Source organism: Delphinapterus leucas, chromosome 6 (assembly GCF_059928025.1).
Source record: "Delphinapterus leucas isolate spDelLeu-1000000601 "Yukka" chromosome 6, BTC_Dleu_Yukka2, whole genome shotgun sequence".
Taxonomy (NCBI): domain Eukaryota; kingdom Metazoa; phylum Chordata; class Mammalia; order Artiodactyla; family Monodontidae; genus Delphinapterus; species Delphinapterus leucas.
In genome coordinates this window covers 15,870,424-16,014,602 of record NC_143134.1, presented here as the reverse complement: position 1 = coordinate 16,014,602, position 144,179 = coordinate 15,870,424, and the positions used below count along the sequence as shown (strand labels likewise).

General features: G+C 42.7%; 1 protein-coding gene and 1 non-coding gene across 9 annotated transcripts; both read right to left on the bottom strand.

Annotated features, from left to right (window-relative positions):
* Nucleotides 1–42,842: 42,842 nt before the first annotated feature.
* Nucleotides 42,843–131,648, bottom strand: XKR6 (XK related 6). Of its 8 annotated transcripts, none has more exons than XR_016393475.1 (4): nucleotides 130,065–131,648; nucleotides 54,664–54,776; nucleotides 49,532–52,545; nucleotides 42,843–49,341 (listed from the first exon to the last, which is right to left on the bottom strand). XR_016393475.1 is itself a non-coding variant. In XM_089912742.1 (2 exons), exons 1-2 carry the CDS (start codon nucleotides 130,796–130,798, stop codon nucleotides 54,758–54,760), a joined length of 753 nt encoding a protein of 250 aa, XP_089768868.1. In that variant the 5' UTR covers nucleotides 130,799–131,648; the 3' UTR covers nucleotides 52,552–54,757. The 8 variants fall into 8 exon arrangements, 1 of the variants encoding a protein (XP_089768868.1); XR_016393477.1 differs by having other exon boundaries at nucleotides 42,843–49,016; XR_016393479.1 differs by having other exon boundaries at nucleotides 42,843–48,968.
* LOC115803046 (U6 spliceosomal RNA) lies at nucleotides 52,025–52,131 on the bottom strand. Its single transcript, XR_004023675.1, has one exon. It is a non-coding gene; the product is annotated as a U6 spliceosomal RNA (small nuclear RNA).
* Nucleotides 131,649–144,179: the final 12,531 nt, after the last annotated feature.

The window sequence follows — 144,179 nt, the reverse complement described above, 5'->3', positions numbered from 1 at the left end:
GCTGAGCACTGGGAGAATCGGAACTCTGCCCATGGATCGCCTATAGATCACCCTCATCCACCACTGTGATTACTCACCCCATATCTGCCACCTCCTCAGACCACCGGACCTCAAGTCTTCACCAGGAGTCACCGAGAGACTGCTAAAAATACAGATTGCAGAGCCTGTCCCAGAAGGCTCTGATTGGAGGGGTCTGGGGTGCGGCCTGGAACTTGAATTTTTATCAGACACTCCAGGGCCAGCCTTGTTTGGGAACTACCTTTCAGATTGAGTTCAATCCCCTCATTTTATGGGATGAGAACACAGACCCAGAAGGGTCTCGCCCTGTGCATCAAACCCTGACTGGCTCCCTCCTGCTCTCAGGCACAAGCCCAGCTCCTCCCAAGCTAGTTCCTCCTCCTAAGGATCTCTTTGCAAATGTTCGGAAAGCTCCCTTACCTCCCTCTGGAACAGTTCTTCCCCATCCTCCTCCCACTTTGCCTAATTGCTGCTCATTTTCTCAGCTCCACAGCACCTCCTCCAGGCAGCCTTCCTGGATCCATTAAATGGCAGGTTAGTGTTCTCTGACCTCGCACTCTATCATAGCACTCGCCACGCTGCACTGCAAGACCTGTTTACTTCTCCGTCTCACTTCAGTGTGGTGAAGGCAGGGACCACCTTGGTCCCTGCACTGGTCCTTTCATATTATACTGTAGATCTTTGTTGAATGAATGAACGAACCAACGAATGGATGAAATAAACAGCATGAGCATCCCACAGGCCCCTGGCTTAAGCTTCTTCTCGTAAGGAGATGGGACGGAGTCCACTGGGCCCCGGGCACTGGGCGGCGCCGCCGGCCCCTTGCGTGGGCGGGCGTCGCAGTGAGAGGGAGGGACTGTCCGGGGCGGGCAGCTGCAGAGCCATCTGCTGCGCGGGCGGCAGCGCCCGCCCCAGTGTTTGTTTACAAACCCGGCTCTGCGTGCGAGAGAAACACGGCTCCTCTTCCAGGCGCGCGGCAGCCGCTGCCAGCCCAGGAGGAGGGGCCGTCGGGGGCCGGGGGCTGGGGCCGGGGACCGTCCGGTAGGGCGTGGCCAGCATGCCGCCTGTCCCTTGCCTCTCCCGCATCTCCACTCCTGCCCGCGCTCCAACCCACGGGCAAGGGCCCGAGGTCCAGTCCCCCTCCTCCCCGCAACCAGCCGTGCTACCCCATCCAGAACACGGACCGCGGGAACAACAGTATCTATGTTATGAAAGCGCGTTAAGGATTAAGGGAGGTAATGCACACGGTGGCATTTTATTAAGCTATTGTGGTGTCACTGTGGGTGATTCGATGGATCTTAAGCACTTCACAAAATGTCTCTCTAGTCTGACTTATCCCCCAGGAATATCAGGAGCCCCTTTCAGACAGTCCCAGGTGCAGATGCTATAAGGCCCAGGTTAATATTCATGCAGGAAAGAAAACATTCATTTCAAAAAATAAAACCCTTCTGATATAAGTGTGTTTCTAGTGTTCCCATTTGGGGTACCGTATGGTAAGTACGGTATGGTATGGCATGGTATGGAATGGTGGCTGCCATTCCACCCTGCAGCCACAAGCCCCAGGGTGAGCTCAGAGTTTGGGGAGGGTAGCAGGGGGTGGGTGACTAGGGAGAAGAATCCCAGGCAGAGTCCACTCCCAAGCGCAGGTCTGGAGAGGGGGGCTGGCTTCCATCCCAAAGGTGAGGATGGTCACTCAGGTTCCAAATGGCTTTGGGCGGTGGTGGCTGCGAGCAAGGCTTTGGAGGGACAGCTATGAGAGGGCAATACTGGCAGCCCTCCACTTTCCCCTCCACCACCACCCCCCACCGGCTCTACCACAGATCTTCCCCAGACAGCGCCTGTGTCTAGATCTCCTGCTTTCTCTGTAAGCCGGCAGGGCCTCCATGGTGCCAGAACTGGGCATGACTTGGGGGTGTTCCCCATATGCTCTCCAAGGGTAGAGGTGGTTTCGTGCTTGCCCTGGATTTTTCAGTACCCAGGGGCTTGCTTCTGTATGATTATTGGTTTGTTCGGGTTTTTGTTACAGATTGAAGATGTTACAAAGTGATGACAAAGAGGAGGTCATACCTTCTGCCCACAAAGGGACTCACATTCTAGCGGGGGAGACAGAAGAAGCAGGAACTGCCACTATTCTTTGTCTACCTACCCTGTGCCCAGTGCTAAGTTTGGTGTTTCTCTGGTAATAAATACTTATTGCATCACGCACTGGGCCCTGAGGATGTCTTGTAGTCAAGGAGAAGCATTTAAAAATAATTCCAGTGACAATACATGTGCCATCAGGGAATACCTCCTTTAATCCGGACACCAACTTGCTAACAACGCTGAATAGTAAATATGATTATCCCCGTTTTACAGATATGGAAATAACAACTCAAAGAGGAGAAAACTTATCCCCAGTCTCCAGGCCGGGGTTTGGAGTCAGGTGCAAAGCCATGTTCTGACTGCAACAGCTGCCTGGGGGAGGGGGTGAAAATGGCCAGTTTCCTGGTTCCCGACTGGAACAGCTGGGTTATAGGAGCACATTCAAACCGTGGATGGTGAAAACTCTTCGCTGAGGCTAAAGCAGAATAGGAGTCCACTTGGGGAGCCCATTTAAAAACTTCTGAACCAGTAAAAACGTAACTAGGAGCCACCATCTGACAGTCCCATCTGGCAGAAGCTGAGGCCCATCGGGCCCACCCCCAGGTCTGGGTAGGTGAAGAGAAGCCTCTCCCCACTCTCCCTCTGTGCAGATCCACTCATCAATTCTGTCATTCAACACACCCTGAAAGACTGTCTTGCCTAGAGAACTCCAGCCCCAATCCGGGAGATGGAGACACAGCAGACGCAAGGTTATTAGGGCTGGAAGGGCCCTGTCCAGGGTGCTGAGGGAGGACAGAAGAGGAAGGAGGGTTAAAAGTCCAGTCCCCTCTAGCGGGAAGCCGGCGGCTGAGAGCAGAGTAGGCCCATTCAACCTCCTTGGCCCATAGACTGAGAAGGAGGAGGAGGCTGGGCAGAGGAAGAGGGAGGGTGGGAGGACAGCTGTCGGCCAGCAGAGCGAGGACTTAACCTGAGGCCGTTAAAATGAGTCTGAGTCGCTGTGCACGGGTCAGGCGAGGACGCAGCCGGCATTAGACACTGCTGCCCTTAGCTCCCTGGCCTGTGTCCCTCAGCTGCGCTCGGCCCTCCGAAGAGCAGGCAGGAATTGTAACAGGGTGAAAGCAGGATGGCAGCAGGCTAATACACCAGGGGAAAGCAATCTGAAAACACAGGACCTCACGGCAGGGACAGGCTGGGATAACCAGGATGCTGAGAGAAACCAGACCTGACAGCAAGTTAGATCTGATCTGGAGGTGAGACAGGGCGGGAGGAGAGGCTGCTTGCATCTCTCCTCCCCACCTGCATCCCGACTCCTGCCCAGCCTCACCTGGCTGGGGCCTTCTGGCTGGAAAGGCACTCTGCCCAGGGCATACGAGGTGCCTGCCACGGGCTGGGGTGTGGGTTTCAGGAAGCAACACCAACTGAGTACCCCAGGAAATCTGGGGAGCCAAGGCCGGAGGGTGAGGAGGAGCTGCTGGGCTTCTTGAGAGACCCAGGGGGTGAACGTGTGATCTGTGAGCCAAATGTTCACAGGCAGAATCAGATCTCCAGTGAGGTTGATGCCTTGATTTCTATGTTCCTTCACTTAGCCCCACCCTCCCTCAATCCCCCAGTAAGAATTTATAAATCACAGGTGCAGAGACCAAGGTCTCCGGCTTCGTGAGTCAGGAGCCATTTCTTCAATGCCACCTCTCCTCTACGCGCTTGGTACCACATAGGACCCAAAGAAACTGGGGATCGAGCAACTGATTAAATGCACTACAGATAGAGAGTTTCTTTTACAGCAATTTCACTGAGTTCTTCAAAAGAGCAAAGAGTCCCACAGGAATAAACATAATTTTCCTCTAATGAGACATGGTCTTAAAGTGTGAGTTTCATTTATTTTATGGAACAAAACCTTTTTTTAATACTATGATATAAGCAGCTATGTATCTACCAAAAATGTTTCCCTCTTTCTTCCTGGGCGTGCAGTCAGACTGCATTTCCCGGCCTGCTTAGCAGTCAGTGTGGCCACAGGACTGAGTTCTTGGGAAGTGTGTGGAGGTGAGCATCCTTTCCAGGTCTGGCCCATAAAACTCTCCCGTGGGTAGCTGTCCATCCTTTTTCCCCATTCACTGGCTAGAAGTGAAGGACTCTAGCACCCCTGAAGATGGAAGAGTGAGTAGTCTGGGTTCTTGAATCACCCGTGGAAGGCTGCCACGAATTACCCCACTATACTCCTATGTGGACGAGAAATAAGTTTAAATCCTGTTAAGCCACTGACACTCTGGCATTTATCTATTACAGCATCCAACATTAGCCTACTCCCAGAAGCACTTACTATGTGCACAGTATATGGCGAGTCAGGCTGGGGTGGCATATGTACAAGTCAGAGTCCAATTTGAACGTGTGGGGCAGGGGCCACGCCAGGAACGTCCCCAGAGACTTTTGGCTCAGTGCAAATTTGGGGCACATTGCCCATCCCCCACCCTTCCCCAGCTGCAATGTGGACCTGGCCACAGATACTCACTAATCACCTCTGATCAACTCTCCCCCTTAGCAGCTATCCTGCCAGACATTTGGACTTAACTGACACCCCCATTCTTTTTCAATTAGGGATTAGTGACTGCATCTCTTTCTCTTCAAACTTCTTCCTTGAGCTAATAATTTCCCTTAAAATCTTCCAAACTTGCCGTCGGGTCTGACAAAAAGCTTACTGAGTGCCTTGCTCCATCCCTCAATTTCGCTCAGCCTTCTAAAGTTCCCTTTTATAGCAACGCCCATCAACCCCTCCATTTACACTGTGTTTTGGGTTAGATCTCTTTCATGCTTCACTTCCCTACACGGCGGCCTCCTCACGCCCTCCAGTCTCTTCCTCCGCTCTGCCCTGTTTCCCATTTCTTTTCCTATAAATGGCTCCCTCCATACTCAGTGCACTTCCCCCCTTCCCAGCCCTCCCACCACAACCCCGCTCACTCTCTGAGACACATTCCCTCCCCATTAATCTGCCAACTAGGAAAGAAAAGTTAAAGCTTCCCTTCTGATCCCTATTCATCTCTGTCGAGACATGTGGATAACTATTAAAAAATTAGTTGGCCATTACCCCTCGTACTCCCCTATCTCCTGTGGTGGTGGCCCATTGTCCTGTGATCTCAAACGTCCTAATTTCTCATCACGCTAAGGGGAGAAAAAACCCTCCATCTTTCAGGAAAGGAAGCAAAACAATTTGTAGGAAAGCAAATAAATTGCTTAGTCAAAAGGATATTGCAAGAATCATCAGGATTCGTTCTCGACTTTTACCTCTTTAAACGTTCCGTTTTCTGCCATCTTAAGAAATATACACATCAACTTCTATCAGATCTCCTTCTACATTTCAAATACTTGCATCCTCCATCCTTTCATTCCTTTTTTTCTCCAGGCATTTATACGTCTTCCACTTCCAAAAAGATAGATCACAAGAAGGCACAAAAATAATAAAATAACTTATAAAAGAATATAAACCAATTAAGGAAGGGATACGATTTATGAATCTGTGTACCTTAGACTAAGGATTCTTACTGTCATTGGGCATAAAACTGAGCCCTAAACTCTGAAGCAAGTAGAGTTAATGACAAAGTAGAACGGGAGACAGGAGGGGTGACAAAGATCTCAATGGTTAATATTAGTAAGCATACCGTGCACGACTGTCTTGTTACTCTTGTAATAAAGTCTTGGAAATACTTTAAAAATATTTCTTCACTTCCTGCCTATTTGCTAAAAGGATACGACACAACAAAAATCATAAAGACAAGAGACATGCTAAGTGGGAATATATATGTGGAAGGAGGGATAATTATAACTTTCTTTTAAAAGCTAGACTCAAGGGGATGAACACAATATCAGTGCAGAACTTAGCTGGAAGCTTCCCAGCACCCATGGTAAAGGTGAGAATTCGGGGAGTTCACGGAGCTGGATTTTTCCTAACTACAGTTACAGAGAGCATTGCCTCCTAGCTATGAACTATAACAGGAAGTTGTCTCATGGGTCTTGTCACTGCCCTTAATCTTCAGAAAGAACTTTCCAAGGATTTTGTTTTTTAATCACGTAATCCTCAAGTTTCTTGGTGTACTCCATTGTCCAAAGCCTTCGTCATCTTACCCGACTCTGCCTCCAGTGTGACTTTATCCTTTGATTGGGTGTTTCCCAGCCACTTGGGCACCCTGACCTTGATTTGCACCAGATTAGCCACACCAACTGGTGTCGTGTCTACATTGTTTTCCTTGCATTTTACTTAATAAATTTCATGTCATCCTAGGAAATCACAGCTTTGGCGTGCTAGCTGCAGGATGTTCTCCCTAATACCCAAAAATAAAAAGAGCCTATAAATACAGATAGAAGCCTATAAATACAGATACCATTCTTGAGATTCTGTAAGTGCAAGTCTGATGTCACCAGCTCTCCTCCTCTTTGCTTTGTCCCAAGACAGCTCATAAGGGAACATTTGCCTGAGAATGTTTCCCTCGAGCTTCCACTCAACTCTGCCCATGCTGGTGTCAGAAACTATCACAGCTGACATCCTCCTTTCCTCTCCGCAGCTAATGGGAGCATTTTTATTCCTTCCTGGCTTGTGAATGACCTCCTCCTTCCTCACATTCCACCCGAATTCTGCCTCTTCCTCAAGTCCCACCTTCTCCATGAAGTCATTCCTGGTATCAACCTTGAACCTGGACTTGCTTCCACGAACTTCCAACAGCACTCACCTGGCTCCCAGCAGCGGGCCTAAAATACATCGTAAGCTCTTGTGTATACGCTCTAGCAGCTAAGCACATACTAGATGCCCAGTAAACATGGCCACGTGTCAGGGCTGAGCACTGAATTTGGCGTCAGGAGCCCTGGGTTCTTGGGTAAGTCATCTTCAGGCTTCTGTTTATCCAGTTATAACACGGCAGTGAAGCTGGCAGAGGGGACCTCATATTTCCGAGGTCCCTGCCATCTTGCCCCCACGTTTTGCTCCTGCTCTCTGTGGTGCCCCACTGCCGGCTGTGTGGATTCCCCCATGTGCATCCTGACTTTGGCTTTCTCTGCTGCGAGCGTGCCCTGCATTTCCCACTGATGTGCCCTTCCAGTGGATTCTTCAGAGTCAGTAGCTGTTCTTGTCTGTAGAACAGCTCTCTCTGCTTCTTGCCTTCTGCTCATGGCAGGCACATCCCAGCATCCCAGACAGTCCTCTGTCCCTGATCCTCCTTCTAAAACCGCCCTTAGTATCTGCTCCTTGTACCCAGACTACTTTAAACCTCCAATTTCTCTGCTCAATTTCCCTGTTTCCCACCATTTCTATGGCATCTTTAGGAAGACACTGACATTTTTGTCCCGTATAAACATAAACCATTTTTTCTGCACACAAGCCACAGAGCATTGGACTGACGACGACAGGCATTCTACTCGTAGTTCTACCTACTTACTGGCTCTGTACCTTTGGGAACTCGGCTTAACCTTTCTGAGCCTCAGTTTCCACATCTATCCAACAGGGATGACACTGCCCGGGCTGTCTCTTAGTTACCGAACGAGACCGTGCCGTTCACAGTGTGGCTTTCTGCAAGTCCTACCTCTGTTCCTTGCTACTTCTTGGGCTCAGCTCAAGTCAGCCCCAAACCCCACAATCTAATGAGGCCAACTCCGGGAAGAGCTTTTCCCCTAAAACACATGCACAGATTTTAGAGTTTACACGTCACTTTGTCATACACAGCCCTTTGATCCTCACACACACGCAAACTGAGGTACAACGGAATATTATTCAGCCTTTAAAAAGAAGGAAACCGTGACACACAGTACAATATGGATGAATCTTGAGGAGTCACAAAAAGGCAAACCCCATCAGCCCTCTGTATCCGAGGCTTCCACAACAATTTACATAGCATTTACACTGTATTGTTGTAAGTAATCTAGCGACGATTTAGTTCACCGGAGGATGTGCGTAGGTTATATGCAAATGCCACAACACTTTATATGAGGGACTTGAGCATCTGTGGATTTTGGGACCCACAAGGGTCCTGGAAGCAATCCCCCGCAGATACCGTGGGACGACTGTATTGCATAATTCCACTTATGTGAAGTCTCTAAAGAGGTCAAATTCGTAGAAACAGAAGGTAGAATGGTGGTTACTAGGGGCTGGAAGAAGGGGGAAATGGGAAGTTGTTTAATGGGGACAGAGTTTCAGCTTTGAAAGATGGAAAATTTCTGGAGACCTGCTGTCCGACAACGTGAATATACTTACCGTCACTGAACTGTACACTTAAACATGGTTGAGATGGTACATTTTATGTCACGTGGAATTTACCACAATCAAAAATCTTTTTAAAGCTATCCAACCAGTCCAATTTTTAAAACGAAGTTCTATAATCAATGTGGCCATTTTCCCGATGAGGAAGCTGAGGCCCAGAGAGGCTCACTGAGGACACGCATCCAGGTCTTCAAAACCCCAACCTTCCACCCCCAGTGCCCTGGGGAAGCAAAAGAGGTACACCTGAGCCACAGGTGTGAGCACACAGGGCCCCAGAGCCCAGACCCCTGTCCTCCCACACAGACTGAGGCACACGGGGGGCTGCTGCCTCCCTACAGGGCTCTCTTCCGCTGAGGGTCCCGGCAGGAGCCTCCCGCCCTTCACCACAGCACAGAGGACCCTTCAGGCAGGGCGGTCCTTTGTCCCCAAGACCAGCTGAGCCCTCCTGTCCCCCCGCCCCCAGGCTCCTGGGGCCTGCAGTGTCCTCACGGTCTGGATGTCTGGCCACTGCCGCCCCACACCCGGCAGCTCCAGCGGCCTCAGGCCGGGGTGAGCCCAGGGCTGCCTCTCCCGCCGCTGCAGGTTCCCCTGCTACACGACTCAGCTCAGCTGGCACCTCGCAGGGAGCCTTCCCAGGCCTCCACGTGGAATGAAACTGCCCTTCCCTGGGTCCGTGTCAGGCCTGCTTCCCGTCTGGGGCTCGTCGCTCTGCTCTGCCTTTGCCTATTTCCTGTGGCCTCTCCCCTGGGCCCTCAGCTCCCAGAGGCAGGAGCTACGACTCCTCCCTCACCTCCCGCTGCTGTGAGGCCATGGAGCGAGATGGGGCTGCACAGGTGTGGGCGGAAGCTGCAGGGAAAGAGGGACAAGACCCCAGGCCAGGGGGAGTGTAAGGACAGGGCTGCAAGCACGAGAGAGGCCTGTGGAAGCCGTGGCTTAGGGCGCCGACGGAGGCCGGCGGGGAGCGCAGACGCAGCGGAGGCTGGCGTCTGACTCACTCAGCTGCCGAGGGGTGGCTCTGACTGTCCCAGCAGGGCAAGGGCGAGAGCATGGCGTGGCAGCTCGAGGTTCTAGAATAAACCTGCATTTGTGGCTTGAACTTGCATGCTTCCCTGGATTCCCTTGAATCCCAGACACCTGGACCAGGGTGATCTTGACCAAGTCACCTCCCCTCTGAGCACAACAGTCCCCTTCTCATATCAGAAGGGTTGAATCTGACGATCCCTGGGTCCCTGGGGTGGGCCCTGCACGGTTGGATCCAAGAGTCCAGTGCGGGTCTCATGTTGGAGGGAGAGAGAAGGAAGGGAACTCCAACTCTGCCCAGAGCCCCGCGCTGCCCCCGGAACTCTGGGTACTGGGACAGCGGGCCACACCTATCAGGCAACAGCATGAGGGTGTGGAGGTGGCCTGGGGGGACGCTGGTGGCAGAGGTGTTGTACCTGTGGTCAGATATGTGAAGTGTGCCAGGAGCTGCCTGCTAGCGGTGCCACCTTGTGCTACAAGAACCTGTGACTGGCACAGTCTGAAGTCAGGGTCCTGTCGGCGTTTTCCTGAGAAGGGTAATCGTTCATCAGCTGTGCAACTGATATCCAGTACCTTTACCCAAACCCCAACTCCTACGGAATTCATGCATGCTCGCACGATTTGAATATTGGGATTCCCTCCCGATGAGCAATACCTAAGGACCGTAATGAACTCTGGAGGCTGTGTTTAAACAAATGTGCTTAACACATGCTGGCTGAGAGCCAGCTCTGTGCCAGGTACCGTGCTGGGTCTGGGAGGGGGGGGTTGGAAGGGTAATCCAGAGACGCCTCCTGCCTGCAAAGACCCACAGCCAAACATGAGAGAGGAGACCCATACAGGAAGGACTGCTGTCCAAGGCAGAAAGGGAGAGGTGCCCAAAGGTGACAGTGGTCCCATAACTGCCCCCAATTGTAGACACTGTAATAACAGCCCCCGTCCATCTGGAACAGCCCAGATGTAGCCTTTCATTCTAACATAGGCACCGATCAATGCCGAAGATGAATTAAACTGATGAAAATCAATCCCAAAGCCAGCTTTTCTTTCCAGACCAAAAATTTTCATCAACGACGGAGAATTAGAAGATGCCACTAAATTCTGAGGCCCGCATTGTACAGAGTTCAGTCACAGGTTGTGAAACTAGATTAAGAAGTAGAAACCCTTGCCAAGAAGCTGTTCCGCTGGCCCTCGGCAAATGGAGAGGGGCCGAAGTGGACCTCGGAGTTCAGAGTAAAGCGACAGGCCCTGAGGTGGACAGTCCTGTCCAGCGGCCACTCAGGAGCCGATCCCAGGCAGGTGGCCCGGGCTCTACGGCCCGTTCAAGAGGCCCGAAGTGCAGGCAGTAGGTTCTGGATTGCTGCCAGGAAACAAGCCAGAGACACGGAAAACACCCAGTGGTCTCTTTGGCTGGTTTGAAGCAAAGAATTGGAAGGGAAAACAAAAAGTGTTGAAACATAGATTCGGGGGACATCATGGAAGGTTAGGAATTTTAGACGTTTAGGGTGTTTGAGCAGGAAGGTAACACTTCAAAGAGGCAGGTTTGCCTACTCTCAGGGCCATAGGGAGCCGGACATTTTTTCAAAGTCCTATCTCTGAGGTTCCCGGCGACAGCCACAGGTCTGCTCTGTAGCAGCTCCAGCAGCCGCAGAAAGGACGGAGCCAGGGCACGCACAACTCTGGTTAGCAGGAGCTACGCTCTTTCTCCCACCTCGGGTCTCCCCGACCTCAGCAGCACCCACACGGCCCGTGGCCCACTGTCAGTTGCCAGATACAACATCTGAGAGCCGCCCTGCAGCACTGCCCAGCCCCGCCTGAGCAGACAGAGCTTGCGGCCTCGTGATTCATTCATGCATTCATGTACTCACTCAGTCACTTCCCGGGCCCTGGCTGTGTGCCAGGCGCTGCGCTGGATGCAGGGGATGGATAGGGAAATGCGGATGCTTCCTGACTCACAGGCCCTGCTGCCCTGCAGAACACAGCCTAGACCTGCGTTCCCTCAGCAAACACTCTCTGAGCCCCAGAGCTCCGCTGGGCACTTGGGGACACCACCCCGGCCCCAGGAAGTTCACAGTCCAGTTGGGGGAGATGGGCGGAAAGACGGCAAAGTGTATATGCTACCCAGGGTGAGCCTCGGGGCCCTGGCCCCCAAGGAGAAATTTCCAAGTGGAGGCCGCATGCCAGGCCCCAGTGAGGCGATAACGAACTGTTCTGGAATGAAGTTCTAATGCTGGAGCATCTGTAGGAAGCAGTCTTCTGGGAGCAGGATGAGAACCAACAACGCCGAGACCCAGGATGAGGGAGGAGGGCTGACGGAGCGGCGGGAAAAACCGCTGGAGCTTCGGCGGAAACCACAGTCGTTTTCCCACAGGGCGGTGGGCCAGCCCTGGACTCGGAGCAGAGCCTCGGGACAGGAGAGGTTCCAAATGGCCCACAGGATGCGGCCGGTGGCACCATTCTGGGAAGCCGAGGCACTGGGCAAGGTGGGGAGGGGAGGGGAGGGGAAGCTGCCCCAGCCCTTCAGGGGATCCCACAAGGTAGCCCATCACGTCTGGGGGTGGGATGTGGGAACACTGTCAAGCCTTGCTCCGGGAAGAATATGATGGGTCCACACCAGCCATGGGTCCCTTGGTTAGAAATGAGCCAAGTTCCCCCTACTTTATCCTATCCGAGAAATAAACAGAGACTGTGTATAGACAACGAAGCTGGGCCTGAGTCTGCCCTCTAAGCCGACTGCTTTACTAGGGTCCGGGTCAGTTTCCTCCCAGGGTTGGGATTAGGGAAAATGTTCCCAGCTTGATTCCTCCTGGTGAAAGTTGGCTCTTGCCAGTCAAGGTTGGTGACGAGAAGGACTATAATGAAGCCCCCACACGAGACAGTCCTTTACACTCACAAAGGACTCCATACACGATCACAACTTTATCCTCGAAACAATCCTGGGAGGTACATAAGAGAAGCAGGTGCTATTGTTCCCAGTTTATCGATTCAACAAAGTGACCTGATCTCCAAGAGACACTTGCACACTCATGCTTATCGTGGCGTTATTCACAATAGCCAAAAGGTGGAAGCAACGCAAGCGTCCATCGAGAGATGGATGGAGAAACATAATGTGGTCTATCCACACAATGGAATATTATTCAGTCTTAAAAACGCAGGAAATTCTGACACAGGCTACACTGTGGATGAACCTAAGTAAAAGAAGCCAATCACACACACACATACAAAATACTATATGGTTCCATTTATACAAAGTACCTAGAGTAGTCAAATTCATAGAGACAGGAGGTAGAAGCATGGTTGCCAGATGCTGGGGAGAGGAAACAGGGAGTTAGTGTTTAATGAGTATGGAGTTTCAGTTTTGCAAGATTAAAGAGTCCTGGAGATGGGTGGTGGTGATTGGTTTACAACAATGTGAAACTACTTAACACTACTGAACTGTACACTTAAAAATAACTAAGATGGTAATTTTGTTATGTGTATTTACAATTTAAATTTTTTTAAAGTTTTTGTAAAAACTGACTTGAACCTAGATGTCCTGACCATCAGGTCACAGGCCTGCTCTCTACACCACCAGCTGAGGAGTGATGGTGGCATGGACACCAGGAAGAGACACAGACTGGATCAGACCAGCAGCTGGGTAAGAGTCTCACTGGCCTTGGGACCTGGTCTCTGCCTCTCTGAGATTCAATTTTCTAAGCTATAAATTGAAGCTGAAACACAATAATGAAGTAAAGTATCCCAAGCCCTAGGCAGGCACTCCGTGAAAGCCAGAGTGGGCTAAGGATGGATCTGGCTAAGTCCAGCCAGGACCCAGGTCCTCAATCTGCCCACGAGTGGATGGGCAGAAGAGCGTCCACTCATCCATGGCAACCTCGCCTCCCAAGCCACGGGGGTGAGAAAGTCCAGTCTTTCACAAGTGAGAGTCTCACTCTCTTGTTGCTTCAAAGAGTAGAAAGTTACGCCCAGCTGCCGGGAAGCCCAGGCAGCATCGAGCAGTGGCCAGAGTACAGGCTTGGGGGCCGAGGGGCCTCAGCGCAGCCTCTCACTGTGTGACCCTGGACAGGTTGCTGCATTTCTTCAAGCACCGCTGGGAACCGCCGGGGATGATGGCTCCCCCTCAGGGTGACTGAGAGGGTTAGAGGGGGTCCTGGGCTTTGAGCGTCTGCAAAGAGGGGGGCTCAGTAAGGTTGTCTCCTTTGAGAAGCACCATGGAGAGCTTCCTAGAAGGTTCTGGGGGTGTCCAGGGCCCACAGCTGCAGAAAGGAGGTTTTAGGGCTGACCGAGTGCCCACGCTGGGGACGGGAGAAGAGCCAAGGAGGGTCCTGCCCACAAGCAACCTTCCCTCATGCTAGCTGGGCAGAATGGACACAGCTGCTGAGGGTGTGCTGTGGACCAAATGTGTCCCCCCAAGTGTATTGAGGCCCTAACCCCCAATGTGGCTGTATCTTGAGGTGGCGCCTTTGCAGAGGTACTTAAGGTTAAATCAGGTGGTAAGGGTGATAACCCATGACGACTGGTGTCCTTATAAGAGGAGGAAGAGACACCAGGGATGTGTGCACAGAGGAAAGGCCGTGTGAGGACACAGAGAGGTGGCCACCTACAGGCCAAGGAGAGAGGCCTCACCAGAAACCAACCCTGCTGACACCTCGATCTTGGACTTCCAGCCTCCAGAACTTCGAGAGAATTAGTCTGTTGTTTAAGCTGCCCAGTCAGTGTTACTTTGTTGTGGCAGCTCAAGCAGAGACAACAGGATATCATCAGGCCCACATCACTTCTCTGCTCAAAATCCTATGAATCTCTGCCTCCCTTCCCTCCCCACTGTGCCCATCCACCCTGGCCCTCTCTCCATCCCTGACCACACGGGCTGCTCCCACCTAGCGCAGCAGTGTCCACCACGAATGCGAGCCACAGATATAATTGTTTTCACACGTGTGTAATTTAAACTTACATTTCATGTATGTAAATTTAAATTTTCTAATAGCCACATGTAAAAAGTTCTTCTGGAAGATGAAATTAATTTCGCTTAACTCAATATATCCAAATATTATCATTTTGATATGTAACCAATATAAAAATTATTCGTGAGCTATTTCATATTCTTGAATTTCATTCTAAGTCTTTGGAATCTGGTGTGTATTGGACACTTACAGCACATCTCGTTTGCACCGGCCACGTTTCGACCACGCTCGACAGCCACCCGCTACCATGTTGGAAAGCACAGGCCTGCAGTGTTCTTCCTCCAGACTCCACAGGGTTGACTCCATCTCCACCTTCAAAGGTCACCTTCCTATGAGGCCCAAGCTGACCACGCTACTGAATAACACCCCTCTGTTTTAGTCCATTCAGGCTGCTATAACAGAATCCCACAGACTGAGCAGCTTATAAACAACAGACATTTATTTCTCACAGTCGTGGAGGCTGGAAGTCCAAGATCAAGACTCGCTTCCTGGTTCATAGACGGCCGTCTTTTTGCTGTGTCCTCACACGGAGGAAGGGGCGAGGGAGCTGTCCGGGGTCTCTTTTATAGAGACACTGATCCCATTATTGGGGGCTCCACCCTCAAGACCTAATCGCCTCCCAAAGGCCCCACCTCCAAATATGGCCACCTTGGGGGTTAGGATTTCAACAAATGAATTTGAGGTGGACACAAATACTCAATCTAAGCACCCTTCACAGGGTACTTGCAGGGCTGCTTGAGGACGCCACACAAAAGCATTCTGCCCTGGCTGCTTTATCAATGTTAGCTCCTAATTAAGTGCCATTATTATTATTTTTTAAATAAATTTATTTATTTTTATTTTTGGCTGCGTTGGGTCTTTGTTGCTGCACGCAGGCTTTCTCGAGTTGCAGCAAGAGGGGGCTACTCTTCGTTGCGATGCGTGGGCTTCTCATTGCGGTGGCTTCTCTTGTTGCGGAGCACGGGCTCTAGGTGTGCGGGATCAGTAGTTGTGGCGCATGGGCTTAGCTGCCCCGCGGCATGTGGGGTCTTCCTGAACCAGGGCTCGAACCCGTGTCCCCTGCATTGGCGGGCAGATTCTTAACCACTGCGCCACCAGGGAAGACCAATGCCATTATTATTATTGTTATTGTTATTCAGAAGCAAAGCGCTTCTGCACCAAGTTCCATAAAATCTGGTAATAACTGAAAGAACCTGGAATTTGGACTTAACGTGTCCCACGTTTGAAAGCCAACACCAGTACTTGCTTTCTGTGATCTTACAAGTCCCTTATCCTAAGACCCACTTTTATCATCTCTTAAATAGATGGAGTAATACCCAGGGTTGCAGGAGAATAAAACAAGAAGACAAATGTGAAAGTGCTGGCAAAGCAGAAACAGTTGTGAACTACATTCTCATTTACAACTCCAAAATCTAAAAAACTCGAAACACCAAAAGCTTCTTCATAATTCCTGGAGGCGAGATCTGCCCCCAACCGACAGGTTATTTATAATCTTTATGCGCTTGTACATTCTTGTGCTTTGCTGGGGAAACATCCACGGGTTTGATTACGAGGTGCTGCCCAGAACCTCACACTCAAGAGTTGTGCGATATACACACATGCACCATGTCACCTTTCAAAAACCCCAAATTCTGAATCCCAAATACGAATGTCTCCAAGCATTCTGGATAAGGGACCACAGACCCCCCAGTATAAACCTTTCGTCCTCATCCTCACTGCATGTCAGGAAAAGAGTGTAGGAGGAAGATGGGCAGCCCTGGGTGGGTGAAGGCCCAGCGCGACGCTGTGCACCGGGCAGGGCCCAGAGGAGGAGGTGACTTTCCAGGCCCAGGCCTCCTTGGGTCACCTTTGGCTGAAGCAGCTAGAACAGCCAAGGAAAGAGCCTGGAGCTGTTTCCCCCCAGCCCCCTCTATAAAGTAGAAACCCTGCACCATCTTCCCAGCTCCAGAGTGAATCTGGGCACGGATTCTGGTCTCCATGGCAACCGCACCAATCTGTGTCAGTGTGAACGCCAACAGAGTCTGCTGCTGCTAAAATTACAGGAGGGGGAAACCCTCGCACGCTCAGCCTTTTCTGCTCCTCAGAATCAGGACCCCAGGGGATTCACAGGAGAGAAGCTGAGCTCGGGAACAGCCTCAGGGTCCAAGTGCGCTGGCCCGAGCCGGCCCTGGGGGTCAGGGGTGAGATCTGGGTGGGTAGGGGGGCAGGGGTGAGGAGAGCACTTACCCTCAGTTGGAAGGGCCTCACCATTGACCTGGATCTTGACCCCGGGCCACCCCAGACAGCTGTGCTGTTAGAGCTCTATGGGGAAAGGTATTCTACAACCTCCCTTGGTACCTTATTCTACGGTTTACTGAGTCTTGCTGAGTCTACTGGGAAGACAGACCTATTTTTAAAACTTCATTTGGAAGGATAAAGTAGGGGAGGGAATTCCAGAGGGAAAGGAGAGCTGACACTGACTGAATTTCTTACGCTGCACCCTGAGCCTTTATCAACATCATCAACTTCAGTCAGCACTGAGAGCCTGTGGATCACTGTCACCATCTCACAGATGAGGAAAAGAGGCCCAGAGAGCGCTCGTGACCATCCCCACACCCGTTCCTGCTCGCAAGCCCGGGAACTTTGCTGCATGCTCCTTCTGCCAGGCACGCCCCCCACGAGCAGCCTGTTCCAGTGCCTGTGCGGCCCCAACGCCCACCCTCGAGACCCCCGCAGCAGGGGCGCCACTGTGCCCGGAGCTCCTCGCACTGTGACAGCCCCCCAGCACTCAGCATTCTCACCTCAGAGCCAGCAGTGTGCGTTTCTCTAACTCCACCCCCAAGACCCCCAAACGAAGGAGTTTCATCCTAGAGGAAGTCTGACACCAGAAATGCGTCAGGGCAGGACGTGCACTGGGGCCCTGACAGTGACCCAGGCCTGCTGGCAGGCCATGCTGGCCGTCGGGCCCCTTTGCATGTGTTCCTCACTTACTGTCCAGCGCCCTGTCCTGTTGCCAGGTCCTAGAGCTGCCCTGTTTTCCCAGTCTAAGGATCTCCCCGCCCCAGGTCCTTTGCATGCCCTATACCCTTCCTGGAACAGGCTTCTGAGCTCACCCCGTGCTGGCTCTTCCTTTCCGTTGGCTTGACACCTACCTTCTCTAACAAAAGTCCCCACCTCAGTGTCTTCTGAAGTAGCCCCTACTTATTCTCCTCCAGCTCTGCAGGCCCACTAGGCACGGCACTGATGGGCGCTCATGACTCACTGGTGCAGAGTCACCCAGCCTCTCTGGCCCAAGGTCCCCTGTGCCTGACAGAGGCCGCCCCCGGGAGAGAGGTCCAGGCTGGTCTCAATGGCAATCCAGGGAGGTCCTAGCAGTTGGCTGTTAAGAGCCCATCTGGAGGTTCTCGGCACACCAAGGATGCTGAGAGAGGAAGGGGGTGCCCATTCAGCCAGCCCTGCAGGTGGGATCTCAGAGTGATGCCATCCAGCCCCCAAGGCAAACATCCCCTCCTTGAGGCGGCCCCGTCCCCATGAGCAGTCCATTCCAACCAACCTCAGCTGACAGCCAAGGCAAAGGGACCCATGGGCCGAACCAAGACCACAGGGGAAAGTGAGCAAGGCGGAGAAGCAGGGCACCAGTGGGCCTTAAAACTCCAACCATTCTGCAGCCTGCACGCTGCTCCTCCAGGGCAGGAAGCAGGACCCGAGGGCCGGGGGCCGATCTCCAGCCACCGCTTACAGGAAGAGAACTCCTTCTCCCCGGCAGAAAACGTGACTTCTGAGCAGACGCCCAGTGTGTACAGCCATGCGTGGGCAGCTTCTCCTTGTTGGTCGGCAATGGCAGAAGAAGGGGTAGGGAGATACGACCTAAATATGTATCAGCAGGGAAATAAATGAATACGTTTTGGCGCATCATCAAACAGTTTGATTCAGGTTATATCGCACAATGGAATAAATGCAGCCTTTAAAAATAAGGAGGTATTGAATAGATCTGTATTTCTGACTGGAGATATGTCCATGGTGAGAAAAGCAAGTTGCAGGTGATATGTCTCCTATTATGTTATTTTTGTGAAATAAAATCTGTGCTCTATATATGAGTTTGACTAAGCATAAACAGTGCAGAAGTCCACGTCACCCCAGCAGTTAACACCTGTCACCTGTCAGAGGGGAAGGTAGGCTGGGGCGGGAGGAGGGGCAAGGAAGAAAGGGGAGAATGTGGTTTTGCTTTATACACATCTTTGAATTCTGTTACAAAGACCAGGTAACATTTTGTAATTAAAAAACCAATAAAGGGGGACGTCCCTGGTGGTCCAGTGGTTAAGACTCTGCGCTCCCAATGCAGGGGGCACGGGTTCAATCCCTGGTCGGGGAACTAAGATCCCGCATGCCACATGGTGCGGCCAAAAAGAAAAAAAAAAACCAATAAGGTAAAAAAATTCCAGAAGGTACCCAAATACCCCCAAAGGAGAGCACACGCTTGAGATCAGCGTCCTTCCTCAAATGGGCAACACCCTGATATATCTGCAGAGACCCACATCAAAAAGCAAGAAAAAATGCCCACTTGCAATTTTTCATTGACATCTTTTTTTGTTCTTTGCCTAATTAGAAGAGCCCGGCCTCTCCAGTCGTTTTCACCCCCATAATAAGACAGCTTCCTAAGCAAACTAACAAAAAGAGGTCTCTTCTCACACAATTTGTCCAAGCTACAGCATATGCCAAATCAGGGATTTGTCTCTTTATAAGAAAGGACAGATTTTAGGAGGAAGGTAAGGAAAGAGGAAAAAAGAAATCAGAACACGTCAAAAGAGATATCGCTTGCAATTCCACTGACCTGACTATCGGGCCCATTTTAGCAGTTTAACTATTTATCTATTTCTCCCAGCAGAATGTAATAATCGAAACCTTGGAGATGTAAAGGCAGTGCTTGCCACTGGGTCGAGTCTGTGCCCAGCCTGCCGTGCTGAGGATGAGCTCTGCAAGCCTCCCTGGCTGCTCTCCAGAGCTGTCTGCACAACCCACTTCTGTCCAGCTGGCCGGCCAAGAAGTCTCTGCTGAGCATTGGCTCGTGCCAGGAAACAATCTGGGGGAGGAGACAGACAGCCCCTGCCCCCAGAAAGCATATAACCTAGTCAGAAAGAGAAGAACTCAGAGGGAACGGCCTGAGAGCAGTGTCTGGCTGTTCTCGGCAGTTCACACCAGCCGGTCAGGCTCTGTTTGCCCATCTGTGTTGCCAACCTCTTTGGGAAGGAGAATGGATCTATATTATCGTCCGCATTTTACACAGGAGGAAACTAAGGCTTGTTGAATAAGATACGTATAATAAAATGACAAAATGTACAGGGCACATCCATGGTAAATAATCATGACGGAAACTCAGGGGTCTGTGATTATTTGGGACAAAGCCCTCCACGGCAAAACTTCTGGTAAAGCCGAAAGGACTAAGTTTAGGTAAAAGTAATACAGGGAACCAGAAGAGGTCGCCCCTACTTTCCAGGCTATCTACCTCAAAATGGCATAGTTTCCATGCAGAGAAGACCAAATTCTGAGGAAACTAAGACTACTGAGAAAAGCGAAGGTGCCCGAGAAATCCAGAAGATGGACTGTAACTTTAGCATGACCTAAGCTTCCTAATGCAATAATGACTCAAATGGAATAAATCTATTCCTGCAGGGGCAGAATTACACAGTTCTCTGTGATCCAATGTCAAATAGGTTATCCTTTGATTAAGGTCTTAGCATGGCTGAGAGTTTTGTTGAAATGATTTCCATTATCTGCACAGCAGTTCATCTCAAATCTGTTTGGCCCAGTGTATTTCAAATATGATTTGATCACACACCAAAACTGTGGGCATTTAACGCATTTTAAACGAGAAATTAAATGCATTTGCCTTGCCTTCTCTCCTGGGGCTGCTCCATCCCAGAAATTCCCATGTCAGCAGGCTCAGATGAGCCCTCAGTGGTAACGTGGCTCAGCCTGGATTTTCCCTCCTTTCCCCATGGCTCTCTACCCCGAGTTCTGACCATCAAGTTGAAAGGGAAGCTTACAATCAAAGAAGATGTAAACAAGAATAAGCCCTGTCGGCTTAATGGGGAGAGAGAGAAGCTTTAACGTGCGTTAATTAGTGGGGGGCTTACTTTGCAATAGTTCATTAGGAGTCAGCATTAGTCCCACTCTTCTCCTCAGTGTCAGTCGGGCTGCAGCCTTATGGCCGCAGTCAAAGGCAGCATAAGCACATGCTCCTGGTCCTTCGAGGCCAGATGGGGCACCAACAGACCAGAGAGGCTGTGCACAGTTCAGGGAATCCGCTTAAGGATGCTCCTGCCTGCCCGCCCTCTCTGCTAAGACCTGGAAGGAACGAATGGCCAGGGACCCCAGGTGGAGGGGAGTCAAAAGTCAAAGCAGGGCAGTTTGGGCTCTGCTGACAGACAGCTCCTTCTGCCACCAGAACACGCTACCACGTGGCCAGGAGCAGAGAGCTGGGAGTAGGAAATCTGAGGAGAGTATTTCTGCCCTGAACACAGAAAAGGTTGTCCAGCCGTGCTTGCGGGGGCATCTGCAAAGCGCAGCTTCACTCTCTGTAAGATCTCGCTGACAAGCGGGAGTCCAGAACATCTCATCTTGGGATGGGGCTCAAATAATAACATGCCAGCCGTCCACACCTCACCATAAGGCAGGAGCAAGAGCCCGGCAAAGTTGGAAGGGGCACAGTCCAAATGGCTGGTGAATCTCAAAATCTGAGCTGAAGTAACGTGGGTTCAACCTGCAACCTGGGACAAGGTCAAAGAAGGGCCCTCTGCTCCAAGAGTGGCCCCCAAAGCCTCCCTTCTGCCCTCGACAACCCAGCTTTCCTGAGTCCCTCTGGACTGGGACACTCTGCCACGATCTGACAAAGCCCAGGATTTAGTGGACACATCCCACTTTCCTGAACAGGGACTGGGCCGTGCTGCTACTCTGATAACTCAGGGTTCAAGGACTGAAAAGGAGCTGAAGAAGCCAGAAAGGATAACAGCAGGTCCCTGGGGGTGGCCTTCCCATGAACGAGAGCGGGAGCAAGTGAGCAAGGCTTTCTGGGCTCCCGGCCCTTTCTACAAAGCCAGGGGGCGGACTGACATCTCCAAATGCCCCTGCCCTGGAACTCGCGGCTCCCACCACAGAACGAGGCCAATCTCAGGACCGCCCTCTTTGAGACTCAGTGGCCGGTGGACGGGGGGCGCCTGGCTGCCTACAAGAGCTGGTGGGGGCCCCTGCCGTCACCCCCGTGCCAGGCTGGCAGGGAGCCCCAAGTACAGCTGGAGGGTGGGGGCGAGGGGTGACCACAGCACTCTCCCCACCCTCCTGCTCCTCCCCCTTCCCCGCCCCCGAGGGCCGGCGGAGCACACAGGCCTGAACCGTCATCTCCTCTCTTACGTCATCTGTCATCACCTCTCTTATGTCATCTCTGTGGGATCTGACGGGCTGTGGCATCCTCACTGGGGTTCGGGCTTTATTTGTGTGCTTTTACTGCGCTCCTGGGTGGGCTCCCCGCAAGCCCCAGTCAAAGCTTTCCCTTTCACCCTGCATGCGCTTCCCCTTCAGGGCCTGGGGCTGTTTCCATGGGGGAAGAGGGCGAGGAACTTGTTCAATGTGAAAAAGCCAAACGCACCAAGCTGTCCACACCCGCATTAGATGTCAACGTTAACAATCTGAAAACAATCTAAGTGGCCAAACAAGAAGGAAATGTTCAGTATCAATGGCGCTCTGGTAAACTGTCATAACTAAAAGTAATTACGAAAGACACATAACTGGGACCTCCCTGGCGGTCCAGTGGTAAAGAATCCGCCTTCGATCCCTGGTAGAGAACTAAGATCCCACATGCCTCGGGGCAACTAAGCCCTCGTGTCGCAACTACTGAGCCCGAGCACCTCAACTGGAGAGCCCATGTGCTGCAAACTACAGAGCCCACGCGCCCTGGAGCCTGAGTGCCACAACCAGAGAGAGAAAACCCGCACGCCGCAACTAGAGAGAAGCCCACACGCCACAACAAAGAGCCCGCAACGCAGCGAAAGATCCCACACGCCTCAACAAAGACCCCGTGTAGCGCAACTAAGACCCGACGCAGACAAATAAATAAATAAAATGGATGTTAAAAAAAGACACAACTGTAAAGAGAAGTGACTTGTATTATATTAATTAAGAAGGGGAACACAGAATTTGTATGCCTACTATGACTGCAACTACATATTTTAAATTTTTGTAAAGAAATGCAGTAATACATATCTATATTTTAAAGTTTTTGAGGGAGGAAGATAAGTTTAAAAAAAACTCCTTTAATAACATATTTTTACAACAAAAGAAAAAAATAAGGAATCTGGTGCAAAGGTGGCCCTCAGTGGGGTTCCCTAGTCCTGTCTCTGCCTGGTCTCACCATGTGGCCCTGCCCAGGCCTCTCTGAGCCTCGGTTTCCACACATACACTGAGTAATAAGTTACACAGTGTTAACTGCCAGTGTATCTTCCAGTTCTGGTTTTCTACAGTTTTGTCCACCCACAAACAGTGCTTACTGACCTAATTAAACTATGGCCTCGACCATCAGTATTTACCAAACCAAGGGAGATAGAAATCTGGCCGGAACACCATCTGTGCGCACTGTGCCCTCAAGAGCTCAGAGCAATTTGCCACATACGATTTCAGCCGTGCTCGACTTTGCACAAATAGAAGCTACTATCTTGCTTCGAGGCTGGATCACTTAGCACTTCTTCCCAGAATTTAGGTATGATTTACACTATCATCATTTAAAAATAAAACTCTCCTGTCTCTAAGAATTGCACTATTTACGAGAGAGCATATCCTGATTGGGAGGGAAAGAGAAAATGTTTATCCAGAAAGTTCTTCATGTTTACATAGCACCTCACACTAATGAAACATCTACCGGATCTTAATGGTGAGATGAAGGTGTAAATTTAGAACTCCACCCACCAGCCTGGCGTTATTTCTGATTCAGTCCAAATCTGTTTGAAATAAGTTACCAGACTTCACCAGCTTTCAGAGTTAATGTGTGGGATCTATTTTTTCCCCTTTTACAAAGAGGCACTTGCCAGTAACAGTTTAGCTATTTCCCAAGACTCAGAGAAGGTTCTCCATCCTTTTCTGTCAGTATTGGGACTGATGCCAGCTTCGAGGGAAGGGGCAGTTACTCACACACTGAATGGAAGAGAGCTCTAACACCCTTCGTCTTCCTCACCAATTCACCATCGGTCAGCTCCTACGGAAACACCGGCTTAGACCTATGAGATGAAGCACCTGCCGGGTAATGGAATCCAGGGGATGCTCCTCATCTATCTACGAGGCAAATCCCAATCTCCTTTGCCTGAGAAAAAAGCCTTTGGGGCCTGGGGCCCCAAGCTGCACCCCTAAACTGTTTCTCATCTTCCAGCTCTGCCTCTGCTGGGGATGGCCTCACCGCCCCGTCCCCACTCTCCTCTGTCCCCACGGTCACCTCCTTCTCTTTCTTCCAAGCGCTCCTTTCTGGCTTTCCTGACCCTTAGGCACTGCCTTGCCTTCTGTCACCCCAGAAGAGCAGCCCGCACCGAGCTCTATAAGCATCAGGACTCGCCTCATCCCACAACCCTCACAAGTTTACCTCCGTGCCCCCTACCCTGTGCCAGGTGAGCTGTTTAAGGGCAGGGGCCACATCTTCCTGTCTCTGTATCCCCGGCAACAAGCACGGTTCATTCGATTCAATGGGTATTCACGACATGCCTGCCCTGCGTGCCAGGTGCCAGGTTGCACTGTTCCTGCTCTCAAGGAGCCCACAGCCCTGTGCAGGGGACCTGGCCGGGGGAGAGTGCCTGAGCACATGTGTGTTAGATGTGAAAGGGGTGTGTGTGTGTGTGATGACTGCATTAATCCTCAAACCAATCCCATGAGAAGAGCTAGTTTTCCTCATTTTATAGAATGATACTGGCCAGGGGTGGAAGAGTGCAGTGGACAGTGACGGGGGGCAGGGTGCCAGGGTGGGTAATGACCCAGCATGGTGCCCAGGAAAGAGCCTGCCAGAGGTCAGGCTGCTAGTAACCCCTCTTTTCTGGAGAGAGGTCAGCCACCCAAGACCTCTCCTCAAAGACTTTCACCCGTGGGCTGCTGGTGTGGACCTGGGGACAGCAGTGGCCTCCCCCTCCTGCCACCTTTCCCCCAACTCCTTCCCACCTCAGCTCAGACTGTCTCTCCAGAGGAAGGCTTGCTGGGCAAGAAGACTCAGCTCTCTCCCCCCTGCCATTTACATCAGTGCCCACCTCTCTGGAGAATTAAGTGACTTGGTTTGTCCTAGTCCAGTTGTTCTGTCAGGTCTTTTCGGTGGCTTCCGTGGGCCGGTGTTCTACACGTCAACAAGACTGGTATTTGCCAAACTGGGATCTGCAGATGTCCTGCCTCAGCATCACCTGGGGAGCTGGGAAGACGCACCTGAGCCTCACCCCAAATCTACCGGGTCAGAATGTCTGCAGTGGGGACCCAGGGCTTCACAAACTCCCGGGGGGATTCTCATGCTCACTGAAGACTGAGCAGCACCTACAGAAGGAACCAAGTCTCCAGGTGGGCCTGGGTCCCCTGGAGGACACTCAGCAAGTGCTCAGGGCACCGCAGCTGTCCACGTTCCCTCAGGGGAAGAATTAGGAGAAGTCAAACGTGTTTTTTTTTTTAAAAAAAAAAAAAACAGTGGAATGCACGTCCCTAACCCAGACTCGTGCTAATGCACTGCCTCGGTGGTTTATGAATGTTTGCTTAAATGTAAATAAGGTATTTGAGAAAAAAAAAATCACACTACAGGTAAAACACAGAGGTTTAATTCGGTTGGCCTATGGAATATTCTGGAAGTCTGAGCACTAATGAGCCCAAATCCCTGGCTGCAGATAAGCCTGGCACACAGTAGGTCTCCGAGCAGTGCTAGCTGTTACCGTTGTTATCGGTAACTGTCAGCCTTCGGCAGAGGCGGGCATCAAACATGGAGGTGCTCATCAGATCTGTGTCCTGTCACTTTATTAGTGCAGTCACTGAAAAGGATCCTAATGGGATGAAGACACTATATCCTGCCCGGCCCACATAAAGGCAACCAGAGACCGACACCTCTGAAATGTCAGAAAGAGTAAAAAGCTTTCAATGGCCTCAAGTCGAGCTGTACACACTAGAAAGCCGCATGCAGAGGTTAAGTGACTTACCTCAGCTACAAAGTAAATCCCCAGGGGAGGCAGGAATATAATCCAGGTCTCCGGTGTCCCACTCTGATAGCATCTCCTTTCTAGATCCTGCTGCCTCCTCGGTGAAAGGGGAGACTTCAAATAAAAAGTCAGTGCAGTAGTTTGCTCCGCTACCAACAGAGGCAGTGGTGCGGCTGCTGCCTGCATCCTCTGAGAAGATTTAACGCCAGAAACATCTGAAACAGAACAGAGGCCTCGGAGGTCACTTGGCCAGTCCCGTCCCACAGGGCTCGGGCCTGCCCTTCCTCGAGATCGCCAGGGAGTGGCTCCGCGGCAAGGCCGCCCCCTGCAGGCGTCTGCCTTCGCTCAGGGCTGAAGTGTGGACAAGTGGAACACCCTCCACCCAACACACGCTCATTCTCCTCTGTCTTGCCCTCGCCACCCTCTGTTCCGGGGTCTGGAAGTCCTTCTCTTTAGCCGCCTCTTTTCCTCCTACCAAATCTTGTAAAATCAGGGCGGGGCTGCACTGTTCCAAGACGCTGAACCTATCCTCTGAGGAGGCATGCGACAGTGTCTCCACGGAGAGCACTTTGGGCTGCCATTGTCGGTTGACCACCCACCTCCTTCCTCCCCTCCTTCCCTGCCAGCAGAACTCTGATCTAGATGATTTTCCTCCCCTCAGGGAAAGCGGCAGATCTCGGGTTTGGAGCGGATTCCAGTGTACCGGCTAAATCTCAGCAACCCCAGCCCCCCTGGGACTGACTCTAGGCACAGTAACATGAGGGACCCTGGCCAGTGAGGCACGGTGGAAGCCCACTGGGGGAAGCATGGAAAGGTTCCCTACTTCTTAAAGAGACACACGTGGAAAGAGACCCTTCTCTTCTTCCTCTGGCCACTGTCATATCGCAATACTACACTGGGATCACTGAAAGCCACTTTGCAGCCCCAGTGGGACCCAGCCTGACCTTCTGAGGATGGCGGAGCAGTAAGACGGAAGGAGGCTGGGTCTGTGATGTCATCTTTGAGCTACTGAATGAACCAATCCTAGAGCAACATTACCTAGTGACTTCTCGTTAAATGACATGACACATTTTCCTTCTTACATAGGCTACTTTGAAGTGCATTTTCTGTACCTGTAGCCCAAAGCACCCTGATCAGCAATCTCTCTTCTCAATATGGTCTTTGCATTTAATTGATGAGACAGAGTATAACCAACACCAATTTCCAAACTATGTATAGGACCAACAAACTACACGTTAGTGTAAGTGTTTAGCATTTTAGAAATTTTTCCTGCATGACTGGAATGTAAGTTGAACTCCTTCATTTCTAAAACCTAAATCCATAGTGGAGTCTTTCACATTAAACCAGAGTAAGCGGCCCGATGGTAAACGGGAAGGGTTTTCATGATGTTTACAGCTCTAGGGAAAGGGTAGTCACGTAGTGTCACTTTGTTTATCAACATAAGCCGGCAGGCTCCCTGGGACAGGGAGAAGCTGAATATTAACCAAAGACTGTGTTCCTTTTACTGTGGTATTGTTTAAATTCAGGAAAACACAAACAATTTTGCTTGAAGTTAAGACAGTCCGGAGGTCAAACCATGACTTTAAGACAAAAGGAATGCGACAAATATCAGTGCCTCTGTAGGCTCCAGGGTAAGCAGGGAAGCGGAGAAAGCTGCATGCCTTAATGTGCAGCTGTGATCCTTCTTTGGACCTGGAACTTGCTTTCATCCTCCTTGTATCTGAGTTCCTGACAATGGAGGAAAATGGAAATTGACTTCCCCTTCTAGCCTAAGAGACTATGACCCAGTACAAAGTCCCTCAAACCAGAAAATGAAGCCCAGGTTTGCATTGGGGATGGGGGATGGGTTAGGTGACTCCCAAACTCGCCCTCTGGAGATTATACCTGGGCTACTGGGAGGAAGTGGTTTCTGCCAACCCAGCCGGGAGTGCTGCGTGTTCTTTCTGAACTCCCACAGCATCTATTACCTGGATTTCACACAGATTGCTGGACAAACATAAGCTCTGCACTGTACTTTTAAACAAGGACAACACAGAGAGAGCCAGTGAAGAACGATGGCACTGGGCCGCAATGACGCGAGCACTGTGCCGGGGGTCCTGAGAAGACTGGGTGCCAGGCTCAGCTCCGCCCACCCTATCCATGGGAACACCTTGCACATCTGTAAAGTGAGAGAGGCTCTAAATCCCATTCCAGCTCAACATTTCCGTGCGATTTTTTTTCGCTTGGCCACACCCTCGTTGGCTACTCATTCAACAGATGCTGTATTTATGAAAGTTCACTAGGTACTGGGCACTACAGGGATACAGTGGGAATGAGATGTACTTCCTGCCATCCAGTGGGAGATGCTGGCGGGCCCAGGCGGTGGGAGGAGCAGGCACTGACCAGGGTGGGAGGAAGTCAGGCCCAACTGCAAGAGGAGTGGGACTCAGGCAGGGGGAAAGGGTGGGGCTGCCCGACCCTAACTGAAAGTGTCAAGAAATGGTGGCATGTCCGTCCGCTGCCTAAGAAACTCAGAGGGCAGCGTTTACAGTGCAGAACCTGGAGCCACATATGTGCCTGACCATGGTCAACCAAGAGAAGCCTTCTGTTTCTCTGTTTCTCGAGAAGCATGGCCTTTCAAGAAAGACAAGACTGGCTTGGAATCCCAACTCCACCGTTTACTACATTTGTGATTTCAAGCAGGTTAACTTCTCTGAGTCTCCATTTCCTCAACTTAAAAATGGAATTCACACCTGTCTCATAGAGTCAGGAAGATGAATGGAGATGATATAGGAAATTGGCTAGCACAAGGCTCAGGCCATAGAAGGAGACCAATGAATGGTAGCAGTTATTATCATGTTTGCCCTTCCCTTGCCTATTAGGTGTGCTGTCATGGTGGCAGCAGCAGGGGTTGCAGGGACATTCTTTGTGAGGAGGCACCTGGTATTACTGGGGCTGGAGGCTGGAGGATGGCTGGTCCTACTGTTCTAGCTCCAAGCATGGAAGGCTACAGCTCCACCTCTTTCATCCCCCCTCCCTGGAATTCCATCTAAACCTGAATGTACGGTGGTGGCAGGGCTTGGAGGGCTACCAGACAAGATTTTCAGATTTATGGACAGATCCTATTCTCCCGATTAAGATCTTGACATAGAAGACTTCATTTCATGAAGGGACCACTCTAATTTCAAAGCAAAAGAAAAATATACATGAATCTGATTTTTAAAGAACTACTGCCTCACATAAAATGAAGACTCAAGTGTAGAAGATGAAAAATATGTAGATGAAAAGATTCCGGGCAATATGTGCATCTGGCAATATTTTAATGATAGAATAATTAAGTGGCTTTTGCACCATTTTAATGCAAGGGAAGCCCTTCATAACTGGAGCCTCTGTCTTTGTCTCATGTTCCATCTAAGTATGAGGCTCCTCATGAAAGGATCCTGCACGCCACTGAAGAGGGAAAGGGCTGGGAAACACAACGTGTGGGAGCTGGTCCTCGCTCTTCCATGCAGTAGCTATGGGACCTCAGTGTCCACGGCAGGGCAGCACAGGGACGTAGTGAGCTGACCTCTGAGAACTTGTCTGGGACCAGTGTTCAGATCTGGAAAACAATGTGCTCTGACTCTATCGGCACCTTCTCCCAAGACATGACTGAAGTGGTTGGCACAGTGCTAGATGCTTTGTCACCTATGTCATCCTACTGAGTCCTAGCAACATCCCCGCAAGGGAAGCACCCTCAGGGCCACTTTACAGAGGGTAGTGGTTTCCACGACATCACACAGCATTGTGCGGGGGCAGGCGGGGTGGGTTAACAGGGGCGAGAAGAATAGGACGGCATAGGAGAAAATTGCCAATGTGTCCGCTGGTGATACAATCCAACTCACCCATCTAAACAGAATAACAAACCAAACTTTTAAAAACATCCCAGCTCCCTGAAAAAGCAGCATAGGGAATACAAACTGCACCTCTGTCTTAAAGCAGGGCTGACAGTGACTCTGAACCAATTTTTTTTCTGCCTACCTGGTAAACTACCACCCCCAAGCGCTCTTCCTGCTACCCTGCCCCACCCCTGGGGCCCCAGAACTAATCACAGTCCTGCAACTAAAGGGTTGTCCTGGCCCAGCAGGGGCCCCAGCCTGACGGAGCATCATTTGATTCAGGGGCCTCACAAGTCTTACAGTAGTTCAAATATTACTCCTGCCTATAAGATCCTTCCACTCAGTCAACTGTGGCCATTAACTATCCAGCAACCAGCTCCCAAGCGTTCACTCAAGCTGGCTGTGAAGCCATTACTTACTCTAAGCTTTTAAGCCCCAGTTGCATTTACAATGATGGCCTTTTAAACACATGCCAAAGAGCGCATGTACTATTTATGTTCACGTTCCTTAGAGAATCAAGACTGGGGAAGTGGACTCTTTCTAGAATCCAAGTCACCATCCCTGTCCCACCTGAAGACCTCTCTGTTGGGTCAAACTGGTGAATCAAATACCTAGGAGGCCCAGAGCAGAAAGATGTGCGGTCAGAAGGCTCAGAAGCAAGGTGGCGGGAGAGCGGAAACCGAGGCAGAAAGCATGCCAAGACGTAGCCAGGGCAGGAGGGGCTCAGTCAAGTGGCGGGGGCGCCAGGGCAGCAGGGGCTGGGTTTCCGGGATCTCTAGGGGCTCTGTCCCACCTCACACAACCCAGAGACACAGAAAACACGTTTCTGAGTGTTAGGAAGGTCACATCAACACTTAAATTCCAACAACAATGTTGACCACGCTTTGAGATTACCCAGTAAGGGAGGGATGGTGCTGTACCAGTGAGAAGCCTGCAGCCGTGGAGGAACTTGATCACGTTCTGCAGTGTACCTCCTAATGCCAGCGCCGGCCTGGTCTTGGCAGACGGTCTCTGGACCCTGTTAGGCAGGGCTAAGCTGGCACTGGTTCCGTTACAAACTCACATTTACCTCTCTGGCCAATAAAACAGACATGCCAAAGCTTAAAGCAAAGAACAGGGAAGAGGAAACCAATTTTTTTTTCTTCTTTTTTAGACAGTGTCATACTCAATATGGTGACTTCAGGACTTCATCAAAGTTTGTTACTGAAAAGGAACCCCTGTTGGTTTTTGGCAGTCCAGCAGCCCTCTCCCCATTGGCTGGGCCCCTAGCCTCCAGTGTCAGCGGTCCTGGTAGCAGGTGGTGGCCGCTGCCCACCCTGGAGGTGGAAAGCTCCAGCCAGTTCCTACGCTGGGAACCAGCCTTGGGGAGAGGACACGTAACTCGGTCTCAGCCAATCAGATGCGCTGACCAGGCCGCAGGATGCCTGGAGGTTCCAGGGGCACACCTGCAACTCTGAAGAGCTTGCTCCTGCTAGGGTGACTTTGTCAGGGCCCCTGCAGCTTCTTCCTGGTCATCGGTCTCCTGTCCAATCCGTATTCAGGCACCCAAATTCTCCCTATACCTTCACACTCATTCTTCCCACCCCTCCCCCACTCAGCCAAAGTTGGATCCCATTATTTGCCACTGCGGAGGCCAGACGCGTCATTCACACTAATGGTAAATGAACAGGACCAGCATTCTTGAGGTCAGGGCTCCACCAACGCCAAGACTCAAAACAAGCTGCAATAGACCCACTGTTCTAAAAGACTGGGATCCACCAGCAGATCCTGAATCCTGCAAGGAGGATAAGGTCTCCCTGGAATGCTACGTGGGCACCACTGCTGGGGAGAGCCCAGCCCTCCACTACGTTTAGACAGCGTGGAGTTTAATCCCACAGTGAGGTCATCAACAGTGAGAAATGATGAGTTTCCCATCACTAGAAAGATTCAAGCTGACACAGAAGGCAGAGGAGAGACTTCTTTCTGGGAAGAGCAAAGTCCCGGAAAGACTCCTTCCAACTCTGAGTTTCAAATGGCCTCCCTGGGTAAAGAATAACCACAAAAACAACCAACCAGCCTGTGACTGGTTGTTGGAAGCATAAAGTCAGCCACAGTTAGACTGAAAACTGCTTCCTGAGAGTGTACTGGAAAAGGGAGGGGTGCAAAGAGCATTAGTAGCTTTCAGAATTCACAGACACCTGTTTTGAAAAAGCGCTAAGAAAATTCCATTCAGTGTGAGGTCAGAAAGATTTCAGACTCACACCTCATAAAACTGTGATATCAGAAGACAACTTCAAATCCACACCTGTGTATCAGCTTACATATAATAAAGATGTTGTTAAATATCTACTTGAGCCAAAAAAAGGATTTTACAGAAACCCAATCTGACATAAAATGATAATTCTGACCCAGATCCCTTTGCAAAAGGATAAATCTCTCAGAACCAGTCTTACACAGCCAAGCATAAAACAAGGTGTTTCATTAAGGACGGATTCAGATCATGATGCCAACACCGTTTATTTGACCCACACCTCACACTGCCTTGTCCTGTTACTAATTTTTTGTGGCACCATCTTCCTTTTCTAACTTCATGCCAAGTCCCTAGAAAGGTGAGATTATGCCTGGTGCCCTGGAGTCGGGTTCTCAGTAAATGTGGAGGCAGAATGGCTCAGGAAGAATGTCCCTCCTTCCTTCAGGTGACAGATGGAAGTGAAGGCGTGACACGCTCACTAAATCCAATGAGCTGAAGACACTAAATACTTAGATTCGAGCAAGGAGGATTAAACCATAATGTTAACATTGCTTTCAACGTTTTGGACATACACTCTGAAATTTGTTTATTTCTTCAAGTATATTTAATGATATTAAGTATATGATATTAAATACATAAGCATATTTTTGTACTTGCTCACAAGTGCAAAACGTTAAAAATGAATAGGATGGTACCTGCCGTTTGGTGCCTAATTTGGTAAAATAAAATAAACTGTAATATGATAAACACCATCTTAGAGGTATAAGGCATTCAGGGGATTTTGTGAAAGTTGTGATTGTCGGCAGAGTAAATCTGGGTAGGCTTTATGCGCCTTGCACATAAAAGAGGCTAAATAAATGGATGAACGGGTGGGTGGCTGGATGGATGGACAGATGAATGGATAGATGGAAGTGGGTGGATAGAGAAATGGGTGGATGGATGCATGCATGCATCGATGGATGGATGGATGGAAGGAAGGGGGGTTGGGTTAGTATAGCTAGGGAAAAGTGACAAGGAAATTCCTGCCAAGAAAACCACACAGGCCAAGACAAAGGGGCAGGAAAGCATCAAGCATAACTTGGGACCCCATGGCAGCAGGTCCAATGAGGGAAGCGCTAAAGTAAAGGCTAGAAATCGTCTGGGACCCAGGAGTGGAGGGTCATAGTGCCTCATCAGGGGGTTTAGACCTTGTCTGATGTGGAATGCCAGATGGAGGGAATGGAATTTGACTAGTCAGGAAAAAGGAAATCTTAGAAACCTTCTGAATGGGACGGAAGGAATATTTATTATATGCTCACTGAGTGCCAGGCTAGAGCTAAGTGCTTTTTAAAAATGAAATATTTCAAGCACATAAGAAAGGAGAATAATACAAGGAACACTTATATACCCACCCAACTTGGTCAAAACTTAACATTCTGCATGAATAGCTTCATTTTCTTTGTGAGAAACGAATCACTTAACATACAATTGAAAGCCTCTCTGTACTTTTCTCCACTCCATAACCACTGCATGAATTTGTTGTTAATTGTTCCCGGGCGTATTTTAATACTCTTGCCAGACAGACATTTATTCATAAGCTAGATACATATATGTACCCACACACATATAAATATATACACATATATATGTAAATATATATAATATATAAATAAACATTGTTTGGCATGTTTTAAAATGTGATATAAATTGTTTCATACTGTAGATAGTCCGTGTTTGCTTTCTTCACTCAACATTTGTTTTCAGACTTAGCCATGAGGATACAAATGTAGTTCTGTACAGTACAGAATTGCTGTGGAGTATTCCACTGAATGACCATCCTCTTTCCTTTTAACGGATATTTTTGTTATTTCTGATGTTCCTGCCATTAAAAACAAGGCTGTGAAAAGCACCCCTGGTGACGGGGCTGCTGCGCGGTAGGCACCCATGGCCTTGCTCTCTGAGACGGTGGACCAGCAATGTGAGTTACTGTTGCTTGACATCCGTGCCTACGTGTGGTGCCATATGATGGACGTGAACCCAAATTTCTTTTTTCTAATTTGCATTTCCTGGATTGCTGATGAGATCAAACATCTTTTAATATATTTATTGGTCTTTTGATTTCCTGCCTAGATACTCTGTGTTCATATCTTTTGCCGATTTAAAAAAACTGGGTCTTTTTCCCTTGTTGGTTTAAAGGAGATTATTTATAAGTTCTGAATACTAATCGTTTGTGAGTTACATGCCCTACAGATATCTGCACACAGTCTGTGGCTTATCTTTTAGTATTGTTTTTGGTGTACATGCTTCAATTCCTAACTAGAGCTCATGAAAACTGTTATCATTGCCTCCGCTTTATAGATGAGAAAACTGGTCCTGTGAGACTTGCCTGAGACCCCTCGGCCAGAATGGGGAAGAGGGACAACTTGAGCCCAGGTCTTTATGACCCTAAGACCCCGGCTTCCCCCAGCTACACTTCTAGACCATCCTCTCTTCCTGGTGAGAAGTAATCATCCACTCTGGCAGCGCTGGGAATGGACGGAAGGGAAAAGAGGCAGGGGCTACAGGCAGAGAAAATCCACAGAAACTGACCAGTAACCGGGTGCCAGGGCCAAGGACAAGGATGCGGCTGCGTCCAGGTGCAGGAGACAGAGGTACTTCTAAGGATACAGAAATACAGGAGGAAGGTGTTTGGAGCCTGATTTTTAACATGCTGAAGTGCTGGCGTGAAGTGGTGTTGGAAACGTGGTGCAGGACAGCGGTCCCCAACCTTTTTGGCACCAGGGAGCGGTTTCGTGCAAGACAATTTTTCCACGGACAGGGGTGTGGGGCGTGGCTCAGGCAGTAATGCGAGTGATGGGCAGCGGCAGATGAAGCTTCGCTCGCCCGCCCACCGCTCCCGTCCTGCTCTGCAGCCCGTTCCTAACAGGACACAGACCCGTAACGGTCCGAGGCCCGGGGGGTTGGGGATCCCTGGTGTCGGAGACTTCGAGGCCTCCTGCAGAGAATCCCTGCCGCTGAGGGTCTGAGTGAACGGACAGAGAGAGAGAACGTGGAAGGAGAGGAATCAAGTCCAGCTCTGGTGGCCCCAACTCCATCTCACCCACGGGGTCGTGAAATTCCCCAAGAATTCGTCTCACGCAAACTCTTCTTCCTTCCACACCTGACACCCAGCACGACACCAAGCTCACAGGAAGCATTCGATAAACGTTTGCTAAATGAATGAAAACTGTTCTATCCGTTACACAGGTCCACAATCGCTATGGTTCAGAATTTTTTGGCCCTTAGGAAAGTAAGTAAGTACAACAGCCCACTGGAGTTTAAGGCACAGCTCCATTCTGCAGTTAAGTGTACACATATTCACAGGAAGTGGGATAAAGAGAGACCATAAATACCCTTAAAGCATTTCGGTCATGTTTTGCTGCCAAATGAACTTGCGCAAAACTTAAGAAAACAGTTTCATGTTTTGTAACGTGGAATTGCAGATAAGGGATCGCGAGCCCAGAGCACTGTTTCATAAGCTTTTCTGACTACAGTGCAGAGTCGAAATACATTTTCCACTGAAACTCATTACACTCACACACACACACCCCTACGAATGTAAAACTGAAACAAATGTTTTATTAAATAATACTCCCTTACAGTATGTGAGGCACTTTGACATTTTCTATTTTATTCTATTTTTTATTTTTAGAATTCTGATTGTAGCCAATTAAATTGCGGTCAAAGCCCACTAGTGGGTTTGAAAAATACTGCCCAAGAGCCCAGCACAGTGCTTTGCACACAATAGCTATTGGGTAAGCATCTGTTGAGCAAAATGAAGAGTAATAATTGTACAAACACCACTGTGGACTTTGTACATGGAACACTCTGACCTTGAGACCCCCTCTAGGTTTTGGGTAGCTAGGAGGGGACCCTGGCGGTAAAGATCTGTATCCCCTGGAAGCCAGGATATGAGGGATGGGGGATATCCTGGGTCATAAAAGACAGAGAAACTGCTCAGTTCACAAATCTACCAAGAGCTGGCCACGGCCCTGCCTGGCAAAGATGAGCAAGAAAACCAGAAAGAGGTGCAAAGATACACTCTTCCTCCTGGATAGTGATCAAGAAGCTCACTTTGCTCTACTTCTGGAGGAACTTCGGCCAGAAAAGAACTCAGCATCCCTTTCAACCTCTTTCAATTCTTCTGGCCCGCAATCATCAATAAATTGGTTTTTCATCATGAAATATCAGAGCTGAAAGGGCCTAAAGACCACACAAATCAGCCAGTCGGTCCCCTCATCTCACGGGAGGCAGTACAGGCAGGAAGACCTTGGGGGCTGGCGCTGGGACTCACAGTACAGAAGACCCGGCCGGGCTGCCTGCCTGCCCGGGACGCCCATGGCGTCCAGCTGTGCTGCACGTTTATCTCAAGTCATAGCCTCCACCACGGCACAAGGATGGTGATGCAGGAAAAACTCTGGCATGAAGTTCGGTGCCTCCCTTGCTCCCTGAGCTGTACCATGGACTGGATCTCGCCCACCAGCACTTAATCCCCTCATACACTCTCAACCTCCTAGTTATGACAGAGATTTTAGGCACCATGATCTTTTCTTCTTCTTCTTCTAATTACCTAAGATGCATTCAGATCTGGTTTAAGCATTTTATACATGAAAATCATATTAAAAATTGTGAACTTCAGGCCACATCTGTCTCACCCTTTTTTGATTTTTTATAAATAATAAATGTATTATCTGTAACATGAAATTTAGCACTTTATACTTCAGTGTCTTTATATTATCTCTTTTTGTTTGGGGCATATGTAATTTCTCTCTCAAACTGATCAGGGGAACTCAAACACACAAAGGGACCTCTCCTTGGAACCCTCTGCCTCCTGCCCCTAACACCCAGATATCCTTCATCAAATCATCTGGAGCAGTGAACAGACTGTGGGATGGTAGCACCAACTTTAGTGGGGTAGTTGCCAGCTGCCAGACACTGGAGTTAAATTATCACCTAGTCCTCCTCTCAGCCCTATGGGGCAGCATCACCATCACCATCATCGTCATCATCACCATCACCATCATCACTGTTATTTCCGAGGCTCTGAGGTGCCAAGTTCTTGGCCCAAAGCCAAGGATGGTCTGTGTCTTCCTCTCACCTCCCATGGGTAGGCTGGCTGCTCCTTAGAACGCAGGATGTTACTTATGGGGTGGACACTAAAAAAACAGAGGTTGATTTGTGGGCAAATTCCTTATAAAACCTTTTAATGAGACAACTCCAGGCTACAGGAGTGTACTTTCACTCCTATTTGATCTATGAGCATAATTCAAATCTGTTCAGATATAAAACTGGCCATTTTTGGTTTGACTTTCTTTTCCCGAGTTGTAAATAGTAATCTGCAAGGTCTACACCCCATTTCAAATGAGGTGCTACCATATGTCAAAGAATAACGAATCGTGGTTAAAAGAAACATACAAACGTGAGGTATTACGTTCATAATTTGTAAATACGGTGTATCTTCTAATATATCCTAGATATTCTTCAAACAGATTACGTTCTATGTATTCCTCAGATATATTACATTTGTAAATATATTATCTCTTCCAATTAAAAAAAAAAGTCCACTTGCCATACTGTAGTGGCAAGCGTGTGGGTCAGCCATGGAGCTTGGACACAATCACATGCATGTGCACTAAATGTGGACTTGGGAGACTGGTGCTTCCAGAGACCCATCATAACGCTGTAGGGGGCTCCCCAGCACTCTGCTCTGAATCCCCTTCTTCATGAAAGCACTCTGATCTTCATTATTAACAGACTGTAAAGGGTAAGACAAAACACACCCACTACACTAGTAAAATTTAATGCTCAAAGCAAGGGGCGGGGTGGGAATCACGTGCGACTTGGCTCTGCTCCTAAGTCTGTGGACTTTTTTTAAGCTTCAGATTCAGTGGCTCTGGGGTGTAACTCAGGCACTGGTAAATTTTTAAAAGCCGTAACGGGTGATTTTGATGTACACATTTGGTTAAAACTAGCTCACATTTAATTAGTGGTTGTATTTTCCTCAAAATGCTTGCTGCCAATTCCTAATTCCACTGTCTTCCAATTAAGTCTACAATTAAAACTAACTTCAGTCATTTTATTTCAGGACTGCAAAGACATTTTAAAGTATAAATGCAGAAGAAAGCATAAAATAAAAGATTGGGGCTTCCCTGGTGGCGCAGTGGTTGAGAGTCCGCCTGCCGATGCAGGGAACACGGGTTCGTGCCCCGGTCCGGGAAGATCCCACATGCCACGGAGCGGCTGGGCCCGTGAGCCATGGCCACTGAGCCTGTGCTCCGCAACAGGAGAGGCCACAACAGTGAGAGGCCCGTGTACCGCAAAAAAAAATAAATAAATAAAATAAAAATAAATAAATAAAAGACTGAAAAACTTGACTAAGTAAAAGTGTAAATTTTTCTAAATGTGAAAAATACTATAAACAAACTTAAATAACAAATGAGGGAAAATATGTGTACAAGTGACAACGGTTAATATGTTAATATACAGAGCTTTCAGGGATCATTAAAACAACAACAACACAACTCCAAGAGAAAAATGAGCCAAGGACCTAAGAGGCATTTCACAAAAGAAAAAACATGTAAGAAATACAGTCTTGGTGAAAATCAAATGTATGCAAAGTAAAACAAAAAGATACCTTTTTCAACGGTCAAAGAGGTAAAGTTTAAAAACAATGCCCCAAAATAGCCAGGGTGCATGTTAGTTAAAGGTATACATTGGACAACTGTTCTGGGGCATGCTCTGTTAATATTTATCAAGAGGCATCAATCATCCAACAAATATTTTAAATATATCTTTAGAGTTGGTAATTCCAATTCTCAGCATTTATCCTAAGGGAAGAACCACAGATGTGTAAAGATTTACTACAAGGATCTCCCTTGCAGCATAACATATTAAACAATAGGAAACAAACTAAATGTTCATCAATAAGGGATGACTGGGTACATCCGTGTGACGGAATACCAACTAGTCCAAAAAAAAAACCCCTCTTAAATAATATTTCAAAATTTGGGAAAACAATCATTCTAATATTCTTATGCGAAATAATAGGTTACAAAACTTAATAGTAAAAAAAAAAAAAACTTTCATGGTGTCAATTTGTTAAAACATGTTCTTGAATGATACCAAAATGGTAACAATAGTTATCACTGGGTGGTAGGCGTATAGTGTTTTTTTTCTTTGTACTTTCCTTTAATCTCCAAAATTTTTGCAGTGAATGTGTATTATGTTTATAACAAGACACCATCAGAACACTGCAAAATCAAGGCACTCGTGTTTTCGAGCTGAACAGATGCCAAATGAATCAAATCTTTCTATGCTACCACTGGATTGCTCAGTGGCAAATGCCTGAAAGTTTGGAAAAGGAAAGAAGATGGACCAACATCAATAATAAAGCAGCCTTTCCCTAGAAAATAGTCATCGTGAAAGTAAAAGGCTGTATGAGAGTCAATGGCCTCCGATCTCATGGACCCAGGGACAGCCGGCCTCCTCTTGCCAGCTGGGGCCCAAGACCCGAGGCTCACAGAGGCCACAATGGGTTTCCACGCAGGTATCTTTCCCTGTTTGACAATATTTAGTGATTTCTCAGCATATTCCATATGAAGAATAAGCATAATCAAGACCTCACTGAAAGTTATCTTAAGACCAATTAAAATCTAGCTGAGATAAAGACACTGTGTCTCCTGTCAGCAAATCTTGAGGGAGACTGAGACCATTTGCACAGGATTTGCACATCCTTTGCCCCATGTGACAAGTACAGTGCTTCTTGAATCAACGCCACTGAGCCCTAGAACTCTACTTCCATCTGGAATGTGGAAGGTAGCCTCTAGTCAAGGTAAATCCGATTTTCCCAAAGACAGTTAAGTTTGTCACCACCAGGGCGCTCACCATCTGCTGTGTCTCCTTGTTGCCTACAAATGTCAAGTCTACGAACTCACACATGACCTTGATACCCCCCTAGTCCATCAGCGCCGCTCAGGAGACCTCAGGAGACACCACCGTCGTAATAAAATTCCACGTTATTTTCTCTACTGGGTTTCCAAAAATGGTATTTTAGTTCCACACCCCCTCCCTGTTCTATATTCACGATGCAACAACTAAATTAGAACTAGCCTAAGAGGCTCCATGAGGAGTTAGAAAACCTGGGTTCTAACACAACTTTAGTCACTCTACCTCTTGGAACCTGTCTTATTATGTGTAAAAGGAGGTCACACGGGCACTGCTCAACTCACAGGGTAGTTACAAAGTTTCCATGGACAAATGGTTGTGAAAGTTCTCGGTAAGCAAGAGTCTTGCTACTGTGTGTGATCTGTGGACCAACTGTACTGGCTTCACCAACGAGCCTGTTAGAAAAGCAGAATCCCAAGTCCCACTCCAGAAACACTGAATCCGAATTCGCAATTGAACTAGGTCCCCAAGTTGTGTGCATGTGTGTGCACGCACGTGCGCACACACACTGAGAAGGACTGAGCTGGGTGTTACTTCTGAAAGCTGGCATGTGATCTAGAGGACCCAGAGGACAGGATGAAAATGACGTCCTATTCTTACCTGTCTATGGTTTTTCCTGATGCTATTAATGTCATGTGTACTTCTCATCCTTAGAATTTTATGTGTTCTAATGTTCTAATGTCTAAATACTGGAAAACAGTATTTCAGTAATTTCCTAACTAGAGGGCAGAAATTCTGTCTCCATGCTCATCTCTGAGTCATTTACAGTTTGGATTACATGGTCATGCATGTTTGTACTATGTTCCTTTTCAGTTAAAGATTCCTTACAGAAAACTTCAAGATACCTCCTTTAGAGTAGTTGAAGGATTGATTATCTATTTATGTTTGAACAAGTGAGCAAAATCACTTAGAAATCCTGTTCCCTTAAATTTCAGTCTATTCGTATTGTTGGAGGAACAGTCTTCTTTGTTCCTCTTGAGTCTTAAGTGGGAGGAGAAATACAAATTCATCGTTTCGAAAGTCGTTTTTAAATAGACTTTCTAGTCTAGGAACTTTCTAGAACATTCACCCATAGAAATATTTAAAATCATTATTAGCTTCCGAATTTTGTCTGTAGAAGTCTAAGCTGGAAAGTGGTGGGCGTAAGAATTTCGCAGGAGAAAACAGGCATACTGCGAGCTTCCTCCCTCTCCCCTGGGCCTCCGGCTTGGGGGGTAGGGGGTCAAAGCAAACCCTGAGGCCGGGCATGTTGTCTTCCTCCCACTTGTGCCCTTCTCCTGCGCAAGGACCACACACCACACGGGCAGCCACCACCTCCTCATGCACACCTGGCTCCACATTACAGCCCCCCTCCCTCTGAACAAAGCTCCCCTCCCTCAGAGCTCTTCTCTTAGTGTGAGGATGGCAGAAGGGCAGTCTTGTCCAACCAAACTCACACCCTGAAAAACTGCAGGCTCAGTGAGTCTGTCCAGATGACTTTTGTAACCCTGGCCTCCAGCACGATACCTGGCACCACAGCTGCTGCCCAGAAAGTATCTATTGACTGTAGTCATCCATTAAAACGTTTTCTAAAGGCACAGTCACCATCCAGCTGGGGGACTGTTAGCTGCAAGGGAATATTCAGGCAGAGAAGGGGCTGGAAGCAGGAACGACCTGCTGGCCAGGCTGCCCAGCCTGAAGACCCTGCCCCGAGGCTCCTCTACGGCAGCTGGGGCTTTTTTGGTATGTCTTTTGCTTTCTTCCAGAGCCTTTAAAAGCTCCAAGTTTCTTCACAACTCCCAAAGTGGGAGCAGTGGGGGATTCATTCATTCACTCCTTCAAATATTATGTATTTGCTGAGTTTCTAACATATGTCAGGTGTCATTCTAGCTTTGAGGAAACATCCAGGAACAAAACAAAGACCTTGCCCTCTCTGAGCTTATGGCTTAGTGGAGGAGACAAGTCTTTCATGCCAGGTTGCGATAGCTGCTAGGAGGAAATAAGGGAGCTAATACCAGAGACGCTGCTTTGCACATCTGATGAGGAGACAATTTACAGAGAACTAACGAAAGCAAGGCGGGGAGCCCTGGGGGCACGTTACCAGGCAAAGGGAACAGCGAGGGCAAAGGCCCTGAGATGGAAAGGAGTGGTAATCACCAACGCTGCTGCCTGATGAGCAGAACAGGTGACATACCTATGGTTTTTAAGTAGCTCCCATTTTTTTGGGTAAATTTATTTATTTTTGGCTGCGTTGGGTATTTGTTGCAGCGCACGGGTTTCTCATTGCGGTGGCTTCTCTTGTTGCAGAGCGCAGGCTCAGTAGTTGTGGCGCACGGGCTTAGTTGCTCCACGGCCTGTGGGATCTTCCCGGACCAGAGCTCTAACCCATGTCCCCTGCGTTGGCTGGCTGATTCTTAACCACTGCACCACCAGGGAAGTCCCAGTAGCACCCATTTTTAAGAAGAGGGAATAGACCTTATGACTTCAACCTAAGCCAAACCTTCCATGTAACAGGGCTCTGAGTCCTGGACTCCTTGAGTTCTGCTCATTGTGTCTAGTGCACAATGGCTCAATCTAGGAACCATCTAAAAACCTTGAGGATGAGAAGTGGCTGGGGAGGATGGCATAGATATAAAACCCACAGAGTAATCCAATTCGACCACCTCCACAGAGGACATTTCCCTGAAAGATCTAAAGTAACAAACTTAACCCTCCTAAAGACTTCTACACTGAGAAACAGATCGGGGTTTCGTGGTAGAATGTTCAACTTCCTAGGAGAATGTGTTGTCTCTTTGATCCGCCTAATGAGAACGGTAAACCGTGGAATCAAAGGAGCTTCATGGGAAGAAGCTAGAAAGTCCCCAGTCTGGCTACGATACGGGCTACGCACTTACATACCCAAGGCTTCTGCGGGCCGCCGCCTGCGAGTCAGGGCTCTGGAAGCGGCTGCAGACGCGCGTCGTGAGCCACAGGTGTTCCCACCGCGAGGTGACACGAGACGCGGTTCCCTCCGCGCCCAACGCAGAGGCCACAGCCCTCAACCCACCTGCTGCTGTCGCCACGCAGGTCTGAAGACGTAAGCCGCCGCTGAAGTGCACAGGAAAGGGGAGGCATGCGCACATGCCCGCACGCATACGCAAGGCACGCACGCACGCGCACGCACGCACGCACTCGCACGCACTCGCACGCACGCACCCGCCCCCCCCCCCCCCCGCCCACACACTCTGCTCCCAGGTAACGTCTTACAGCGCAAAATCCTAATATCTTGTATCTCAGTTATAAGCATCCCCGTTTTTGGAATTGTCCATCATTTACACCAAGGAGATGATTGGGTTAGTGCAGATACTATACAAAAGGTTATTTATTGAAACTGAGTTTATAAGGGTGAAAACTGGAAAGAACCTGAATAATGAGAATCGTAAACCACTAAACTTCCAGCAATAGTGTTGGTTACATCTGCATGGAGCACCCATTACAAAGGATGTTTTTAGCAAATACTGTATGCTCCTGAGAAGGAAGAAGTCTAAACTGACGGTGATCAGGATATTAATAGCTGTGAGATGGTGAACTCTGCTTTTTATTTTTCTGTGCCAGCTGAAATTTTTACAAATCATATGCTTTTTATGAGAAAAAAAAGTTATACGCTTTTGGAAACACAGGTACTGAGAGATGGAAGAGAGGAAATTACTACTAACCACCTTCTTCTCCATTCCTCACTTGCCAGAGATTATAAACTGCGAACCCCCAAAAGCCAATGTATCTTTGCTATACTCAGTGGAAACTCCCACATGGGAGAAGCCCCAGAGGACAGCAGTGGTCCCCTGCTGCCTGTAGAACTTAACCCCTACTCCCTCCGTGGCATTTGGGGTCCTCCATGATCTGTCCCATTTTCACCACCCTTGAGTTTGACCTTGCTCAGCCTGGCCTGTCCTTCTAACCCCCTTGCGAAGTATGTGGCCCCTGGGGCCCCCTCTAAAAGCCCATCCTTTGTTAGTGGGCCCTCAGGACTCTCAGTGTCAGATTCTGCCATGCAGTCCAGCTTGTTATGACCTTGCCTATCTCCACAAATAACGTCATGTAGATGCCATCTAGGCTGGATCCTGGGAAAGATTCTGGGCAGAAGGAATGACAGTGGCAGAAACAAGGAGGAATGTGCACAGCTGGTCTTAGACGCAGTGCAAGCCTCTAGCATAGATCAAGGAGTGGCAAGAAAAGCCATACACAATTGTTGGAAATGTTTCAATATTTTCTCTCTTCCTTAAGATAAACCTGTTGCTCAGCTCCAATTACTACAAACATCGTCTTTCCCAAATCACACTTTCCAGGGAGGTCTCCTCTGATCTCCCTGTTTGAAAACTGACACCTACCCCTCCATCCCTCACCAGGGTCCTGAGCACATTCTCTCTCTTTTCTATTTATTCCACAGTGTGATAATTTACTTGTGTCTGTTTACTTCTGCCAGAATGTAAACTCCGCGCTTTGTGTGTTCTGTTTCCCTAGAGTCCAGAGCACAGTAAGCGTCCAGTATGTTGGAGGAATGAATAACGTACTTAGGTGCCATGTCCAGCTGTACCGCGCTTCTCAAGATCCCCTACGGAATAGCTTTTAGAGGAAATGATTTTGCTGGACACTCTCATACTGAAAAAGGTGGGGAGAAACAGGAAACAAGACTGGCAAGCGACAACTTCCAATTGTTGAGAAACGTGGCCTTTTCATTCGCTCGGCTGTCGAAGGATGCAGAAACTCTGCCCATTTGATGCCCGGCTGGGCACCAGGGTAATCCAGTGCTCAGACATTTCATTTGTGAGGATTCAAATCTCCATCAGCAGGAGGAAGATGAGGACAAAAACAGAACTGGAAGAGGCACGAGCTAATGTGCAGTACTCAGCTCTGTGCTGTTTGGCCATAAAAACATACTGATAAACCAGTGATAACTGTATCCTAATCCAGTATTTGCTGCACTTTAATAAGAACTTTTACCCATCCCTGTGCCACTTCCCTTCTATCACCTCTGATTCTTGCTCTAAATTTCAAATCCTTAAGGTGCTCATCAACTTCACTACAAAAAGTTGGTAGTGAGCCAGAAAGATCTGTGGGGCAGGAGACCAAGAATGGAAAGACAAGAGAAAGGGCTAGTACAAGGTTTTACACGGTACTCAGACCAAATTGATATTTTTTTGATCAGAATTTAGGACATGGAAGATGGAATTCTAGATCAGCAGCTGACGGCAATTTTTTAGAGGAAATGGCAACCACTGAATTAACTCTACTTCTTAATCTCAATTTAACCACATTAATCTGAATAATCTAGGGGCAGGGAGAAACAACAATTTGCTACAATGACTTCCTGGAAGGATGTTATAAAACAAGCAAACAAGAACTGCTTATGGTGGTAGATGTGAAAAGCCACGCTCCAACACCTGCCTCAGACCTCCTAAAATCCCGCCATGGCCTTCAGCCCCGACACCAGGGGGAGTCCTGCTGAATCAGGGCCAACAAGAACCAGGGGAGGTCCCAAACGAGATCCACGAACCACCCATTCACCTGTCTTTAGCCTGGTACTTAGACGGAATAATCCCTCCCTTTTTAAAGTGGGAAAACTAACCTAAAATGATGTGAATATTTTAACATTTGCTAGCAGATTCTGCAAATGGGGCTTTGAAAATTGCATAACTCATTCTGTGATGTGGTTTTCTAAGGTCAAAATGGGGCCTGGAGAAGCCTCTGAGAGCAACTCAAGAGCTAAAGAAAGTCTTAATTCCTAAGGGAAAGTTCCTGCGGTATTATTTGACTAAAACTGTTACTTGGTTTGGAGCAAGACTGAGAATATTGATGAGAGAAAAAAACTAAATCCCGGACTTAACACCTGTGTTATCAAAGGCCCATAATAAGAGACATGTGCTTTCTCTTCAGAATACAAAACTGCAGATCTACCAAAATTTTGGGTCATATTTGAGGTGAAATGGTTTCAATTATCCTTTCTCTGCTACAAAATTAAGAATGCTCAAAATATTTAATCCAAAATTTTAATGGAAAAGTAGTGCCTTCCAGTATTGAGAAATTTAAAACTCTTCTTGATTGTTTTCCACCCTTGGGAACGGACGTACAGCACATAGCAAATGAAGTCCAAACTATCTCTCAAACCAATTTCATCTTATTTAGTAATTTCATTCTTGCTTTCAAGTTCCAGTGAATACAGAAAGCAGGTGTCTGCCTCACTCATCATAGCCCTGGGTTTAATAACTCAGAGTTGGGTCTCCTAAGAAAAAGTCTCTAAGGAAAACACTTAATGTAGAATATGACAAGCTTTCCCTAATGAGCAATTCAATGAGAATTTTGCAACATCCCTGGAGATAAAGGGAGGTACTTTGGAGTATTGTAAACCATGACTAGAGATCACTGACTTCCTCCGAACTTGCCTACAAGCACCTGTTCAGGAAGGATACCGACCTTCATCTTAAAGCTGCCAAAGGAAGAAATCTCACTATCTTTCTTGGAAATTCACTCCTTGACACCTATTTTATATATATATGTCACTTACACGAGTGGCTAGCACATAAGTAGACGAGACATAAAAATTGGTATTGTGTGGCTTATACTTTTCTGAAAAATGCCCTTCCGGTGGGGGAAAATGAAGGTGGTCACCCTACGGCCCAAACACATCTCGGAGTCATCCTTAGTTTCTCCTTCTTCGGGATTCTTTTCTCCGGTTCTTTTAAAACTAATAAAAGTAGTCTGGTCACACAAGACTATTCAATTTTGAACTTTAATATTAGAGATAAGCAGAAACAAAAATGCTATAACCACTGCAGAGTTCCTGGTCATATTAGTGTAGAATTTCCTGCATGTTGATGACTATTTATTTCACAGGTTGAAAAACCACCTGCAAAGTAGTAAAAATGGTTTCCACAAAGTTTGTATTGTAGCAGATCTTTGCATTATCAGTTCATTTTCACACAAAACTACTGGCAATTTGTCAGAGATTTCCAGACAACCGCTAGTTGAAACAGGATACCAGCTATCCTTTTAACTGCTACCCATAATAAGGTTATGACAATGACTCCCATGACGCAGCAGTGCTGAAGTAATTATCTACACCTTCCCAAACTGTTCTCTGGCACCCTAATCAGTGTCCTATGAGTTATGGGTTGTGGGATAAACAACTGGGACCTTAATACGCTAATATTGCACAGAATATTGGAATTAACATTCCAAGAAGTAGCAGCTCCCAGCCTTCCGATTTCACAGGCCAATACAAAAATTTTTAAATATCTTTAGAGAACTAACTTGGGATGGCAAGCTTTTCATTTTTACCAAATAAGGGCATACAGTACAGGACATAAAAGTTTAAAGGACATTTCTTTTTTTTTTTAACTGAAAAAATATTTTGAAGTCCTTACACTGTCTTTGCTTTTTTTTTTTTCCTATTTTGCCTCAGATCAACACCCTTCCTCTGCTGCTCATTCAGGAACTGTGAGGATAGACTTCTAGTACCAAGTTTGACCTTGCATTCAGGGTCCACGGGTCACAGCTTACACACACTGACCCACACCACTGCTAATTCCAGATGGGGATCTTTCTTTTCCCTTCAAACTACAAATCCCACCTCCACCCCATTCCTACTGACTTACTACTGCTGTTAACTTGGACAGAAAACGGTCACAAACCACCTATTTAGACCATCACATTTACAGATCTTTTTGTTCATTTCCTTTCCTTTAACTCACATATTTTATTTAACAAAAGTATCATTACTAAAAGCTCCTTCAGAGTACAAAGCTACTTTATTTGGACAAAGTTTGCTGCATACACAGAAATACTTGATATGCATTTCCAGCCAGCCCAATCCCAAGCATTTGGTAATTACAGCCAAAAGTTTGGAAACTCTTACTGGAGACATGGACCCTGTTTACAATATTTTTATTTTATGTGGACTGTGCGGAAAACAAACACACAAGAGCAGCTTCTAAGGATATTTGTACATTCCATGAGAAGTAAACATAGTATTGTATGCTGTAGAAGTTTACTCAAAAAAAAATTTCAAACTCTTAGGCTTTAAATAATGAGACTGTTTAAGTTTAATTTTATTACAGCAAGAGTCAGAATATTATATACAGTATATACTCCTTTACACAAAACACATTTGCACGTGTTTCTGAAAGCTACTTGTAAGAAAAAAATGTTTAGAGTACTATCACATTTGGAAAATGTCAGGATGATTTGGTAATATTTTCTAAGGGTTATGTTACTTTGTGTATTTTTTAAAGTAAGACATACCTGGATGGTCAATGTGGGTTCATGTAGGTTAACCTCAAATCTGGCATGTTTTTGGACAAATCTTGCTTTCAAAATCTTACTGATGTGATCATTTTCTCTGCACATGATTTGTTTTACTAGCATCTGGGGGAAAACATATGGATCTCTCCAACCATCTCATTAACTCATGACTCCAGGACCTAGGCAAGCTCACAGAGAAGTCAGTTCTGGCTCGTCCTGTGCCTGAGGCAGGGTGAGGGTTCGCTCCTGGCCTCAAGAGGCCTGGGTGGTGAGGGAAAGAGTGGACAGTCTGAGCACCAGAACAGAGCAGACGGCCAATGGAGACACCTGTCAACACCACAGCTAAAACGCTCTATTTTAAATACAATACTATGACCTTTTATAGGCAAACCTTAGAGAGCCAAGATTGCTAAGTCTGGATCTATTCTATTTCCCCGCAGGCAGGGAGGGAGATGGAAATGCAAGGACACAAGTAGACTCCTTCAGAGGAAAGCAACGGAAACCTCCCATCACAGGCAGAACAAAACAGGACAAGAGGGAAGAAGCCTGGACAGTGCTGTTATGATTCTATCCTGACCTAAGACAAAGGGGCTAAAATTGGGCAACATCTAGAAGAGCTGAAAAGGAAATGGAATAAAGTTACCTGGGAAGGAGAAGTGGGATAGATTTAACAGATTCTGATCAATTTTGGAATCCTATATGCTCAACGTTTTCCCCACATTTAGGTCAACAGTACAGAAAAAAAAGAAGGACAGAGAACAAGCATCTGGGCACAGATGAACTCAGGCTCCTCTCTCAGGGCAGGTGAAATTGGGAGGCACATGTTGTAAAAGTCCAAACACTATATTCCAAAAGGAACACAGAAACACCTTTGGATCGGAACACATGACGTCTAACTTTAGTTAAGCTGAAGGACCCAGGCTCCCTCCACCAGTGTGAACGATCAAGAGTCGACTGTACTGACGGCAGTGTTTTAGAGGCTAGAGTTGTGTTTTTCTTACATTCAAGTAGTCCAATTCATAAAAGACATTCAAATTATGTTTCACGTACAAAAGCGGTGAAGTCTAAGATGTTTCCAGAGTGTGCTGTGCTGTGATCTGATAATGATCTTCCATCTTTCTTCTCGGTCCCAAAATTACTTCCTTCAGATTTCTTGATTTTTCAAGGATGACCTTCTCAGTGAAGCTGTATTTGGCAGAAAAGTCCCAATGAATGCCGTAACAAGCAGTTGATCTGAGATTCCGAAATGGAGATTAGAGCCACTCAAATGGAATTTTTTGTCAAAACACGTTTCTAATAAGATAAATCAAAGCATCCCTTCTGTGTCAAAATATGAACTGAAGGCAGTTTTCTCTAAAGTTACAAACAGATTAATAAAATTCAGAAATAATCATACACGCAGGGAAACTTGAAAGGAATAAAGAACAAAATATCTAGGAATCTCAACAATTTTCCTGAAAATATGCTACAAATTTCAGAGTCACAAAATAACAGAATCCCAAATTTCCAGTCATTATGTTAATTTGAAGTACACATTTCACACCATGAATGTGATATCCTAAAACATGAGAAAAAAAGTTACATTTAGGTAGAACACCTTTATAATGATTTAAAATTTTAGGAGAAATACGCTCATTTTTAAAAACAAAACATTAATATTCAACTGACTATGAAATAAATGCCCCTAAACCAGCAGGAGGTAGGTACTACCTAGGAGGGCTGTCCCATGCCTCAGGCCCTATTCTTACCATTTGCACCTTTGGGGCAGCCCTTTGCAGAGTTTTTGCTCCATGACATCACAAAGCTCTGGACTGTGGCTTCAGTTCAGTGGGTAAGGCAGTAAGCATCCTTCAGGATCTGGCGCTCCATTCAAAGGTGACAGAGAACTACAGACGGAGAGTGACAACAAAGCTGGAGCAAGGTCAGAAGTAAAATGAAGATGGTCTTTTAGATCAGGGCTTCCTGAATGACAACCAAGGGCCGTCCCTCCACCCTCAGAAATTGAAGTTTTGTTAGGGAAACGATCCATAGCTTTCTGCTGGTTTTCAAAATGGGGTTTAAAACTTCCAAAATACAAATAGCCATCGTTCGAGGCTCACTTTCTCTGTGTGCCCCTGTGTACTGACTGTACCCAAAGATCTAATGATCCCTGGGTAACTGAGTCAATTTCTGAATCCTCACAGCCATGTGCAAAGCCGTGAAGTGCAGTGATCCAAGAAGGTACAGACCTTCCCATGAGACATACACACTAGAAATGCTATTGTAGTACAACTTTAAACAAATTTAGGTTTTATTTAGAAGTTTCTAGAAAGCAACCATCAAATTCTGATTATATTCATGCCATCAATTCTCTACTATGTTCAGTATTCTGCATTATTTTCTAAAGTTATACAGCAGGGACGAAAGACCCATTTTTAAAATATTTTCTCTAATATTTAAGATATTTATTTTGAATTAAGCTTATCTTTGAGCTACATGCCCATTCATAGCATACCAGAATAAAATCAAACTCACTGTTAGTAAATGCACTGATATTTCCCAAGATCACCTGCCACTATCCTTAAAATACTGTGGCATGCCAGTGTGAAGTACCCAAATTAAATCGGAACGCCTCCTGTCCAAGGGATTTCACACGCTACCTCATAACCTCCAGGAAACGAATTTCCTGCCCTTAGTGCACCTTCGCTTAGTTATATAAGAGCTTACCACCCCGCCCCCATACCCACGATCATTTTTATTCTTAGGCTCTTAAGTTTTCCCCTCTCCTGGGTCTCTTTCATTTGTACTCACAGTGTTCACAGAATCTAAGAAGGTCTTTAAAATACTCATTCCAGTAGGGACCAAGTTTTTTCCTGCCTAATTCCTTTAGGGTATATCAAATGCCTAGGCCCGGTCAATATTGTGGCTAGAATTGGCTAAGAGGAAACACCTCTATTGACAAAAGTATCACAGAAAGAGAGGGGTTTTTTTGTTTTGTTTTGTTGTTTTGTTTTGTTTTTTTTGCAGTATGTGGGCCTCTCACTGCTGTGGCCTCTCCCGTTGCGGAGCACAGGCTCCGGACGCGCAGGCCCAGCGGCCATGGCTCACGGGCCCAGCCGCTCCGGGGCATGTGGGATCTTCCCGGACCGGGGCACGAACCCGTGTCCCCTGCATCGGCAGGCGGACTTTCAACCACTGCGCCACCAGGGAAGCCCACAGAAAGAGAGTTTTTTAAAAGCCAGTTGTAATGGGAAAGCAGCTAAATAGGCAACACATTTAGATTAAAATATAACTTGATTTTTAAAAATCTATCTGATGTTTTCATTGTGCCATTAAATATATATCAGCCAATTCCTCTTTAACCAAGCAAAGCAAGGGAGGAGGGGGGAGGGTGCGGTTACAGTGTAGTTTATTTAGCTTCTAAACGCCTTCTAATAGAAATGTTATGAAAACTTCTGTTCTACACCAATTTCTGTATTACTGGATAATCTACCAATAATAAAACTTGCAATAAACAAATAATTAACATCCTACTGAGCTACCACTCAATCTCTATAGTTCCCTGAATTCTACTTATCCTTTCCCTTTAATCCTTTTTCAAGTTGCTCTGAACACGGTCTTAAAAAAAAAAATCAATCTTTCTCCAGTTTTGGTCAAAAGGATAGGGAGGCAATCATATTTGACCATCAAAATAACTACCCACCCAGAATGTTCCTCAAGTTGCTAATCCCAGCAGGAACAGGCCAGAGAAGATAACCACCAATAATGGAACTCCAGTCACCCAAGCACTGATTCTCCTATCAAATACATCTCCACCCATTTCTAGGGTCAAGAATGACCTAGTTCACATTCTGGGTCTACATGAAAGTAGCCTATAGTTTTAGAACAGTGTACATAGAATATAGGCAACTTTCAATTTTTTAAGGGAAATAGTCCTTCTTGGAAAGTCAGGTTTTGTTCCTTCTCCTCTTCATTCACACAGTCTGCCTCTTGGCATTTTCCTCTCCAAATTTATTCACTCAACAACAGGGGGAGAGGAGGAGGTGAAACTGAGCAGCTCCTTTCCCTCCTCATTGGCACTTCCGTCCCACATAATAATATCTAACTTGAAAACTGGCAGCATTTTGCCACAAATGTATTTGGATATATCGGCTAGAATTTGCATATTCTGATATAGACCATGTTGAGGCCATTTCCAGGTTGAAGTTTTGTAATTACTACCTTTAGGACTGTCACCTGATGATTTTTTTTTAATTAATAAAAAAATAATGGAACGCTTCACAAATTTGCATGTCATCCTTGCACAGGGGCCACGCTAATCTTCTCTGTATCGTTCGAATCTCAGTATATGTGCTGCCGAAGCGAGCACTCACCTGGTGATTATTTTATCTTCTCTCCTCCTGATCAAGAATTACCTCTGATCTAAGTAAGCTACACTACAAGGTAGGCAGGCAAAGAAGCTGACCAAATTGGCATGGGAGGATTACATAAACTGCCTGGAAAAATATGAGGTCCATGAGAGCCCCCAAATCTTCAAAAGATAACTGTCTCCAGAGTATGACACTAATAATGATAGCTGAGAATTTGAGACATGCATGCTAACTTAGAAATACAAAATTATAATGCCTATTCTTTTATATACTTTTTATTAAATCTATTGGTTCACCTAGAAAGTCATTATATATACAAAAACAACAATTTCCAGAGTTCCTAAGTATTTCCAACATATTCAACTTAGGGATCCAAGATTCTGAACATGCCATCACCAAAAAAAATTGCAAACCTAAAAAACAAAAAGGAAAAAAAATTAAACAATGTCAAAAGGAAAAGACTTTCTTAGAAAAGGTCAATATTTACTTTTATAATTTTCAAAACATTTTAAAGTTAATTTTTTTTCTCATTTACAGTTATATGCTTGTGAGTCTAATATTAAAGTTTTCCTTAATAACAAGGCAGTTTACTTATAACAAAATAAATATTAAACTATACTCATACACATTATCTATTTAAATATTTACTGGGTCAAAATATCTTCATATTTACAGCTTCAGGCTTTAAAGTGGTATTAGATTTGTCTTTATTTTCTTTGAAAAGCTACCATTAAGGTAACAGACATTCAGATGCATAAATGAAATTACTGATTTCATTCTTATGTAACTCATACCTTTAGAAACTATGTTTTAGCCAGTTAGTAGTGGTGAAAGTCTTTGTGCTTCTATTTCATTAACTTTTAGCACATGAAATAAGAAAGATGACCTTCAAAGTTCTTGTAAGCTCAAAAAGGGTCAATCTAGATAGGCTTTATTTGAAAAAGAAAAACAATTTTGTTTGGGAAAATACAAGAAATGAGAATTTCTAAAAATAAAAATCATCAGTAATTCTCATTAAAACATTAATACACAAAAATGAACTATATAAACGATTCTTCTAACTACAGGCTTAAAAACCATGCTATTTAGACCAGCCTATTTAATTTTTCCATAAAAAATCAGGAGTTCAGAGTTCCCATTTCCAAAAGAAGAGTAAAACAACAAATTAAGAGATAAGATAAAACAAGGAAACAACCTATTGTACACTGCTTTTCTTTAGAACAAGGCTAGGCTGAATTATCTAAGTATAAATTGAGGTCACAGATATATAGTCATTGCACTCCAGTCAACCAAAACAGTGCCTGGATTTACGTAACATGTGAATAAGTCTATTATCACAGAAAGTCACATACATGAATAAGAAGAATATATTTTATAAATTTTAAGTCACTCTCAACATCTGAGAAAATACTGTCAGTAAAATACTATTTGTAATACTGTTTTTAAGAAAACACTGTTTGTAAGGAAATGAGGTGATGTTTAGAACTATATTACAACTGAGCCTCTAGAAGAGAACATGAAAATAAGCATGACTTAAAAAAATAATAATAATTCTTATTGTTGTCAGTTCCTTAGAATTTGCCCTCTGCGCTACTCTCCGGAATAGGATGACAATTTCATTTTCTCAGCACCTCATCAATTAAACAAACTGAGGCGTAATTTAGACTAAATATAAGTACATTTATAATATTATTTTTGCTATTAATGCTGTTACATGTAGTACAGGAAATGAAATAATATGAAGAGCCACTTCTTCTGAAAAAGTGGCTTAGTATAAAATTCGAACTTGAGCAAAGAATCTACTGAAATTCTATTCTGGGGGGGCAGAGGGATAGTGATTGTCTTAACAGCACGGCTATATCAACACATTTAACAGGACATGGTCCGTTGGAATAAACTTAATAAAGAGAGCCACTACACTCCCTGAAAAATGTTTTACTATAATAGAGTGCTGTTATCTTCAACTATAAAATATATTTTGAACTAAGATACATGTAATAATTAGAGCAGAGTTTAACTGATACAACTAACATTCTTAATGGGCACTTTACCTTTTAAAAAGTAAAAAACACACATACATAAAGCATCAAAATTCTTTATGACAGAAAAGCAAAGCTGTGGCAAGAATCCTTACTTCCTACTCTGAAAACCTTATGAAGCCCGCAGTCCCTGTTAAGAGAAAGCTGTATCGGTTTTCAAAGGAAAAACATTATTTCAATCTGCAAATACCTAATGGGCTCAAGTGCTTTCGTATAATAAATATTTTGTTGTTACTTAAGTACCTCACAAGAGCTCATTTTTTTTTAAAGTTATGTTTAAACAACTCTAAAAGGTTTAATTAATATGTAGTTTTATATAATTAATCCTTTTGTTATTAAACACTTGAACCAGTTTAGTTAGAATGGCAGCATGTTGTTTAATACCTTTTGTTCACAACGTAAAATTTTAAGCTTAAAAAGAAAGGAACTGGGGTAGGAGAGGAGACATGGAAAAACATGAAGGCCTCTCTTTGTCTCAGGCTTTGCCATTACCATTCTGTCTGCAGTGGTTTCAGGACGAGGCGATCGCACACCTTCTAGCCAGAAATCAGATGGCCTCAAAACAACCTCATTTCAGTCTTAGGCCTCATGTCTTTCGCTTAGAGCTAAAAATAAAAATACATGTGAATGAACAAATGGTCATGAAATGAAACCTTGAACATGACACTAAAATGTAAAATATTAGAAGGCATTATTAATCTCAGAAAAATGAAAACGTACACATTTCCATCCAGAGTACCACAACCTTATTTAGAAAGTGTGCTCTTCTTACCCTGTCAGCTTGCTGGGTATAACAATAATGACAATTTAATTCCAAGGTGGTTCAACAAAGCAAGAGTAATATTTTATTCATCTCCTGAGATTATGAAACATTTATTTATTTCTTACAGAGTTAAATATAACAATATCATTAACGAAGCTAATGATGTTAGACAGCAACTTAGCACTTCTTTACGCACATAAACCAAGGCAAGAAAGTAAAGTGTAACGCTGAACCAGAACAATGATCTGGCCCTAAGAAACACATTTTTGTGTATTTAGAACTCCTAGTCCAACAGTAATGCTAGTAGTAAGTGAAAATTAACCTGTTTCTACAAAGTGAGCGCTCACTCATTCCACAAATATTGAATGTTTCAAAGCACTGGAAGTCAAATGCTGAATATGAAAGATGGTTCCAAACCTCAGCGAGTGGGGTCCTAGCCTTTTATTTCCTAACTTTTTGTCTCGGGTCTCGGCTATAATGCTAAGGGGACAGAAAATAAGGATTGCTGTTTCCATGAGAGGAGGAGATCGGTATGTATCACACGACAGCTGAATGAGACTGCAGGACTGGAAACAAAACCCACTCAGAAGCCCCACGCTCATGCTGCGAGTGAACGCCAGTCACCAGTTGGTCTCTTTCCATGTGAAGCTTGTGTTTTCAAAACCCTACATCAATCCTGAAAATTAATTATCCTTCATTTGGAGAGCACTGGTGGTTTCAACCCCAAGTATAAACATCTCAGACTATTTTGTAAGGTTATGTCAGCCAGGAAACTAAAATCACTTAATAGAAGAGTATTTCATTCACCTGAAGCCACAATTTAAAATCAGAAATTCTGCTGCCAAAGCTACTTAAAGAGTTGGCCTTAACTATAGTGTAATGAAGACAAATATCTCATAAATTTTTTATACCATTCATACATATCCATTAAATTAAACATAAATTACCATTAGAGTCTATACTAACATTGTTCAATGTTTTTCATTTCTCTGCTTGATCTATACCAATGAAATTCTTTGTGTAGGAATATGGTACATTACCAAAAAATATCAAAATATATACACATGATTCAATTTAAGCTCTATGTTTGTCTTAAATCAAGGGTCTATAAACACGTCTGAGTTAGCTTATCTTCCTTCATTTTTCATGTGAATGCCAACTAAATTTAATATCTGGACAACTGGTACAAAGTTAAATGGTTTGACTCTGAAGTTTCTAGGTCTCAGAACCACACTTTAGAGGAATAAACTGTAATTTACACTTAAGTATTTAGAATAAAGAAGAAAAGAACTGTTTTGAGTCATATCTAGGTTTAGGCTAAGGCTTGCCTCAAGTGAAAATATTAAAAACAAAATCAATGAGCTCTGAAGTTCATTTCCCACTGATGTTCATAAGATGATTCTATAAGTTTTACATTGTGATGCATTCACATCTTCATCAAGGAAAACTGCATGCTGGTCTGATTTGTAAACAGTCAATGTATCATGTATGTCATAGATCCCTGCTTTTTTCAGTTGCAATAAATTTCAAAGAAGACATAAATAATTGATAGATACACTTTTGCTATAAACCTTAAACATTCACTTATCTGTAAATTCCAAATCTGTGTCTTACATCAACAAAGAGAACCCACAGTTCTTCTCAATTCATATTTGCTAGCATTCTTTGGCAAAAAACGAAAAGTAGCTGCCTCTCCAAAACTCAGGTCTTTCCCTTAAGTAACTTTTATCCTCATCCATACTATGTTCACAGTTTCATTTCCCCCCTTTGCTTCAATCACAGTATGTTTTGTTATACAAGTTACAGTTCTATCATATTCCCTGAACCAATCCATCCAACCCAGAGAATGCAACAACAACAAATATTTGACCCTATTCTTTGAATTCCACAATTTTCACTACTCTCACTTTGGTCAAGACCTTTAATGATAAAGTAGTGAGATTTTAATACTCAGAAGACATACTTTATAGCTTATTAAGGCAAGTAATTTTATACTCAGTCTTGTTATATTAATCATAAAACTCCATTTGTCACTTCAAGACTGATACGTTGAGGTCTCCCATTTAATAAAATCATTGAGTGCCAGTAAGTTAATTATAAATTTCAACAGGGCTTCCCTGGTGTGGCACAGTGGTTAAGAATCCACCTGCCAATGCAGGGGACACAGGTTCGAGCCCTGGTCCAGGAAGATCCCACATGCATGGAGCAACTAAGCCCATGCGCCACAACTACTGAAGCCCGCGCGCCTAGAGCCCATGCTCCGCAGCAAGAGAAGCCACTGCAGTGAGAAGCCTGCGCACCACAAGGAAGAGCAGACCCCGCTCGCCACAATTAGGGAAAGCCCGCGCACAGCAACAAAGACCCAATGCAGCCAAAATAAATAAATTATATATATATATATATATATATATATATTTTTTTTTTTTTTTTTTTTTTTTTTTTGCGGTACGCGGTCCTCTCACTGCTGTGGCCTCTGCCGCTGCGGAGCACAGGTTCCGGACGCGCAGGCTCAGCGGCCATGGCTCACGGGCCCAGCCGCTCCGCAGCATGTGAGATCTTCCCGGACCAGGGCACGAACCCGTGTCCCCTGCACCGGCAGGCGGACTCTCAACCACTGCGCCACCAGGGAAGTCCATAAATTTATTTTAAAAAAAATAAATTTCAACAAATCATAGAATCAAACTTCTTTAAAAACAATGCCTATCTGGTTCAAGAGCATCCAATGTAAAATACATTCTCATGAAAATCAGTCCCTTAGTTTAGATGTTACTATAAATACATTTATCAGTCAGAAAATCTCAAACTCAAGGATTCTATAGGAAGAAGGGAAAATGCTCCAAAAAATGACATTGAGACGATTCTAGCAATTTGGAAAACTTAAGGCCGAATCTTTAACTTCATTCCTTAAGCCAAAACAAATTCTGGGTATACCACATTTAAAGTTAAAACATGAGACTATAAAAAAAAAAATTTTTTTTAATAAATTTTGAAACACAGGAAGGACTTTAATTATGATTAAAAAAACTAGAAGTCAAAAAGAAGTTACAATTGATTTTACAAAAGACAAACCAAACAAAAAATCAATTATAAACAAAAACAAACAATAAACCAAGGTAAATATCTGCATCAAATATTAATATCCACAGTTTTTACAAATTGCTAAGAAAAAGACAATCCACTGGAAAATGGGCAAAGATTATAGACAATTCACTGAGAAATAAAAATGATCTGTAAACATATGAAAATACCTTCAAATTCACTCAACACTTAAGAAATGCAAATTAAAACATACTAACAGATGAAGAATGATTATCAAGAATCTGGGGGATGCGGTGCTCAAATTTACCACTGGGAGAGGTGTAAACTGGTGCTAAATTTTTGTGGAACAATGGCAATATCTATAGAAGTGTAGAAACCCACATGCTTTTAACCCACAAATTTGACTTCTGGGACTAGGATCCTTTATACTTCTTCTTTCATGTAAGCAAAGTTATTTGTACATGGAGACTATTTATAATGACAATACTACACCAGTAATATTAATATACAAAAAATGAAAGAAAAAATCTGGAAAACAAGCCTAACATCGGTCAAAAGGAAGCTGTTTCGAAAAACTTATGTGTCATCTCATATAGCTGTGGGGAGGTGTCCTAGATATACAGGCTTCACCCACTATCTATCTGAAAGGACAGCGTTCCTATGAAACCCTTCATAAGCCAAAATGGCATAAAGCAAGGAAGCAATCTTGCTAACGGATGCACAAAATAAATCAAGATAAAGCACAGATGCTCATACATTTCAAAGCTATGGTGGCTGCAGGCCGAGATGCTGAGTGCGGTTCCTGGGGAAGGAGCTCGGTGGGGCCGCTTTACCTGCTTTGGGTGTGCACTGCCTCTGTCACAGCTAGTTGGAAAACAGACACTGAACCCTATTTTGCTTTTTGTCTTTTTTCATAAAAGCAAAAATCCTCCTCAGAATTCTTCTGGTTAGTGAAAACAGGCACTAAAGTAGGACTTTCTTAAAAACGAAGTGGCATAAAGCGAACTTTTGAAAACTGGGGAATACCTGTATTACTAAGTGCATAAATGACATTGCTGAACAGAAATATAATGTTCATTTCAAAAATAATTTTTAAAAGGCATGCAGTATGAGTAAGAAAGGGAAAAACACGAAAATTATGAAAAGCTATCTAAGAAACTCTTAAAACATGTAAGAATGGGGAGAAGGACTGTCTACTTATAAAGTAATTTTTGTTATATATGTAATAATTACAATTAAAATGTTTTTCAAGGATGCTTTCCTATTTCAGCATTTCAAGACTATGGATTGATTTCTCAAAATGGAAAAGAATTTATAGCTTTGAGTCACGTCTTGAGAGCCACCCTGTGAATGTGAGAATTGTTGAAGACCACAGAGGCACTCAGCTGTCACTCCTGATATAAACTGTCAACATGGTCCTGGGCACTATGCTTCTTGAAGCTGGCCATCACTTGCTTCTTCTAATGTTCTTAAATCTGCACACCACATTCTGGCAGGCAAAGTACACTTTCACTCCTGACTCCTATATAGCAGGGGCAGGTTGCAAGGTTTTGAGTTTACTTTTAAGGACCTAATGGGCTATCCAATAGCTCAGTGTGCATGTGCCTCAAAGTCAGTTATTGATTGTCTACCATACCCTCCATCCGAGAGCCGGCGCCAGTCCAGTAAAAGTGTGTTGTTGCTTTGGACTTCTCCAGTGATCTTAGACTCCAAACCCAGCTCCTTCAAAATTACAGTTTTGGGACTTTGCTGGTAGCGCAGTGCTTAAGAATCTGCCTGCCAGTGCAGGAGACACGGGTTCGAGCCCTGGTCCGGGAAGACCCCACATGCCGCGGAGCAACTAAGCCCGTGCGCCACAACTACTGAGCCTGCGCTCTAGAGCCCCGAGCCGCCGCTACTGAGCCCACGTGCCACAACTACCGAAGCCCACACGCCTAGAGCCCGTGCTCTGCAACATTCGAGAAGCCACTACAATGAGAAGCCCACGCACCGCAACGAAGAGTAGCCCCGGCTCGCCGCAACTAGAGAAAGCCCACGTGCAGCAATGAAGACCCAATGCAGCCAATAATCAATTTTTTTTAAAATTACAGTCTTGCTATATTATGTGATACCCACTATTATAAACAATACATGAAACTGGTCAGGCTTCCCAGTAAAACATCACTGAAGAAAATCAGCCTCCTAGGTAGGAGAAACAAACAATGCTAAAAAAAAATCTGTCCATTTAAAAATGGTCTTAACTCTATAATCCTTTTCACATTTGTTCCAAATCAGCACTAACCAGAGGCAGAATCCCTGAATTATTCAGCAGGTCAAGGAGGCGCGTCTACCCTGGCACGACTAGATGCTGGCACCTGCAGGAGCCCTCCACCCTCAAAAGTTTACGGCAAATGGGCCTAACAATCACGATGCATCATTTCTCACTGGGAGCCATGGTGCGTAACCACTGGCACGTACACAATTTTGAACGTTTTCAACCTTCATTTTTCTTTAGACGTTAGGCCACTATAGCTGAAAGTGTTGTGGAAATTCTCACCCGATTAATATTAATTTTACTTGAGCCCTCACTAATAGATTACCATTTCCAAACCCTTCTCTCTCTCCTATCTAAGGGTACACAGGGATCTTCTTCTAAGGCTAACTCTTCCTCTTGATATCACACAGCTCCTGAGGAATTTTAATCCTTCGTTTACATCTTCTGTTTTCCCTCCAATGGCTCCTTTCCTTTTGCCTACAGACACATTCAGATCTCCTGATCCTGAGACTGAGGCACGATCCATTTCCTTGAACACATCACTGACTTTAGAATGTCCTTCTTCCTCTTTTTCTTTACTGCCAAAATGCCAAATTTGAGGAGTGATCTACATTTGTTCATTCACTCAAAAATATTTCCTGAAAAGTGACTATGTACCAGAGCCTGGGGACACAAATTAGCAAGGCCCCTCCCTCAGGGAGCTTATGATCCCATTACACAGATAAACAGATACATTTATGGATTCAAAATGTTAACTGACACAAAGGAAAAACACTGGCGTCTATAACAGTATCATTAGGGGGGCTTAATTTAGATTGGGCTGCCATTCCGTACGACCTGTGTGTTTGTGGTCCTACATAGCAGCAATGGCGGGGTCTCTTGGAAGGAGTGACATTTCATGAGATCTAAAGGCTGAGCAGAAACTGGCCAGGCAAAGAACAAGAGAAGTAGCATTCCAGGCAGAGGGAACCAGATATGTGAAAGCGCTGGACAGCAGAGGACACCGTGGCTTGGGAGGACCAGAAAGAAGGGTGGTTTGTCAACAGACCCTGACGGAGAGCACACGGGCACCAGCCAGGCCAGCCATCTCACGTGGCCCGATGAGGGCTGTGGCTTTATCCTAAGTGCACCAGGGACTGTGTTCATCTCTCACCCTTAACTCCTTAGCTCTTTGCAGCCTGACTTCTACTCCTCCCACACTCTTTTAACAGGCTCCCTATGTGCTCCTAACATGTAGCACCTTTTCAGTCTTCAACTGACAGTTCAGCTTGTGAAATGACTTCTATCCTAAGTTTGAAAGCACGAGCTGTCATTGATTTTTGTATCTTCCACTTCTCTCAGTATTTAGCTTAATGTTTTATACATAGTAGGTATTCAAAATGTACACAGTGGATAAATCAGTCTTGGAAGAAAACACACTGACGAAAAGTTAATTACAACAGTACAGGAAAGCAAGCATATTTAATAAGATTCCCTATTAGTAGTATATTTGAAATTGCCTTACCTTACACCTTATTCTCTCTCACAGTGATGGAACAGGTACAAACTCAAGCAAGAAATTCCTTTAAACAAATGCCCTAATATAATTTGATCAGTCTGCGAACACATGTTCAGATTACACTGCCATTCATTTGTGCTTACCGCAGTAGCTGGGTGCATGGCAGTGGTCCAGTTCTCCCATACTGAAATCATTAAAATTAGATAACAGACATCCAGGTAGAATAGACATTTAATTGAAAAGTATGATTACTGTTACAAAGAATACAAGCTGATGCCATCCCCCACTAACTAGCCATTATATCCTGCAAGTTATTGTATGTATGCTTCCCTTTACATGTATGTGTGTATGGGCTATTCATTTTGAAACTTTGTAGAATATGCTATTCCTTTCACTTTTGATAATTTTAGCAAATGCTAAAAGTCAATGGCCACCACATTTATAGATCTGAGCAGGAAATCAACATACTTATGTTCTAGTAAATGAAAATAAGCAGCGAGTATTTTCACCTTATTCTGGTAGGTGGGGCAAGATGTCAAGTTTCTTAGGTTCAACATTTAAGGGTTCTGCCCACATTCTATTAGAACTGTTGGTACTGATCTAGAAAGAAATGTAAGATCTGTTTATTTTAGAAAGTAATATGCTTCCTCTACCGTGAGCTGTAGATACTTTACCTCTTTGCAAGCCTTTTCTTTATGTCTACAGAACGATCTGAGTTGTGCCCACAACCAGCCCATCATATAATTAAGCTTAATTAGATATTTTCTATACAAAGCAAACAAAATGTACTTTCATTGTTCTTGTACCAAATTCCTCACATTATGTATCTTTTATAACCAAGAGAACTCTATAAAATTTAAATGTAAATGATAAAAACATTTTCCTCTCCTTCATCCTTTGTTTTACAATGGCTAGAAGACCGGATTTGTACATCTTGAAGTTTAATGTGTATACATATATCAGAATGTTTCTGCTTTCTGATGTCTAGTTTTCTTAGAAGTAGATTAAAAGGTTTCTATCTCTTTGAGATGCTTCAGCCCTGCGAAGAGAGTCTGTGTTAATCTAAAAGAAATGATCAGACTAATAGTTGAAACATTTTATAACTGGGTGGTCACTCTGCCCATGATGGGAAAGAAAGTGCCTGTGTTTGGCATTGAAACAGAAATAGAAAAAAGTGCCTGTGTTGGAAAACAGAACCACACTGTCTTAATGTAGAGATGTCTATGACAAGTCCACGTTCAATGAAGTGCAGGCCATTCGCGTTTTTACTATTAACTTTACAGTGTCATTCTTTTTTTGTAATTCCCAACAACACAGGCAACAACTACAGCCCGGTCTGGGCTCATAAGAAGAAGGTATACAGTTATTAAGAGCACTAATGCACAATAAAAAATTTTAGTGTTTTCCTGGCCTCAGTCAGTAACTGTTCTAGTAAAAGGAAAGCAAATAAGAGGGACTCAGGTACTTTAACTTCCTATGAGATACTCTTGCCCTCTGAAGTCACACCCCTTTCAATGTCCTTCTCTGTGAAAAGCGACATCATTCTTCTAATCAGAAAGCCTCACAATTTGTTCCATTCCTCACTGGCCATATCCCTCTCTCATCACTGGAAATGTCCATCGTTATGGAGGGTTGCAGCAGCCACTAGAATCCCGATGAATAAATTTGGTCTTCTAAACTGAATGGCAACCATTTAAAAAATTTTCACTACGGAAAATTTCAAATGTATATGAAGTAAATAGACTAGTGCCATGAACCCTCATGTACCCTCAACTCATTTTCAGTAACTATCAACATTCTGCCACTTTTGTTTCTCCACACACTCCTCACTCCCCAACTTGATGAGGGTTATTACTTTCCTTTTTTTCCCCTGAGATAAAAGTTACAACTAAGTTTTTTTTAACCATCTTAACCACTTTTAAGTGTACAGCTCAGCAGTAGAAAGTATATATTCACACTGCTGTGCTGCCGCCGCCATCCACCTCCACAATTCATTTCATATTGTCTGAAACTCTGCAGCCTCTACACAGTAATTGCCTGTTCCCCCTTCCCCGCTTCCCCCAACACCCACCATTCTCCTTTCTGTCTCTATGAATCTGACTACTCTATAGGTACCTCACGTAAGCAGAATCATACAGTATTTGCCCTTTTGTGTCTGGTTTCTTTCACTTAGCGTAAAGTCCTCCAGGTTCATGTGTTTATTTTTTGTGTCCTTCCTTTTTAAGGTTGGATAATATTCATTCGTATGTACAGACTATATTTTGCTTATCCATTCATCTATCAATGGACACTTGGTTGATTCCACCTTTTGGCTACTGTGAATAACACTACTATGAACATGGGTGTACAAATACTTCTTCAAGATTCTTCCAATTCTTTTGGGTATACACCCAGAATTGGAATTGCTGGATCGTATGGTAATTTTATTTTTCATTTTTTGATGAACTACCACATCATTTTCCACAGTGGCTCTACTAGTTTACATTCCCATCAACAGTACACAGGATGATAAACAATTATGTTTAAGAAAACTGGCACCTGGCAAAAATTTAGAGTTTACAAAGTACGTTCATATACATTATACTACATAATCCTTCAAACACAGCTGACTAGCTTGGAGTCCTGATCTCTGGCAAGTATTCAGATTCTTAATAATGTCACCTCTCTCCGTATTTCTGAATAAATGTTTTCTTCTATCAGACTGGTTTAAGCACACTATATTACACGATATTAGACACGTGTATAGCTAAACGCTAAACATATTAATAGTGAGGGACTTAAAGGACCCAAACGAAAATGTAAACATAATGGAATGATACTGTCGATCCCAAGGGGACCAACCTTAAAACAGCTGTGAGACATATATATGGAATCTAAAAAAAAAAAAAGGTTCTGAAGAACCTAGGGGCAGGACAGGAATAAAGACGCAGATGTAGAGAATGGACTTGAGGACACGGGGAGGGGGAATCGTAAGCTGGGACGAAGTGAGAGAGTGGCATGGACATATATACACTACCAAATGTAGAATAGATAGCTAGTGGGAAGCAGCCGCATAGCACAGGGAGATCAGCTCAGTGCTTTGTGACCACCTAGAGGGGTGGGATAGGGAGGGTGGGAGGGAGACGCAAGAGGGAAGAGATATGGGGACATATAACTGATTCACTTTGTTATAAAGCAGAAACTAACACACCATTGTAAAGCAATTATCCTCCAATAAAGATGTTAAAACAAAAAACAGCTGTGAGGATCTTAACAGGCAGCCTTGACAGATACCAGCTAGACAGTTACTAGGTAATTCAGACTTTATGTTTCCTGCAGATTCCACTATGTGAGGTAGTCGTACATGGGCTGGGGGGTGAAGTAAGTGGGGTGAGCAGAAGCTATGAGGCAGCACAGAAAGCCCACAGGGAAAGCTGGAAGCAAATGGAGGAGAGAAAGCAGGCAATGAGTTCAAAGCTTATTGATGAGAAAGTTATATAATTTCCAGGGCCTAGTGCATAATAAGAATGCAGGGCCCTTATAAAAAAAAAAGTTAAGAATTTCAGGATGGCAACAGGAAAACATTAAGTCAAGTGCGGGGCCCTGTTCAACTGCACAGGTCGCTGGCCCAGGAAGCCAGCCCTACGTATTGAGCTGAAGACAGGACGCAGGGCAACTAGCACTGCTCCCAGCAGCAAGGGTGGGGGAAAGGCAGGAGAAGCGCCACCTCTCAGTGCAGCAGGCGCCCACAGAGGACACTGGCGTCCAGGGCACAATTCACAGGGCATATCAAGGCCAAAATGTATCTCCAGGCATTCCCAGGTCCGTTTGCTTTTAAATAAAGGGGTGAAGGGTTAACAAGCTAACATGTATTAACTCAGTTCATGGCTGAAAATGAGATTAATCACCACCGAACAGACAGGAGCACAGTAGGCAGGAAACATAGAATTGCTATGTTTTGGTGAAAGGCATCATGAAGAAGATCTGGCATCTATCAATACCCAAGAAAGATCAATATGGCTGCCCAAGAGCAGGAAGACAAGAGCCCTATATATTTTATCTGAAATCTGCAACGTGAAGAGGGACAGAAAAGACCACAGACAACTTTTCCCTTATTGACTAAGTGCCCAGGGTTAGCCGTGGTTCAAAAATATCCTGTTAGGCAAGGAGAGGGAGGAATCCGGGGTTGGACAGGAAAAAGTTTTAATATCAGAGTGGGTCTTGGGAAAGTTAATGAAACAGAAGTCTAAAATGAGAAGAAAAACGAGAAGCTCCCAAAACTACCAGTTGTGTCACAATTCCAGAAATCAAACTTGTCTACTCTTGAGTCATTCTTATAGCTTCTGAAATGTTGTGGTAATGTGTAAGAGAAGATTGTCATTTTTTTAACGTAACCATAAATGTTAATTAATTTTCCTGATAGCATAAGCCAAACATGCTTTATGAGAAAATAAAAACTAAGTTCAAAAAGAAACTTCACAATAATATGTGGACAATCCTCTCTTTCTATACGACCTTTGGTGAAATTGAAACCTGAATTAAAACCTTTTTTTGCCTTTATTTCTAAAATACAGTAAGACAATCCAGTTAAACACTGAGAAGGACTTAACTCTAGTGTTTCTGATAATGTCCATAATGAATAAAGGTAGAGTCATTTGTATTCATTTCTGTTTTTAAAATCACTTAGCTTCTCACTATCATCTTGAAATTCAGGGATATCAATTTAATAATGAGCTACTTATTTTGGCCTCAATTTAATAAAGACTTATAAACTATTCAAATAGCAGAAAACATTTCTAATAAATGCCTACCACTATAACTATTTTCCAATGTATTATCATTTCATTGTGTCTCTACAACATCCTCTATTAATAACACTGGAGTAAGTGGTCCATTTTCCAAAAGGAAAAAAACTAAGCTAAAAGATTTTACTACAATAAAACAAAACTTCTAATATCTACTCTGAGATACTTTCTTCTCTCCATAAGTCAGCGCATCTAAACAACAGAAAAGGTCTTTTACACTAAAACACAATTGTGTCCTATTTCCTTCCCTCTGGAAGCTATCAATATAAAGCAGCAGATCATGGGCTATCCAGGATGATGAGAAACAATGTTCCACATTCATCCCTCAGGACAGTAGAGATGCTAGGAGAGCTAAGAGGGCACCAAATGGAGAAGCTAAGTGAGTCCCAACTTCTTCTGTCTGAACTGCGGATTGCTTCTCTATTTTGTTTTTAGAACGGTAAAGCCTGAATCTTTTAATTAGGAAGGAGCTAAAGTCAACTAGTCCAAATTTTCACCAGTGCTGGAATCCCAAGTCTATCAAATGTTCACTCAACTTTTGCTTAAATATCTCCAAAGACAAAAAGACTGCTTCCTTGGAAAATAATCCTTCTCATTTCAGAGCAGCTCTGTTGGGCATCATTTTGGTCCTATACAATTCAGGAAAAATCAGCAATATCAGGATATATTAATAACTCATCTGTTTTTATTGTTCAATAATAAGAAGTCCTGAGGTCATGTCTCTCCAAGGTTTGTTATTTCAGTGGTTCAGTATCACCAAAGGCTACATTCTTCTTTTCACTCTGCCACTAGCTCACTGGTTTAGCTCTCCTTATGGTTTCAAGATGGCACCTATCATTCCAGGCTTCACATGCAGATATAACAATGTCCAGTGTAAGAAGATTATTTCTTCCCTGCTGAATCTTTTTATCAGAGAGGAATGCTTGTGTCTGAAGACAGCTGGCACACATCTTACTGACCAGAACTACATCTGGCCAGTCACCAATAAGGAAAAGGGGTCTATCATGATTGGCTAAGACCAATCATGATTTGCCCCTCTGAAGCTGGGGTCTGCCTGTCTTGAAAGACAAACCTCCACAGAGAGGGTAGATTACAGAGACAAAATCAAGGTTCCCTTAGGAGGAAGGGAGGGAGAAAGGGCAGGGATATGTATAGGTGATCCAACATTTGGTATGGGTGTATGGCATCAAAAACTTGTCTTTCAGTTAATGTCTACCTACTGGCACTAGTTCTAACCTCTAGATCTAACTGGAGAAATCTGTTCCTTAACTGTACTACAAATTCTGTATATGAAAAACACTATTATGTTCACCTCCTCCTCAACCCTAACTTCTTCTCTAGGTTAAATATTCCCATTTCTGTCTACAGTTGTCCCTCGGTATCCATGGGGGATTGGTTCCAGGACCCTCCCCCCTACTCCCCCATGGATACCAAAATCAGCACATGCTCAAGTACCTTATATAAAGGGCACAGTATTTGCATATAACCTAAGCACATCCTCTCATACACTTTAAGTCATCTCTAGATTACTCATAATACCTAATACAATGTAAATGCTATATGAATGCTAGTAGGCAGCAAATTCAAGTTTTGCTTTTTGGAACTTTCTGGAATTTTCCTAATATTTTTGATCCAAGATTGGTTGAATCTGTGGATGCAGAACCCACAGGTACAGAGGGCTGACTGTACATGACTTCATATCTACGTGGTTACCATCTTGATCGCTCTGCAGTTTGCCAATGCCCTCATAAAATGCCCACGATCCTCTTAAACTGTTTTGTACCAGTACAACACGCTAATTACCTCCCATGCGCTTAATACCACACTTCTATCAATACCATCTAACATCATGTTGCTTCTCTGGTACCATCCTTCTCCTGGCTTCCAATAAACTTTATCTTCTTACAACCAACACTTCGAATTTTTTCAAAAAATGATATGGTACAAAACTCTACACTTGGTTATGCTATATTTCACCTTACTTTTGGCCTATTTTTCCAACCTATCCAGGTGTTGCAATTATCTTGATTCTGAAAACTAACGTGTTTGCCTCTTTCCTGGTTTTCAATTACAGAAATTCAGATTTAAGCAAAGTTCGCTCATGTTTATCTCTCAGCTTTGAAGAAGCAGGGCTATGTCACCTGGCGAAAACATCTTATGTCTCACACAAGCCTTCTGGGGTTAGATTAGCTTGTTGAGTTTTCAAGATCCAGAGACTAATCCTCTCAGGGTCAGCAAAATGATCGTTAAGTGTATCGAGTGCAGCCATCTCCCAGGGACCGACTGACTTTCAACGGACTAACTCAAACCAGAATACCAATTCAGCAATGTTAAGTGAAAATTACAACAGCCAAGGGGACCAAGAGAAATGAGAGCCCTCTGGCCAATGTATTTTCACCCATGCCTGTCCACAGACAAACCATATTGGAAACCCATATACTAATCAAAGGGAACCAGATAATTGAATCATCTGCTCAGTGAGCTCTTTCCACGTAGACGTGCAGCACGGGAAGCCAAGTCACAACCAAGCATTTGCTTAGTGAGCACAGAAATCTAAGCAAAAGAATATCTAACACATATTTATAATATATGTATCATCTATATAGAGATATTATATATAATATTGTCTAATGTATATATTTAAACACCTCAGGGTAAACAGTCTTGTGTGTCATTCTCCACCACAGGGTTATTTATAATATATATATTATCTATATATAGATATTATATATAATATTGTCTAATGTATATATTTAAACACCTCAGGGTAAACAGTCTTGTGTGTCATTCTCCACCACAGGGTTATTTATAATATATATATTATCTATATAGAGATATTATATATAATATTGTCTAATGTATATATTTTAAACAGTTATCTAATATATATTTAAACACCTCAGGGTAAACAGTCTTGTGTGTCATTCTCCACCACAGGGTTATTGCTCTAGTACAACTGAGCAGCAGATGGGGCTACTCTGATTGGTGTTTGAATAAACAGTGTTAAAAACTGCCTCCGTTATCTGACTAACCAACCCCCCTCCTGACAGTCCCACTTCTTAATTAGATATAATGTACCCCACCCCATGGGGCTATGATCAAGCTCAGCTGGCCTGCAAGTTAGTCTGTTTTATAGACGCTGGAGTCATGCTGATGGAGTTCAAGGCCAACGCCTCCTTCTGGAGGCTCTAGGGGAACTTCTAGAGACCGCATCACATGCATTCGCAGGCTCACGGCCCCTCCCTCCACCTTCAAAGCCAGCGTCAGCCACAGTGCAGCGTCTTCAAATCCCTCTGCCTCTGACCCTCCAGCCTCCTCCTTCCACTCGTCAGGCACCCTTAGATTACATACCCCACTTAGCTAATCCAGGATAACCACGCCATCTCCAAATCCTTAATTACATCTGTGAAGTCCATTCTGCAACGTGAGGTAACATACTTACAGTTTCTGGGGATTAGGATGTGACACCATTGGAAGATCATGTTTCTGCCTACCACAGAGCTACTGTACTGTAGTCTCACCACTGATTTTATGTTAGCCATTTTAAATTTGGTGGAAAAATTCAACTTATCTTGAAACTTCAATACTATTAACTAAGGAGGACATGGCTACTTCCATGCATAGCTCATACTAGAATCAGACTGCATTTTTCTATTTCAGTTTTCACACACAAAATGGCAGATGTTTGATTTATCAATGGAGGAGAAAAGAAAACATGGGTTAAGCAATCACTAAAGCCTTAACACTGTACCAATTAATACAGGACAAATTAGCCAGAATGAAGTTAATATATAAAAGGGAATCTAAATGCTTTATTGAGTTTTTCCTATTAAAAATAGGAAATATGCCAAGGATGGAAACAAGCTACTGAGTTTATTAATCATACCCTAAACTCTGTCATTACCAAACAATTGCAACCTTTCCCGTCATCTCAATTTCAAACGCCCTATGCCCACCACCGAATCTTCCACCGCAGTGGTCCTGACTGCTGCTTACCTCCTCCTGGAGATGCCAGCGCCAACAATTCCCCAACCCTGATGGATCCTTCAACTCATTGATCCTACCACCTTTTCATTATCCATACCCTGTCCTGATCCTCACGTCCTAGTGTAGACCTTACAATCCATCATTGTAATCACTCCCTTTGAATACACTCTCGCCCCTCCCCTCTCTCATCTCAATGGTACCCCAGCTAGCAAAAACCCAACACTCTAATACCCAACTTTCTGCCTACTTCATGCCAGCCCAAGAACAGTTTAACATGGTAGGAGAAAAACCTCCACCACTAACTTCAAATGGCCCCTTACAGCTGCCCCTTAATCAAACTACATTTCCTTAATCCACCGATTCCACTTTCCCAGGTAATTATTTCACACCCTCCCTCTCTGCAACCCTGAAAACCTTCCTTCCCCAACCCTCACTCTCCGCTGATAGCGGTCGCTTCCTGTTTCGCTCAGCAAACGGAAACCAACAGACCCATCTCCCCTCATCCTCTACCCAATGACTTGCGGCTTGCCCATATACTCTCCTCTCCCTCCCGTTGGTCTGGGTTAATTGCCATTTCTTCACTTCAGCCTCTGGCCTCTTCCCTTCTCTTACCAACTTGAGGCTGCAGCTCTAGCTCTAGCTCCCCTCTCTCCTGCTTCATCAAATTTTTCCTCTCTGTGGATCATTTCTATAAGCACACAAACGGGCTGCAATTTTCCCCATCACACGCACCGCCTCCAATCACCTTCCTCCCATCTTCTCCAGAGCTCACATACCAGGTGCTCGCCCTTAACATACCGCAGAAACTTCTCATCAAGGTCATCAGTAATCTTTGTGCAACTAAATTTAACAGTCAATTCCTGGTACTCATCTTATTTAGCCAAGATGATGAATCTTTTTCCATGAAACACTTTCCACACTTGACTTTCAAGACACCATAGTATTCTGGTTTTCCTTCCACCCTACTGGCCAGGCCTTCTCACTGCCCTTTGCTGGATTCCTCTCGTCTCCCTAACCCTAAAAGTTAAAAGTGCCTCAGGGTTCAGTTCTCAGGCTTCACTGTCTACATTTACTCCTTTGGGAAAGCCCTTCAGTCTCAGGACTTGGATCACCATCTGTGCTGAAAACTCCAAATTTTACATTCCAGCCTAGATCAGAGCCCTGAACTGCCACCTCCTAGATCACAACTGCCTATTCCATCCCTTCTCTTAGATGTCAGGCAGGTGCCTCTGCATGTCCCCAACCAAATCCCTGATTTCCCTATAAGCCTGCTCCTCAGTCTTCCTCAGCTCAGTATACGGCAACTCCATCCCATCCAAAACCTTAGCATCACCCCTGACAACTTTCTTCTCCTCGAATCCACCATCGTATCCATCAGCAGACCCAATTAGTGCTACCTTCAAAATAGACCTAGAATCTGAACACTTACCAGCTCCACTGATACCATCTTGAGCCAAACCATACTGCTAACTGATCTGCTTCCACTCTTATCCCCCTATATTAATATATGCTATGGTCTAAATGTTTGTGTCTCCCCAGAATTCATTATGTTGAAATCCTAACCCTCAAAGGTGACAGTATTAGTAGATGGGGCCCTTGGGAAGCGATTAGGTCCTGAGGGTGGAACCCTCACGAAGGGGATTAGTGCTCTTATAAAAGAAGACCTCAGAGAGCTCCCTCACCCCTTCCATCACAAGGAAAAGGAACAAGGACACAAGGAAAAAGCTCCCACTATGAAACAGGAAGAGGACCCTCATCAAAACGCAACCATGCCGCCACCCTGATCCTGGACTTCCAGCCTCCAGAACTATAAGAACCAAATTTCTGTTGTTCAGAAGCCACCCAGTCTGTGGTACTTTATTACAGCAGCCCAAACAGACTAAAACAATACAGCAGCCAGAATTTTTTTTTTCTAATTAAGGTTCATGGGTTGCCCTATTCTCTTTCTCTTTAAAAATAAAGTGAAGTTCATGTATAGTGAAATTAAACAGATCTTAGGTTTCAATTCAATAAGTATATCCACTATATAACCAAGACCCCAATCAAGATTCGGAATACTTCCAACTTTGGGCTATTATGAATAAAGCTGTTATGAACATTCCTATACAAATCTTTTCAAGGACATATGGTTTCCCTGGGTAAATACCTAGGAGCATGAAGTGCTGTGTAACAGAATAGAAATATGTACATGCATGTTCACAGCAGCGCTATTCACAACAGCCAAAAGGTGGAAATAGCCCAACTGTCCATCAACAGATAAATGGTTAAATAAAATGTAGTAACTCCATACAATGGAATATAATTCAGGTATAAAAAGGAATGAAGTACTGATACAATGCTACATGTGGATGAGCCTTGAGAACATTATGCTAAGTGAAAGAAACCAAACACAAAGATCACATTTGTATAAGATATTCAGAATAGGTAAATTCATAGATACAGAATGTAAATTGATGGCTGCCAGGGGCTGGGGGAAGGGAAAATAGGTTTTCTTTTAGGGCAATGAAAATGTTTTGGAACTGGGTAGTGGTAATGGCTGCTCCACACTGAACATACTACATGCCACTGAACTGTTCTCTCTGAAATGGTTAATTTTATGTTATGTGAATTTCACCCCTCCCCCCCCAAAAAAACACCCCCCACACAGGATTTTATTTTATATTATTTGAAACAGAATCTCACTCAGGCAGTTTAGGACAACACAAAACCTTGTGTCAACACCACTGTATGTGGGTGAGTTGGGTCATTTCACTAAACCACATGGTCTGGAGCAAGTCTCTTCAACTCTGCAGACTTCTGGGGTTTCTTTTCATGTGTAAAAGGAAGATCCTTCACTGGACTGTTGTGAGGATTAACTGAGATAATGACAATAAAAATACTTCGTAAAGTGCTAGGCATAAAAAATTAACCATCTTTTCTGTTAGGACCAATAGGGGATATGCTCAGACTGGGAGGCCAACGATGAATACAGGTCTCAGGGAGGCAGCTAAAAATATTTTGAAGAGCTAGTCTTATAAGGATGGAGAGAAGAGGCTCCAAGTCAAGACACACCAGCAAACTGTCCTCCTTTGGCTTCTATGATGACCTAACTTGTCATGAGTCATACGTAAGATTATCGCCGGTGCCCCAGTCAATGATTTAACACTGTGCTCAAAACGACCTTGAGAGTGTTGCCATTGAGAGGGGCTGAAGAAACATTACCTGAGATAAAACAGGCCACTTTCCTAAAGCCATAAGCTAAAGAGCCCCAAGTGCGCAGGAGATAAAACAGGGAGCTGGCCAACTATCATGCCATCTCAAAGTTTAATCGCAATTAACACAGGTTAACAAACTAGAGTTTGACTACAGTAATTTGCTTACATCAAGGAAAAACACTAAGACTAGCCATCTAGAAGTAGCACTAACTAGATTTAACGTGTTCAAATTTAAATGTCCTTAAAACTCAATATGCAACAGCTACACAAATTAACAAAATACTGATAAAAACTATGATCACTTAACCAACTCTATGGCAGATACCGTGCAACATAGTTTACGAATATTATCTGCATTCTTCATAACATCCAAGCACTATCCCATTATGCCAAGCAACTTGTGCTGAATCAAATTAATCAGAGGCACCTCTGCAGCTTGACCTCAGGGGGGGCTGACTTCAAAGCCCATACTCCATCCACTATACCCTGCCGCCTCTGAGCCCCGAAGGAAATTCTAGGGTCCTAAGTCCTCCTAGATTCTAAACCCAATTGAGTGCAATTTCAGAAGGTGTGTAACTAACCAAAGGTCTTACTGTTAGAGAAAAATCGGATTCTAACACTGGGGAGCCCTATTAGACAGACTGAAGGGATTAATTCTAGAATGGAATCATGTTGATTGTACTTGGTTGAAATACAATTGTTGGTTCACGGCCAGTCTGGGCTTCAGGTCACAATCAGAGCCCATCCAACAGGAGGCCTGGAGAGCTGAGTGACTGCAGGAAGACGCAGCCCAGACCTAGAATAGTTCTTCTGATCTCTGCCAATGCCCAGGAGCCTCGTACAAGTAAAGGAATAAATATTCAGAAACACAAGAGTTCTAGTCACTTTAAGATTTAATTAAGGGGGCTCACAGGTCAATTACCTAACGCAGCTGCATTTCGTCTTCTTTCACATACAATGCTCTCAACTCAAAAGAAAGGAAAAGACAGGCTATAACTGAAGGCTTCTTCAAGCATGCAGGGAGAAAAAGCAATCCCCACCAGGAGGAAAAGAAATCAGGCTGGCCTCAGACTTTCCCGCAGCCACATTCCACGGTAGAAGGCAACAGAGCAGCACCTCTCTAGTTCCAAGAAGAAACTATGACCGAGAACATTAAAACCTCCTTTCCAGGAGTTCCTCCAAAACTAAGGGCCACAGACAGTCTGAAGCACAAAGGGTGCAGGGAGCCCAGCACCCGTGAGTGAACATTTCCTTCACCTTCCTGCGATAAAAGCCAAAGGACTCCTGTGATCTCTGTCAGGGGTTTCAACGCCCACATTGAAAACCCATCCCAGCCATCGGGCCTTTCAAGTCCGGGGCTCCAGTCACCCCTTCTGCCCCTAACCTCAGCCACCCACTGCTGCGGTCAGTGCACAGCCCCATCACCAACAACTGCACCCCCTCCAAAATCGTGCTTTTAAACATACCAGTGACGCTCCAACCTCATGAAGGCCTCCTGCTGACCACTTCTTATGCTAACCATTACCCCATTCATTCATTCAACATTCATAAAATGCCCACTATATGCCAGGACTCTGCAAGATGTTTAAGACGAAGATGGGGGTGGGAGGATGGGACCAAGTACCGCCTCTGCTCTCTCGAAGCTAACACTCAAAAGTGGGAGGCAGACCATAAGCAAATCAAGAAACACTTGAGTGGTATAAAGGTAAGACACAATGGGGATAAGACGCTGGCAGACTAGAGGGATAGAGAGGGACAGAAGGTTTTATACGGTCACCAGGCTGGGTCTATGGAGGGTTCATCTGTGCAGAGAATGGATGGGGGAGAAAGATATACCAAAAGAAATAGGTGTATCAGTACTAGTTTCATAGCAGAATTTTAAAAAAGCAATAAACAAGACAAAAAGGAATATTTCATAATAAATTGAATAATCCACTAAGAAGATAAAAATAATAAATTTTATATACCCACCAACACAGCTCTGGTAAAAAGTATCACAAAACTTGGCAAATTAACATTCACTGAGGGAGGCTTTAACAAATTTGGTCCGTTAGGGTTGCTGTAACAAAATACCAATGGGTAAGTTGGATAAATGGGGAGCTTATAAACAACAGAAATTTATTTCTCACAGTTTTGAAGGCTCAAAGTCCGAGATCAGGACGCCAGCATGTTTAGGTGAGGGCCCTCTTCCCAGGGGCAGACCTGGCATACTCATATAGCAGAGCGGGGCAAGGAAGCTTTCGAGTGCCTCTGTTATAGGGGCACGAATCCCATTCATGGAAGCTCTGCCCTCATGACCTAATCATCTCCTAAAAGATCCACCTCCTAATACCATCACCTTGGGGGCTAGACTTCTACATAAGAATCTGGGGGGGACACATTCAGACTATGGCAAAACCCTTCTGAGAAATCAAAATATGAAGCAGGCAAAAAATAAGTAGGGACATAAAGGATTTGAAAGACCCATTAATAAGCTACATTTTACACACACACACACACACACACACACACACACACGTACTTAACAGAAAATACATTCTTTCCAAATATACATTTGAATGTTCACAAACACTGATCACATATTAGGCCATGAAGAAAATCTCAACATATTCCACAAGAAAAACCAACACAAGCCAAATCTGCTAGCCAAACTGCAAGGGAACTGGAAAATAACAACAAAAGGCTATTAAATACAGCCATTTACTTGGAAATGTAAAAGCACCATTTTTTAATTCAAGAGGATATAAAACTGAGTATTTTTAACTAATTAGGAATGAACAGTGCAAAGATGACTACTTCGTACTGTGGAACATAGTCAAAGCCACAATGTAGGTATCTTGCAGGAGTTCAATGCACAGTGAACACATGAAATGACTCAAAAATATTACTATTACCTAAAATTTCCATTCTCGCCAGCCCTGCTTTATGAGGTAGTAATGCAGAGTTTTCAGGTGAAAAGCACACAGGTCAATTTCAAGGGGATTCTGCCCCACCCCTCAAGCACTGCACAGTGGCTACAAGCGAGGAGCTCTGGCTACAATGCCAGCTTTGCCTGCATGGGCTACTTAAATGCTCTGAGTCTCAGCTGCTGTGTCTATACAATTAGGAGGATTGGCTAAATTAGATGATCTCTGAGGTCTCTTCTAACCTTCAGAATTAAATCACTTTAAATGCAGAAGCTCTTCGTGTTAACCTATTTGAAAGCAAGCTCCTGTGTCGTGCACATTTCCCTGCTCTACAGCAGAGTGCACACCACAGATTAACCTTTCCTTAATGACAGTCACCCTAGTGAGTATTTCCTATCGTACCTGTGCTTTAAAACAGATACCACAATTCAAAAGTGAGAGTAAGATAAATTTCTGCCTTCAAGGAGTATTTCCTCTTCATTTGCCAAGTGATTTCTCAATTTAGAAAGATAGATTATTGGGGGGTGGCGGGAGGGGGCGAAGAGAGAGAGAAAGACACTCTCCTTTTTGTGGAAAATACTGGTTTTAAAAGCTAAAAAGGTTTATCACTGCAAAATCAGGTATTTAAGTGACTTTTAAAGTCCACTGATGGGACTTTAAAAAATATCTGATCATCACACATTTCTTGAGTGGTTCATCCCTGACTTTAAATGTTACCAAGCATATAGATCTGCTTTCCATTTCCACAGGAAGCCCACTAGATGCCCAAACCATCTCTTCTTCGAGAGTTAATAACTGACTCTAGAAATTGAATAATATTCACGGGACACAAACACCATAAAATACCATTTTTAAAAAGATTACAGGGACTTCCCTGGTGGCACAGTGGTTAAGAATCCGCCTGCCAATGCAAGGGACACGGGTTCGAGCCCTGGTCCGTGAAAGATCCCACATGCCACGGAGCAACTAAGCCCATGCGCCACAACTACTGAGCCTGCAGCCCGCGAGCCACAACTACTGAAGCCCGCGCACCTAGAGCCCATGTTCCACAACAAGAGAAGCCACCGCGATGAGAAGACTGCGCACCACAATGAAGAGTAGCCCCCACTCGCCGCAACTAGAAAAACACTGCGTGCAGCAACGAAGACCCAACGCAGCCAAAAATAAATAAATTAAAAAAAAAGATTTACATACATTTAGTGTCAAATGCTATATAACTTAATTACAATATCTTAATTCTACCTGAATTGTAATTCATCCTAAATTTATTGTTTTTGAATTTTGCATTTGCACCTAATTTTTTAAATCGAGGTGAAAAGGGGGACAGGAAAATAAAGACAGAGAGGAATATTTTCTCCTCTCCTCCAGCCAAGTCAACTGTCTCAAAGAATGATCCTTTCCATTTTTCTGCCAGTTCACAATAAATGGGAGAAAACAATTCAATCTTCACTTTAAAAAATCTCATCTACTTGATATATAATAAAAGGGGATAAGGAAAAGGAATATTGAGGTACAAAGGTTAAGTGTCAATCTTCATTCTTGTGCCAGATTGCATGGGAAGGCCCTGATCACACTTCTTACATGAAAGGTCTGACAATAAAGTAGTAAAATTAATTCTCCAAAGCCACAGAAAAAGAAATCTCATTACATATTCAAAACATATACTTCTAGAAAAAAGACAAGTAAGTCATTTTCAGACTAGCATTTAGCACTTAAGATAAAGTAAAACTACTGAGCAGCTGGTGTCATTTTTGTTGTTGTTGTTGTTGAAATACAGCTGATTTACAATATTGTGTTAGTTTCAGGTATACAGCAAAGTGATTCAGTTATACATATTTTTCAGATTTTTTCCATTACAGGTGATTACAAGATATTGAATATAGTTCCCTGTGCTGTACAGTAAATCCCTGTTGCTTATCTATTTTATGCACAGTAGTTTGTATCTGTTGGGTGGTTTCACTTTTTAATTTATTTTTGGGTTGCTGTTAAACTGTTCACTCTCAAAGTTTAATTATTTTCAATGCTTCCAAAATGATATATTTTTAAGCAAAGAGTTAAAATTCAGTTCCTCTTCACTTTATAGTCAAGACCTGCATCTGAAGTTTTTAAGTTTCCCAAAGAACAAGCATTTTACAATGGTATTTACAATAGAGCAAGGTACTAGTATGGTAGGTCTTTAAAGGGAAATTCAGGGTTTCTCTTTTCTCTCCTCGCAGTATCCGTCCATGTTCCTTGGATTCATCAGGATCTGGGGCAAAAACCAGGGCCTGGACATTACACAGAGACAGTGCCAAGGGCACTGAGATACAAAGGAAAGGGTCATTCAAAGTCTGAACCTAAATGGTATGGTCTCCTTGGAATTCTTTAGGCTAAGGGACTAGGACCTCCCCACTATGGCTAATACTTGGTCCTTAAAAAAAAATCTTTCTTTGGCTACTCTGCAACTGGTTCTCATTCCTACCTACTTGGGATCTGCTCTGACCTAGCTCTGCTCTGGGCACTTTGCCTACAAGACAGTCATTAAGAACCCTGTATGAAATACTATATATATCCCCTTTAGACTAAGGTAGATTGTGGACCTTCCATCACAAGCCATGGGACACCCAGACAAAGTGAGAAGAAATGTGAAAGTGACATGGTAATGAGAAGTAAAGTTAGGGGCCTTTACAAAGAACATCGGATCCATGTATGCACACACCTACTAGAATCAGCGTAACATCATCAGAACCTTCAGTCCTTCTTAATATTCCACTTTGCTGCAGCAATGTCACCGCTAATCATGTGAAAAACAAATGTGCTCCCAAATAACAGATTCTGTAGCCAAACTATCTGAACTCTGACAGAAGACCCGGAAATGATGTCATGACATCACACACAATGTATCTCTGACTAAATAGGCACTTCCTGGTCCCCTAAATCCTCTATCAACCAGTCGTTTCGCTTCATGTACCTTCAGGCATAGCGGGGTACTCTTTTCCTGGCTTGTCTTCTTCAGCATGTCTCCCATCTTAAAAACAAAAACTAACCCCACGGCAAATTTTTTTTTCCCCACAGCAAATTTTTCATTTTGGTATCTCCCAGGCCCACAAAGTACCAGACAGAAGTTCCTCAAAGGTTATTTGTTGAGTAAATGAGGTATACTCAAAAGCTATCAGCAATTCATCGGAAAGGAACAGAAACAAATAAAATGATCAACGTTATACACAATTAAGCTCTGCTGAAAAATTACTTTTTACCAACCACATTGGCAAACATTCAAAACAATCTGTTGGTGATGCTGTGGAGAAATAACCTCCTCACATTGCTGGCGGGAGTTCAAACTGGTCCTAGAAAGGAGAAACCCTGAATTTCCCTTTAAAGACCTACCATGCTAGTACCTTGCTCTAGTGTAAGTAGCCTTTATGGAGGGCAATTTGACAATAGCTAACAAAACTGTGCATGCACGTACCCTTTGACACGGCTAGTGGACTTCTAGAAACTTATTCTGTAGATATATTAACACATGTGTGAAGATTAGATGTGTTATGTGTATGCATGTGTGGTATACATATACACTTACCATATTACGGCAGCAACGGCAAAAGATTTCAAAAAATGTAACTGTCCATCACAAAAGGTATAGTATGCTACTGTTTATGGCAAAAAATAAATATACTTTAATGGTAATATATTTACAAATGTGTGTGTGTGTGTGTGCGCACGCGCGTGTGTACAGGCAAACGACACTGGCTGCCTCAGGGGAAGAGAACCAGCGGCTGAGGGACATGGATGAAAGGAAGACTGTGAATCCCTGTTTACCTTCTGAAGGTATTTTATACCATTAAACCATTCCAAAATAATTTTTACCTATTAACTTTAGTTAGGTCATGAAATTTATGTTTCTAAGGGATTTTTCCCTCCTCATAAATTTAAAAGAAAAACTCAATGAAAGGTTTTCCACCAATTCTCTATTTTAATCACTACTCTCTTCTTTGTATCTTACTTATATCTTTCAAGTAAACTTCAGTTCCTAAAATCACACACACATTTCCACACAGAAATCTAAAGAGGCATAATCCAGATTAAGAATCTAAAGGAAACAGAACGAGGGTATACTTCTCCCATCTATATAACAAATACAGAGAAAGGCCGAAAGCTGTAAAGCTATAGAAAATGAAAGCTGTTTGCCAAGTGGAACCTGAACACCTAAACGCTCAATTTAATACAACATCGAGTCTCTGGATTTTATTTTTTCATCGAAATTATAGGTACAAATAAGGATTACCGGAGCAAAAAAGAACTGCCCAGGAGAAAGAATCTCTAAAACAGAGTACTCAATTACATAACTAGCGTTACTTCCTAGCACTACTGATCCAAAGAGCCATATTTTTTGTAATACTTGGACCTTAAACTTCAACATGACTGGGCCCACCCCAGTGATTCTGGTTCAGGTCCGCGGTGGGCTCAAGAATCTGCATTCCTAACAAGCACCCCAGTGATGGGATGCTCCTATGCCAGGACCACACTTTGAAAAGCACTAACTCCATGCCTTCCATTATATCATGGACCCAATCAGATCATGCCATCTCCTATTTTAAAACCTAGCAATGACTTCCCCTCACTGACAGAATTTGCCTATGAGGTCATTCATGACCTGGCTTCCTACCTTTTGCCCTGATCTTCTATCAAAAAGCCTCATCCTCAAATCACCTGTACTTCCCCGAAAGCATCCTTTAGGCTCAAACCTAAATAAAAAACATAAATGTCTCCACATTCCTCTCTGATATTTCTGAAACCTGGGCAGGGCACAATTAGCCCTGCTGCTAGCTCCAGTCCAGTCAACCCATGGCCATGCTAAACCGTGCAGCTACATGGCAGCAGAACAGAGCCACCATTCTACCATGGAGTTTTCTCAAAGAGCTGTATGCAGGGAGGAAATGTCTACTGAAATTATGCTTTAATTCTTCCAAGAAACCAATACATACTAGATAATAAAAAAGAAACAATTATAAAGACTACAGGGGGTCAAGGCTAATAGAAACCTTTCTTCATTTGCATATTCTAGCCAGAACAGTTAGGAGAAGTTCTCTCTCAAACCTAGACAGTAGCCCTCACATCTCAAGACTTCATAAATGTCTCTTTAAAGTCATTATCTAAGACTAGGTTCTCTGCTACCCCACTCTAGGGGAGGATCAAGCAAACTGCCACCATATCTCAGCCACCCCTAGTTTTCTGGAAGAAAAGGAGAGCATGGAGAAGGTCTAAAACCTGCTCTTCTGGGTCAAATGGAATAAGGAAAAAATATTTTTCCTAAATGGAAAAATACCATTCTACAAGGTGAGCAACGTATGTACAAAGCACAAGCAGCAGAGAGATTCTGATGAACTGAAATAAGAAGAAAACAGGTTAGCTCTGAATCTCCTTCCAGTCTTTTTTTCCTTTTTATCTTCTCCTCTTAAATCTCAGGCTTTCTGAATTGTACAAGAATTCTAAGATCTTTAGAATTAACAAAGAAATACTGGAACAAGGCTGACATATAAAACATACCAAAAAAATAAGACTTAAGTCCAAAATCTTATTTCTTGAAACAACTCTCCCTCGACCCACGGTAAACGCACTAGCCCTTCTCTCTAACTGCCCTGCCTGAGGCGGCAGCAACCCCTTCCATCTTCGGAGACAGAAGAGCAGTCAGTCAGGTAGGCTCTTCTTATCACTTCATTCGAACAACATTCTTAAAACACTTGCCTCTACCTTAGAAACTGACTACCTGGTAAAACTCTGCCCTTAAAATCCATTCCAGAAAATTTTTATAAATGCAAGGATCATAAGGAGATCCTGCACGTACTTCCCACAATGAATCGCCTATACTTAAGACAGATCTCATGTCAAAACATTGGCAGGTACGGCTTTCCCACCATCTTCTCCAATTAGTATAAATAATCAAGAATTAGAATCAGATTTTATTTGAGGAACAGAACACTGCTTATATATCTAAGAAAAGAAACCACATTTTTCAAGCAAGTTTCTTTATTATTCAAAACAATTATTCAATATAGAATGTCATAGGTACCCAAACTGCTACTGAAAGAATGCTATGATTTGATGTCTAAACTATACTACTGGTTCTCAGGTGGTTTTCCTACACTCATTTTCCATTCTATATTTGATTTCAGATTCTTACTGAAATAATTAAACTGAGAAGGTATGAAGAAGCAGAATTATCTCATTTAATTTTAGTTCTCCCTTCTAGGCCCTCCCCTGCTCTACATAACACAGGAAGCTGCCAGTTTAAAAAAAAAAATCAAAATTACAACCAAGGGGGTCTTCAAGTTGATGAAAAAGGGGAAATCAGGATTGATGTAATAGGGAGGACAATTAGATAAGTTCTCAGTTCTTTGAGTCTTCAAAAATGACTAATTTTACTTGAAGTGTTTTCTATTCTCAAAATAGGCAAAGCCATATAAAAGAAATAACTTACATCCCAAGGAAGAAGCACTTTTTTTTTACACTGAAGTATCTGTATCACTTATTAGCTGATAATAAAAAATTAACCTCACATTTAAATTTCCAATAACATACTAATATATAGTCAGCTAGTTGCCACATTCTGGATTTTTAGTTACTTGTTGGTGACTAATAAAAGCAATTAGTACTCTAACCCATTCTATGGTGATTTCACAATAAAACAATGCATTAACCGTAAATATTAAACACAAATTGCTATGTTTTAACTGGCAATTTACCCTCTTGGCCTTCCTCACAAGGCTGTTACCTCATAAAAGCAGATCCTTTTCTCTGTGAAATAACAAAAAATTCTTCATTTTTCTGTACAGAAAACTAGAATTTTCTCTAAGTGAAATATAAAAACAGACTATAAAAGCAGTTTAGGTAGCAAAACCAAAAGCTCACAGACAACATTTATGACGTAACTCAATGACAAGAATCCTCACCAACTCCACAGTTCAAGCAGGCGAGGACAAACCACCAGCAGCCATAAGACCATGTTACCGATGACTGTGCCGAAGAAAGCAGAGAAAAGCAATGGCATGTCTGCGGCTGGCAGAACAGAAGAAACCCCACAGCCCTCGAGTTTCCAGCCCCACTGGAAAGCACAATGGACCAACAACAGATGAACAGCTGAAACAGGGAGAGGTTTTGCCCACTCCAATAGCAGGTGAATGCAGGTCTGAAAGGGCTGCAGCAGTGTGCCTCCATGGACCCTTGAAACGGACCCTCCAGGACCCCCCTTCCGGGACAAGGACCCACACTGAGAAGAAAATGCAGTGAGTGGAATCAAAACTGGACAAAACAGGGACAACAAGATGAAAGAAAGAACAGGTCTAGGTAAAACTGGGAGAGAGGAACCATAAAATCTCAGAAAGTAAGCTGTCTGTGCAAAAACCACAAAAGAAGGAGTACTATGAGGAGGGGAAAACAAACTAATCCTCCTTCTAAGAGATGGAGAAAACTAACTTCACATAAAAATGAGCAACAGAATCTACTGATGTCAGATGCCATACAAAATTACTGTAAAGAAAAGATATTCAACAGCTAATATCCCCAACAGACAATAAAAGCACGTCCACCCCCAATTTCAGAACCAGATAAAAGATATCAAAATGATACAAGGCATGAATGACTATCAGATTTTTTTTTAATTCACAGAAGAGGTGATTCAGAAAACTCAAGGAAGAACAACAAATAAAAGAAAACACCATTTTAGAAATGAACATTATTTTAGAAGATGAGAGCAAATAAACACAAAAATGCTTTTAAGAGAAACAGATGGCTAAAAGGAGAAATTTTTTTAAATAAAAGAAAACAGAGATAAATAAAAAGGATGCAAGAGAAACATAACAAATATTAAAGATAGGAAAGGAAAATCTAACAGAAAATAGGAGTCTCTAACTAAAACAACAACAAAGCAATGGAAAAGAACAAATACCGAAAATTATAATACAAGAACATTTTCCTGAATAAAAAATGATATAAACCTACATATCGAAAGGCCATACCATTTATCTGAGACTATTCACCCCAAACGAACAACACCAGACATACTCTCAAAAAAACACTGGGTGTCCCTGGTGGCACAATGGTTAAGAATCCGCCTGCCAATGCAGGAGACACGGGTTCAAGCCCTGGTCCGTGAAGGTCCCACATGCCGCAGAACAACTAAGCCTGTGTGCCACAACTAATGAGCCTGCACTCTAGAGCTCACAAGCCACAACTAATGAGCCTGCATGCCACAACTACTGAGCCCACGTGCCACAACTACTGAAGCCCGCATGCCTAGAGCCCGTGCTCCGCAACAAGAAGGCACCACAATGAGAAGCCCACGCACCTCAACGAAGAGTAGCCCCTGCACGCCGCAAACAGAGAAAGCCCGTGCGCAGCAACAAAGACCCAATGCAGCCAAAAATAAATAAATAAAATAAAAATAAATTTTAAAAAAATTACTGGATTGAAAGAAAAGTCTTTGGGACTTCTAGGCAAAAAGAACACATGACTCACAGAGGAAAATATCATTTGATATTGTCAGCAATATTTTATGACAGAAGAAAACAGAGAAACATAATTAAGATACTAAAGGAAAGAAAATGCAAGTCAAAAATTTTATATCCAGCAAAAGTGACTTTCAAGTATTAAGGGAACAGTTATCACTATGCAAAGAACTCAAGAAGAGTTGTCAACAACTTCCTGGGTAATCTACTAGAGAATAAGCTTTAGAAAACTAAAATGACTACAAAGACATATATAAAGACTGCTATGGGCATAAACTAACTGTATGGTTACTTGTAGAACAAAGATTAAATGAAAGTTAAAAGAGAGATTATAATATTTAATGGCTATATAATATGTTGACACAGTGTAACTACTAAAAACAATCAAGAGACTGGGAAGAGCATATACCAAACAACTACCTTCTATTTTGACTCCACAAGAGAAATAAAAGCCCTTATCTCCAGAGCCCTTCCTTGTTCATACACTAGAATACTAACGGCTAGGTTTGACACTACAAAGAAAGAAAGAGAAAAAAAGATTAAAAGAGTAGTGCTAGAAAAATTTCCCAACACTAAAGATAATGATTTTCTTTGCTGAAAAGGCCAAGAAACAAAACAAACAATGAAAAGATAAAATTTATTTGTAGCTGACATGACCATCTACATAGAAAATTCCCATGGAATCTACCAAAGAAGCTACTAAAACTAATTTTAGCAAGGTTCCAGGATACATCAATATATGAAAATCAATTGTATTTCTACAAACCAACAGAAATTGAAATTAACAAAATACCATTAAATAATATTATCAGAAAATATAAAATACTTAGGGATAAATCTGATGAAAGACACACACAAGAACTTTACACTGAAAACAACAAAATAATGCTGAGAGAAATTAAAGACTACCTAAATAAATGGCGAACTATGCTGTGTTATTGGATCAGAAGGTTCAATATTGTTAACATTTCAATTCTTCCCAAACTGATCTACAAATTCAACACAATCCCAATTAAAAGCCTCACACGCTGTTTTGTAGAAGTTTATAAACTGACTCCAAAATGCATGTGAAGATGCAAAAGACCAAGAAGAGCCAAAACAGCTTTCAGGAAGAAGAATATTTGAGGACTTACAGTACATGGCTTCAAGACTAATTTTTAAAGTTACAGTAATAAAGAAAGTGTGGTATTGGCATAAAGATACACAAAAAGATCAATGGAACAGAACAGAGCTCAGAAATAGAATCACACATTTATGGTCAATTGATTTTCAGCAAAGGTGCAAAGGCAATTCAGTAAAGAATAACCTTGTCAACAAATGATACTAGAACAATTGGATGTTGATACAAAAAAAAAAAGAACTGATCCATACTTCATATCATATACAATAAGTAACTTAAAGTGGGTCATAGACCTAGATGTAAAACCTAAAACTATAAAACTTCTGGACGAAAACATATAAGAAAATCTTTGTGTTCCTGGATTTGGCAAAGATCTCTAAAATACAATACCAAAAGCACGATCCATAAAAGAATAAATTAATAAAAGAGACTTCATCAAAATTTAAAACTTCTGCTCATTAGAAGATACTGCTACAAGAACAAGAAGACAAGCCAGAGACTGGGAGAAAATATTTTCAAAGCATGTATGTGATAAAGAACTTGTATCCAAAATAAACATTTCTCAGTACTCAACAGTAAGAAACCAAACAACCCCAATTTAAAAGTGGGCATGAAATTTTAACAGATACTTTACCAAAGAAGATATATGGATGGCAATAAGCAGATGAAAATATGCTCAACATTATTAGTCATTAGAGAAATGCAGACTGCTACCACTACACATCTCTTCGAAAGGCTAAAATCACAACAATTCATCATACCAACTGTTGGCAAGTGTTATGGTCTGAATTGTGTGTCCCAAACTTCATAAGCTGAAGCCCTAACCCCCAGTACCTCAGAATACATGGGTCTTTAATGAGATGATTAAGTTAAAAACGAGGTTAGGGTGGGCTCTAATCCAATCTGACCTGTGTCCTTATAAGAAGAGGAAATTTAGACACAAAAAAAGACCACAAAGAAAAGACCATGTGAAGAGGCAACACAGAGCAGCCATTTACAAGCCAAGGAGAAAGACCTCAGGAGAAAGCAACCCTGCCAACACCTTGATCTTGCACTTCCACCCTCAAGAGCCACGAGAAAATTAATTTCTGTTGTGTAAGTCCCTCAGTTTATGGTATTTGGCTATGGCAGCCCTAGCAAACTGATCCAGCAAGGATATGAAGCAACAGTAACCCTCACGCAGTTCATGTTAATGCCAAATGGTATAACCACTTTGGAAAACAGTAACAATGTCTTAAAACCTTAAACATACACCTCCCATATGATCTAGCCATTCCACAACTAGGTACTTACCACCTAAAGTAAAAGCCCAAAGACTTGTACACAAATGTTCACGGCTTATTTGTAATAGCTCCAAACTGGAAACAACCCAAGTATCCATCAACAGATGAATGGATAGACACACTAGGGTTTCTACAATGGAATGCTTCTGGGCAATAAAAGGAATGAACTATTAATATGCACAACAGCATAGATGAATCTGAATATAATTATGCTGAGTAAAAGAAACCAAACAGAAACGAAAACATAGTGTATAATTTCATTAACATAAAATTCTAGAAAAGGTATACTAATCTATAGTGAAAGAGCAGATCAGTGGTTGCTTGGTGACAGGAAGGGGTTACAAAGGTGCACAAGGAAATTATGGGCAGTGACAGATATGTTGGTTATCTTAATTGTGGATCCCAAGGGTGAGGATATACATTTCAAAACATATCAACTTACACACTTCAAATGTGTGTAGTTTTCTGTAAGTCAATTATACTTCAATGAAACTGTTAAAAATTTAAATATGTGCATATTACACATTAAATAGTACAAAGGAGAAATGGACATAAAATCATCCATCAATAAAGGTTTCTAATAAACTTCTTCCAGGCCTTAACAGATGGAGTAAGTAAAAAACCAAGAACACAGAAAAATATTTAAGTTGAGATGAAGAGCAGTTTTAGTGACTAAAGGGTCACCAAGGGTATTTCTGTGGTTCGGGTTTCTTGATCTAGAGGCTGCTCACATGGGAGTACTCACTTTGTCAAAATTCACTGAGCGGAAACATAAAAAAAGCCACTTGAATTCAACAAGGACTACAAATTAATGTATAAATTTTGGCTACTAAATAGATTAAAAGACTGATAATACTTCTTTGAAGTATATGCAAACTGGTACCTATTTAGAGTGTTTTTTTATGTTTGTTTCATGAGATAGAGAAATATTTACCCTACTAAATACTAACACAAGTACAAAAGGTAAATATGTATCAAGAAGTTCACTGAAGAACTTTTTGTATTCATATGTATAATTTTTGCATTCATAAAAACATCAGAAATCAACTAAATATTTTCAATAAGGAATTAACAAATTATGGCACAATGTACAACACAATGGAATTCTACATATACATTTAACATAATCAGAGCTATATATACTGATACAGAAAGGCATGCAAGATGTTAAGTTAAAATACCAAATTGTAACATGATGTGTATAGTATACTCCCATTTTTAATAAAAGTGAGTAAGAATAATATAGAGGGTCACTCAACAAACTTTTAATAGTGTTATTTCTGTGAGGGTGAAATTATGGGAAATTTTTGCTCTGTACATTTCATGTCCAGAATGGCTTCTACTTTTGAAGTAAGTATTGGGTTCCATAACACCTTATGGAAAAAACCAAACTTTTTGGCCAACCCAATACGTATCACACTTCTGTAATGTGAAAAACTATATAAAAAATTAATGAGATGAAAATATTTCCAGAATGCCTATGCTTAAATCTTTCAAAAACCCACTGCTGTTTCATCCTTTATATAAAAGTAGAAAACAAGGTGAAAGTGAATTTAATTAGGTAGGACTTCCTTCTCTACACCCACATCCTCCATATTGGGTTACTTCCTCCCTGATTCCACCTTGTTTCTTAAATTGGAATATCTGACTAGCTGAAAAAAGGAAGTTGAACAGAATGATCACTTAAAATTCCTTCCAACCTTGAAGTCCTTTATTGTTTTCCCCTCTCTTTTATTCTGTCTACCTCCTTTAACCATAACAAAGATGTGTACTGTTTACTGTACACAGTGGTCCCCCCTTATCCGCAGGGGATATGTTCCAAGAACCCCAGTGGATGCCTGAAACTCGGAGAGTATGGAACCCTATATATACAATATTTTTTCCTGTACATACATACTAAAGTTTTATTTATAAATTAGGCACAGTAAGAGATTAACAGCAGTAACACAATAAAATAGAACAATTATAACAATATACTTTTATTAAAGTTATATGGTTGTGGTCTCTCTCAAAATATTGTACAAATTTAATGCCTTTTCCATCTTTTCTTTTTTATAGTTTTTGTTTTTTTTATTTTTGGCTGCAATGGGTCTTCAATGCTGCATGTGGGCTTTCTCTAGTTGCGGCGAGCAGGGGCTACTCTTCGTTGAGGTGCACAGGCTTCTCATGGCAGTGGCCTCTCTTGTGGCAGAGCACTGGCTCTAAGCACGCGGGCTTCAGTAGTTGTGGCATGCGGGTTCAGTAGTTGTGGCTCACGGGCTCTAAAGCGCAGGATCAGTAGTTGTGGTGCACAGGTTTAGTTGCTCCACGGCATGTGGGCTCTTCCCAGACCAGGGCTCGAACCTGTGTCCCCTGCATTGGCAGGTAGATTCTTAACCACTGTGCCACCAGGGAAGTCCCTTATCTAAGTATTTATCATGCAGTGTGGCCACAACTTTTGCAGTTTAAGATGTGACAGCAAAACCAGCATGAATTTCTTCCTTCTTCACAGTTTCACAAATAGATTTGTTCTTACTGAAGATCTTAGTGACCTCAGCATATGATTCTTTTTCCTTCCTTAAGTTGAGAATTTTCACCTTTTCACTTAAAGGAAGCACTTTATGGCTTCTCTTTGGTACATCCAAATTGCCAGCATTGCTACTCTAGCGCTTTGGGGTCATTACTAAGTAAAATAAGGGTCATATCCCATGAGCATAAGCCCTGGGATACCACGACAGTTGGTCTGATAACCAAGACGGCTACTGAGTGACTAACAGACGGGATACACTGGACAAAGGGATGCTTCGTGTCCCTGGCTGTATGGCACAAGATTTCATCACTCAGAATGACATGTAATTTAAAACTCATGAACTGGGACTTCCCTGCTGGCCCAATGGTTAAGAATACGCCTGCCAATGCAGGGGACATGGGTTCGAGCCCTGGTCCGGGAAGATCCCACATGCCGCAGAGCAACTAAGCCTGTGCGCCACAACTACCGAGCCTGCACTCTGGTGTCCGTGAGCCACAACTACTGAGCCCGTGCTCCACAAGAGAAGAAGCCACCGCAATGAGAAGCCCGCACACCGCAATGAAGAGTAGCCCCCGCTCGCCACAACTAGAGAAAGCCCAAGCGCAGCAACAAAGACCCAACGCAGGCCGAAAAATAATTAATTAATTTTAAAAATAAATAAAATAAAATTCATGAATTCACAATTGGTGTCAGAAGTAAGGGCTGTCTTGGGGACTGTGCCCTCAAACTGTGCAGTTGGCTAACTCCGGGAGGGTATCAGTCAGTGTGTTTTTGCAGTTTTCTTGCAAATTAAAAGAGTTTCTAATGTACATGTAATCTCTTCCTTTCTGTTGGTTCCTTCTCTGCCTATAAATATGGGCTATCATCCCATTCTTTAAGAGAAAATGAAAGCACATGCCCTCTGTCTTCTTTTCTCTCCACTGACTGCTTCAATCCTTCTCTTCAAGTCTTCTCAGTAAGAGAAGTTCAAAACTGAACCCCAAAATTTTCTTATCATATTCTCATAAACCTGCTATATAAAGTTTCTACTCCTCCTGGAAGGGAAAGACAAATAGGGAATACAAATGATTTCTACAGGCACAGCCTCATATTTATCTGAGCTGCAATAAGAGATGAAAACAATTAAGAATTTTCTGGCCAGGCCCATGTTTTCATCCTGAGGCCCCCAACTACTGGCACCTGCTTCTCCAGTCTTCGACATACTCCCTGGAACTGCGCTCATTTAACAAGCTTATTTTATTACTCAAAAAGAGGCTGCTTGGCTTGGCTATAGTCACCTCAGCCTTGTCTTGCTTCGGGCTTCCAAATTTTAAATAGCACTATTTAACATCTGGGCAGACTGAATTCCCTGCCCTACTAGTTAATTAAGGGTCAAGTATTCCAGAGTGGTAGTCAGATATGTTCAAAACTGAAAAGAAAAATCTGTTTTTAAATCAGTATGACCAAAGACTTTATAATTTGAACATTAAAGTTTCATTAAAAAAATCAAATAAACAAGGGACACCCGCCCCCTCCGAGGGAAAAAAAATGAAAGACTTCACAAGAGTCGTGTACTATCTTTAGGATACAGATCTTTAGTGGAATTCAGGATCCTTAAATGAGATTCAAGAACTATACACACTACCTAAAGCTTTATACTTCTGAAAAGAGGCACATGCTGTTTGTTTTACACAAGTATGCAGTTTTCCACCTATTTCAGTGATTTCTCAGAGTAGAGAGTTTAATACTTAATTCTCACAAAGCACCCAACATCACCCCTTGCAGACTATCATTACACAAGGCTAACTGGCCTCCCCACATCTGCTCAAACCTCCCGTCAATCTCTGCTCCACTCCGCTCCACTCCACTCCAGGGTGATCTTCCCCAAAACTTAATAAAAGAACCTGATCTTCTTCCAGCAATGGCCTTCTGGAGCCTTTAGGATGAAGCCAAAGTCCTTACAAGACCCTCACCATGTGGCCCTAGTCACCATGTCCTGCTCTCCCCCTGCATACGTACACTTCAGCTTTCTGGGTTTGCTTGTACAGGAACCCCACTCTCCCCAGGCACGGTCCCTCCCTCATAACTGCGCCCTCTGCCTCATACATCCTTCCCCCACTCTTCCGCCAGACTCTACCCATCCCTCAGGCTGCAGATTTCACAGTACCAAAGAGGTCTTTGCTGGCACAAACGAAGTAATAACAGCCACACGTGCCCACATCAGACAACCCACCTCTCACAGCACCGACTACTCTTGTTCAATTTGTCTCCGCTCGACAGGAAGCTTGAGACAGAAACCATGATTTTCTTATCCCCTGCTATGTACACGGTGCTTCTGCACATATTTTGCTGAATGAATTGAGTCTAGAAGCATAAACTATACTGACCTTAAAGGCTTCAGTCCATTATTAGTACTAATTATATAATCTTATTAAAATTTCTTTTCAAGAATCCCTCACAAAAGAGGTTTCTTTCAAGTGAAAGTTTGTCATTAAAATACTACACAGGTTTGTAACAATAAAACCAGTATACAATTTTTGAGTCTTTAAAGAGCATATGTTTTCACTAAGGATTCAGAGCAGAAAGAATATAAATGCAAGAGTAACGGTAACGGCCACCTAATGAAGTTTCATTTTAATTTCTGAAGTCAATTAATACCATGCCCAAAGGGCAACCAAAAAACCTCCTTTTGTTAAGCATAGGGTCAAATCTATGTTCAAACATGTGCTAAATTTTAATGATTTACTTAGGAAGAATTTCCCTCATAAGAAGCTGATTTCTTTATAAATAGTATCTATGAGATTAAAAACTAGCGATTAACATTGTGGCCTAAGTTAAAACAAAGAAAACAGGTCACCATAAAAATTAATCCTCTTCATAGTTTATAGTTAAAATTATCTAAGAGTAAAAGAAAAATGCCCAGCAAGGATTTACTAAGTGTAGAACCAGCTGAATTCACTTCTAAATGAGAAACTATTTAGAACAAGATAAACTACCATAGACCCCAACTTCATTTTCCCCACACCCTGAAAAAAAAATGAAGAGTGATTGCTCTGGCCAAAGCCTACAGCCCAAAGCATGAGGAAGAACTGTGGAAGTTCTCACTTTATATTTATGTTTGATCCTTTCATATATCTGTCCTATATCCTTAATGACCTCAACTAAGTTCAAGGGCATGGACTCTCTGATACATTCTCCTATCACCAGAACCTAGCAAAGAAAAGGAATTAAATGAACACAATGAATACAATAACAGCAAGATAGTAGGTCAGGCCACAGCCCAAACCTATAAGCCAACTGTAAGTCGTATATAAGTCCGATAGTTCTAAATACAATGTACGCAAGCCATTCATTACAAATTAGATTATTTACCCATTCTTTCCTGATGCCAAGTGTCAATTCGGCGTTGGATCAACCCTCCTACCTTTTGAGCAGCCTATTTCAATCACCCTCTTTCCTTCTTTACTGGCTCCTTCCTTCTATTTAAATACATTCAAGTCTCTCCCAACTTGAATAAAACTTCTCTGGACCCCATGATCTCTTCTAGCTCTCTCCCTCCTCAAGTCCCTTTATATCCAAACATCTTGAGAAAGTGGTCTGCATTTCTTCACCTCCTACTCACTCCTTAATCATACATGCATGACGCAAGTGAAGTAGTAAATTACTGAGCCATAAAACTGAAGATGAAAATAATTTATGGACAAAACCATTACACAGTCATTTAGACATTTCAAGATTTATAAACAGAAACTTACCCAAGTCTCTTTCCCAGCTAGAGCTTCTCCTACCACTCCAAGTTTATATCTAGCCCACCTACCTCCCGCTTTTAGCTATACGGTGGCAAGACCTAAATCCTCACCATGCATTTCTGCATAGGTCTTGCTCCTTGGGTTCCCGCTGCTTAGAATGTTTTTCCAACCTTTTGTTCATTTAACCCTTTCTCATTCTTCAAGCCCAAACTCAAATGGCATCTCCTCCCTCTCTGTAACTTTCCCCAGCCTCTCACCCCAATAAAACTACTCCTTTAACTGCGTTCTCAAAACACTTAACTCAGACTTCCCTGATAGCAGGCAACACATCATATTCTATTTTCTTGCCTGCCTGTCTCCTCAGCTGAACTGAATTACTGGAAGGCAGAGACTGTCTTAAAGGAAGTCAAAGATCTGTGAAACCCCTAAAATTGTATGCAAAATTTCCCATATCTTTTGTTTTTGGAGAGAAAGTCTATAGCAGTTATCAGTTTCTCACAGAGGCATGTGACTCCAAAGAATTTAAAAATACTTCCCCCTAAATTAGCACAGTACCTGTCACACAGCAGAGACCCATTAAGTGTCTATTAAATTGTCATCAATATACAGCAGAAACTAACAGAACATTGTAAAGCAATTATACTCCAATAAAGATGTTTAAAAAAAATTGTCATCAATATACTTGCAAAGTGACTGCACAGTGATGAATCTAAATATTTATTTGCGGGGAGAGAAGAAACAAATCTTGCTTACAGAATTCTAAATAACATGTCATCACTGCCCCCTCCAGGAGGTGGAGCTTAATCCCCCCATGCACATGTGCTCACACAGTCCTTGAGGGTGGGCCACTTAGTGACTTGCTTCCAAAGAACAGAACGGCAAAAGAGAAAAAGAGTAACGTCACAGTGAAGAAACCTGGCAAACACCACCTTACTAGTGATGAAGGTTAACCTTACCCATGCTGTAGTGTAGGCATCAGAGCCCCTTGATACAATATGTCAAGAAGGGCATTTCACTCCTTCTTGAAAAAAATCTAGTATTCTTTCCCAAAATCCATCACCTCAGGATAACCATGACAAAACAATCGGACCAACCCAAACTGAGGAACGGTCTACAAAATGCCTGACCAGTACTCTCCCAAACTGTCAGGGTCACGAAAAACAACGAAATATTGAAACTGTCACAGCCCAAAGGAGACTAAGGAGATGTGACAACAAAATGCAATTTGCTTCCCTGGACTGGCTCCTGCAACAGAGAGAAGATACAAATAGGAAAACTGGTGAAATCCAAATGAAGTCTGGAGTTTAGTTAATAGTAATGTACACCACTGGTTTCTTAGTTGGGACAAACGTACCAGGATAGTGTAAGATGTTAACAACGGAAGAAACTGGGTGAGGAGTATATGGGAACTCTCTGTGCTTTCTTTAAAATTTTTCTGTAAACCTGAAATTATTCAAAAATAAAAAGCTTATTTTTTAAGAGTCTAGTTTCACCTAATTACAAACTTCTCAGATTCACAGTCTCCAAACTTCAAAGAACTATTAGCTAACAGATCAGCTGTCCAATCTCCATTAAGTTACATTAGACATGCCATAAGGAGTGTTTTACTCAAACCAAAGCAAAAATCTGTCAATTATAATTATGAAAATTAGAAATTACAACTTAGAACTTAGTGATTGGCATCTATTTCTTGATAATGAAGCTTCAAATGTGTAATTAGTGACATTTAAAATCTGAACCATTCAACTCTCTACATTCAAGCATCACAATGCACTACAACACAATGAGCGGGGAAAGACAGACCAACAAACGATAATAAACGCTTAGGTGCCACGACAGGGGGATAGCGGGTGCAATGGGGGCCAGAGCAGGAGCACTGGGCTGTCTGAGGGAGAGTAAGGCGGAAGGATCAGGAAAATTAAGTAAAGTTTACAATGAGATCTGAAGGATGGGAAGCATTTGCCAAGAGAATGTGGATTGAGCGTACCAGGCAAAGGGAACAGCCTACACAAAGACCTACAAGTGAGAGAACATGGCCAGTTGTTCAGTAGGGCTTCAGCCTAAAGTGCTAAGCAGGGCATGACAAGCAATGAGGCAAGCTCAGTTTTTCACTCTGCTTTTGGGAGTTGTGCCTAGAAGCTTGGCCTAGAGTTTCTTTAGCTTTCCCAACAATTCTGAAGCAGCTTAAAACCTTTGTATTTAGTTCATTATTTGCCATAAAGACTGACCAACAAAACTGCTCTTATGAAGATAATTAGCCTCCACACCATAACATTCAACAAAAACAACAAAAACTTAGCGTTTAACCATAGGTCTCTGTGCTCAATCCTACCTACTTTCTATCCTTTCCTATCTTTCTCCCCAGTATGTGCAAAAAGACAAAGAAGGCAGGTTTGTAAAATCTATAGATGGCAGACATTGCTAACACAATGTTTTAAGTCCTGCACTTATGCTCAAATGTATCAATTACACAAACACAGGTAGAGGTGAACCAGGAGAAAAGGAAGGAATGGAGGGAAAGAATAATTACCACCACACTAATCTCACCATACTGACACAAGCCAAAAATATAAAATAAACGTCTCAAGCCTTCCCCTTCCCGCATCAGAGGCCCCACCTGACAGTAGAACATATGGTTAAAAGTATGGAGTCGTGAGGCCAAACTGCAGGGTTTTGAAGCCCCACTCTACTATTAACTGGCTCTATGACACTAGGCAAATTGCTTAGCCTTTTTGTGCCTCAGTTTCCTGCCTTGTGAAATGTGGATATTACCAGTCCCTACCTAATGAATCAGTGTGATGTCTAAACGTAGTTAATACAATATTAACTATCATTGTCATCTTTTATTAACAGGCACTATATATTGATACTACCAAAAGTGTATATTCTCTGTACCCTCACTGAATGGCCATCCTGTCCTCTCCTCCATCAAGAAAGTATGTCAGAGAGTAACAACCATTATCTTGAATCTACTTGATCTACTCCGTATGATTTAAGTAAGTCATTCTCAAATCTTAGTTTACTAATGATAATATATTCTGTACACAGTAACAACCACACTTCAGTGTTACAACATCTAGGAGAAATGCTGATCTAGACGGTGACAGAAATGGATAACTGCCTACCTCACACTGCCCCGCCTCACCTCTTGCTAACAAAACCCTGATTTTGTTTGGATATCAGCTGGCCATGCACTTTAAGGGGGACTGGGCCCATCTCCACTCTCTGGACCAGCAGCACTGGCTGGCATCACCCACAAACTTGGGAAAAATGCAAATTCTCAGTCCCCAATCCAAATGTACTAAATCAAAAAACCTAGGGATAAGGCCCACCAATCTGTGTTTAAGTTCTCCAGGTCATTCTGGTGCACACAAGTTTGAGAATCATTGACCAAGAACCACTGAGCTAATAATGGTAACTTCTAACTCTTGTCATTGATTGGTTTAGGAATGGGCATGTGACAATTCTGACCTAGGAAGGGTACTTCGGGAAATTCTGCTTATTCTTAAAATGAACACACACACACACACACACACACACACACACACACACACACAAAAGAACACAAAGAAGGGACCTTCTCTCCTCTAGCCTCTAAATGTTGTTGATTAGAGGTTTGATGTTTAGAACTTCTGCAGCCATCTTGTAACTCTGAGAGGGTAAGCCAAGTCTATCTGCCACACTGGGTCCTTGATATAATCAAGGTGAAAAAAATAACCAATTGTGAATCTACTCTTCCATGAGACCTCCTGCTATTTGAGATAATAACATGTTTCATCAAATATAAGATACAGCAATGGTAGAATGCATCACTATTTTATAAGTCATCAAGGAAGGGGGGTGCTGTCAACTACCCTGACATGCTATTCACCTAAATATTCAAAATGTCTCAATTTCAGGAATGTTCAGATATGAAGAAAAGGTACATCTCCCAACTGAAAACAGTAAATTCCTTATTGTTTAAGCCAAATAAGAAGGGGTTTCCTGCTGCTTACTGCTATAAAAACATCATAATTGTTTTAAAAGGATATTATTTTCAATTCTGGGTCTTCACTAAGACACAGAATACATGAAAGATGGGCAAGAATAATGGTGCGGAATCTTGAAATATAAAGTAAGAGAAAGTAAAATATTTAGACTGAGAAAAGAACGTTTAGAAGAGGGCATCATGACTGTCCTCAAATACCTGAAGGGCTGGAATATTAAAAAAGGATTAGACCTTACCCAGATAAAGCTGGGAAAGGCAGATTTTAACCTAAGGAATGAAATCTACCAATGGAAGAGTTGTCTTAAAAAGGTCCATGCGCTCCAGCAGAAACATAACAATTACTCGAAAAACTAAGGGTATGAATACCTCCAAGGACCCTTTCAACTATAAGATTCTAAAATACTAGAATATAGCGAAGGTAAGAAAACTCATTAAAACACAAAATCAAATCAAAACTGCCAGTAGGACCTGATCTAGGCAGAGTACCTAGGAGAAGTTAAATTCAAGAAATCAAGATATCTTTGAGGGGTAGAATTCACAACCCTCGCAGGGTTATAAGATGACTACAGCAGCTCTAAGCATCAAATCAACATGCAACAACAGCTACAGGCTAGAAGAAAGAAGGTCCCTTCTTTATGTTCATTTTTAAAAACAAAGACTTTCAAAGATCTACCCACCTCCGATCTAAACTCCTGTGGCTGGGATTTAAAGTTAACTCTCCACCACCACCTACCTTGACACAGCTTCCACTCCAAAAGGAGTCTACTCACTCGTAGTGTCCACATTCCAAGCTATCCATAACCTTCCCCTAAACCCACCTCAGCCTAATTCCTACCTAGTGCCTTTGTTCAGGATGCCCCTACAAACCTAGGATGGCATTAACCCTTTTGCCCATCTGAAATTTGTAAATCTTGAAAAGTGCAACCAAAATACCCAGTCCCACGGTTAGGATGGACCCCATGATTCTTCTGCCAGTAACTGCCAACAACTCCCATAATGCACAGCACACAACTCCCTCTAGACTGAGACTGCACTTACTCAAGAGGGCAAGACTGAGCACCTGACTGTTCTTTCAGATGTTTTTATTCTTCCAATTATAATGTAAACACAATCAGGGGCCCCCACAGTTCTTTACAATGTTGGGAGCATTTTAAGCCCTTAATAAACCTTACTGATTAGTCAATCACTTTTAGAAACTATCACAGATCTTTCAGGAGTTTAATATTTAATATATTTATATAATGGTAAAATATTTATTAAACTATATCATCAAGTACCTGTGACTCAAAATTCTGGTTGGCTTAAACTAACAAAGAAGGAAACTAAAGAATAAAGGGCCTCTGTAAAAAGGAATTGTACTTAGTTATCCAGGTCTTGGCAAATACATGAAGCTGAATAAATGAAAAGGAAAAAGAAAGCAAACTACGGAAGGATCAATCTCATCTTATCCTACTCCACAGAATGTCATATCTGAAAAGTAATCCAACTCCTTCATTTTTTATATATAAAAATAGTGACTCAGAAAAATTAAGCGATATGCCCAAAGTAAAAAAAAAGGTCCTTTTTTTTATTTTCCAAGTCAGGAACCTTCCTAATTGTAAAAGAAAACTAAAAAAGGAAGCCTCTAGAGTGTTTTAAAAGAATGAACAGAGAAATGAATCTAAGAGTTAAGGGTACAAAAAGTTGAGGGAAGGAGGGAAAAGCAGGTAATGCAAGCGGACTGTATTAAATTAAATAGGAATATATATGCCCACCACATAGTAAACCCAGAAAAAATGTCTCCTTCTCCTAGTCCATAAGATATCCTGAACTCTCTGAAGCTTTATGGCCTTAACATTCTAAATGGTGAATAAAGATTCACCAAGGTCACGACTTAAAGTAGAATGCTCCTGACCAATTGTGGAAGGGGAAAAAAATCCTAATTTTTTTTACTATAATCAGGTAGTACATAGTTTCACTTCAAATTTCACTTAAAGGCAGCTAAATTAGAATCTGAAAATGGTTTTATACTGACACTGTGACAGTGAAAATTTACAGAACATACTTTCTTCTCCACAAACTACAATATAAGAAACTCATTTTATTTGTTTGCTTTTGGCTTATATAAAAGTGTGACTTCAGACTTTCCAAAATTTTTAAGACATTACAAAAGGCCTACTGATTAACCCAGTGAGACACTGAACTTCAAAGTTTTAAGGTGGTCTGTCTGGCTGACACTTGGGATCCAGAAAAAGAAGTCTGTAGTGAACCAGAAACCACTATCCATTTACTTAGATGTCACATCCAATGGCCAAGTCCTAGCAGAACTCCGTAGGACAAGCATGTAAGACCTCAGAGACGTTTTTATGCATTCATCAGTGATTCTCAGTCCAGCTAATCTGTTTGGACCATGGGCCTCCAAAACTGTCACTTTAGGAAAAAGGAAACAGCTCTTCTTTAAAGAGAAGTGGTTTATTTTACCCAATTTGTTTCCCCTTACATGAAAACAAGGACAGTAGAACTCTTTACTAATACAATATCATACCAAAGCCAAGTGATCATAACCTAAAATTATTTTCTAATAAAACCAAGGACATGTAAAATGATCAAGAAATCAACAAATAACTTAGAAATTGTTAGAACACATTAAGTCATACTCTGTGAGGGTCAGTCCTAATAATTACCATTCTTTCAAACTTTTTTAAAAATACAGTTTTTTTTTAAAATACAGTGCTTTAAAAAATACAGTTGCATATAAAGTATGAGCACTGCACAGCATTTATTACCCAAGATAATGTATTACTAAGCCTATTTCCATATGCACTTAATTCTAATAACTTACTGTTGCAGGAAAAATGTGACTGGCACATCAGAGACTTTGTCTTTTTTATGTTTCCACTGTCATTTTCTGAGTTCTCACCTAGTATAAAGAGCTCAAAAAATCCACCCAAATCTGCATGTACCATGTCTTAACTTGGTCACACAACTAACGATGTCCTGCATCTACTGGAGATAGACATCCATGATAAAATTAAGTTCCATAATAAAATCTGAGGGCGAAACTCTAAAAACGCATAGTGAGTAACAAAATACATGAATACTGAATTTGGTAGTGGTACTTATTCAGGTGGGATAGAATACATATCATTTTGTTGTTTACATGGTCTGTTACTCATTTTTTTTTAGTTTCTGACGTCACCACCACTTCTGTAGTACTTATTTTGTGCTAGGCACTGCCTCAGCACTTTAGATACATTAACTCACTTATTTTACCTACGTTACCTCATTTCACAGTTGAGGAACTGAGGCAGAGAGAGTTCACTGATGTCCAAGGTACCCACAGTCACAGAGTTAAATGAAGGGTTTAAATTTTACTTTGTTCTAAATCTTCTCTGCTGTCCCTGGCCCAGCTCTCTCTGAAAAATGCATGCAAAACAAAAGGACAAACAAACATAAAAAAGACAACCCTGGGACTTCCCTGGCGGTCCAGTGGTTAAGACTCTGCACTTCCACTGCAGGGGTGGTGGTTTTGATCCCTGGTCTGGGAACTCAGATCCCACATGCTGCGTGGCACCAGGAGCGGGGGGGCGCGGGGGGAGACAACCCTTCCTCAGCCTCACTGCTCTGGTAGGTTACAGACACATGCTTCTGAATGGTAACGTGAAGGTAAGTGTCTGGAGGAGTGTCTCTCATCTTAGGTCCCCCCTTACCATCTCCCCTCTAAAATGGGAAGAATAAGCATGACCAAGCCAGCACTACTTCCTACTTGCTCCCCTACTGAGTTGGCCTATTCACAGCCATAAAGCCAACCTTCCCGCAGGCTTCTACTTCAATTCAGGTGCACGAGTGAGGTTTGAAAGTGCCTCAAGCAGAGCCAACAGTTCTCTGATCCTTTACAGTATCAAACTCTGCAATTGTGTGTCATAGCAGCCGTGCCAGAATGAGGGCAATTACTCTAGGCACTTGCTAGACTTCTCCCTTTTCTCCACCCCTGGTGTTCAGCCTCTTTTCCCAGCACCTACTCAGAGCTGTCGTTAGCCTTTTCCCCTTGGTTTTTACTGCTCCTACATTTATGTTATTCTAAGTCTTCTCCCCTATGGATTCCTGTGGGGAAAATGAAAGGTTTGAGAGGAAAAGTAAAACTAATAAAGTGAAATGAAAATTCAAGAGAGTCTTGTTTTAAGTCACTGTTTCAACAGCTATAACGGCTTTGTTCCTTTCAAATAAACCAAGCGTCAAAACATAAGGAATATACGGCCCAAGTATAGTAAATAAATACACAAATATATGCCATAAAAGTCAGGGTCGTCTTTCATTCTTAGGATCCCTCCTTTTTTTCTATCCACTAGTTTCTAACTACACTGCTCTTCTCTAATCACATAATCAACTATTTCTTAAAATCCATTTGTCAGATTTGAAATATTAGAAGCAGCATCAGCCTTGGACCTCTGTGACGTGGCTCCTAGATCACCACCATCACTTACTTATGAAACATTTTAATGTCATTAAAGTTTTGTTTACCTCCCCAACGGGGTGTTCAAAGGAGATAATGTGTCACGAAAGAACTAGAGGTGCCAAAAGGGTTAGGACATACCTTCAGTCCAAAAAAAATCCCCCGAAGCAACATGTATAGTAAGTAATCCAACCTTTCCCTTGGTAATTACTATCCTAAGCAGAGAAGTGCAGACCCACTAACTCCTACGCTTTTGTGGAGAATTTGAACCAAATTACATTTCAAGTTGAAGCCTGGACAAGCAAAGTGAGGGGCAATGAGGTACAGCTGGGAAGACGGCATGCCGTCTAAGGTCACAGCAAGCTTCAGGTTCACTTCGTACAAACCATAACCTATTACCAACTGTTTTCTATTTTTATTCCCCAATTCAGTCTTCAGAATAAAGGCAGCGAGTTAACTCCTAAGTAACACTCCTAAAAAATTAACAATGAATTCCAATCCAGTATTAAAATGACTGATCAGGGACAAAAGTAGACAAAGAAGAGCAGAAAAACATTATATATTCTTGCATCCAAGGGCCTCAAATTTTTGTCCAAATGGTCATTTTTAGTTCGTGTATAATGCTAGAATTTGTCTTCTTCTGAATACACGCTGTGTTATACTGTCTCATGTTACATAAGAGGGCAGTAAGGTCTTCAAAAGCCACATGCAGTGGTCACTGTCTAATGTTTTGCCAAGTGATGCCATATTTGCAAGCTGATTATAAATGCATACTACCTACCAACTAGATAAAAAAACATTCTAGCTGTATTTCAGTTTTGCCAGTAGATGCATAACTATAAAACAATAAATCAAATCATATTTACCACTGCCTTGGGCTATTTCAGAGGTGCATTTACGCAGAGGGAAAAAAAACACAAAAATATGGCCTTAAGCTATAAAGATCACACAGCACCAAACCTTATTAAAATCTTATACGTTGGGCTTCCCTGGTGGTGCAGTGGTTAAGAATCCGCCTGCCAACGCAAGGGACATGGGTTCGAGCCCTGGTCCAGGAAGATCCCACATGCCGCAGAGCAAATAAGCCCATGCGCCACAACTACTGAGCCTGTGCTCTAGAGCCCGCAAGCCACAGCTACTGAGCCCGCGTGCCACAAATACTGAAGCCCACGTGTGTAGAGCCCGTGCTCTGCAATAGGAGAAGCCACCGCAATGAGAAGCCCGCACACCGCAAAGAAGAGTAGCCCCTGCTCGCCACAGCTAGAGAAAGACCGCGTGCAGCAACAAAGACCCAACGCAGCCGAAAATAAATAAATAAAATAGATAAAATTTTTTAAAAATCTTATATGTAGTACTTACTATTTATTTAATCTAATATTTGATAGGAAAAAAACATTAACACTACTATTCAGTCAACAACACTACTGAAAATAGAGTAACGGAAACTGTAGTGATTGCCAGGGAGACAAGCAAGCCAATTCAATAGGCAAAGGACTTCCAACAGACATTTCCCCAAAGAAGATATACAAATGGACAACAGGCAAGCCCGACATCATCAGTCATTAGGGAAATGTAAATCAAAACCACAGTGAGATAGCTTCACACCCACCAGGATGAATTTAATGAAAAAAACAAGGAAAGTATCAAGTGTTGGCAAAGATGTGGAGAAACTGGAACGCTTGTTCATCAGCTGCTGAGGAAAACAGCTGGCGGTTACTCAAAACGTTGAACACAGAATTACCGTATGATCCTGCAATTCCACACCTACACCCAAAAGTGAGAGAAGGGACTCAGACGGTTATCTGTCCACCAGAGTTCACAGCAGCAGCATTTGCAAAAGCCAAACAGTGGAAGCAATCCAAATGTCCATCAACGGATGAACAGGTAAACAAAATGTGGTATATATCCGTACAATGGAGTATTTTCCAGTTTTAAAAAGGAAGGAAATTTTGATACATGCTACAAGACAGATGAACCTCAAAAACATGCTAAGTGAAATAAGCCAGGCACAAAGGGACAAATGTATGATCCCACTTATATCAGGTATCTAGAACAGGCAAACAATGACAGAAAGTAGAACAGGGGCTTGGGAAGGAAGCAATGGGGAACTGTTGAATGGGCACAGTGCTTCTGTTTGGGAAGACGAAAAAGTTCTGGAGATGGACGGTGATGATTATTACACAACGCTGTGAACGTACTTAGTGTCACTGAACTACACTTAAAAATGGTTAAAACGGTAAGTTCTATGCGTATTTCGCCACAATGATAAAAATCTTAAATGGCATATTTTATGTTAAGTGTTTTACCACTGTACTTTTTCAATACAGAGACACAGGGGAAGCAAGAAAATAAAGTCTGTGTGATCTCACAGATGTGTGTAATAAAATTTCTCCTGTACAGACACAAAAATGAAGTCTGCAGCTTCTAGTTGGATCTGATGTTAGGTCTGGGTTAGTAACTAGTGCCCTAGGGTAGCCTTAAACAAGGGTGACTTAAGCTCCTGATTATTAGATAGTATCTTGTACTGAACAAAAAATACAGTGCTAACTTGCTACCCTACGCAATACCACAAAATGTTAAACACAGAATTATCACAGGACCCAGCAAGTCCACTCCTAGGTATATGTCCAACAGAAATAAAAACAGCCCACACAAAAAACCTGCACACAAATTTTAACCGCACTATTTGTTAAACAGTCACATAGGAGAAACAACCCAAATGTCCATCAACGAATAAATGGATAAACAAAATGTAGTATATGCATACAGCTGGATATTATTCAGCCATAAGAAGGAATGAAGTACTGATACAGGCTACCGCAGGAATGAACCTTGAAACTATGTAAAAGTCAAAGAAGCCATTCAGAAAAAACTACATATTGTATGATTCCATTTATATGAAATGTCCAGAATAGGCAACTACTCTGTAGAGACAGTAGGTCAGTGGTTCCCAGGGGTTGCAGGAAAGGGAGAAGGTGGAGTGGCTACAACGCGTTAGGGTTTCTTTTCAGAGGGATGAAAATGTTCTAAAATTAGATTGTGGTGATGGTTGTACAACTCTGTGAATACACTAAAAACACAGAATTAAACACTTCAAATAGGTAAATTTTATGATGTCAACATATCTAACACTGCTAAAAATAATTGTTGCCAGTCAACATTCTGATCATCATCTCAAGCGCTAAAGCAAAATCTCAGAGGGGAAAAACAATAGCATCTGAACACACAGGACATTCAACTCTTGTTTGTTTGTTTGGTTTTGTTTGTTTGTTTGTTTGTTTTTTGCGGTACGCGGGCCTCTCACTGTTGCGGCCTCTCCCGTTGCAGAGCACAGGCTCCGGACGCGCAGGCTCAGCGGCCATGGCTCACGGGCCTAGCCGCTCCGCGGCATGTGGGATCTTCCCGGACCAGGGCACGAACCCGTGTCCCCTGCGTCGGCAGGCGGACTCTCAACCACTGCGCCACCAGGGAAGCCCTCTTGTTTGTTTTTTTAAGTCTTTGCAATGTTAGAAAATATTCCTAGGTTTGAATAATTTAAATGATATTCTATTCTATCACCCTTCACAATGGCTACTCCAACTTAAGGATTTAGATGAGCAACCTTGAATTCTTGACTCTAACTGGTTTAGAAATTACAAAAGAAAAAAACAAAAGAAAAAGAAAATATTTTGTCCTCTTTACATACATTGTTCTTGAGTTCCTGAAGTCTATTTTGTCATAAATGTAACACGCTTTGTCAGGTGAAGGGACAGACTGCATAAAGAAGAAAGGATTTGCTGGAGTACGGGCCACCAAAGCAATCAACTGAACACCGGGCACCTCAGAAAAAAAAAATGCCATTAAGAATTCTGCTGGTACTAGAATTAAGGACATGTATATACATACACAGATGTGCACACACACATACAGAAACCAAGCTAATTCAAAAAATGGCTGAGAGAAAAAAAGAAAAATCAGCCCAGGAAATATTGCCTGTTTCACTACTAATTACCAGAGGTTAAGGAGCTGCATCCCTCAAAATACCATTCCTTCAGTAAGGCACATACTTTAGGTCAGGTTACCATCATCAGGGGGGTTTCCCTCCACATTTTGCATCCACACAAGTACATTTTCTCAACAATAACTTCTCATGGCAATCACATGATTATCACAGTGGCACCGACCTCCCTGTTCTGAGTGCTTTGACACATTCGTGCCTGCCCCCCAAATAAAATGAGTTTCGTTTACTGTAACGGGATGATTAATATAGAAAGGAGGGTAGGGTTTTGGGGGGTTTTTTTCCTTTTTTTTAACCACAGAAGAAGCTTCCCCATAAATCAATTCTAAACTGCAAAGCTTTTCTTTTCCTTTACTTCATGGCTGTCTCCAGATATGTTTGCCTACTCGGCAAGAGCAAAAGCCAGAAAGCATGCAGGCCCCAAAGAAAAACACCAAGAATAAAACACTACAGAAGACTCATGGGAGAAAACATTTACTTTAACAAGCGAAACCAGAAGGAGGATTCCTGCAAGTCTTCGCAAGAGTGGGATTGTTTCAAGTCATAGATTTAATTAATTATACCAACTTTCTCATCTGCTATGTAAGTCATTAACATATCTATAATTTCCATTTGCCTCATTTGGGGACCAAAAGGTATGATTTTAAAATATAACAGCTTCCAGAGAACGGAGGTGCTTCCAAAAGACGGCACAACATTGTGAGAGCGTGATTCTGGAGCCAGACTAGCTAAATTCAAACCTGCCACTAATCTGTCTGACGCTGGGCCACTCATGTCTCTGTGCTTCCATTTGCATGTCTGTAAAATGAATGGGGACAAGAGTACTCACCTCACAGGGTTGCCGCGAGGACTCAGTAAGATGTATGTAAGCGCTTAATGCCTTGCCCGCGGGAGACCCTCAACATAAGTCAGTCATTGTGACGGTGGTTATTCCAAATATGAGTAAGTTCCTGAACAATGACCCTTCCTGCCCACTTCTCTGTTGAAGCAGGATTTTCCTTTATTCAACCCACCTCCACCAGTCCCTTAATGCCCCTGCAGCCTCCAGAGAACTAATGTGTGATCGCTCTTATCAACAGCAATCAATGTGGTTATGACACGACCACAAGTCACTACTCGAAGAATTCCGCTCAGATACCACTCTGTTAGCTGCTGGGACACAGGGGAAAAAAAAGGTGGGGGGAGGGTGAATGTGGCACCTTTCTGCTGTTGGTGATTGGGGATGAGGGGAGTTCTTTTATTTTTTTTTTTTACAGATCAGTATTTTCGTCTGACTTGTTTACAATATATTTTTTGTTTAGAATATACTAAGTTTCAATAAACACTATAAAAAAATTCAGTTTCAAATTAAAACAACTACTGATCAGGTACAATTCAAAACATTTCTATAAATTCTATCCTACATGTAATTCTTCTTAAGGATCTAAGGGAACAAAATAACTACAGCTGTCAATGATCTCCTCTCAGTGAATGACAAAGAGGGGACCTGAAATTGCATTAGGAGAACATGCAGAGATTCCAGACACTTCCTCTCTACGAGTAAGCCACTCCTCTCTACTAGTAAGCCACTCCTCTCTCTACCAGATGGCAAGTGACACTCCAACAAAACCCACATATTTAAAACAAGTGTAGAAATGTTTATTGTACGTTCCCTTCCAAAGCAGCTGCTCAAAAGAATGTACTTGTGCGGCAATAAGGAAATCAAAGTATATGTCCAACTAATGAAATCTGTTACGAGCTGAGCACTGCACAGACTCCAACACTAGTAGCTGCCAGCTGCTGCCTAAATACTATTTTCCAACATCTTCTGAAGCCTAGTAGTTACTCAAATAGATTTTTTAAAGAAAATGAATGCAAAATATTGTAATTATTAGCAGATTATTATAATTAGACATTCTGTTCTTTCCTTTGATTCAAAGAACAAAGTGGCTCTGACTGTAGCAAAGAACACACTTGCCTTCCCTTGGTGGCTCATTAATCCACTGAGAGGTTACACTGCCTTAAGTCGTGGAGACCCTGCCCTGAGCACTGCTCCAACTCCAGCTCTCACCTGAGATCTCCTGACAAGTCCTACAGCTCCCTTCAGTAACTCGTTCCTCCAGATCCAGGGAAGCAAAGGAGAAAGGACAACCAAAGGATCTTTCCACTTTCTCAAACGCCCCCAATCCACATTCTGGATAGGAGAATATTTAACTAAAATTCCAAAGGAATTTAGAATTATCAGGATCCCCCTACGCCCTTTCTAAAACAGGTAAGTGAAAATTTATTTTACAAAAATACAGGAGGAAAAAAAAGGAAATAGAAAGCATTTACAAGATCTGTTCCTCAGATCCCTCTGTAGTAGGTTTAAAAAAAAATTTTTTTTATTCTGATTATCTACTTGAAGATAATTATTTCACTTTGAAAGCAACTTACGGTTTTTTAAACCCTGTTCACTATGCTTCCCTCTCCTACCAGACCAATGACACCTCAACATCATCACTATACCTCCCGCAGCGTCAACAGTACCAACAGTGCTACTCAGCATTTTTCGTGATCTCTTCTTGACTGTACAAATAGCATGATGCAAGTGCAAAAATACGGGCTTGCAAGTTTATCCTTGTCAAAGAATTAGAGGAATGCTGATTTGCATTTAAAGCCTGACAAATTAATACTAATTTCTGACCTCTGAGAGAGATTGTCTCACACACTATTCTGTGAGTGTAAAACTCATTTTACAAGTTCCCAACCTGTGTGCCGAGTGTTCCAAACAGACGTTATTATCACTGTTTTACACAAGCACTTTTACAAGTTATCCAACTCCAAAAAACTGAAGCATCTCACAGTTGAAATAAACCTGAGAAATGACCTAGTCCAACTGACCAGCATATGCCTATATCCTGTTTTGATGCTTATAATAATTTTAAGGTTGGTATAATAGGTACTATCATTTCCAATTTACAGAATCAGAAACTGCGGGAGAGCTGAGTAAATGGCCTAACAAAACAGATAAGTGAGGATCGAACATATTTACTATGTCAAGAATAAATTCCCCTCCAAAGAACACTTAAGCATGTTATTGACGCTTCAAAGGGCAAAAAATGGTTCAAATATACTGGTAAACTGGTGTTTTTATTACAATGTCCCTTTATTTCTAAAATAAATATATATACTTTTTTTAAATTATGTCAAGCTAAATTTCATATTAAACTGTTCTCCGAAGCATTAAGATACTGCCCCACAGGGCTCCCCGCCACCCCAAAAGCCAAGGACTATCGGAAAATCTGGGTGAGAAGGCAGATGAGGTCCACTCGAGGCACCCACAGCACTGCACCCCCTGGCACTCAGACCCACAGCAATCAGTGCACCTTAATAAAGCACGAGCATCCCTCTGAAAGAAAACCCCCGCAAAGCCTCTAGATCAGAGTGAGAGACCTCCTCTGGCCGTCTTCCTGGTTACTATTCTTAGACATCTCAACACTGGGCAAAGTATGGCACCACTGGCAGCAAGATGTTACTGCTGGCAGCGTGATGGACTCCAGCTGCTCCACTGACAGCCACTTTCACCGTGGCCAAGACTACGAGAAGACAGACGGAGAGGGGGAGAGGGCAAGTCCCACAGAGCGAGCACGCCATGCGTGCCAGGCGCTACGCCAACATGGACTCATCCAAACCTTGAAAACCCTACCTCGGAGGTAGTGTTCTCACTCCACCGAGGGGCAAACCGAGGCTCTGAGAACTCAGCGATCTGTTCCAAAACCTAAGCCTATGGCACTACGGGGCTGAGAAAAATGCGTTATCTGCAGGGTTAAAGTGATGCGTAAGGAAGCCCCACGGTATTTCCATTTGTTACAGTGTGACATGAGCTGGAACAAGATGTATAACATCGCACAGAACAGTCCAGCTCAAGGACCCTCGCTTATCCCATGGCAAAGCTGTAGTTTCACCTTTTTCATAATCTTCATTACAGCATTATTTTCACAAATACATAATTTCCTTGTTTGAAGGGTTACTATACCCAGGCAAACTGCCTTCATTTTTAGTCAGAGTGACATTGGGTCAACCACGAAAGAGAATTTCCAAACCTACTAGGTTAAAGAAAAAATCGTGGATGTTACGGGTTGAACTGTGTCTCCCAAAAAAACATGTGAAGTCCTAACCAACCCCAGTATCTCTGAATGTGACCTTATTTGGAAACAGGGTAGTTGCAGAGGTAATAAGTGAAGACAGAGTCATACTAGAGTAGGCTGGGCCTTAGTCCAATACGACTGGTATCCTTATAAGAAAAGGAAAATTTAGACACAGACACAGAGAGAAGGATGCCATGTGACAACAGAAGCAGATAACGAAGTTATGCAGCTGCAAGCCAAGGAATGCCACGGACTGACAGCCATCACCAGAGGCTAGGAAGGGGCAAGGAAGGATTCTAGCCAGGGTCTCAGAGGGATCACAGCCCTCTGGCACCCTGGTTTCAGACTTCTAGTCTCCAGAACTGTTGAGAATAAATTTCTGTTGTTTTAAGCCACCCCACTGGTGACACTTTGTCACATCAGCCTTAGGAGGAAACTAATACAATGGGCTAATGTACACTCCAAGGTACTGCCCAACTGAGGGCTCTCTGACATAGAAAGCCTGAAGTCTGAGGTCCTTCTTAACTGTAAGCTACACAGAACTGATCCCATCACACTTGGTTTTATAACAGAGGCTAGAGCTGACTACAGCAGAGAGAGCAGGGTACCGAGCCACAGAGGCCAGGTGGAAGCCAGGTCTTCCAACCAACAGGCAGAAGTAGTAGGAAACCGTCCTACAGAGAGACAGGTTACCCTAATGAACACCATTACGGGCAGAATTACCAAAAACAGACCACAGATATGTATTCCAGTCAAATCAGTAATTTCACATGCTCAACAATGAATTAGCCTCCTCTAGTCTAATCTTTCAAAAGTTTAACAGCTCTGGGATCGAGCGACCTGTAACAACCTCAAGGATTAATAATATAATATTATGAAACTTTGAAAATTACAAGTGGGCCCCCCAAATTAGTATATTAAAAATGGATAACTTCATTAAATAGTCTTACTTATGTGGTCATCAGGTAGTTAGGAAAGAGTACAACCTGAATTCCAATCAAAAAGGAACTTGTTATATACACACATTAAAGTTGAGAAAAGAAGGATACAAAATATCCCAACCATGGAGAAATCGCTTTAAAAAATACCAAGTTTTTAAGTACAAACATCTGAGAGGTTAGAAAAAAATAAGAAATGGGAGAGGAGCTTGGATCAAACAAAAAACTTCTCGTTTTACTGTAATTTTGGCTGTAAATAGGAGTGAGACAAAGCACTTACAGACAGTTGCTAAAGTACCAAGTGAACTCCTCCTCTGCTCTTTAATTCTCCAATTTCTGACTGGTTTTGGTTCTGCCTGAGCCTACAGGAGACCAGTCGCCCACAGAACAGGCATCTAGCTAGAGAAGACACATCTAAGGTTAACAGCCAGACTACAAGTTGACAGATGCCTTCTTTATGAAAAGCAAGTAACTGATTATTAATCTACCAATTCCCACCTGGACTGTAGCTACCACACATAGAAAACAGACTAAAATAAACCTCTACATACTTCCAGTTTGTGTAACATTTCCCAGGCAAGAGATCAAAACCACTGCCTGAAACAACCAGACCCTGGGAAACGGTCACCAGCAAACGTCTCCCCAAATTGCTAAGGCCGTTTCCAAGGTTGCAATAGAGACAAGGTTGCACGGAGACAAACAATAAAGAGCATGAGAATAGTTTGGTTGAAATAGTGTTGTAAGAATGTTTTATTATGAAAATGGGACAGTGGAGTAATGAGGGAATGAAATATGGGGTTAGAAAAGTCTTCTGGAACCATGTACTTAGCACTTTGGGTTCAGAAGTTTGGGGTACATTCTGTGAACAAACAGGGACCACTGAAGGTCTTTGATCTGCTGACAGGTTCACAGAACGAAGATCTGTCAATGTTGTTTGGAAAGGGTGTAAAATGGCTGGTTAACATCTTTCTTTACTGAGGGGATTTTAAAGAATTGTTGCATAGTTACACCATTTATACGTAATATTTTCCTTATCAACTAAAGGGTGGTAAACTCTTTATCCATCAAAAGTTTATACATGCATATTTCGTAATAACATTTTTTTCCTTAAGAAAGCTCATATAAACATTTTAGATTTTTGGGGTGCTAGATAATATGTTTTGACATTTAGACAAGACTGTTTCAAAAGACTGCCTACCTAATGTATTTCTGAACATGGATAATCCACTTTTTATTCAAGCATTTATCAATATATAAATATATTACAAAGTGACTATAGTTTTCTCCCTGGTTTCACTTACAATGAGAACTTACAATCATTTCACTTACAATCATTTAATAGATACACAGTTCAAACTGCTTTAACAATATCACATTTTTATTTGGAGGATTTACTTTGAACACCTAAGCAAGGCATATTTCTACGTGTAGAAAGAGGGTTGGATACAGTTAAATAAAAAAAGAAAATTGGCCAGGTAGAACCTTATCAATGCCTGGTACAATTTTCAATCCTGTGGGCCAGGTAGAAAAAGCTGTTAATATCTAACATTTAGTAAGTAAGTGTATCAAAGCTTTATCCTCAGACTTTACATGTATTAAGTCTTAATTCTCAAAACAACCCTGTAAGGTAGTAATATCCTCCTCCACAAAGCTGTTCCTGATCTTTCTACCCAAAATAAGCCCCATTTTACCTGTGAGGAAACCCAAGAACAGAGTGGTTAAATAACTGTAGCCAGTTAAGAGCTGGTCCAGGGCAGGCTTGAGACCCAGCACTTGGCCTCCAAAAGGCATGCTCTGAAGGCCTGGGCTTCTCTGGCCCTCCTTACAGGCAGTGCCTCATCACCACAGGTCAGGCTGTAGGACAGAGAACTCGGAAGAGCTCTCTTTTGATTTAAAATACTACCTACCCATCCTTTACTGGAGTCATTTCAGATTTAAAAACACTTGGGTTCTCATTTTCCAATCTGAGACTATGAGTATCACTGTGAAGACGAACACTAACTTCTTACTGGACAACGGTTGCACTGTGCCGCAGAAGTGGAAGGGACCAATTTCAAAATCATATTTTTAGGTAACACAACTGAAGCCGGTGCCCACCTGCACAGTGTGGCTAGACCACTGGTAAGAGGTATGCCTTGGGGCTTCCCTGGTGGCGCAGTGGTTGGGAATCCGCCTGCCAATGCAGGGGACATGGGTTCAAGCCCTGGTCCAGGGAGATCCCACATGCCCCAGAGCAGCTGGCCCTGTGAGCCACAACTACTGAGCCTGCGCTCTAGAGCTCGCGTGCCACAACTACTGAGCCCGTGTGCTGCAACTACTGAGGCCCACACACCTAGAGCCCGTGCTCTGCAACAAGAGAAGCCACCCCAATGAGAAGCCCATGCACCACAACAGAGTGGCCCCCGCTGAACACAACTAGAGAAAGCCCGTGTGCAGCAACAAAGACCCAATGCAGCCAAAAGTAAAAATAAAAAATAAATTTACTAAAACAAAAAAGAGGTATGCCTTGATCCAAATGGATTGGCTGTGGGGACATAATTAATATTACTTCTGTTTTTTAAATTGACAACAGTACTGGGCAAGGAAGAGAAAAAGATTTTGTTTGTTCATTTGTTTTCTGTGTTTAATCAGTGAGTAGGACTATGACGAAATGAAACTATCCAAAAGGTCTGTTGATTTTTTTAAATTTTGATAAAATGCACATGACATAAACTTTACTATCTTAACCATTGTTAAGTGCACAGTTCAGAGGCATTAAGTCCATTCACACTGCTGTGCAACCATCACCACCATCCATCCACAGAACTCTTTTCATCTTCCCAGACTGAAACTAACTTCCCATTCCCCCCCGCCAGGGCCTGGCAACCACCATTCTTTCTGTCTCTATGAGTGTGGCTACTCTAGTTACCTCATAAAAGTAGAATCATACAGTATTTGTCCTTTTTTTTTTTACCAGCTTATGTCACTTAGCATAATGTCACCAAGGTTCACCCAATGCTGTATCATGTGTTAGAATATCCATCCTTTATAAAGGCTGAATAATATTCCATTACACATATGTGCTACATTTTATCTACTCATCCATCTGCGGACAGTGGGGTTGCTTCCACCTTTTGGCTACTATGAATCATGCTGCTATGAACATGTTGTACAAATCTCTTCAAGCTCCTGTTTTCAGTTCTTTAGGGTAGACACCCAGAAGTGGAATTGCTGGATCATATATAATTCTATATTCAATTTTTTGAGAAACCACCATTCTGCTTCCATGACGGCTACATAATTTTGTATTACCGGCAACAGTGCACAAGGGTCCCAATTTCTCCACATCATCACCGATACTTGTTATTTTCAGGTTTTTTGATAAGAGCCATCTTTTTTTTTATTGAAGTACAGTTGATTTACAATATCATGCTAGCTTCAGATGTAGTTAGGAGCCATCTTAATTAGTGTGAAGTATTATTTGTTGGAAGTTTTTTTGCATATATATATATATTTTTTTTTTTTTTTGCGGTACGCGGGCCTCTCACTGCTGTGGCCTCTCCTGTCGCGGAGCACAGGCTCTGGACGCGCAGGCTCAGCGGCCATGGCTCACAGGCCCAGCTGCTCCGCAGCACGTGGGATCCTCCCGGACAGGGGCACGAACCCGCGTCCCCTGCACCGGCATGTGGACTCTCAACCACTGCGCCACCAGGGAAGCCCTGCATATATTGTTTTTATATAAATGATTTATTTTATATTTTTTGGCTGTTTTGGGCCTTCATTGCTGCCCACAGGCTTTCTCTTGTTGCGGAGAGCGGGGGCTACTCTTCCTTGTGGTGTGCGGGCTTCTCATTGCAGTGGCTTCTCTTGTTGCAGAGCTCGGGCTCTAGGCACGCAGGCTTCAGTAGCTGTGGCTCATGGGCTCTAGAGCACAGGCTCAGTAGTTGTGGCACATGGGCTTAGTTGCTCCGTGGCATGTGGGATCTTCCCAGACCAGGGATCGAACCCGTGTCCCCTGCATTGGCAGGTGGATTCTTAAACACTGCGCCACCAGGGAAGTCCCTGTCGGATTTTTTAAACACTATTATTTAAGACTGTATCTATGTCAACCAAGAGTAACTATCGTGAAGTTTAGCAATTCATTTTTTCTTTGGTCTTGAGAAGTCCTACAATCTGTGTTGATTAATATTACTACAATGTCACTAAGTAAGATTTTGGAGCATCCACCCAAGTGGGCTTATGAATTGAAAACTGAAAAGGCTTAGGAATAAGTTTCTAAACACAGTGTAAGCATTTTAACATCTGCAGCAGTATTACATTCTGGAATCCCTGGACGTAACAGTAATTATTTTGATCAAGCTCAGACAGGGTCACCCAGTGGCTTCTTATGACATTGGGGAGTCACGTCTGCTCATAGTCTGGGCAATGTTGTCTGGATACAACAGATGCAATATTGGGAGTGAAAGACTAAGCCAGCACGAGATAATATAAGTAAACACACTAAAAGTATTAAAATTATATTAATAAGATCAACCAGGCAAAAAATTTTATCTCAAGTAGTGCATATTTGACCTGTAACACCATACAGCTCCTATTAAAGGTTTCAGTGTCTGATTTTTATTCTAATTATAATTTGCTGTTTTATCTCTCAAGCACAATAGTCTGAGAAGATATTAATTATGTATTAGCCATACAGGTCACAGATTTTGGCTTTGTAAGAAAAAAAAAAGGATCCTCATCTAGACCCTGGTACAGTCTCACCTGGTGGTAATATTATGTAGAGAAACTTTAATTATTAAATAGCCTCTAAATAAATACGTATATTTATTGTTTTAATGCTTTAGCGACCTACTTTTTAAAAGCCAATTCAGAATTCCAGAAAATGGGGGGCTTCCCTGGTGGCGCAGTGGTTGAGAGTCCACCTGCCGATGCAGGGGACACGGGTTCGTGCCCCGGTCCGGGAACATCCCACATGCCGCGGAGTGGCTGGGCCCGTGAGCCATGGCCGCTGAGCCTGCGCGTCCGGAGCCTGTGCTCCTCAATGGGAGAGGCCACAACAGTGAGAGGCCCGCGTACCGCAAAAAAAAAAAAAAAAACAAAGAATACCAGAAAATGTAACCTAAGTCATATTTGGAATTAACAGAACAAGCATCTTAAAACAGTTGACCGTTAAACCTTCACTACTAGACTAACAGGTCTCTATATTTTAATGTTTTATGATTTCTAGAAGAACTTATAAAACATATCGACGTGTTTTGATGAAAACATTTTAGTTTCAGTTTTACTTTAAATCATATTTACATGCTTTAACACCTTTATAAGGAATTTTTAGATAATTTTAATCCATTCCCAGTGATTATTAACACGCAAAACAAATAGAATCCAATCAGTTTTACTAACAAAGTTTTAGTGTAAATCTCCAAATTTAGGTATGAATTTTGCACACGTATTTATTTGGTGGCCTGTACAATTAAAAGACAAAAAACAAGGAGTGATTTTGGGGGGCAGTTATTTGGGGAATAGAAGCCAACAAGTTCCCTAAGTATGGGACACACTTTTGTTAAAGTTACAACCTCTGTGAGCACATGTCAAGATCCCAAACTGTCCTAAACCAGATGATCTATTTCTTTTAAGACATGAAACACTGACAAGGCTACAGTACTTTTTATTTAGTCTATGAAGGCCATTTTTACCTCAATGAAATCTCATCTGAAAAAAAATTATTCAAAACTCTAGTTGTACCATTTCATTATATTTTAATTTAGTATATTCAGCACAGATCACACTTAAAATTATTAAACGTAGTTGTTACTTTTAAAAGCTAATTTAAATAGAGTTACTTGTTTTACCTGACCAGTTAAAATAGGGTTGACCTGTGTTTGTATGCCACTCAGGCTAAGAACAGTTTTGACATTTTTAAGAGTAAAATAAATGGCTAGTGGGAAGCTGCTGCACAGCACAGGGAGATCAGCTCGGTGCTTTGTGACCACCTAGAGGGGTGGGATAGGGAGGGTGGGAGGGAGGCTCAAGAGGGAGGAGATATGCGGATATATGTATACATATAGCTGATTCACTTTGTTGTACAGCAGAAACTAAAACACTGTAAAGCAATTATACTCCAATAAAGATTTTTAAGAAAAGTAAAATGAGACACCTGACATGGCTAGCAAATCCTAAAATATTAAATTAAAATATAAATCAAAGTTTTAAAAGGAACTGTCTCTTTTATGTTCCAATCAATAGCAATTTACACTACACACACACACACACACACACACACACACACACACCCTCCCTCCCTCCCTCCCTCCCTCCCTCAATCTAATCCGGAGAATACCTGATCTAAGTAGAGAATTGTTTCTTCCTCAGTCTCTAGTCAACAAAACACAAGCTCCCTCTTCTGTAGTACAAAGCTGTTCCCTGGGCAGGACCACATTCCCCGGCTTCCCTTTACATGGGCGTAGTCACAGGGCTGTTCTCCCTGTGGGATGATAGCACCAGTGATGTGAGTCACTTCAAGCCAGGGCTTTTAAGAAGCAGTTGTGCTTTCTCCATATTTTCTTTCCTTTCTCTGGCTGAAAGCTGAGGGCGCTGAGTCTCTAAAGGATGCTAAAGCCATGATCAGCCAGGACCACCCACAGAAGACAATACACCTCTTGTGTTAAGCACTGAAATGTTTGTTGTTACAGTTAGTGAAGAAAAACACTGTAATACTCAACATACACACTGTGTATTTGCTGCCTTTCACATTTAACTAACTTCGACTTAATGTGGACATTTTCCCAATCCTAAAACAAAACAAAACAACCCTATGAAAACAGATTGTTTATATTGCTGAAAGCCGTCTGTTTGTTAAACCCATCAGTTTTTTCCTTGACAACTGGCTACTGTTGCTCTTTTTTCCATTTACTGTACACTCAGATGAATTTTAATTTAAAGACTCACTATAACTACACTTCAAATGGGCCGAAATTTAAAGCCATTCCTGCTCCATATATGTAGTTCAAGGGCTGATGTGGCATTGAGACATTAGCTCATTCCATCCAATGACTATGTTACAGACGCAGAAATTTAAAAGTGGATTGAAATAGTCCCTCTTCACTTCTTTATTGTATATAAAGGCCAACAAAGCATGAGAAGAATAACTTTCACTTAACCTTGAAATGCTGTACTATCTCCAAAACTAGAACTTCGCAAAATAGAACCTTGACAACTCCAAGAGCTGCATCTTGACACCATCACAGATTCAAAAACATGTCAAGTTATGCCACAATGCATGCTCCAGTAACATGTATTGTTTCACACATGACTGGCAAAATGGGAACGACAATAGTATAATGGGGAAACAGTTTTGGTTTGTAAGTGATTCTTCCCAGCATGTTAATGTTTTGAAGCTATCAAGGGCAAGATTTTTCACAAATAATGAAGACTTAGGAAAAAACAAGAATAAGAAAACCGGTGAGAATCTTACCAAAATACCTTCCTTTTGAACAAGCAATGGTGGCTGGTTTAGTGTCTTCCATATTCCTTATGCTTTCCTCTACCTAGTGATGCTGTGGGCACACATGAAGGCTAAACCCTGGACCACAGCTTCAATTTTGGTGAAAATGGCCTCCAGTAGAAGCTAATACCTACAAGAATCTACATATCAAAGAAGGAAAAACATGTCCCAGGATAAAATAAGGCCTTGAACCATCTGGATATGAAGCTGAGTGCAAATGTCCCCGATACTACGGCGCTAATATTTGGATTGTCATTGTTTTGTTAGTGTTCTGGTTACAAAGTCACATGGTTTTAAGTAGTCTAGCCTTAATCCTATTTTTCCCACAGTCCTATTGTTTTCATTGTGTGATTTTACAGAATGAGAGGTTTTCAGGAATATCACATTATGGTAGATATGATTATACCACGAATTGAGAGAGTGAACTGCAGATGCCAAACAAATAGACAGAATGACACATTCCAATCTCACAGGGCCCTATTCAAAATCTTGTAACATGCCTGACAAATACCATCTCGTTTAATCCTAGACTGCATCTTGAAAACTACCTAAAAATTATGTGGTCCCTATCAAATAGTGGAAACCACAAATACGGTCCACAAATGCTATAAACATGTTGTAATTCTCTATTTTTCCAAATTTACAATGTAATTGCTTTTAACTTCAGCTTCGTTTTGATAACTTTTAATTTGTGAACAGAGTAAAAAGTCCTTCATATAGCTTCTCTTTTCTTCCAAACCCAAAACGCGCCATCACGCACTAGGTCTAAGCAAAGCCATCTGAGGTTGCTTAAATTTTGAATACATAATTTCTCTGTTGGAATGCATATCTTTTCCTTCAGAGAAAGCTTTAATGAAAACTGCCTTAGAGAAGGCAAAATGGCAGCATCCTAAACATACAGGGCTATTAATAACTACTATTATAAAGGGCTATTTATAACTACCATTTAGTTTACTACTCAAAAGCTGTGTTCCTTATAACCAAGCAAAATGACAGATTTGGAGTCCTGTTCATTTTTATCCAGAATCACAGAGGATCCAACCCAGTGTACGGTGTGCCTGCCCATACATCCTGTGTCCCTCTCTGCCAGCTGTTTTCTCTCCTAGAGGTTCTGACCTTGAGCTTTCGAGTTACAAGGAGCCTGGGTTTTCTCACCACTGCCACATTTGAGCTCCATTGCTAGATGGAGCGCAAAGGATGTTATTTTGGTGTATGTAGATTTTAGGGGTCCCTGGTGATCCACTGTACTAAATAACTTACAGCAGGGAAGAGTAAAGACTGTAAAACCCCTTCCCAACCCCTCCCCTAGCTATTCCTCCCCGTGAATCCATCAAGCAAAATGTAGTTAGGTCATTTTCCCTCTCTGCTTCCTTCATTCCTGTCTCTAATGACACCTATTTAATACCTATTAGGACACTTCTCCCCTTTCATTCACCAGTTTCTTTTTAGGAATCCTATCCTTGGCACCAATTTTAACAAATATAACATTTCTGAAAATTTGAGACATGAAATTCACTCTGCACTGAATATCAATTTTCCCAACATAATGAAATGCCTCTAACCTGGCACTTTTAGAGCACCAACAGTGATTATTTGTGTTAATAATGACCTTGAAGTACTCCAAACTTCCAAAGAAGCTTCTGAATCAAAAGAATATTCAATTATATGCTGTACAGTTTTAATGTAAAATGCCTTTACAGTATTCTAAACCTTAAGTATAACCCATACGCCATAGTATATGGCAAATATAGCTACCATTTGATTAATACACACTTTCACCAACCATTCCAGCTAAGAGTAAGGTCCAATCAGAGACTGTTTCCATTAAAACTGGTGTTCCATTAAAATCATCATCAGGGCTTCCTTTATTCTTTCCACCCCTCTACATCTGACACGCCTAGTGCTCAAGTTCACACACACACACAAATAGTCCCAAGTGATTCTAATATAAACTCCTTCTCCCGGAGAACTACCGCTGTAGATATCGGTAGAAATCAGCCTATAGAAATGTGGTTCTCATCCCTGTCTGCGCACTGCTCGGGGATCTTTCTGAAAACACAGGCTTTTTGAAATAGATTCTAAGGCCCATCCCAGACCTACTGGATCATAATCTCTTATGGTAGAACCCAAATATCTGACTCCCCAGGTGACCCCAAAGCACAGTCAAGTTTGAAAACAACTGCTTTATAACCTTAAGGAAAGAGCTACTACTCTTGGTATTTCCAACAGGTAAACAGAGAATCAACATATGGGTGCATCTTGTCTGCAGAGTTTAATACACTAGAGTTGAAATCAGAGGTCTCAAAGAACCTCAGCGTGTACATGAAGAGGCCCCAGTGGTTCAAGAATATCATTCCTCCACTTTCAATAAGCCAAAACAGCGAAGTCCCAAAGTAAAGCAAAGTAATTAGTGAGAAGAGGCTCCGGATCCTTACAAGAGATATAGAAAACTGCATATATTTTGCCGTCAGTGAGATCTGGCTTCAAAACTTTCCTCCACCAGTTACCAGTGACTTATCAGATTACTTAACCTCTCTAAACCCATTTCTTCATCTGAAAATGGGCACCAAAAAAACTTAGAAAAATTTAAACGAGACATTTGTAAAAAAAGGATTTCTAATATAGTTTCCTTTCCACCTTAGTAATTTCTATGCATCCTCCACTCTCCTTTGAGTCATACACTCTAACCTGTTATATTAGCCCTTATATCAGGTTATTGCTGTTACATACAGAGAACACATGAGACATATTTCAAATTTGTTCCTCCAAAACTAACATGAAGTTTAAACTCTGTCTACTGACAACCAGCTGAAAACCCACCAGTGCCTAGATTCATAGTAACTTCTTCAGGATGGATTTTTTTTTCTTTAACTCTCAGTTCCTGATTCCAGTACAGCAATGGCTCTCCAACTTTAGAGACCTAAGAACGACTAGGGAGCTTGTTTAAAATACAAATCCCACCTCCCACCAGCAATTCATAATTGATTCAGGCAAGGATTTTAATGGCCACTAAAACTATTAGGTAAAAGGTTGTCAGGAAATAGGCCTTGACACCTTGCCAAAAGTCTTACTCCACAAGTGACTTACTGACTGCAAAGGGGAAAATGTACCTTTATACAGAAGAATGTGGCAGTCAGAACCCTAACCAAGAGATAAAACTTAGCATCACGAACAGTGAGATGAATCAGGTTATAATGTGATATGATGCAAATATGACGTGGAAAGCAGTACTTTTGACAACAGTATGTAGTCTGAATATAATCAAGCCCCTAGAAGCACCTTCAAGTTTACCCGAAATACAGAGGGCAGATCAAACTTGGAGGAAACAATTAGGCAATCCAAAATACGGAACATACAAGAGAAGTGGCCCAGACTCTGCAAAAGTTAACATCATGAAGAAAAGAAAAATTTAAGAATTGTTCTAGCGTTAAAGAAACATAAAAGCAATGCTGATTAAGCAATTTTGATTAAGCCGTGTTGGGAGGGAGAAAACCTATAAAAGACATTGTTGGCGACAAATGAGCAAATCTGAACGTGAAACAACTATTAGATGATTTTCTTGAATTATGGAATAATTATGGGATCACCATTAATTTTCTAAGATGGGATAATAGTATTGTAGCTATGTAGAATTAGTCTAATTATTTAGTATTTGAGGCAAAGTATGGAGAGGTGCAACCTCATGATACATGTTAAACACACATAAAGCTATCTATGTTAATTACAGAATCCAAGTAGTTGGTACTGGGTGTTCAATATACTCCTCTATTTCCCTGTACGCTTAAAAGTTTCCATAATAAAGAGAGCAAAAATACACATTCCCTGGTCCAACTCCCTGAGGTTCTGATTCTTTAAGCCCATAGCAGACCCACAAATCTGCATTCTAATAAGCCCCAGGCCTATCCTAATACAAGAGGTTCTCTGACCACTCTAAGAAACACAGCCAAAGAGAGAAAGCAGAAAGTGTCTGCTGTCTGGAAGGGCCTGGGTTCCTAACTTCCTGCCAGCTCTATTTTATCACCAGGCTTTCCAAGCCATGAATTTGGTGTCTTCCTCACCTCTGCCGTCTTTCTTCATCTGTACAGTATGTTTAAGACAGAATGAAAAAGCGGACATAATGGTAAAAGAGAAACTTTCTACTTCATGTACCTATGATTCTTTGAGAACATCTGGCCAGGGTAAACAATAACTATCAACTCTTCCTCCCTCCCCAGGGTGCTGTGAAGAAAACTGATATGTTTACCCTTCTGTGAACTGAATATTCAAATTTCTTCCTAGAAATGATTTGATGGACATATAATCCATGCTCTGTATATTAATGACCAATATAAAACAGAAATAGCTTTCTCACAATTAAAAAGAAAAAAGACCAAAATATTGCATACAAAACAAAAGTTATTTTTAAAACCACTTGTTTGATATTTCAGGATAAAAGCAATATACACGTAAAGACCCTTTTTGTTAGCAATATACAAAATACCTTAGGATACTGTCATTTGTTTTAAAGTATATTAAAATACAGTAATGCAATATACCAAGATCTACCCACATTAGACATGCAGAAAAAAACCTAAAGCTGAATTTTATGTACAAATGTGTTCTTCTCATAGTAATATTCACTGAATCCTTCAAGCAAATCACGTTTTTTCCCCAAATTCAACTTAAACCAAAAAAGTACCTATACCTTAATCTAATAAAATACAAAACACAAAAAAAACTCACTTAGAATCATTTCCTAAAACAGCTCACAACTGATAAGAAAGCTATCATTAAAAAAAAAATTTTACAAACATTAACTTTTCAAAGTTAGAGAATACATATCAAACGATAAATTGCAGTAGGAGATTTTGAGGTTCCTCCCCAATTAGAAATTAATCTAGGTAAACGACTCAGAAAAACCTCCAAAATATATGTTAGATATATGCATTGCTTTAGCTTAACCTGACAGTAAAAAATTTTAAACATAGAATTATAAAAGGACACCTTAACATAATTTTAGGTGAAATTGCAAGTTCCCAAAAGTAGCTAATAAACCAGGATACCAAGTTTTTCAGAAAGTCTTATCTGCTATAAATTTTGACATTAGCTAGCAATATATACATAATGCCTCTATAGGTAGCAAAGTGATTACAAGTGATGAAAATTTTTTAAATTAGTAAGTCAAAATAGTACATGATAGGACTTCAAAGCAGTTCCTGAGAAATCCACATTTTTAAATATTTTAATTGTTCAAACTAGAGTCTGAAATTCCTTGTTTAAAACTTCAGAGTGCTAATACTTATAGCATAATAGACTTTCTAAAATTGAGGGACCTGAAAGATCAATCAGTTTAACTCCTTATTTGATAAATATGAGGAAATGGAGGTCAGAGATTTTTCTGAACTTGCAGAATGATAAACCTGATTTCTTAACTCCAATGTTCCCTTCATACTATTGCTGTGCCCTGCGGTGTTTTTCTTTGTTTTTGTTTTGTTTTGTTTTGTTTTGTTGAGTATCTCCAGTAGTGGTAAATAGTGGATTGTCTTTCGGCAAAAAACAAAAGTCAGTGAACTTTTTAAACGAGGCTATATTTTCATGATTTAAAAAAAATTAATTCTTTGAAATTCACAATTTCTGACTGGGAACTAGGTAAACAGAGTATCACAAGGAGTAAAGTTTTAACCACAATCTTGTTTGCAGAAAGCATACTGTAAATCAAACCAACCCATGATGAAAATAGCAACAATTGAGACAGTTTATTTCTTTTTGCATCCCACCTAATCTTTCCAACTCTCCAGAATTTATCCATTACATACTGCTAACTAATTGGCCTTAGGGATAAAGTTTGTAAAAGCAAAGCAAATGATGTTAAAAGGCAGAAATGAACTGTCATGATTTCTGACATGTGCCTACTAGGTTTCCGGAATGCTAGCCTTCTGCAATACAAATTCGGTGTTTCGTTTCTAGATCATTCTGGAAATACTATCTTTCAGCACTGTTTGCAATTTTACTCAAAGTGTGCCATTTTTTCATCACCTTCCCTTGAAAATTCACCATAGATGTCAAGTTTTTACTGTTTCTGTTCACTCAAAAATGAGAAATAATTTTCAGAGATGCTTTCTTCATACTCGCTCTCTTTTAGGTAAGTAGCTCGTTGTCTAAATATAACTCTTCTACCCTCACAACTCATCATGTATTTCCACGATTTTTCAGGTAGGGGGAGGAGGAAGGGAGTAACTAGATGAGACTTTATGTTGTTAAATTTATCCCTTTTCTCCTTGATGGTGTCAAAGCATCTTGCCCATTTCACGATTATAAAATTATTATCCTACATTTTCTTCTAGTGCTTTTACAATTTAATATTTCATGTTTACACTTTTAATTCTTTTAGAATTTTTGTTTATGTAAGGTAGAGAGCTATTTTTCCCCCAATTGCGTAGTCAATTGCCTCAATATCTTTTGATAAATAATCTTTTTTTCCTTCACTGATTAGGAATGCCACCTTTACTACCTACTAAATTCCCACAAACCTGTCAATTTCTCTTTACTCTGCTTCAACACCTATTTGCTTAATTCCTCTGCCAGTGGCACATTGATCTAATTACTGACACTATAGCACATTCACTTCTTGACAGAGGAACATTTTTCTCAACATTTTTCTTTTGAATTTTGAAAGGTTTTTTTGACTACTCAAACACATTACTTTTCTCCAATCAATTTTCCTCAAGTTTCCCCTCAAAAAAATCCCACTGAGTTTCTTTTGAACCAGAATTCCATTAAACATATGGACCAAAATGCCAAAAAAAAAAAAAAGACTTTTACAATATAGAGATTCTCATCCAGTAATAAGCCGATACTACATAAAGTCTCCTACACATACGGACACACACACACAAATACACATATACAATCTTTTATCGTGACTAGGGCTGGTATTCTGGCCCCACGAGTGAATTTTCTTATTTGAAAGGTAACACTTCCATTTCTAAATCACAACATCTTAGAGCTAGAGGGACATTACAGACCACTTGGTCCAACACCTCTTGTAATCGCGTTGTTTACCTCAAGCCTACTTAAGAGAATCATTTCAAAATTAATTTCCCTTGTACATGCAACACAATCATAAACCTGCTATTTGAATCACATAAAAGGCAGATAAGTGAGCTACATTTATTGAAGAATGCTTTGAATCTAGGAATCCTTTTAGAATAAGATCCATACTTAGGCTCAAAGAAAAAAACACTGAGTACTATAAGTGCATACACTTGAGACAGCCCCAAGTACTGTATTTAGACACCCATGTTTCCAAGGTAAAGTTGTTTTGTTATGGTGTTGTCCAGGAACCAAGCTTCACAATACCAAAGCATTCCATTCCCGACTGTTCCATCCTATTTATTAAGAACATAAACCCAATAACAATCTCGAAATGGAATAAGCCTGAAACCCAATTCTAAAAGTGCTTCTCAAGCCTGGCTGCCCATCTGATCACCTGTGGAGCTTCTAAAAATAAGACTGCTTGGGTCCCACCCTGGGATTCTTCCTCAGCAGGTCCAGCAATGCTCAGGCATTTTTTAAGCTGTAGTAGGTTCTATTCTCAGCCAGAGTTAAGAACCGCTATTCTGAAATATTCAGTAAGAACAAAGCCCCATAATTTTCCAAGTATCCCTACACTGAGGGAGGGTGGGGGGAGATAAGTTAAAAAAGCATCTTCACCAGCCCAGCAACATTTGCTGCTGATTAGAGAGTTGTATCCCTATATTACATCAAAGTCTTGAAATGGAAAAAATGCTAAAACAAAGCTTTAGATTGTTTACAGACTGATGACCCCATTACGGCAGGTGAAACACCGCTTCCTTCCTCTCACTTGAAGGCAACCCTCTCCATCACCTCATCTCCCAAGATAAAGAACAGCTGACGTTCACTTTAAAATGGCAGACAAAATTCAGGTTTTAATCTTAATTAAAAGTTTTAAATCTTTAAAACATACCCATAAAAATAAATACATAAAGAGGGAGATTAATGATTCGGCTGCAACATCATGACATTACATGAAATTTTAGTCAAAGAACTTGCTTCTTGACTGCAGTGAACTGCCAAGCCAACACACTAAGCACCCCCTAAAAGTAGCACAGAAGCAAAGAAAAGCCGATACACTGAAGGAAAAAATTTACACACAAAAATGCAATATGCAAACCTGTTTCTAAGCTCTAACCCTCCAAGGAAATGATCTCACTTTCTAATAACAACACATTGTACTAAATTGAAGCCTGATGAGACCCCTATTCCTGGTATGGGTGACTCATAGACCCGCTACCCCTGGGAAAAGCACCTGAAAAACAGAGCACATAAAGGTAGACGGTAAGTTCCACGTTAAGTAATTAATTAGGGAAGGTAAAGCATCCATTAAACAGACCTTAATCACACAGTAGTGCTCTGCAAAACAAGGTTCATGAAACCAAATCATCCCACAGGCAACTATTCTTCCACGCTCCAACTCTGGCCCAGCCAAAAATATTTTCTTACATTCTGTGAAGTCATTGGGTGAAAGAGATGTCAAGTATTTTCCATCTTGATAGCAAAGGCAACATGCATAGAAATTTACCACCTTAATGTCAAGAGAAACTAATTTTTCTTAAATAAGCACTGTGCTTTTGTTCACGCAAGTCAAATAATTTTACATTAAAAAAAAAGCATATGAAGAGACACGCTTCATGGTTTAATGCAATCAGTTTTGACAACATACTTCACCAATATCTTTTCTTAGAAATGTGGCCCAAATCAAATTCTTAGACCCTAACCTTTATATCACATGACCACATGAAATAAAATTTAAGTAGCAAATATGATTAAGGGAACAAACTGTAACCCCAAAAGATCTGCAGAAAAAACTGAGATGATGTATGTTTATACACACTGACAAGTTTGCCAAGAGATTAAAACTAGAAAAGAATAAATACCTTTCTCCGAAGCTTTTACTTATAAATGATTTCCATGCAAGCCACATGCCTAGCAGGTATTAAAGAGCAGACTCTGCTCCTGGAGTATTTCAAGTAAAACAAGCTTACTGAAAAAAAATAAAATCCTTCCTCAGTAAATATTTCTTTTGAAGTATAGTACGTTGGAATAAATAACTTAGATGAATTAGCATGCCTTTTAATACCTTAACTTCATAAAATATTTAGACATATATTCTAATCTTGAAAAAGGACCAAAAACTTTAGACAAAGTAATATCACAGGCATCTTTTCAAAAAAAAAAAAAAAAATATATATATATATATATTTACCACTACAGACTCTGAAAGTTCAATAAAAATCTGGAAAAATAATACACTACCCTGTTTTAAACAATTATAAAAGCTAAATTCATATTTTAAATATACTTTTCAGTTTGTCCACAACCGGGACTTCTACTACTTTACCAAATACAATTAACGTTTAGGTCAATAGTGGGGGATTACTCTGCCTAAAAAATTTGTGAGACAGAACTCCAACTTCAGTATGTCCCAAAAGCTTACTGCTAATAAATATCTAGGATGGATTACATTAGAAACAATTCTCTCAGGAATTTTAACCTGACACCAAGGTTTTGATTGCCCACATCTCCACGCCTAACATGGAGAGATAGGTGACTTTCGGTACAAGCCTACTTATTAATTAGATGCTGTTCAATTTTACTACTATTTCAAAATCTCTCCCCATACTTTTTGTCCCTCTCCCCTTCATACCTTTGCATCTTACCAACCTGCAAGAAACCAAAAAAAGGTATCCCCTATGTTAAACACACTATCTTTGATTCAGTATGGACTGGGGAGTTTTTAGATTTAGATTTCAAATTCAAAACATATGTCAAAATTTTCCTTGACCCCCATATTAGGCTCATAATCACTAAAAGTTAATCAATCATCTTTGTTTCTATTTTATTCCTTCTCTTCTTACAAACCTATCAGCAGGAAATAAATTATCTTCAGACAAACAGAGCTAGGAAAAAAAGTTGCTTGGTTCAATCTAGGAACACCAGTAAACAACCCTGCGAGGACCAGAAAAATCAAGAACCACTCACATGTCCCCTATCCTGAATTTGCATGTAAATTCTGCAGGACAAAGTTCTTGCTCTTTCGTGATTCGACTTAATTCCTCCCCATGCTTTCTGAAATGTTTTTATTTAAAATTCTGAACAGAGACCTAGACAAACAATTCAAAACACACTTAACTTTATTTCAGTTAACCTGAGTACATACCAGTAAACTGAAATTCTGAGCACCTAATATCTCCTACTAGGAATAGGTGCCTGAGCAGTGTAGGCAAAATGTCTTCTCACAGAAGCAACATACCTGAAGAGCTCTGTATAATTTCTCTTCAGTAAGATGTTTTTTTCTTGCAAACGCTCTCACCCACAACTCACTGTTTGCAGAATACACTCAAGCTGTTTTAAGTTGGAGAGCACAGATTTACCAACGTTTTAACGGAATCATTTCCTTAGTTTAGCAAATTAAGCTATTTTTTTTTAAAATCTGCAAGTGGTTTTTGAGGGATTCACCTGGCACATGGGAAATTTACAAGAAGGGAAAGAGCCCCAGGGCTAAGCTTGGGGCTTGTGTAAACATAAATCACCTGCGCACTGGCCTGGCTACCAAAAACAACGTTCCACCAGAAGAGATGTCCAGGTGGCTAAGTGATTTTCGGAGGTTGAGAGTTAAAAACAAACGCTTACACCTATCACATATTATACAATTTTACCTGTCACTAAGAAAAGGGCACGTCTAATCCAGCAAAAAAGTCATTTTTCCTTCAAGGAGAGCAGCGCTTTGGAGTCCTTTGCAGGGGATGGGGGTCGCAGGAAGGGGGGAGGGGGCGTGGAATAACGGAGCACTGAAAGGAGAGGCAGCCAGGGGGGCTGCACAGAGCCCCACACTGGCCACTGCGGAGAGAAGACGGGGAAAGAGGGAAAGGTGTCTCACCGGGGCACAAAACCGAGTGCAAACCGGCTGGAAGAAGGAAGGTTCCCCCAGGAGGCGAGCTAGGGTGCAGATAAAAAGCGCTAGCGCCTGGTTACCTTGGGATACAGGGGCAAGGGACCACGGGAATATAGAGATCTACAGAGACAGAGGAGAGGCAGGATAAGGCAGGGTCTCCGCTAAGTGCGAACCAGGGATGAAGACATACAGCGGGACTTGGGCCTCCCCGGGCCAAAAGGCGTGGCCAGGGATCCAGACCGCACGATGGTCTTTTTGAGACGCCAGGGGAAGTGCGTGGCAAAGCCCTCCTTCAAGACCCCGTGCCAGGCCTGTCCGAGGGGCCCACCTGCGGGGCCCCTCGAGGGCGGAGCGCACTCCGGAGGGCTCCGGCCTCGCCCGCGGGGCCCTCTGCAGGGCCAGCTGGCCAGGCCCCCGCCCCCGCCCCCACCCCCGCAGTGCTCTTACCTCCACACCTGCCCCATCTGCAGCAGGTGGATGACCGACAGCCAGATCCACACGGAGAGGCGGCAGAGGCGCTGCGCCCCCGGCGTGGCCGGGACCCCCGCGCCATGGCCGTAGACGGCCCCCATCATGGGGGGGCCCCGGCTGCTGAGCCCCTCCACGGCGCCCAGCCCGCCGCCCGTGTAGTCCTGCACGAACCAGCGGAAGCTCAGGCTCTGCACCAACAGGGACGGCACCAGCACGAAGGAGAGGGTCAGCCCGAAGTAGACGTAGTCCCCCTTGCGGTAGTAGTCGAGGGCAAGCCACAGGTCGGTGCCCACGTCCCCGAAGAAGACTAGCAGCGCCAGCACGATCCACAGGCAGTCGAGCCACGGCCGCTCCACCTGCGGCGGCTGCGGCCGCTCGGCCGAGGGCGTCGGGGGGTGGCGGCCGGCGGCCGCGGGCGGCTGCAGCGGCTGGTCCCCCCCGTCGGCGGCGGCGGCGCTGCGGCGCGGCTTCTTGCCCAGGAGGGAGCGCAGGCAGGCGGAGCGGCAGCCCCAGTAGCATGAGGAAGTGTTGCAGCAGTGGCAGATGTGCAGCGAGCTGCTCTCGCCGGGCTCGCTGCCGTCGCCGCCGCCGCCGCAGCCGCCTCCCCCGGGCTCCCCGTCCTCCTCGCCGCCGCTGCCCACCGCCTCGTCCAGGTTGTGCAGCTGGGCGAAGCCCACCCCCACGCCACCGCCATCGGATTTCGCCGCCATCTTGACTCTCTTCCCAGCTCCGGAGGTTGGGGGGGGAGGGACGGGTGGGGTGGGGGGAGAAGGCAGGGAAAGGGGGGGGAAACGAATGGAGAGGAAGGGGGGCGGGGAGGAAGCGGGGGAGCAAACGAACGAGGGGGGAGTGGGCCAGGGAACCCCCTCCGCTTCCGGGTAGTTGGCGTCACTTCCGGGCGAGCCCCCCAATCGCACGGCGCCCGCAGCTCCCCAGCCCTACCCTCCCGGCCAAGATGGCCGCCCTCCTGTGCCTCAGCTGCTGGGCGGGGGACCGGGGGGTTCACCCCGCCAGGGCTCCCCTTCCCCTCTTCCGTTGACCCCGAAACCCATCAGGTTGACCCCTCGGCGTTTCTGAATCCCGCTGGGCCGAGTGAGGCGGTCCAAAGTGATCCCTGGAGGGGGCAGTGCCAGACGTTTTGGGGTCCCCTTCCTCAGCGTCGCAGCTCACAGCTTTCCTCCTGGAGAAACGCCCCCTAACACCCTCCCGGCTGCTGGCGGAGGGGCGGGACCTGTGAGGGAAGGGGCGGAGCTAGTGCAAAGCAGGTGATTACGTGTCACTTCCGGGAGATAGGATGACCTCATTGTGTAGTTAGACGCCCCCCCCATCAAAATGGCTGTCTCTCACCTCTTTGGCTGTTTCTTTTCCTTTTTTGATTTTTTTCTTTTAAATTTGTCTCCTTTTCTTATTTTGAGGGTCTTTAGAAATTGTATAAGTCAGTTTAGATTCCCATACACACTAACTGATTCTCACTTCTATTTAGACAACTCCCTCCTCTTTTACCTCTGTTGACCCCCTGATTTTCTTGTCACTGATAACTTTACTATCTTTTGCAATAAAGTTTTCACCATTCCCTTAAGAAAAGTGCAGGCAAAAATCCAGTGATAACCAGCCTGATTGGGTCTTGAAAATTACAGCGAAGACTGAATTGGCATATTGTGACCTTGAGTGTATTTTCTTCACGATTAAAATGTATTTCTACCAACTTTTTTTTTAAGTATGCAGTTTTTCAATTCTGTGACCTTAACTTGGAAAATTCAGAACTAGCCAGGGTTTAAGCTGTGTCAGTTACTTCTTCAAGCTTTTGGATGTGTGAAGATTGCCTTTTAGAATTTTTTTGGTGCTAAGGATCTGTCAGTAAACATGGCTTTAAATAAGTGAAAATGTTATCAATGTGCTATATCATTAAAATAGGTGCAGGGTACACTACTTAACTAACAGTTTACAAAAGTGAAGCAGCACTGAATGGATTTGAATTACAATGATCTTCTAGTGAAAGTATATTTGAAGCCAGATAGAGAAAGCTACATGGTCACAATTGTTACTGATCAAGTGAATGGAACATTTTGGAGTTAAAAGAAAAGATTTTCTAACCCTGAATTTTCTCATTGACCTCTCTGGATTTTTGTGCTCATTTTTCTGATTCTGTCTACTTCTTCCTTCAGTAAAACCTTCTAATCATGCCAATAATTTTCCTTCAAATAGGACAAATTAGGTAATATTTGTATGGCATTGAGGTTTCGGGGAAGAAAGTTGCCTTTGAAATTTTCAGTATCATTATTTTGAGATATATAATATTTAACACTATAGCTCCTAGTTAAATTTTGGGGGTGGCAGGGCAAGGTGAGGATTCCACATTTTGGTACACAACGTTTCATGGGTATTTATGCCAAGCTAAAACCTGTAAAGACATTTACAGAAAGTACTCAAAGAGAATTTTTACCTTTGCCATTTGAGGGGGGAGGGGGGAAGAAGTAATCCAAAATCTACTTTTGGAAACATGTCACATAAGGGTATCCTTTTACTTCACACTATAATTTAAGCCTCCTTGTTCCTATGGGCGTAAAACTTATAGCCAGCAGGTAAGGATTACTCTGCATTTAGATGAGATACTACTTCTTTCTTAACTGAATTTGAGTTAATAACGCCTTTAAAAGATGGCATAGGTGTAGAGTAGGACTGCCCAGGTTTGGATCCCAGTTCCACTAAAACATGAATAAAGTGAACAAGATAGTTGACCTCCTTAAATCCCAGTTTCCTCCATTATATAAATGGGAATATAACAGTGGCTTCTTTGAAAAGTTGTTCGGCAGGGCTTCCCTGGTGGCACAGTGGTTAAGAATCTGCCTGCCAATGCAGGGGACACGGGTTCGAGCCCTGGTCCGGGAAGATCCCACATGCCGCAGAGCAACTAAGCTTGTGCACCACGACTACTGAGCCTGCACTCTGGAGCCTGTGAGCCACAACTCCTGAGCCTGCGTGCCACAACTCCTGAAGCCCGTGTGCCTAGAGCCCATGCTCCGCAACAAGAGAAGCCACCACAGTGAGAAGCCTGCCACCACAACAGAAAGAAGCCCCTGCTCACCGCAACTAGAGAAAGCCCGCTAGCAGCAACGAAGACCCAATGCAGCCAAAAATAAATAAATAAAACAAATAAATTTATTTTTAAAAAAAGTTGTTGGACAGATTAAAGATCATAGTCTATTCAAAGCTCTCAACACAATGCCTGATAGGTAGTAAGCACTGGATTAATAATAACTATTATTATTATTACTATGCTATTATTGTTATTGCTATGTTCACATATGCCAACAAATAGTTACTTAAATTCTATCATCCAGTAGATTTGGTATCTCTAATAAATGAAAGCATTTTCAAATAATTCTAGGAAATAGATGCAATTAATTTTTTTTAAATACATTTTCTCTATTTGAGCCTGTGAGCCTGTGAAATGAGATAAAAAAGCAAGCAGCAATGACATATTTACGATTTTCTGTTTCTCTGTGCCCTGAAGGAACATAATCTACTAGTGAAATTAGCTAAGTAAACTACAGTCACTATATAACGCAGACAAATGAGGCTAAGTCAAAAGGGTTTATCACAATTGAAGTTTAAAGTACATATATAAGATTCACAGACTGTCAAGTGATTTCAACTTTACATTTGCTGTTTCAAAAATTTTACCATTCTGCCTTCTATGGAAGGGATACTTTGTAGAACCCAGGAGTTTCTAAAATTGAAATCAATGATAATAAACCTCTCATGAAGACTCATTGAAAGGTTAACATAAATTTGGACTGTGCTATGAATGGTCCTTTTTTTTTTTAACCTAGAATTTTGGGGCAATTAGATGTCCAAGCCAGTGCAGCATTTAGCACAGTCCTGAACACATAGTGAGCACTCTATAAATATTGGTTAAATGAGTGAATTAATTAATTTTTCATGTAACTGAAATTTACCCTTTGAAGTGACTTTCATTGCATTACTTTACATTTTATGATGTAAATCTTCATAATACTCAATTGATATATTACAGAGATATCTCAATTCTTTAGTAAACCGGGGGTGGGGAAGGGAATAAAAGAAATGCATTGCCCACTGGTCTGCTTTCTTACCAGCACACCACTTAACCCTTTCTTGATGATTTGCCCTTAAGGTAGCCTTATGTTAAGAGACTCTGACTGTCTATGGGCCTGCTAAAGAGGCACCCAGGCCTACTGGTCACTTTTGTTGTTATTGTTGTTTCGAAATAACAATTTTTTTAAGCTCTGCTTTTCATCATTCAGTCAGTTAACAACTTTGGCCCCTGTTATTTCCACTCGGATACAGGCTGGGAAGCCAAACTACAAAAGATGTTGGAATAACATGTAAAATAATATAGTAAATAGATTTTTAGAGCCTCTTCTATGAGTAAAGTGAGACAGAGTTAATATATGGAAATTGTGGCATATATTTTGGCTGTTTAGAGAGAACTTTGGGGGTTTTTGTCCCAATTCTCTGTTAGTTTCAGGAAGGTAAAGAGGGAAAGTTAGTGTCGAATACTGTTGTGTGTTAGTCACTATCCCAAACATTATTCCATTTCATCTTACGACAGTCCAAAAAGGCATGAACATTAGTGTCCCCATTCTAATGGTCTAGAAAACAGGCTTGAATCAGCCTCATGACACCCAGAGTCTCACCCTTAGGAGATAGGGTAGGCATGGATTAGACTCTAAAGCCTAAACCACTTACTCTACCCTTGCCCTGGGCCAGACAGCTATTGGCCCCTCGAAATGAAGTCAGTGTCACTGGTTTAGTCACTGGAGGGGCCCTATTATGTAAGATGCTGATACACATCTGAGAGACAGGACACTTGAATTCCAACACGAGGATTTGCCCCAGCAAAAGCATTGCAAAGGGGCTTCCTACATTCTTCACAAGATTTTCCTAATTTGAGCCTAGGTAAAGCCTCACAACCAGTAGGTGGATGTCATCCTTATCAAATCTATTCCTCATATCCAATTTTCTTGTATAGAAATAGGACTTCTTTGAGCACTGCAGAGTAAGCACAGAGAACCCATTATCCTGAGAAGCTCCATTTCTATATTTGATGTTAAGAACTGAAATTTTAACAAGCCTTCTCACACACTCCTGCTGGTGTTACAAAATGGTACAACCTCTATGGAAGGGAATTAGGTACTATCTATCAAAATTGCAAATGCAATCACCCTCTGAGACAGCAGTCCCTCTTATGGGAATTTATCCTACAGATAAACATGCACATGCCAGAAATTACATGTGGCCAAGATTATTCATTTAGCATTGTTTATAATAGCAAGAAAAAAGATGGGAGAGAAAAAAAAATGAAGTGTCAATCCAAAAGGAGACTAGTTAAATTAGTTAGACTGTGGCATATCTACACTACAGAATACATGCAGTGACATTGTAAATTTACACTTTTCTTTTTTAGTGACATAGAAAGAGTTCCAGTATACTTTGTTCTCCAAAAAGAGTAAGGTGCAAAACAATACAGCTTGCTATGTTTTCTGTAAGGAAGGGGAGGGGATAAGGTTATCTATTCTTATTTGCTTGTATTTTTCCAAAAAATTACAGTGATACCTATAGGATGGTGGTAGTGGCAGGAAGAAATGGGAGGGATGGGAGAAAGGCAATAAATATTTGAGGGAGGTTTTATTTTTGAAGGGTGCAGAGTGTGCACACACATGCAGGGTTGCAGAGACAGGTAGGAATGAAGGGGTAGGCACATCTGTATTTTTGGACAGCAGCTCCACTGAGGAGTATTTTGTAAATGTTTCTGTCTCTTAAGAACTCTGCCATCTGTGAATTGACTTAAACCCTTCTTGAATTTTCTTATATTTCTATAAGGATTAGAGGAAGTGGAGGAGAAGAGCTGGAAGAGTTAAAGAAGGCATTGTGGGGGAAGGGAGAATTAACCCCAAAAGTTGGAGCAATGGGCAAGGAGGATCTAGATACAGGTTGGTGTGAGGCAGGGATTCCACCGGCTCTAGTCAGGGCATCAGGCAGTCCAGAGACAAGGATTTGCATAGACAAGCAATCAGGCTGGAGAGCAAGGATGAGAGAGAGAGATGGGGAGACTAGAAAGTTGGGTTGATACAGGAGGCAGGGGGCGCTGTTGCTATCAGTGCAGCAGAATGAAGTGCAAAACTGAGTGATCAAGTGCCCAAGCACTTGGGGCAATCAGGAAGGAGAAAGAGGAAATCAGTGATGGATGGAGGCACAGAGAAAAGCTTTAAGGGGGAGTGGGGACTCTGCTACATTTGGGTTCCATCAGATCTCAACCTTCATCCTTCCAGACTTCGGGGTTTCAGTCTTTTCAGTCATCCTTATACAGAATCCCCTCTATCCCGCTGACAGATTCCATCTAGTGAGTGTACATTGGGTGCCTACAATCTACCCAAGACTGTTTTAAGCACCCTGGAGAGCAAATAATGATATAAACATCCATGACCTCAAGCCAATTACAATCTTCTGTGTGAGTTTGGCGTGGGGGTTGTGTGTGTGTCATATATTTTCAAGTGATAATTAAATTATGCCTTTCTCTGGCTCTTCCTTTTTTTTAATTTATTATTTTATTTTATTTTTGGCTGCGTTGGGCCTTCATTGCTGCGTGTGGGCTTTCTCTAGTTGTGGTGAGCGGGGGCTGCTCTTCGTTGCGGTGCGCGGGCTTCTCATTGCAGTGACTTCTCTTGTTGCGGAGCAAGGGCTCTAGGCACACGGGCTCAGTACTTGTGGCGCACGGGCTTAGTAGCTCCGCAGCATGTGGGGTCTTCCTGGACCAGGGCTTGAACCCGTGTCCCCTGCATTGGCAGGCAGATTCTTAACCACTGCACCACCAGGGAAGCCCCTCATTTTTTTTTTAAATAAAAGTTTTTGGGTTTTTTGTTTTGTTTTGTTTTGTTTTTTTAGTCAAAAAGGTGAGCTTTGTATTTAAATCCCAGCTCTGTCATTAGCTATAGGATTCTGGGCAAGGTAGTTTCTTATTGAAGCCTCAGTTCCTCAGACGTAAAAACAGGGAGAATAAAATACACCTCATAGCATGGTTTGTGACGGTTTATTGAAATAGTGTAAAATGTACCTGCCCCTGAGTTAGTGTTGATGCGGGCCCATCCCTGCTTCATGTTGCTAGATTTTAATGTTGCTAGATCATCGCCGTTCCCAAGCTCCTAGTTCATTGATTTTTTACCATATTTCCTCTGGTTTTCCAGCACTGTGAGATTAAGCAATCGTGCAGTTTTCTTGTGGACTTTGCCTTTCATACCAGAAACTGGATGATGGAACCGTCAGTCACACAGCCCGAAATCTGAATTCCCACTCTTACTGTGTCACCTGGGCAAGTTACCTCCGCTCTCAGGTTTACCTTCCTGATTGATAAAACAGTGAGCACACTGATTCCCCCACAAGCTTATTGTGATATCAACGCCTGGGATACAGTAGGTGGCAGTGAATATTATTAGTCCTCCCTCCCTAGACCCTCCCTGTATTTGGTTCCTGAGGCTGCTGTAAGAAATTTTCACAAACTTGGTGGCTTAAACCAGCACAGATTTGTTGCCTCACAATTCTGGAGGTCATAAGTCTGGGGGCCAGGGTTGGGGAGGGACTTCCCTGGTGGTCCAGTGGTAAAGAATCCACCTTGCAGTGCAGGGCACGTGGGTTCGATCCCTGGTCAGGGAACTGAGATCCCACATGCCACGGGGCAACTAAGCCCGCGCACCACAACTACTGAGCTTGTGCACCTCAACTAGAGCCCGCGTGCCACAAACTACAGAGCCCACGCGCCCTGGAGCCTGTGTGCCACAACTAGAGAGAAGCCCGCGCACGGCAAGGAAATATCTCACATGGCTCAACAAAGATCCCACGTGCCGCAACTAAGACCCGAGGCAGCCAAAAATAAATTAAATAAATAATAAATAAATCGTTAAAAAAAAAAAAAGTCCAGAGGGGGTCTCAGCGAGTGTCAAGGTGTCAGCAGGGCTGTGGGCCTTCTGGAGGTCCTAGGGGAGAGGCCATGTCCTTGCTTCTTCTAGATCTAGAGGCTGCCTGCGTTCCTCAGCTCATATCCCTCCTCCATCTTCAAAGCCAGCAATTACTTCGCGTCTGCGTCTGTCATTAAATCTTCTTTTCTAACTCTGACTCTCCTTCCTCCCTCTTCCCACCGAGATAATCCAGGATAACCTCCCTATCTGAAAAAAACACTTATTTTAATTACATCTGCAATTTCTCTTGCATGTAAGGCAACATGTTCACAGATTCCAGGGATAAGGATGTGGCCATATCTGGAGGACGGTTATTCTGCCAGCCACTCCCTTTAACTTTTTCCTGATGTGCAAACCTGAGTTCATCATTCCTGGCTCTCAAATTGACACTGTCCTCCAATTTTCATACTGCCGTGATACCAGCCTCACTTGGTCATCCAGACCCCTAGCTGATGACTCACTCACAAACTCCAAGACCATTGAGCCAGAATGCATTTAAAGAGCATTTTGTGAACAACCTTCATGTTACAGATGAGGAAGAGGAAGCTGGCCGTAGAAGACATTTATTTAAGGTCACACTAGATCACATTAACTCAAGGATTAGGACTTATATTTCCTGATATTCGGGCCACAACTTACTGCTACATAATGTGAATTATACCTTATAAAGTTGTATATTTTCAGTTTTTGATATCTCCTCTTTCATTTCTCTTTCTTAATGACAGGAATACTGGTCTTAGAGATTAAAAAGGCACAAAATAGGTTTGAGTTTCAGGAACACTATTGGCCAGTTCTGTGACTTTGGACAAATCCAGATTGAATCTCAGTTCTATATAGGATAAGAATATTAATATCTGCCCTACCCTCCTCTGAGACTTGTTGTGAGAAGTTCTCTCATAGGCTTATTGGATGCTTTCTAAATCATAAAGAGATGTAAAAAATATAAGCAATGACTTTTATCCAAGTTGAGGCTTCCTACCTAATGTCCATGACTTTATTCTCTTGTTTTCCCACCCAGCCTGCTTACCATCACCAGGCTAACAGACATAAGATTCTATCATGCTATTGTGAAAACATGTGATAGCTCACTATTCACTACAGTACAAAATGCAGTCTGCACCCCTTAGTTTTCAGATCTTCCATAATCTTGTTCCCAACCTACACAGTCAAAATTAATCTTCACTGTTGAACAGAACACACCCTTATCAGGAAAATTTTCTCATTGTCCACACATATCTGGCTCATCCCTGCACTAGAGCTTCTGATCGAGTTGTTTTTTCCATTCACAAAGTCTATTTACCTCCCCTTTGTCTATCATTCAATTCAAAAATTCAAATCAATAAACTTAATGAAGGCCTACAAGAAGAAGGTATCATGCTAGCAATGGCTCAAAATCACTCTCATCTTTCAACACCTGTTTCAAATCCCACCTTCTTCAGCAAAAAATGTCCTCGAGGGCTTCCCTGGTGGCGCAGTGGTTGAGAGTCCACCTGCCGATGCAGGGGACACGGGTTCGTGCCCCAGTCCGGGAAGATCCCACATGCCGCGGAGTGGCTGGGCCCGTGAGCCATGGCTGCTGAGCCTGTGCGTCCGGAGCCTTTGCTCCGCAACGGGAGAGGCCACAACAGTGAGAGGCCCGCGTACAAAAAAAAAAAAAAAAATGTCCTTGATTATTCCAACACAGAATGATACCTCCTTCCTCTGAAATCCTGTAGCATTTAGAATTTCAATCACAAATTTTCATTTATTTATATGTACTCTTACATTGTCTAAGTTCGTGTAATTATTTTAAAAAGAGAGCCATAAGGAACCATCATTTCATCCAATCTCTCATTTTACATAAGAATAGTCTGAGACTCATTTATTCAAGCAATATGTATTGAGTACTTACTAAGTATTAAGCACTTTGCCCAAGGAATCTAGTAGAACAAAGCAAAATCTCTAGAACTCCCAGAGAAGGGGATGGACGTATGCCAAGTTGAGGACATAACAGACGCAGAGGGAGCACCATGAAGGAGCTCTGGTGCTCTTGAAACTGTTCAGTGTGCCTACAGCATCAGATGCAGGTAGAAGTGTGAAAGAAGAGGAAGATGGTAAGGGTAGACTGGGGTCATTTTTGAAGATACATAAAAGTCAGGTTTAAGACTTTAAAGTTGATTGTATAGGGCAGTGGAAAGTCATCAGAGGCTTTGATTCAGAGAAATGACAAAATTAAGTTTTTGTTTTAGACCAACAACTTTGATGAAAGTGTAGAAGTTAGAGCAAAAGCTGACAACATGCAGGTATCCTAAGCTGATGAATTAATTGGCATCTCTATAAACCAGTATTTTTTGGCTCAGCCTTTATTAGTGCAGACAGGAAGAAGCTAATATTCTTTTTGATAAAAATAATATTCATAAACAGATTAAATTTTCCTAGCCGAAACAGAATCAATTGTCCTTTAAAAAATTGGCAAAATTAGGGCTTCCCTGGTGGCGCAGTGGTTGAGGGTCCACCTGCCGATGCGGGTTCGTGCCCCGGTCCGGGGGAGGATCCCACGTGGGCCCGTGGGCCATGGCCACTGGGCCTGCGCGTCCAGAGCCTGTGCTCCGCGGCGGTGAGGGGCCCACGTACCGCCAAAAAAAAAAAAAAAAAAATTGGCAAAAAATTTCCTTCTGTATATAGTTCTCTTGCATTTATCAGTTCTATTTTATGACTTTCTAAACTAAAGAACTTTTGGGAGAGCACATTAAAGGATTTACATTTTAGATACTAAAATAAGTCACTCCTTCCAAACAGTCAGCACTATGCAATGCATTCTTTGGTTTTAAAATTTCCGTGGAAAGCCAACTTTCAGTTAATTATAATCACACATAATCTTTGAGAAGAGACTTTAAAATATATATATATATGTGGCTGACTAGGATTTTTTTTTCCTACTCCAAATCACTGTCTACTTAGGCATATGTAGTGGACAGACCCTAAAAGATGACCTTCAAGGATTTGTCTCCTGGTGTTCACACTTTTGTGCAATTCCATCCCTTTGAATGTGGAAAGAACTGTGGCTTGCTTCTAATCCATGGAATGTGGTAGAGGTGACATGATGTCACTCTTCTGGATTACATTACATTATATATGACTTCATCTCAGCAGGCTGAAGCTGGAGACTCCCCTGGTGGGCTGGATGTGGCAAGGTGACTTCTAGGATGGGAGAGCAGCCTCATACTAACAGACAGCTAGAAGCTAGGGCCTTCAGTGATAAAACCACAAGGAAACAAATTCTGCCAGCAACCTGAGCTAGGCAGCAGATCCTTCCCCGTTTGAGCCTCCGGATGAGAATGCAGCCCAGCCAACACCTTGATCACAGCCACGTGAGAGCTGAGCAGAGGAGCCAGCCAAGCTCTGCCTGACCTCCTGCCCCAAGAAACTGTGGGAGAGTAACTGTGTGTTGTTTTTTTTTTTTTTTTTTGCGGTACGTGGGCCTCTCACTGTTGTGGCCTCTCCCGTTGCAGAGCACAGGCTCCGGACACGCAGGCTCAGCGGCCATGGTTCACGGGTCCAGCCGCTCCGCGGCATGTGGGATCCTCCCGGACCGGGGCACGAACCCGTGTCCCCTGCATCGGCAGGCGGACTCTCAACCACCAGGGAAGCCCTGTGTGTTGTTTTAAACTGCTCGGTTTGTAGTAATTTGTTATAGAACAATAGAAAACTAATATAGCAGGTAGATAGAATCAATTCACACTTTGCTGGTTATTTAGAGTTGTATAAAAATTCAGTTAATTGGCACCATATTTCTAATTGGTTCAAATATGTTTGTGTCTCTAATAGACTGAATCTCCCCATCCACAACTGCCCTATTGGCTTGCCCCCATCATCCAGCTGCAGTTTCAACCCTGGGTGAAAACAGAGACAGAGAGAGAAGTAAAGGGGCTGGTGTCATGGTCTAGATGAATGTCTCCAGGCTGGGCCTCAGCAATGGAATCTGGAAGGAGAAGAGGAGACAGATGCAAGGAACAACTCAGACTCTTATTTCATATATATATATAAATATACATATATAAAAATATATATAATATATATTATATATATAATATATATGTTTGTGTGTATATATACATATTATATACATATGTATATACCTTTTTTTTTTTTTGGCTGCACCCACAGCATGTGGAATATTAGTTCCCTGACCAGGGATTGAACCCATGCCTCCTGCTTTGGACGTATGGAGTCTTAACCACTGGACTGCCAGGCAAGTCCTTATTTTATATTTTGACAAAAGCATTACGCTGTGCATCCAGAGTATCGTACACTTGTAACTGATGCTCATAGTAATGGTCCCAAGGCAGGATTGGTAGGCGCCAAAGAAACACTAAGTAAAATACAAAAGCTTTAACTGTATTTTTAACATTCTAGTTCTTAAGAGGTGGGTTCATAGCTATTCATTTATTATTATGCTTTATAATTTACATATATATGTTGTAGGTTTTTTGTATATATCAGTGAATGTCAAAAAATATAAATAAACATTAAGATCAGCCTAATGTACTTCTTAATTGTTAACCTATTTCTCTTACCTACCGTAAAAGGATTGTGCCATTTGAAAGAGTAGAATGTCAGTTAAACACAAACTCTGCTAACCAGAATATCACACAACCTGAGGACATAATTCATTGAGATGGTTTTTGTTTCCCATCTTTTGTAGCATAGGTATAATGAGAAAAAGGAAAGAGTACAGAGCAAAACAAAACAGGATGAGAAGACAGAAAAGGAAAAGCCAACTGAGAAATTCCTTTTTATGTTGCTAAAAAAAGGAAAGGGGAAAATCTGGGATGAAGGAAGGCCGAGCTAAGTGGGAGGAGCTGACAGAAGAGAGAAAGCGCAGTATTATACATAACAGAGACAGAAATAATTTACACACTGCATGCAAATCAGGTGCTGTGAGCCTGAGCCAGGCACAGAGTGGGCTTTCAGGCCCACTCACAAGCTCTTTTAGACACGCAACTTCAGACGCAGCAGCCAGAGAGGAACAGACGCAGCAATTGTCAGCAGCATTTTCTGCTATGTATGGCATAGAGCAGCTTCTTCATTGCAACATATTCAACCAACCTTCATGGGGCAAAGTACTATGCTTAATGCAGTGCAGGATACAAGACTGAGTAAGACACAGCCCTATCCTCCAGGGACCTTCGGATTAGGGAGGAGGCGTGCTCACATACGTGAATCTAAAAGCCTTTAAGCACCCTCCATTCTGACCCAGTCCCCACCCTTCCCTGAAGTCTTACCATGACAACTCACACATTTACTCACCTGCTTGGTCCTTGGAGGTATTTGAGCTCATGTCCCTCTTATGTAAGTGAATACGTTTGATCCTTGAGTTTTTATTCTTCTTCTGTCACCTCCTTGCATCCTAATGGCTAACATGATGAGATTCCTGACTAGATCAAAGTCCTTTTCAAACTAACGGTTGCCACCTCCAGTTTCTGTGCTTTCTCTTTGCTACCACTGTGTTCGCTTTTGTTCCCAGAACTATGCACTAGACTGAGGGTTTTAATGATTTTTCAAGAATAATCCCTAAATCCTTTTCTTGATCTCTGTGTTATAGAGGATTATTTTCTGCCTAGGCACATCACTGGACTGGCCTCCTTGCTCCCCAATTAATTATTAGTTTGTCTATATTAAATTACACTTGCCGTCTGCTGATAAAATCACAAAAGTCTCCAAGCCTTTTCCATTGTTCTATTTATTGGTGGTTTATTCTGCCTTCCATCAGCTGAATCAGCTGCAAACTGGGGGATCTGGTTTCCAATTCCTTCTCCCAAGTCTTGTCTCTATAGTGGAATTTCTTTGTGAAGGTTTCCTATGGAGAATATATATATATGTGTGTGCATATATATATGTGTATATATATATATATATACATATATATACAGTTTGGAACAATTCACACAAATTTTCCTAAAACCTAGCTTACTGGAAAAAAAGAAAGTGAGAAATGTACTAGATGATTTCGAACAACTTCACAATGGGTCATAAAATAATGAGTTCTAAGAGAGACACATTAAAAAGAATGAATAATAGGGCTTCCCTGGTGGCGCAGTGGTTGAGAGTCCGCCTG

What these genes read in the sequence shown, in the direction of transcription:
- XKR6 (XM_089912742.1), bottom strand. Translation starts at nt 130,798, where the DNA reads ATGGCGGCGAAATCCGATGGCGGTGGCGTGGGGGTGGGCTTCGCCCAG.